General features: G+C 36.1%; 1 protein-coding gene and 1 long non-coding RNA gene across 4 annotated transcripts; one reads left to right on the plus strand and one right to left on the minus strand.

The window, feature by feature from the left end:
• Positions 1-2,764: 2,764 nt before the first annotated feature.
• Positions 2,765-102,457, minus strand: MTUS1 (microtubule associated scaffold protein 1). 3 transcript variants are annotated; one of them, XM_026697932.2, is made up of 16 exons: positions 102,225-102,457; positions 79,674-81,796; positions 77,757-77,922; positions 63,431-63,601; positions 59,294-59,425; positions 57,960-58,064; positions 56,310-56,360; positions 31,855-32,069; positions 21,359-21,425; positions 12,364-12,578; positions 10,161-10,266; positions 9,867-9,940; positions 9,112-9,207; positions 7,423-7,539; positions 5,939-6,036; positions 2,765-4,869 (listed from the first exon to the last, which is right to left on the minus strand). In XM_026697932.2, exons 2-16 carry the CDS (start codon positions 81,666-81,668, stop codon positions 4,653-4,655), a joined length of 3,825 nt encoding a protein of 1,274 aa, XP_026553717.1. In that variant the 5' UTR covers positions 81,669-81,796; positions 102,225-102,457; the 3' UTR covers positions 2,765-4,652. The 3 variants fall into 3 exon arrangements, with proteins under 3 accessions (XP_026553717.1, XP_026553718.1, XP_026553721.1); XM_026697933.2 differs by lacking the exon at positions 63,431-63,601 and having other exon boundaries at positions 102,225-102,438; XM_026697936.2 differs by lacking the exons at positions 31,855-32,069; positions 56,310-56,360; positions 57,960-58,064; ... (3 more) ...; positions 79,674-81,796; positions 102,225-102,457 and adding an exon at positions 22,227-22,603.
• On the plus strand, positions 102,446-112,716 carry LOC148125448 (uncharacterized). The gene is made up of 2 exons (XR_015744135.1): positions 102,446-102,741; positions 111,613-112,716. It is a non-coding gene; the product is annotated as an uncharacterized LOC148125448 (long non-coding RNA).
• Positions 112,717-115,399: the final 2,683 nt, after the last annotated feature.

Here is a 115,399-nt window from a genome sequence, read left to right on the forward strand (position 1 = left end):
AACAAGGTCTGTCTTGTCTTTGCTTTTGTAAAAAAAAAAAAAAGACAGCTTTTTCAAACTGAGCTCAAATGCTGGCACATCTATATAATTTTCTTGGCAACAATTCAGAAGTTAGCTTTTTGATTTCCCAATCTAGTGAACAAGTGTGGCATTTTTGGGGTGGTGGTCTCCTTTTAACTACTAGCCAGGGATGTGCACCCATGCTGGCAAATGAAACAGCAGCATAAGCCCTGCACAGTTCAGATAAGTTTTAATGGAATAGATCTGTTTCATTTATGTTCTAAACCAGGGGTCTCCAACCTTGGCAACTTTAAGACTTTCTGGACTTCAAGTCCCAGAGTTCCTCAGCAAGAAGTCCACAAGAAGTCTTAAAGTTGTCAAGGTTGGAGACCCCTGTTCTAAACCATCTCTCCCAAATGCTTTGAACAGGTATATTTGAGATAGTACAATAGGATAGTACAATAGTACAATAAAGCTTTAGGACTTCAGTGCAGGAAGGACCATTGCTTAGCTGAAGATGGATAAGTATCTTCCAAACATACCAGATGTTTGTATTATAAAATTGGATTTTTACATTCATCTGATTCAACCTGATTTTCCTTTGAGCAAAAATATAGTCTGATAATATTTCTCACAAGAAATGTTGAAAAAAAGCAAATGAATATATTTATGCAACCATTTATTGTTTACATTTGTACCTTGCCTTTCTTGCACACTCTTTTTTGATTTAACAACCCACAGTAACCGTCCAATGAAATAGGTCAGGTTGAGCGGGAATTACTGGTTCCATCTCCCAGGTAACTTTTGTGGCTGAGAAAAAAAACTAGCATGTGGATTCTTCACTCCTATTACAACACCACTACAAATCACAATGCAGCTGGCTTATTATTGAAATTCAACAAATGAAAAGGAAAAATGCTCGTAGTGCCATTTGTCTCTTTTATTATCTAAGGAAAATATGAAAAACAATTTAACAATTTGTCTATAGCAAGACAATTTTACCATCTTCAGCTAAGCAACTGTCCTTCCTATAAAATGTTGAGTACAATATTCCAAGAATAATGCACAAACCATTTGTAGAAGTTCATAAAAACCTTTTAGCATAAAATCTAGCACACCTGCTGTAATGGGTGATCTATGTTCTTCACCAGGGCTACTTAGAAGAACCATTCAACTTTTCCCTCCCAACATCTTCTACAATCTCCTGCAGTGGCATTTCTTCATATTAATGGGCTATGCACACAATAAAGGTAAAAGCATGCCATTCTGCCCTGTGTTCATGAAAGAACAGCAGCATGTTGATGCATAATTAAAATGTAATTAACATTTAACTTTAGGTTGTTGATGAAACGTGTATATTTTATGACATAAAGAAGGGAATCTGTTGTCTCTATGGACAAGATGAAAGCATGCAAACAACTACACTGGCTGCTCCATATCCTAATCCTGATCAGCTTGTATCCTAAATTCTGGAGTACTTGTAATCTATTTCCATAAGTATATGCATACACTCTTTCTTTCCTTCTCTCCTTTCTTCCATAGAAACAGCAAAGGGAAAAAAAATCAGGGTGAAGCGAGGCATGAAGAAGGAAGAGCTGATTTGAGAAAGGAAATAAGCAAAGCGGGGAGGGAATGACAAGGGAAAATAAAAGAGAATTTCCCACTATCTGGGCCTAATAAAAGGGTTAAAATTCAACTGGCAAGCAAATTCTTGCAAATCTTGTCTCCTAAGGAATCTGCACTTTTCAGCGCTGGTGTCTGCAGTCATTTTCATACCCTATTCATTGTTTTGTTTTTAATCAGCAATTTAAAACATTTCCCCACTTCACACTCATGTGCACTTCTATATATAAGCCCATGTAGCAACAAAAAGCAAATATTTTATATCTACAAGTTATTATCCTCTGATATGGGATATTTATCTGTAGAAACTATTATCCACACACAATAGGTGGGGATCTATGACCTAATATATATATATATCCCTCAGCTATTTCACAATGCTGCCACCTGATCTTGATTTGGATGCCATTTATACTAAAAGAAATGGACTAGAAGACCTCCAAGGTCCTTTCCAGTTCTATTCTGATAGATTGACTATATGATCTTCTCCACCATGCCTGGTTCTCACTGGTCTTTGAAGATCCAGTTCTTAGAGACAAAATTAGATGCATGAGATCAATGCTAGAATCCAAATAATTTGAGGGAAGGTTGCAAGATCTTATATTTTGTATGCCTATATTTCTTCTTATATGTAGAAAGGGATCAGATAAACCTGCAGAGAGATTGCAATTCTACTCCTTTTGAAACTTACCTGATTCTTTGCAAGTTTTCATCAGTTTATATGCATTGTTCTGGTAGTTAACCTACAACTTAATTGAAATGCAAATTGAAATATAGCAAGAAGCTCCACTAAGTGAAAATTTATAGTAAAGCTTTATGTTCTTCTCCCTAGCCTTGGGAATCTTGGAAGATATAGAAACCTTTATCATGGTATAAGAGATAGTTTTTCATTACACCAGAGAAATCAACTGCATAATGTCTGCTAAATTAAAGCATTTTTTCAAGGACTTTCTAAAATCTGAAAATTACTGTTCTGATGTCTGCAACTCTAAGCTCAGTCTAAATAGAAACAACTTCTGTTTAAATGACTCACAACTTGGAAGGAAGACTTCTGATATACATAACATACTTCATGTTAGCATTTATATTATTTTGGCTTCAGAGATTTGCTTACGCTTAAAAAGGCATTTTAAAAAGGCTGTTTTAAAGCAGTAAAAAATTTATTTTAATTTTTGACACTCAATACATGTGATCAAATATGACCTTACCAAAGAAATAGATTGCTTCAAGACATATTTCTAAGCCAAATTTCAGCCTACAGCAAATGTTCGTGGTTATACAAATCAATCTCTGGACAACGGTTTATTTAGAAGTGCTGGCATCTCTAGCTACAACAGCATGTACTGTTCCTTAAATGGGTTTGGGCAAGTAAAATATTCCATACACAATGAAGAATTAAAACATTTTATCCTTGAATTTTTCATATTACCAAGTATAATATGCTTCCATAATTATAAAATAACTAAAATCTTTCCCCCTTCAAGCCAACATTTTGCTTTCTAAACAGGTATCTAATTTGACATTTTGTTTTCACTGTTTATAGATTATTCAAGGTCCCCTTCTTTAATTTTATGAAAGGGACAAAGGATATCTCTGAAAGATCATTGCCAACCTTAGGCTAACAGTTAATCACTAAATAACAAATTCGTTGTTGGGTTGTATTGGTAACAGACCAAACCATAGGATTTAAAAATCCCACCTATATCAGAAAGCAGAGACCATTTTTAATTGTATTAGAGCTAATTTGTACAAATAAGAGATTTTAAATCTCAGAAAAATAAAAACTGAACAGGTCATTAACAAGAGCAGACATGCACTATGCTGTTTTTAAATCTGCAATGCAGAATTAAATGCTACCCAAGAGATAAGTATCTTTCTATTACAAAACAATAAGATTTTGTTTAACTCAAGAAGGTCAAAGAAAACCTATCAAATGAAACAGAGGGTAATGAATTCTGCAGCCAATGGGAAAATGTTAATAAATCTTACTGATGAATGTAGTGAATGGATTGCTCCTTATAGCATTTACTGAGTAAAGTGCACATTGATAAATTATCAGTTCAGTATATTACAAAGCAACACGGTACATTTCTATAGCCTCTTGCTCCTTTTAAAATAAGTACATCTGCATTGTTTTCCTCTTGTGCTCTGAAGCACTGCTATTTTGAGTCAGATAAGACCCTGTACATATGGACACTAAATGTTTGTGGGTATATCTGAACTTTCTACTACACTGATGTGCGTTTTTGTAAAGGCTGAATAATATAGCTAGAGGAAAGCAATTTAATTTTGACATATATGTGGAGAAGATGAAAAATAATATTTTGTACAATGTAATTATGCCTGGAAAGGAGATGACCAGACTCATTACATTCCACAATGAAACAGGTAGACAACCAAACAGAAATAGCATCTCCTTTCAATCGTTTACTAAACTGACATACAGAGATAACGGAGAACATATAGTACAAGTGGCAGTTTTTCTTTATCCCAAGAAAGGGAAAAAAAACTTTGATAAAACATGCATTATGAGAAAATTTTATTCATGAATAATATGACCCTAATTTCTTCAGTGTTTATCCTCTATCATATACATGGCAAAGATGGTATGCTGCATCTAAGTCATTTATGCACACACCCAGAGTCTCAAGAACATATCTATAAGGAGGAACGTATTAAAGGTTGCAATCATTTATTTATAAGCCCCTGAGCAATTTTTCCCTAGAGTTAGGTGAAAAAGGCAAAAGTGAACAAGATATTTCTTGCTCTTTAAGTGCTTTGTGCAACATCATTTGGAGAAGTTATTTCTGAAGTCCTTTTTCTTTAACAAGGAGGACCACAGTTTGGTTTCCTGCTCCTGAACCTTGAACATGTTATAGATATTTCTCAATGCAGTTCTTTCCAGTTGTATTTCAGACACAGTGAAGCACATCTGCATTTTTATAGCTTTTTGCTCCCTCAATCCATGTTTTCAGTTCTTCAGAGTGTGAAGGAAATGCTTGAAGGGAGAGTGTCTCTTCACAGTAGTGTCATCTGGGTGACACAGTGGGACTGGAGAAAGAGCTGGAATTTCTTGGTGACTGAAAGGCCATTGGTGGAGTGCCAGGGGAGAGTTTTCTTGGACTGCAAAGGTCCCCATTGTGTAGCTTCCACAAAAGTTCTTCATTTTCCATTGATAGACGTTTATTTACCTTGGATTCCTTCTCCAACGATTCTTGCAAAACTGCTTGCTCCGTGGAAAGTTGCCTGTTTAAAAGAGAGATTATAAATGAGACCTCAACTTCAAACAGATTTATCTTCTTTTTTTAGAACATTTACAATGTTCAACTGGACAATTCTCCATCCTTTCCTGGTCTGGTGGTGGTTCTTCCAGAACTTACAAACTCTCCATTGAATTAATAGATTTTGCTCCTCTCAAAATTACAAACTTGGACAAATGAAGGCTTTAGTTGAGCACAATGAAATCCTCAACTTATTTCTCATTTTCTTCAATCTTATTGGTGTCCATCTATTAGAGGAAACATGTAATACTATTAGAGAAATAATATAATAACTGCAATAGGATTTTCTACTCAGATGTTTGTAGAATAACTATTTTTCACAGGAAAAAAGTTGGGAAGGTTTGTCATACTCCACTCTCATTCCTCTTAGCTTGAAGTGATACTATCATTTTCACCCTTTAAGGTGGATAGGGAAGTAAAACTGAGCAATTTCCTATACTCCCAAATGATGCAGCATGAAACCTGGAGCCCCTGTAGTTGCAATAACACAAAATATTTTTCTCCCAGGTGCAAGAGATGATAACAAGCAAATACATTATTTTTTAAAATTTGAACTTAAACTTTTGATAGTCCCCAGAGAACATTATTTCACTGTACTGACCTTCAAAAGATGCTTCTCCATTTATTTGAATTTTAGTCCCACTTTATTATACTAGATTTAGAACAGCTTGTTTTATGGCTTTATCTGTATATATCTATGATATTGGGGTCAAATGCATACTTCCCTAAAGTGAGCTTTAGTGTGGCTGCTAGACCATGACTGAATTGTCATTTTAAATGGCCAGAGGAGAAATATAATTAAGTGTAAGACGAATCTTTATATTTCTCTAATTAATTTAAATTGCATTCAGGTTTATTTACTGCAACTATATTTATTCATCCTGGTCATGTTCGTTTTTTAATTACTGTTCTTGACATGTCACTCAATGTCTAAAGAAATTCTGGAAAATGTTTGCATGCATCCTGTTCTAAACTCCCCCCATGAAGGATAGGTAACTAGATATTGGCCCGCTAGAGTTGAGCTTTTAAAATACCTGGAAAGTTCCATATGTTTGTCCATCCGAGCTTTTAATTCTTCATTCTCCTGTTGAACTTTTCTCATTTTCTCTACCAGGGCAGTGTTGCTCTCCACCTTTGATAAAAAGTCAAATTGCACATTTTTTTTTGACCAACACAAGGGAATACTGCTCTAATGCATCAATGTTGCTAATCCTCTGAAGCATTTTTGTCAATTACAATTTAAAAGTTATCCTGAATGTCTATTTATAAAGTACCTAACAGTGGTAATAACTCTGTCAGTCTGTTGCCCCTGGCAAAGTACACTACATATAGTTTTTAAACTGCTACAATACAAATGTTTTCAATAAAACCCAAAGGACAGTTTATTTAAATGGATCTAGTTGATCCTAGGCTCTTAATCTAAAAATAAAGAAAAAAAGAAATTCAGTTTATTCACAGTTTATCATGGGTATCTTTCTAAGAGAGCAATAGTCCAGTTCATTATATATTCTCTAGTATGCAGCATGTAAAGTACACAGAAGTATATGCAGGAAGTAGGCAGGAGAAGAAAATGTATGGATAGCTGAGATTTAAATATAATTGTAGCTGTGAAAAACTATCATCTGAAAACCTGATCCATTTAAAAGACATCAAGCAGATAGATGTAAGTTCTAAGCAACACCAGAACCCTTCAGAGAAGATGGGAAAACATCCTGTAATTCCAGTTTCCACCCAGAATTTGTAGTAGAAGGACAAAAAAATAAATAAATTCAGGACAAGTATCCAATAATCTAGATAACCTTTTATATCTTGATGATATTTGGAAACTTCTATATTGTTAAGTTGCTAAAGTATTCGTTTGGCTTAAATATTTGGTCTTCGTCAACAATGTCTATTAGAACAGACACTTATAGCATGGTTAAGAACCATAAATGCAAAATAAAAAACAAGCCATCAATGCAAAATAAAAATATGACTCTTATAGATTAATATTTTTGGCCCCAAGACAGGATATTTTAAACTCAAAAATCAGCTAATTAATGAAGATAATTCTCCTTTCTGATTAATAAACAATAATTCTCAAGGCAAGTAATTATCATTTTGTTCAAGTTGTATGAAAGCAAGAAATAATTTATTCTACATATTTTAAACATTCAGAAAACTGTATTTTATATCTGTAATATTTAACCAGCAATGCTTATACTGCAAAAAAGAGTGAAGTGGAAAGAAAACCACCAGAGTTGGCCTCCAGGCATATTGCAGATTCCTGGCTAATAATGAAATCTGAACCAGCAACTTCAATTTTAGCTAGTCCAATGGAATCAGAAGCCTGTGCTAAAAGCTTATCCTCTCTCAAGATTAATTTTCCTTCCTGAAATTAGTTACAGGCTAATTTATATGTATTTGTCCCATAATAGAGAACATTTTTGGTGCATCTTCCCAATTTCATACTTCAGTGGTTTGCATTATCAGCACAAAAATGAGATTTTGGAGGCCAGTACTTCAATGTAAAGCTTACCAGTTTTTCCATCTTCAATAGTTTGTTATCTTGCTGGTGCAATTTCTCATTCTTGATCTCCAATACTGCTTTCAAACTTTCCAGTTCTTGTTCCAGATACATAATCTGAGGATTTTTCTGAAAATTTATATACAGAAATGTTTAGAAAGGCCCCTGAATACTGCCATGTGTTTTAAATTAGATGTATGATATAGTGATTGGCTATGGATTTTCTTCGCCATACTTGGGGGCAGGGGATAGGGAAAAAATATAGACACTTGCAAACCACTCCAGAACCCTTCAGAAGTACTTGCGTGGAATGGAGAAATTTATGGAAATTGTATCTGTATTGGCTGCAAATATCCATGCATTGCCAATTCCAAATAAATGTTACTTTTGTAATTCCTCAAGAATTAAGCTATATGGAGTGCTATCTTTTATTAGGACCAACTCAAATGACACAAAATGTGCAGGCTTTCAAGTTACCCAGATATTTTATCAGATAAGAACTCAAAAGTTTACCCATTCTTTTGTACCAGCATATCAAAAGTTACATTTTGGATTTTCTCTTATCATCCTCCAATCAAGATGGTTAAGGCACAGATCATTTTCAGATGCTGAGGTATGCAGCACTGCATAAGCTAAAGATCTAAATGGAATTCATAACCCTAAATATACCTCAAATGCAACATTCTGGTTTTAGGGATTTTGCTGTAAGCAGGAGTGATTGAGCAGTGTGCCCGTGTAACCACTGTGCACTATTCTATCAAATGATGGAATGCCTCCAATTGTGTTTTCATTTAATGCTGCAGAAGAGGAAGGACACAGCATCCTGCCTGAGACTCATTAAACCAGCCATACCTTTATGAGGCTGCAAACAAAAACACTGCCCCTATGATTTTGGGTGCAAAATAAATATTTTGAATTCAGCTAAGCAAGTTTAAGTATTCTCAACATGCGCCCATTTGAAGTGACTCACTGACATATAAATGGTATAAATGTTTTTTTTTTCCTGAAAATGCTTTGCCTTGGCATTCGTTTTACCTGTCCAATACATTAATTTAAAAAATGGAACATTCTCCAATATTTAGGAGAAAAAGTATTTTTGTTGGATCAGACACCTCCTACCAGCTTTTGCAGAGAATGATAAGTGACAAAACCTAAAGTAGACAGAACTAGGATTTGGGTGATATGGTGGTGGTGCTTCAGTGGTCTTAAGGCAGGGTGGGCAACTATGGCCCCTTTGTGACCTGTGCAATTCTGTAGAATGCTGGCTCAGGAATTCTGGGAGTTGGAAGTCCACAGGTCGCACAGGGGCCATAGTTGCCCACACCTGTTTTAAGGAATAAAACTGGTGCCTTAAGCTTCTGCAAGCTTTGCACAGTCCTTCATTTCCCTCACCCAACACAAAATATGCTAAGTTTATAGTTTATAGTTGTACTCTATGAACATATTAAATTAATTGCAGCTTCAGGGCTATGTTTTTGTACCCTGTCTGAAAAGTGCCTGATAACAGTGAAATATTTATTTTTTTAAAAATGTATTTTACTGTTCTTTTATTAATAGCACTGTAGCATCATTATTATACATAGCCATCTATTGTGAATATTTACTTTAATATATTACTTCTGGAAGTCACCTGAAGTCCGGTGAAAGATTTCTACATTTATAATAATGTTTACAATATATACTATCCAATACCTTACTTACAGCGTTTGCTTTTTCTTTGGCTATTCGTTTTTGTTCTTCCAACTTCAGCTTTTCATTTAAGCAATCATTTTCACTTTGTAATTCAGCTATTTTTTTCTGAAACATTAAACACAGTCCAATATAACAACCGAGTCTTTAACACAGGGATGTCAAACTCAAGGCCCGCAGGTTGGATCCCGCCCTCAGGGTGCTTAGATCTGGCTGGCAGGGCTGCCCTGGAAACAGCGAAGAACTGGCCTATGGTGCATCTATCAGTGAAAACAGAGCTCGGTGGCCCTCCCGAGCTCTGTTTTCACTGGCAGAGCACTGCAGGAAGCCCCTGCAGGTGCCCTGACACAAGTGATGTTTAGCTGGCCATTTCTCCCGCCTCCCCACAAGGTCAAACACAACCCTGATGCGGCCCTGAATGAAATCGAGTTTGACACCTCTGCTCTAATATAAAGCCAGGAATCATTTTTTAAAAATACTATCAGAATAATAAAGTAAATAGGTAGAAGTCAGAAATAAACATGTGCTAAGATTCTTAATACTATTAGCTGGGCACCAGAGTAAAACAATATGTTAAACCAACCAGTATAATCAATAAATATGTTTAATAAAAACTAAACTGCTGTGTTATATTAATAAGGACTAAGTATAAATATGAATTTTTTAAAAAGGGAAAAGGTAAAATTTTCAAATAGTGCAGGAATATAATCTTGAAATAGTTCATAGAAGTGTGTATGTATTAATAAACTGGGGAGAAAAATTCAGACCTCCAGTTCTTCTTGCTTCTCATGGAAAGATTCTTCAAGTGACTTTCTTTCTAATTCATGGGTAGCCTTGAGTTCTGAAAAAAAAAAAGAAAATTATTATTATGAGGTAAGATTCCCGAACATGCCTTTATTACAAGTTAAGTTGCAGTAGCAAAAGATCAGGTTACATTTCAGTTAGAAATAGAAACATCTTGTATGCGTTGTAAAAAAAAAAAATCTCTATTATGCTTTTGAATCTCTTTCTAAATGTAACATCCTTAGTTACAACCACAGGAGAGAAATGAGACAATTTACCTGAACAAGAAGATTCATATTCCTTCTTCAATTCTTCTATCTTTTCTGCATGACTGTTTTCAAGTTCTAGCTTAAAATTTTCATGTGTTATATTCAAGTTGTCAACCTAAAAAGTAACAATATTTTAGAATGTGTGTTGTGGGTGTGTGTGAGTGGGTGTAAAAATAAATCCTCATTTTGGGACAAGTGTGGTTCAATCACTCCTTCTCAGCCCTAGTAAGTAAGCAATGGGAAGCCACTTCCAAAAACCATGTCAAGAAATCTGCTAAAATGTCTCCAGGCAGTTTCCAGGAATCAACACTAACTCACACACACACACACAAACTAAATCTACAAGTATTCCACAACCCCACCATAGCTTTGGCTTAACACGGGTTTCAACATGGTTTGCAACATCCTAGGCCAGGCTTGTCCAACCCGCGGCCCACGGGCCGCATGCGGCCCAGGTCGCCTCGTAATGCGGCCCAGTGCCCACCCCAACCATGGTGCCACAGCCAGCGAGGAGGAGGAGGAGAGGCAGGTGCGAGGCAGGGCGAGGTGAGCGCCAGGCCAAGCAGCAAGAGAAAAGACGGGCGCCGTCAGAGCGCCACCTCCTGCTGTTACCACCGCTGCTGCTTCTGCCCCCGCCGCCGTCGCTGCTGCCCCCGCCGCCGCCACTTCTGCCCCGCCACCACCCCTGCCGCTTCTGTCCCCGCCGCCACCCCCGCCACTTCTGCCCGCCGCCACCCCCGCCGCTTCTGCCCCGCTGCCACCCCCGCCGCTTCTGCCCCCACCGCTTCTGCCCCCGCCGCTTCTGCCCTGCCACTGCTGCTGCTTCTGCCCCTACCGCTGCCGCTTCTTCTCTCGCCGCCACCCCCGCCGCTTCTGCCCCCGCCGCCACCCCGCCGCTTCTGCCCCGCCGCCACCCCGCCGCTTCTGCCCCGCTGCTTCTGCCCCGCCGCTTCTGCCCCCGCCGCTTCTGCCCTGCCACTGCTGCTGCTTCTGCCCCCACCGCTGCTGCTGCCCCGCCGCCGCCGCTTCTTCTCTCGCCGCCACCCCGCCGCTTCTGCCCCCACCGCCACCCCGCCGCTTCTGCCCGCCGCCACCCCCGCCGCTTCTGCCCCGCCGCTTCTGCCCTGCCACTGCTGCTGCTTCTGCCCCCACCGCCGCTTCTGCCCCCGCTGCCACACTTCTTCTCCGCCACCGCTGCTGCTTCTGCCCCGCGCCGCTGCCCGGGCGGGGAAGAAGCGCAGCGGTGGCGGGGGAAGAAGCGGCGGCGGGGGGTGGTGGCGGGGGCAGAAACGGCAGCGGCAGAAGCAGCAGTGGTGGTGGGGGAAGAAGCGCGACGGTGGCAGAAGCGGCGGCGGGGGCAGAAGCAGCAGCGGTGGCGGGAAGAAGCGGGCGGGCGGGAAGAAGCGGGGGCAGAAGCGGCGGCGGGGCAGAAGCGGCGGCGGGACAGAAGTGGTGGCGGGGCAGCGGCGGCGGGGCAGAAGCAGCAGCGGTGGCGGGGCAGAAGCGGCGGGGCAGCGGCGGGGGCAGAAGCAGCAGCGGTGGCGGGGAAGACGCGGCGGGGCAGAAGCCTTCCCCGCCGCTTCTGCCCCGCCGCTGCTGCTGCTGCTTCTGCCTTCCAGTCCTGCCTCATCCAGCCGGGCTATTTGCAGGAGGAGAGGTAGGCGTGAGGCTGACGAGCTTTCTACCCCCCTCCTCCCCCCCACCCCGCAAAATTTGGCCGGAAAATAAACTGTGTTAAAAAAAACTGTGATAAAAAAACCGTGATAAAAAACAAATAATTTTTAATAAATAATTAATAATAAATAATAAAAACATCTCACTAACTTTATTTCCAAATAAATTTCATATGTTAACTATGTTTTCTATGGTTTTTTGGGATGATCGGGTATCGTTACTGTTATTTTATTTTATGTGCGGCCCAAACCAAATTTTCATCTTCTAATGTGGCCCAGGGAAGGTAAAAGGTTGGACACCCCTGTCCTAGGCCATCCTAGAATGCTGCTGCATTTCAATGAAGTTCTTAACTTTACTGAAAAACAAATAATACAGTTGACTCTGTGAAGATTTACATATTTACATACACACTTTTAAACTTCACTGCCAAGTTTCCAGAATGAATGCATTAATGTAGAAACAAACCTTGATTAAAGAATATTGCAACAATTAAGCTTTATGCTAAATAAATGCTCCATCCAACTCCAGCTCTACTAACCTGCACCTGAAGTTGTGCTTTGTATTTTTCAGCTTCTTCAATGCAGATACTCTGAAGTTTTTCACACTCAGCTGTGTAGAACTGTTTCAGCCGCTCTTCCAATTCCAATACATCACTTTGGTGTTGTTGGTTCAGCTTCTGCACAAACCCTTCATAAGCTGCTTGCAATTCAGTTCGGTCTTTCTCCAATTTCTCACAGGCAGCGGTAGTAGTGACTGGTTATGATAAATAACAATAATTTCCTCTTACAATCAAGTAGTTTCACAAACACATCTTTGGCTTTTACAATTCTTTTCCTCCCCCCAAAGTAGATACTCAACACAATAATTTCAAACAAAGTTTCCAGTGAAGATAGAAATAGAGTACTGAGGGTTAATTATTTCCAGGTTTAATCCTAAGCATATCTAGTTTAAAAGGTGGTCGGATAGCAGCTAATAGAAATACCCTTCCAGAGAAGTTGAAAAGCTACTTATGTGGGTTACCACATAAACAGTCTTGTAAATCATCCTTCACTCTTTCCAAAGCCATAGCATCTGTATCCAAAACAATACAGTTGATTCAAGACACGTCTCAAATAAAGGTTTAACAAGGCAATGGCGTTTTTCTAGCAAAATCTTTCCCAGTGCTATCAAGTTGCTTAAAACAGGATTTGTGTTTTTTCCCCAGAAAGCACACCATCTATCTAAATGATGTTCTTGCCTTATGGGATCCATTCAATTGTTCAGAAGTTTCCAGCACTATTCATCTGATTTTGCTACTAATTACAAGCAGTGGTCCCAGCCCTTGTTCCAGATTCAGAAATCAATATTGGGGAATCCATCCATGTGGAATATTGCATTTTTTTGTCATGTTCTTCTACATCTTTGTGAAACTGGTGGGAGAAACTACTAGGTCATGAAGCATAAGGATTTTTCAGCAAGAAGTTCTTTACCTAGCAGAGTTCTCCCTACCCCAAAATATGCAGCCCTGCTATTCAAAACTGTATGGAAGATTGTGTGTACTTCTGATGTATAACTTTGGTCTCTGGTAATTATTCCACACTGACAAAATTATATTTTAAACTGTTCTTAATTCCATATTTCTGGGGCAGCAGTAATGCTAAATACAATCCTATAGTTTAATATATATCTATGTAGTTATAAGGAGCCAAATGTGCTTCAAGAGACTTAAAATAGTCAGTTTGAGAAGAGTTAATCTTGAATAACATTTTAATTTTTTAAAATAAATCACTTTAGTTAGGAACAATATTCCCTCATAAGACGTAGCTAGATATAGTAGGTTTAATGTTTGTCTTTATTTGGGGTAATAAAAGAAAATAGTTTGGAGCTAAAATTCAGAGTGAGAAAGCACTTATGTTCTCAAATTAGCTTATTTTGCATTACAAAATTAAGATAACGTCAAATTCTAGCTACAATATAATTATGCCTTCTCTTTCATTTTGTTACCAGAAAGTGAGTATATGAAGTCAACAAGAATGGCCAGCATACCTATTTCAGATAGCAACTGGACGGACAATTTGCCAGTTTGTGGTACAGGCAGTCCTTGAAATGGCTCTAAACAACAAATGGTAGCAATAGCACTTAGCAATAGTACTTAGACTTATATACCATTTCACAGTGTTTTTACAGACCTCTCTATGTGGTTTACAGAGTCAACCTATTGCCCCCAACAGTTTGGGTCCTCATTTTACCCACTTCGGAAGGATGGAAAACTGAGTCAACCTTGAGCCTCGTGAGATTCGATCTGCCATATTGCAGGCAGCTGGCTGCAGCAGAAGTAGCTTGCAGTACTGTACTCTAACCACTGCGCCACCGAGGCTCTGGTAATTACAGCCAGTCCTCAAACTTCCTGCTTGTTGCTGCAGCCCCATGGCCACCTGACTGCAATACAGGTATTTAGCAACTGTCCTAAATTTTTGACCATTGCTATGTCCTCTGGTCACGAGATCAAGATGTGCAACCTTTTGCGTTCCAAAATCAAAATCAATGGGGAAGCCATCAAGAAATTGAAAGCCTCCTGGCTTGACAATGCTAATGAGATACTGTTGCAACTGTCATCAGTAAGCAGTGTGGTCATGTGACTCATGCTTTACAATCACATCTCACATCTCAACAATAATTCTAGACTCAATTACTATAGTTAAACAGTATTTTCACTTGTTAGGAATGGAGAAGGCAGGCAAAATGTACCTTACAATTTGCTAGCAAAACAAATCTACATCTCTAGGAGGGGCACTTTTTTGGGAGGATGCCTATTATCTATATAGTTATCTTTTAAATGGCCAGGTATTCTTCTAGATTTTTACCTGTGAGATTTAATGCCAATTTAGTCATTTTTATCTTAGTATCATTTGTTACTCTTCTTCTTTTACAATTTTTGAGGGAATTTAAGTCTTAAGAGGGAATTTTGGTCCAAGCAGCAGAAGTCTTCCTTTCTCTCCCTCCCCCCAAACTTTGCCAGAAATGAGTCTTTGCTTGCGCAGCCTCTTGGAGCAAGATGCCTTGCAGGGTCCCAAAGACTCATTTCTGGCAGAATTTGGGGGAGAGAAAGACTTTTGCTGCTTTCCTTGCATGCAGCCAAAAGCAGAAGAAGAAAGAAGAGGAAAGAAGTAGCCCAATGGCCAGGCAAGTCTCCCCTGCCCTTTCTCCCCTCCCCTCACTACCTCGTGTTGTTCTGACACAAGCCTTGTGTTCCTGTGGGCCATGTGGGTGGTGCAGCCTTGTGTTCCCGTGCAGCCTAGATTAATTGCTTTGGGGGTGCTCTGGGAATGACATTTCTCTGAGGATCACCAAAATTTTCTTGCGGACCACCAGTGGGCCGCAGTCCACTGGTTGGCAACCACTATGTTAAAACATAGTTTATATTTTGGAATACTATTCTGGTAATTCTGTAAAAGTGTGGATAATGTAATATTAACAATAACACTGCTACTAGTAATTGTTTAAAAGGGAAAGCAAAGAAGAGAGAAAGGAAAAGCAGGGGAAAAGAAAGAAAAGCCTTCCTTAACAAAGCCCAGATTTCACTTTATTGGTCTAGCACAGGAGTTCCCAGCCCCTGGGCTGCAGCCTGCTACTGGGCTGTGTAGCTTATTTGGAACTGAGCCACATGAGAGGCGACCCTACACAGCTCTACATGAGTGGCAGGCCGGTGTGCATGTGTTCCCGTTGCTTGCATGAGCCGGTTCCCCTCTCCCATCCCAGCTGGGATATTAATGTGCAAAGGTCAGCCTGCATCTGATTATTGCATATTATCAAAAACATCTGGAAAGATCCAACTTCCTGAAGAAGAAAAGAAGTGGACATGAAACAATTTCATCATTCTGGGATGCTTTCATATCTTTCCAGGATGAAATTTCATGCCTATTAAAGAATAAGAAATACATTACAAAAGTTGAGGTTTTTTTAAAAAAAAAATCTGATGCAAAAAGCTAAACTATGCTTATTTATTTCAAAAGGCACCAGTCCATAAGTCAGATTTTTTGCAGGCCAAAAAATTGAGTTGTGGAAATTCTTTTGCCTCTTCACCGGGGAAACAGAAAATATTACTTGGCTTAATAATCAGTAATCATGATTCCTAGTTATCTACTCCATTAAGACCTCTGGCATGTGAAGGAGGATTAGGAAACGGAGGGTTCCTTCTTTCATTTGCCATGGAAACTGAAAAAGAAAACATAACTATCACCTGCAGTTTGGACAAAAGCCTTGTTGTTTTTTAGCTTCTCTAAACCAGAAAACAAATGGGTGGGAAAGAGAGGAAGAAGAACACGTATGTTGCTGGATGACCTTTTGCTAGAGAGGGAAGGACATCTGGCTTGGCAAAAGAATTTCAGGACAGGACAACCATCAGAAAAAAAAAAGAAGTCAACAGAGCTTTTAACTATAACTGAGGTTAGTCAAGGACCTGATGAGGTTAGTCAAGGACCTGATCATTTTGAGCCAATTATAAGTACGAACTACTTTTTCAAGGAGAAAATCCAAATAGAAAATGCTAAAAGTAATCTAGACAAGAAGCACAACCAGGAGTGCTACATCTATTGTTATTGTTTCTCCCTCCTTTCCTTTTGCTCTGAAAAACTCCCTCCCTCCTATGCTCTGAAAAACTAAGGAGCATCTTTTCTGAAATGTTTCCCACTCATGTTTCCCACCTCTCTTCTCTTGAGTTGATGTCCTATCTTTGGCTCTCCCTCCTGCCTTCCAACATCATTCCCAGTACATTACACTAAGTGTAAGTGCATTTGGCATTACTCTTTCACAAGAAAACCTCCAAAACAGTGTCAACTCTGGCCTTCCACATTGACAGCTTAAACTCACTAATCCAGCTAACCAGCAACTTGAATCTTCTGCAGGAATATAATCCCCTCTAATCCCTGTTGAATCTTTATTCTCCTACTTTATTGTCCAGAAGCACCTCCAATTTATCTGAATCCATTTGATTATTTTCTCTTGGTCTGTTATTGACATCAAAAACTAATTGAGCATGTTAATATTTTCTTTGGATTTCTATGGGAAAAATGTGTTGGATACCATTCGCAGCCAGTTATCACAAAGAAGTAGGCAACCTCACACAGCATGGGCTTATATATCATAATCCCAAAGCCTGACATACATCATAAAACAAATTCTTCCAGATTCTTCCAGTATCACTTTCTACAAATGTCCCTTTAAAAATGACTAAACTTTTGTTAATGGCTCTAAAACTTCCAAGTAATTTTAATATCAGAGAAGGAAACAAACTTAATATAAAATCTGGATGCCTTTTCTACAATGTTGGTGCCCACAGGACTAGGGTTGATCACTGATAGTTAACCTGCTTTGTCAATGGGGGAAAGAAAGTAGATGAGCAATAGCAGGTTTAGCTCACCAAAACAATTATCCAGAATGGGCAGCTGTTCTTCTTCAAATAAGCCAGAAAGAAGTTCAGCTTTGTATGCACAGACCTGATGTCTCACAGGTAGATTTGTTCAGCCAGTACAAAAATTCCCACGTAATTTAAGCCATTTAAGCAAAAAGGAACCATTTGCAAAGTTATTAGATTTCATCAGCACAAAAAATTACTACATATGTTGTGGAATTTTTTTTTTAAAAAAGCCTAAAGTCTCAAAAAGGGAGAAAAAAACATTCAAAATGGTTAATGGAAAAAAAAATCTACAAAAACATTCATGACCACAATGCCATTCTTTGAAAAAATTGTCCTCCTGAGGAAAAATAAGCATCATTAAGTCAATATGCTAATTAAATGAAGGAAAAAAATCTAATATGCTTTAAGCAATTTCATATTGCAACTTGCTTCCTTTAGGGAATAAATCAAACCTACCCACAGATGTTCAGAAAATAAAAGTTATTTCTTTTATGATAATGTCCTGCAATTTTTTTTAATAGAATGATGATCACTATGTCAAGGTAAAATGTATAATTAGTTCAAGTGCTCAGACATTCAATTAGCCAGTATTACAGGCAATAAAAACAGTCATTTTTAAAATCTACTGCAGTGGCATCTTGAAGCATACAGGTTTATTTTTATTCTTTTAATTTAGCTGAAAGAGTTTTTTTTTAAAGGACACTATCGGCAATGAGAAATGAAAATCTCAGTCCAAATCTTCCTGTTACATTTTGAAAATTCTGTTTCCCATCATCAAATGCTCCAATTCTATTAAAAAAAACGCTTGTTCTTACTCCTTCACTATACCTGAGGTAGATTGGTTAATACAGACCAGGTCTGGAAGAGACACCCGCTTTCAACAAATTATAGGTAGTCCTTGACTTACAACAGTACACTTAGTGACCTATTCAAAGTTACAATAGCACTGAAAAAGGAACTTGTAACCATTTTCACACTTAAAACCATTGCCGCATTCTAATGGTCATGTGATCAAAATCTAGACACTTGGCAACTGATTCATATTCATGATGGTTGCAGGGTCCTAGGGTCACGGGAGTCTCTTTTGCAACCTTCTGACAAGCAAAGTCAACGGGGAAGCCAGATTCACTTAACAACTATGTTACTAACAGTGATTCACTTAACAACTGTGGCAAGGTCATAAAATGGGGCAAAATCCACTTAAGAACTATCTCACTTATGGATACAGAACTTTTGGGCTCAGTCGTGGTCCTAAGTTGAGGACTCCTTGAAAACAGTATTTTTTTCAAGACTGACATAACTTTTAATATCTAAGACTAATGAATAGCCAGAAACAAGCTGCGTTTGTTGACGTTTAAGATGGAGATACATTTTCAAATTTTTGCATCATGTTGCTAGTTTAATGAGATCATAAAGTTCGCTATTTCTACCACCAGCAAATTGCAGAGCACATATATAATCACACCCTATGCTGAAGCCTTTTGCCTCGGCCTTGATACTCCAACTGTGTAAGAGCAGAGAAGAAATAGCTCTAACCAGGTAAACAGCTCTACCAGGTAAACAGGTGAGCAAGGTGGACCAATTCCTCATAATACTAGAATTAGCTATTTAAAATCTCATGGTATTCCACTGTTCCCCAGTTTTCAAAATGGATTTTTAGGGTCATTTGACTGCAGTTGGCTCATAAGCCTGTGAAACATTATTCTAGCATATTTTCAAATAAACATCCGAACATAAATTAGAGACCATTTAACCACAAAAAGCACACATAACAGAACCTGTTCTAGTATATAAAACTAGACATAGACTAGATTGGAACATATGTACAAGTTCTAAAATTTATTTTCAAATACATATACATTTTTCCATTTATTTTTAGGAAAGTTCTTATAGGCTTTTAGGAAGACACCTAAGCTTTCCTTGGGCCTTGGGGGGTCACATGTTGAGTCCACAAGTGATGAAGATTTCACTCTAATAGCCAACCTACAGCTTTAATATATTTTAATGAATTGTGTTTTTAAATTGATTATGGGTTCATTTTTGTATGCCACTTAGAATCACATGATTTGAGTTAGGCAGCCATATAGATGTCTGAGTGAATACATAAATAAAATAGACTGTCAGAATCAATTACTTTGAGAACACTGAAATAGGTGCTGTGCTGTTGTGCACAGTAAGATCCTTTCAGGTGAGCAGAAGATATTCCAATTTTCATTCACGGGTAAGATTCACAAGTGAAAAAAAAATCCCCTTTCTTTCCATCAGTCTGGAACTCCCGTTCTTCATGTAAACGTGACACATCAAAGGTGACATACACACTCCAACTGTGCCATTCTTGCTGTTCATTTTGTAATTCAGAATGGTCTCAAAGAATCTGGCTTTTTCAAAAGATAGAAAGGACTTGATTTTTTAAAAAAGTTGCTATCCCTGCCTAATGCTTAATCCATTGCTCAAAATTGGGCAATGCTTGTTGGTCAACATCTTTATATTATCAATGGACAAGGGTATAAGAGAAAAGAGAATGACCTCCAGCGGTGGGATTCAGCCAGTTCGCACCAGTTCAGGAGAACCGGTTGTTAACTTTCTGTGCAGTTTGGTGAACTGGTTGTTGGAAGAAATCATTAGTGCAAATAACTGGTTGTTAAATTATTTGATGATCTCCAAGATCCAACAGAAAAACACAATACTCTGTTGGCACAAAGTGAAATGGTAAGAAACCATGTCTAGCTAGCAAAGCCAACATTAAATTCTCCCATGTATATAATTGTATAACTGCCACTTGAAAAATAATCCCCTTAAAATTTTTATGCTTATGCATGATTTACATAAAAATCTTTTCACTATATTAATGACCCAAGGCAGAAGAAAGCTTCTTTATCTCATCTATTGTATACTTTTAGAAGGGTAAGCTTTCAGTGCCAATAATTGATAATGTATGAATCATCTTAGATATGCAGTATATGCAGTAACATTTCTTGAATCTGTCACTTTCCAGATTTGCTAACTCCAAATAGGTTCAGCCATATGTCCAAAAATGGTGGAATAGTAGTCCATATGCAATGAGACATCAAGTTAGAGAAAGTCATATGAACAATGATAAAAAATATAACCACTGCTTAAAATTGCCTAGAAGTTACTAGTAGTCATTATTCTCATAATAAAATATCTAAAATTAAAAGGTACGTATAATCACATTTCGCAGATTGAATGTCAATCAACTTATAAAGCAAATTGCTTAAGTGTTTCACATATGTGATGTCAATGCCCCATTCTATTAATCCATAAAATAGGCCGGTCTCAGTTCTGTATTGTGAAATTGTCAGCAACTTGCCTGAGGCCGGCTAACAAGGACGGTAAGATACAAAGCAAAACCAATTTTATTCTCTTACCCATAATGTTACCATAATGTCAGCTTATGACATAACTAAATATTCTAAAGCTGTTTGTTAAGATGAAATGCTCCTCTGGCACATTTAAGCTGGATCTCATTTTGGATCACTGTAAGAATTTTATGATTCTCTGCCTTGAAGCAGTTAGTCCGTTTAGTTTAAGTGATGTTTTTTTAGTTTCTTGTTTCTTGTTAATTTTAGTTCACTGTGAACAGGCTGGAAGAGATATGCCACTATGAACAAAATACAGCACATGTTACCATTGTTTCCTCAGTATGAAGAGGTAAAATAATACTTGTTCTACCATTTATTCCAACTTTGGCAACTTTAAAACTTTTGGACTTCAACTCCAGAATTGCACAGTCAGCATGGCTGGCTGGGGAATTCTGGGAGTTGAAGTCCACAGCTCTTTAAGTTGCCAAAGTTAGACACCGACAAAAAGTAAAGAACAACAACAACAACAAAAGAAAAACATGGATTTGCACAGCCTATCTCATCACCCACTTTCCCCACAATAGATGTTTGGACCATCAGATATATGCTTCCAGAGGAAATTCTCTGGAAGCTCAGGGTCATACAATCAAGAATCTGGAAAAATGGAGTCCACAAAGATCTGAGCAGAATGAAGTGGGATCAGTGGGAGCGGGTCTGAACGTGCTGAGTCAATTCTATGACTTCTTATGGCCCTGTTTTGTTGCTCAATTTATCACTTAAAAAAAGGAAGGAGGATAGCATTGATTAACACTTACCCAGATCTCCACGAAGGTTGAGAAGTTCCAGTGATAACTCTTTACGCTGGGAAAGCACTTCTTCTCTCTGTGGGGAAAACACAGCAGAGATACATACAATATTATTGGGGGGTGGGGGTGGGAAATTATTTTCAGTTATTATATTTATGGACTATCTGCTAAATGACAGGAGCTGGGAGGGGGGAGATGCCAAGTACGAATCATCCATGATAACAGCTTTTTAACACTGGAAAAACACAGAAGGTTCTGAGATAAGGAAGCAGATGTATTTAAATAAGGTTTTCACCTCTTGTTAAGTACTTTAAAGTCAGCAAGAGCTTAGTTTTCTGGTTAAGTGTGGATACTCTTAGGATTAAATTAACTTGTATTCAACAAACTTGCAGGGACCTTTTATTCATAACTTTGAGGGCCACACAGGAGTGAAAAACAAAGTACAAAGTACTTTATAACAAAGGTAAATAGAGCCCAAGTCTTCTATAGATTACTAAGCCCAATTACAAAGCAAGACAGTGTGTGTCACATTTTCAGTCAAAACATTCCCTTAACCAAGATTATTCTTTTCTTAAAGCTAAAGTTGGTGAACTTTAAACATCACAAAAGAATCCACATCCTTTTCTGCCTATTTCCAACTACTGAACAAGTTACAGAAAACAAGTAACACCCCCCCCACCCCCGAAAAAAAAAAATCTATAAGGCGCAATGAACCCTCTGCCTCCTTCAGGCAATCCCTGCTTGGAGAACTGAACATTGCAGAGATATCAAAATGCAAGCTCTCTGCTGCAGGAAGCATTTCACCTTGCTTGCAGAAAACCACTGCTGAAAACTCCTTGACATTATTCCAGAAGAACACCACAGAACAAACACCAACCTTTTTTGCAGCGCATGGAAAATACAAGCACACTTTGCTGCTAGAGCAGCCCATCGTACAGCTTCTCTCCCCAGCTTGTCTTCCGTCCCCAGCATATGCAGGCAGGAGTGTACAGGTGGCAAGCGATACCACAAAGCAAACTGGTTGGGCCACATTTAACTTACAACCAGGTCACACTCCATTGGCCACTGCCTCAGCTTGACTTCATCATGCTTTGCAGTTTACCGTAGTCCTTCTACTGGTCTCTCCCAATACAGAGACACACTCACTGCAGCCTCTGCACTTGGCACCAGAAGCTAGTGATTACTTAAAGCTACAGCTCTTTCGTTTCTGAAAAATGAGAGCCAGACATTACTAAGATCGATTGCCACTTACTCAAATATCAGTTGAGAGAGACGGGGGTTGGGAGAGGAAAGGAGGGAGGGAAAACATCCTCCTGACCACCGCTATAGATAATGGGTTTTATTTTTAGCTTTTCTGAATTAGTTATTCTAGGCTTTTACTCTTAATTTATTAGATAGGCTGGTGTGGAAATGAGATGATGTGAGCTGAAAGGAAGAAAAAAAAGAAACTTTGATAAAATTTGCTTTATGCTTGTTGTGCTGCTCTATTGAGCATAGAGCAGCAAATAAAAGTGATATAATCTTTTCAGGAGTTTCTCATTGGGTCAGTGGGAGTAGAGCAAAGTGAAGAGAGCCTTCAGGGCCTTCACTCAATATTTTAGCCTCGGTTCCGTGGATACTCTTGGCTCTAGGTTGTGTAGCTTAGTGGTTAAAGCATCAGACTAGAAAACAAGAGACTGCGAGCTCTAGTCCTGTCCTGGGTATGAAGCCAGCTGGGTGACCTTAGGCTACCGGTCATTCTCTCTCCACCCTAGGAAGGAGGCCAGGACGAACCACTTCTGAAAACGTTGCCAGGAAAACGGAAGAGACTTGTCCTTATCCAGGCATTTACTGTCTGGATTACTATGTAAGTTTGGCCACCAAGAATCTTTTTTCTTCTCTAAAGGACTAATGTGGTGCTTTGTTATTTCAAAATCAGGCGATATATTGCATCGGTATTTATTCTGAATATTTAAGCAGAACATTGCAAAGCATGGGAGTCCTGCAATTGCATTAGGGCTATTAATAAAATGGGCTTTTATTGACTCTGAATCTTTTGAATAGGTTGTCCCAGATCACACTATAATCCATGAAAAATTATAATATAAACTAATTAGTCTTCGTGGTTCCATAAAACTTACGTTATTTGGCAAATAATTAAGTCTTCTCTGCTTCTATTCCTGAGAAATATATAGGCAATATTAAATATTGATGATTTATTTACATGGACTAGAATGCACAAAGGAGGATTGTATGCATATTCTAAATCCTATATATCTTAATTTTATTAACAGTCTAAATTTAGCGTGTACAAGAAAATAAGGTAGTTCCATTCAAGACACAGGAACTACTTTGCAAATAGACAAAAGAGAAAGCCCCACCTTGTGAACATATTTGTTATTTTTGAAATATTTATTCAACTACAAATTAGTTTAAACTCACATTAAGAGAAATCCACTATCTGATAACTGATTAGTCAATCAGGAGCTCCTATCAATTCTTGGTAAAAGCAACAATTCTCATTGTTTAGGAACAGAGTTCCATTTCTTAGGCTAAGAAGAATTTATGAAGAATTTAGAAGGCCAACAAGTTAGATAATCAAAACCATTGAATCAAATACTATAATTTGACCAAAACAACTCCAAGTGGCTCAAAGAAACCAACATAGAATCCAACCTATCAGTGGCTATTGGATGGATCATCTGAGCAGCAACCAAAGGACCCCTAAAACATGCCCTATTTGTTTAAGGAAAACCTAGGCAGTGCTGTGAACGGAGCAGTATGAAAATGAATGCTTCATAGATTGCTATAATAACTGGGAACTTTAAATTTAATTTAACAGTAATTTAAATTAAATTAGCAGACCGCTGTTTAGCAAGGAAGTGCGCCAACATAGTGGCCTGGGAGAAAGGAGTTTAAAAAACTGATCATCCTCCATTTTTAAAGTGTGTGGGGGAGGGAAGGGAAATCCCCTCAACAGCTTAAAAGTTCTGTTGGAGATAATAATTCCACCTATTTCTTTCATTATTGACATTATGCAAAATCCAGGAGAACCCGTATGCCTCAGGATCAGAAGCATATAATTTTGTGATTCACTATCAGTTCATTTATTTTACAGGATTTATAGGTTGTTCTAATCACAACTGACTCTGACACAACTGACTCTGCCATACAAGTTCCCTTTCATAGTTTGATTTAAGCAAAACAAAATAGCATTACAAAAAGTCTGAATGGTTAAAACAACAAAGTAATATCCCAGGATTAGTTTGCAATCCTTCTCTCCCCCATAAAAACATTTCTACTGGAGAGGGCGGAGCTGGCGTTGTGACGATACGGCATGCAATCTTGGAGGTCTGAGATCGCTGCCGATATCTTTGCTCCTGGACAGTTGAATCGGATCTAAACAGTCCCGGAGAGATGGTGAAAGTAAAGAGCGCATCCTGTTGATCCCAGGGATACTGCAAAGTCCCTGGTAGATCCAGGAGAAGCTCTTCTTGCCAGCGGCAAAGAGGCAGCCATTAAAGCTGCTGAAGTTGGGACAGCTCCGAAACGAAAGAGAATGGAAAGAGAGAGTGTGCCGGTTTGGTGAGAATTTTTTCTTTATTCTAAGATTTGAAAGGGCACCCTAAGGAAAAGTAAGAATCTGTAAAAGTTTTGACAGAAGTGACTAAGCGGCGATTTTAAACAGGAATGTCAAAGTTATTTTTTTATTTTTTTATTCTCATTGCTGGATTTTCTACACACGATCTTATATTTTGAAACTGGACTGGTTTTTCTCTTTTATCTATTATTTTTCTCCTTTTTGATTTTATAATATTTTAGGCTAGAGACTCCCTTTTAGTTATTTTTTTAAAATATCTTTTTCTTTTTTTAATTAATTCTTATTATATTTTGCTTGGAAAAGGAGGGGGAAAGTGAAAGCAAAAGAAACCAACTAGAGGCTTGGGAATATTCTATTTCACTTTTCACCAGACAAAGCTGAGAAAGAACTGAGACTTCTTTTCAAGGACATTACTATTTGATAAGATAGAGGGAAGAGCATGGGAGAGTATTATTGCAGGTGCTCTTCTGAGTTTCTATCAACATCTGGAGTCTGGTGCTGAAGCTTATAGGAAAAGAAAAGGTGATAAGTCTCTGGAGAAGAGAGTTATAACAAGAGCCTTGGATAATTAAACAAAGTGCAGTGTGCTCTTTTTATTTTTTCTAAGCTGCGTTACCCCTCCTCATCAGTTTACTTTTTGTAATAGCTATTTGGATTTCTGGCCCTTTGGAACTTGTCTTTGTTCTTTTTTTTTCTTGTCTTTGGAAGTTAAATTTCTATGCTTGCTCTTTATTTTAAAGGAAAAGCTTTAGTATTAATGATTCCCTTCCGTTTCTTTTTAAGGGAGTAGTCTTTTTTTTCTTTTTTCCCTCCCCCTCCCTCGTATTTTTGTCTTTCCATCTACCTTCCATATTGGCTTTTTTTCTTTTTTCTTTTGTTTATTTTTCTGGCCTTTTTTTCTCTTATGCATCCTTTTATATTTGAGACCTGTTAATTGGATTAAGGTGTTGAAGAACCTGAAGAATTTTCCCTTTCTCTTTTTTAGCTTTTTATTTTTCACTTTTCCACCTTTTTTAGGATTTTACAACTTTTTCTTTTTTGTGTGTGTTTATGGTCTTTTCCTTCATCTTTGAATTTTTACTGTTATCTAACCAATTGATTGGATTAAGGTATACAAGAATGTTTTCTTCTTCTTTTATTATTATTACTATTTGGCTTCTTTTTTCCTACTATTTTTATTTGGAATTGCAATCGATTATTTCGCAATTGGATTAAGGTCTAGAAGAACCTGAAGATTCTGAATTGCTCGAAATGAGTAGGAAATTAACAGCCCCTGGTTCCTCAACTTCTACTTCTTCCTCTCCACCATCTGGAGGACAACGTTCAATACAGACTATGTTACGGCAAGAAAAAGAAAAAGTGACCCTGCAGATGATTATGCAAGGAATTCAAAATATTCAAACAAGAACAGAGAATATTGAAAAGAGAACAGAGAACATTGAACAAAGAACAGGGAAAACTGATGAAAAGGTGGAGAACATCCAACAAATGATGATGAAGTACGATGAGAGATTCCAAAAAATTGAAGAAGATAGACAAAGAGACAAGAAGATTGGAGATATTGATAACAGATTAACTGTGGTTGAACAAGATAAAAGTGGTATGCTGAGATGGGAGATGGACAGATCAGAATTTTATCTTAGATTCCAAAACATAGAGGAAGAAAAGGGACAAAACCTAGCTGAGATAATGATAGAAATATTGGCTGAAGCTTTGGAAATAACTGAAGAGAAGATAATGGATGGAATAGATGAGGTCTATCAAGTCTTCACAAGATATGCAATGAGAAATAGCTTACCAAGAGAAGTTCACATCAGATTTACAAAGAAAGCCATTAAAACGCAAATATTGCAAGTGGCAAGAGAGAAAACATTGAAATACAAAGACAAGGAGATTGCGGTCTTGAAACAAGTACTCAGAAGAGTGAGAGAGATAAGAAGAGAATACTGATTCCTGACCAAAACGCTACTTTAAAAAGAGGTGAATTATAGATGGCTGATTCCAGGTTTAATGTTCACATGGCAAGAACAGAGATATAGAATTGACTCAATTGAGAAAGCTGAATCATTTTACACATAATTTTTTAGAGGGAAAGAGGAAGAGGCAGAAAAAGAAATTTCACTAATTGAATTCCAAGAGGACTGCCAAATGACGACTGAAAAAGAAGGTGCAGTAGGTGGAAAGGAGGAAACCAAAGAACAACGTGAACCAAGATCTACAAGAGCTGTTAAACCTAACTACAAAATACAACCATGGAAGAGAAAAAATTGATTAAATTAGTATAAATGGATTTAACTCAGCTGTTAAAAGAAGGAAAACCTTCCATAAATTAGAGAAATTAAAATTTGATATAATCTGCCCACAAGAAGTACATATTAAAAAGCAATATGAACAATTGTTGATACAGCCAAAATTAGGGAAAATATTTACTTCCTTGACACAATGCAAGAAAAGAGGAGTGGTTTTATACATTAAAGATATTATCCCAGCAAAATTGATTTATACTGACAACGACGGAAGAATACTAATGGTGGAAATAATGGACAATAATACAAAAACACTCCTGATTGCAATCTATGCCCTGAATGACAATCAAGAAGAATTTTATAAAAAATTACATATGAAAATAATTGGACTATGCTAATATAGTTATGGTGGGAGATTTTAATGGAACTGTAGACAATAAACTGGACTATACAGCACAGAAAACAATAAAGCAGAACAGAAAGACCCTCCCTAAATCTTTTTTTAAAATGGTAGATGAAATAAACTTAAAAGATACATGGAGAGAAAGAAATGCTAAAACCAAACAATACACCTTCTGCTCAAATAGACATTTATCATGGTCCAGAACAGATACAATATGGATGTCAACAGAATTGTTAACTAATATTCAGAACTGTAGTTACTGGGAAATTAAGAAATACAGTAAATAAAACACAGTCAAATTATATTCTGTTTGTATGGATGAACAGATTCATAGCAAGGGGCAAATCATTTAAAATAAATGGGATAGAGACATTCACATAACAACAAAATAGTCTTATTTTGGCATTTGTCCCAGGGTCATGTGATTGCCATTTGTGACCATCCCAGTTGGCTTCTGACAAGCAAAGTCAATGGAGAAGCTGAATTCGCTTAATGACCACGATTCACTTAACAACCAGTAATTTCAATTTGTATCAATTTGTAAGTAGAGGCAAAATGCTAATTTAATGGCTTCATTTTTGAAGACAGAATTAGCCTTGTTCACAATCTATACAACTATCTACCACAGTGTAACTACTGGACAATAAAATGACAAAAGGTATTTTGTTCGAAAAAAACACTGTGGAAGGGGCAATTTTTGCAGATCAAACTAAAGGAGATGCTCATTCCCAATTAAAGGGGATCAATCCTACCTTAGCAAAGCAATCCAAAACCACTCAACCTTTTCTTCTTCCCATACTTGGATCTGTTAACTCCCGTGTTACTTCTATCTTAATTAAATCTGCTGGATCTTGCTGAAAAGAAATGGGATAGAAAGGGCTAAGGCCATCCTAACCTGTCAAGAAGAAAATATAATTGGCAGCAGGAATACCTATCTGAAGGAAACCCAATATTATTCCTACAGCTTCATTGCTATTAGCTGTGTGTTATTATGCAGCTTCAACACTAGGAGGCTATAGAGATGCCACATTCTATCATCAGATAACCTATGATAGAAATGGACAATTCGTTTTCTTTTTCCTCATGCGTAAAAGGCATTGTCATATCACATGTAAACAAAGTACATCTGCATTTGTCTAAGATCCTTAAACTATTACTGATTATGTTGGTTAGATTTCTGTTTCTGTGTATGAACAAACACTGAATGTTTTTGTTCCCTTACATAGTAACAAGAAACCTAGGTTGAAATATATGAATAAAAAATGATGAAAGATGCACAAATGGCCTATTTTTAATGACTGCTCCAGTAACCTCTTTTAAAATAATAGTAGTAAAAAAACAATCCCAAGTACATGAAGAGACTTACCACTTCTTTCTTGCAGCTAGATAGGGCAGTCAAAATGGTTAATTGATCAAATCCCAAGGAATGGCAGAGTTTTGCAAGTCTGCAACCCATGAACTGTAATATAATTATTGATGAAGTGCACACGATGAAAACTGAATAGCTCAATAAATTCATGGGCCTTTAATATTAATCACAGCAGTCTGACGTATATAATTTCAAGATTAAAGCCAGATCCATGCTTTTTCTTGATGAAGAGGCTGTTATATATTCCTAAAAGGCTTTTCAAAGAAGTAAGCATTTACATTTGGACAGTTTTATAGCCATGATTTAATTAAAAGAGTATGTTTAAGCAACAATGGCCCTTCTTCAATCTTTCCCTCAAGTTAAGGTAATGAAAAGACTATGACATCAGTTACCATGACAACAGAAGTGTCACTAATGCTACACTATGACCTCATTAACTTTTTCAGTAGAAGATTCAACACTTGTTCTTTTAAAGATATGGTAACATGAGAAATAGCTTTTTAAACAAGTGTTTCCAGCAACAATTTGTCTTTAAAAAGTGGTAATTTTTCCTGAATTTTTTTTTCTTCTTGACACTTAAATGGTCATCTGTTGACCTGTGTAATAATGATGTCCTGGGCAAAATTATGTTAAAATATTTGGGCAAACTAAACAGATTTACAATGTACAATATCATGATACTGGCATGGTGAATTAAATTAAAAAGCTACAACTAGCTTTCAAAACTGAATTGTGACTTATAAAGATGCAACACATTAATTCAAGGTTAAAGGAAATCAATGTCCTACATGAAAAAAGCACTAATGGTGTTAGCTGCCTCATTTTCACAAATCCAAGAGAAGTTAAAAGAATAGGATACTATGTGACATTAAGTCAGAAGGAGTCTTAATAACACTTTCCCAACTAACGAGTTATTAAAAGGCATAAGCTTTCTTGAGTTATAGTTTACTTCATTAGAGGTGTAGAATGACTGATGCAGTTTTTAAACTGGTATTTACAGAAATGTAGTGCTTGCTCATGCTCAGTCTTATACTAAGAAATAACGAGTTTCTACCACTTCAGAAACACCTAGGCTTGCTGTTCTTTGAAGAAGAGCAAGGGAAAATATTTGAGATTTAACATGACAAATATAAAAGTAATGTCCCATTTAATACAACAATACAAAACACTCTGCTATTTCCTTCATCTAGGTGGATTTCAACTACCCAGTTTAGTCTTAAGCTCTGAAGAATCACCAGATATTAACCAAGTCTAACTCAGCTCAGCTTTTCAACGTTACCCAAGGTTAACAAAGGGTAACCCACTAGCTGGGCAGGATATATACGTATGGTGGAAAACTGATTTACCTGAAATGCATAGTGCATCCTATCCCAAATTTGAGCTTTTGGCTTCAAAAGGAGTTACAGTATTTTGACAGAAGTCTGCACAGTGTGTGATAACAAGAGCAAAGTGCCTGTCTTCAAAGTGCCAAAGTAGCTTTTTCTTCCAGAAGGCATACAAAGCTGTTCCAAAAGTGTGTCCAGTTGTCCATGCATGGGACCACCAATGAAAAAAAGCAGCAATGCATACACCCACATCTCCATATAACCAAGGATAGTCTTTGAAATACAGACAAGCTTTCTGGGAGACACAGTTGTTTTAAGGCTTCAGATAAAGGTACTTCAATTGCACTACCATACAACTACACAGTATTTCATTTACAATTACAACTAAAAAATCATTTAATTATAATTCTCAATATCGTGATTAATCATTTGATAACACCCATGACAAAATCTCCAAGCTCATATTGTTTTAAACATACATACGTTGTGAATTAGACTACTTGCAATCACACTGAAATATTCCATGCTCTCAACAGTATATTGAAACATAGAGGGCAGCTATTTTCTTTAGAGGGCATAGGACAATACATTCTCCAGGTATATTACATTATAACTCTCTGGAAGTACGGCAATTGCCCCGTTCTTTCTAACTCATAGGAAGCAATCAATAACCCCAATGTTATCTAACCATGCTACCAGGGTGGATGAAAACAAATTACTATCAAATCCAGACAAGACAGAGGTGAGGCTGACAGAGAAAATCTGATCTGATTTGACTTTTGCTTTTTATAAAGAAAAGGCTGGACTTCTGGGAGTGAGATGAAGTTGTTTTGGAAAGGGTTATAACATTCGAGGTATATTTCTACAATTTGAGAGTGCTCCTTGTTCCCCATCAATCACTGGATTTTGCAATCACCAGTTGCAACAAGTAGTCTGCTTGTAAAATTATGGCAGAATTGCCAACTACAATCTTTCTTGAATGAGTGAAACATTGCCTTAGTTGTACATACCTCGTTTGACTATTGTAATGTGCTCTATGTTGCATAAACATGTCCACAAATTGTTATTGGGGCAAAATACAGAAATTGTATGATTTCTTTTTGCAGCTGCATATCAGGAACAAAGTTTTTTTTTATTTGTTCATTTTTTTAAATTTATATCCCACTTTTATTTTGTATAACTCAAATTAATGTACATAATGCAACTAAAATGTTTTCTATTGTTCTATAGTGCCCTAAATGACTTGGAGCCTGAGTATCTGCAGAACTGCATCTCTCACTAGGGATTTGCCCAGCTACCCAGATCAGAAGCCCTTCTGCAAATGCCTTTACTGTCACAGTTTTAAATTTAAATAGTTAAGCAAAACTTAAGTTTAGTCCACAATGGAATTCCAAACTTGGCAAGCATGTCTATATACAGTATATCAAATGAAGTGGGATTGGAAGTCAATATCCAGATACCCCTGGAAATGTAATCTGAGTTATTGTACTGTTCATTTAGGGTTCTCATTTAATTTGGAGTTTTTCTCTTGCATCTAGATTTCAATAAATAAAGCATGTATACATTTGACATGAAACCTTACCTCAGATTGAAAGTGCTGGATCACAAGAGCTAATGCTTCTAATTTCCTATTGCTGTTTGCCAAACATTTCTTCAGCTGCTGGATAATTCCACTTTGGTTTTCACATTTTCTTTTGTATTGCGTCAACTCTTGTGTTTTTGTTTCTGCTTGTACTTCCTTAAAAGTCCTGGTCTGTAGAGATGAATTCTTAGGGCTCTTCTGCTTACCCTGGCCAACTGGAGAGGGGGGGAAAAGTTACATCAGGAATATAGTCCAATTTAGCAAGACAAGTGAAAACCACTCACAGCATGTTGCATCCTTCTCTTAATAGGTACAAGGAAAATAACTCATAAATTCAATTCTCTAAAGATTCGTTATCTGTGTTTACAAGTGTCTCGTATATTTCATTCCTATCTTCTACAATTAATATTCAACACTATCATTACCTTGATGACTAAAATCATGTTTTCTCACATTCCTATTTTAAGATATTTACAATAAGTGTTGGAAAGCCCTTTCGACACACACTAATGCATCTTAGTGCTGCAATCTCAAATATGACAAATTGTAGATGCACTTTGTTCTCTAGACAATACTGCAGGCATACTTAGCAATTTGCACAGTAAGCATTTTCATGGATGCTTTTATGTTCTTAATGACTTTTATAATTACTGCCTTAATGTTGACATTAAATGTAGCTATTGTCCTTTTTAAAAAAAACAAAAACAAAAACCAGTATCGGTTTTATAGTGGAAAAAATGTTTCCGAATAAGCCAGTCATCTTTTTATCTAGAGTTTATTGTTTAACTACATTTATATTCATCACACTCCTTTTCTTTTGAGAGTTCAAGGCAACTTACATGTAGGTTCCCCCTCCCTGTCCAAATGTAAGTCACTCTATGCAGCAAACAGGACTAAGAAATAATCCAGTTAGTTTTATGGTTGAGATTTGTATCTTCACCTTATGTCCAATGTTTTAAACATTGCAATAATTTCATAATTTTATAGAGAAAAATACAATTCCTGACATCAATGTTATATAAAGCCCATGCAACACTATTGTTTATATACAGTACGACAGAGAGTGTGGGAGTGAGGACACTATTAAGTCCCTTCCTACTATTTCAATAGTGTATTGTGATTTAATGAACCTGTTCTCTGACAGTTATAAAGTATTCATTATTCACATCAAAGATGCAGGATTTTTTTGGTAATTTAAAATTTTGAAATAAGGAGATTCCTTGAACTTTACTGTTATCTATCTTACTGAACATTAACTTCCAAATTATTTCCCAAGAAACATTCTTACAAGAAATAATAGATTTCAACTTGTGTTTTTGGTATGAATCTTACACAAGGTTGTGTCTAGACGGTGGGGGGGGGGGAGCTTTATTGTGCTGTATATCATTATTAGACGAGTTAAAGATTGGGATTACTTTTGCAGAATTCTTTGAATTGTTACATTCTTATCAACTTCTATTATCAATTTGTTCCATAAAAAGTTTGATGCCCAACTATTGTATGGGTACAGTTGATATACATTTTCAATTTTGTACTGTATTTAAAAAAGAAAATCTGATTTCTGAAATCCTTGTTTATAACAGTGCAGCACTGAAAGTAGATGCAAGGCTTCCCAGGATGGAGACTAGGTCTTGGCAGTGAATTTGGATTTTACGAGTAATGATCATCCTGGCTTCATTCCCCTAATTACAGGGAATGCATTAAATCTAGATATAGAATGCTAAATGAAATGTTCCTAGTCGGTCTGTCTCCTCAGTTTCTGAGCTTGGATAAGTCCTAGAAATTAATTAGAAAATGGATTGGAGATATAAGGGTACAGTATAAAATGAGCCATATTACATGTAGTCTTTGACTTACAATTGAGCCAAAAATTTCTGTTGCTAAGTGAAAAAATTGTTAAGTGAATTTTGCACCTGCAAAGAATTTATATTCCCTTAGTTCCATTACAGACATCCTTTTATAAGGGGTCATTTTAACACTAATTTTAACACTTTCCCTCCCTTTAATACCTTTTCCAGAACTTTCCAGCAATGTCCACATATATGTAGGATGACTGTAGAGCATATTTTTCACTTTGTGTTTTTTTTAAGCTGAATGGAGATGACCACTACTTCACCTATTATTAAGGAATTTCCTTAGTCATGGTGATCAATTTTATGTAAGTTATATTATGGTTGACAGAAGCTCCAAATTCCCCTATTCCACAGCAAAATGTTGCTATATTAAAAAAAAATGATAACCTGTGACAAGGGATAGAATGACCACCTGTAGAAATTTTGTTTGTATGTGAACACTGCTTCAAAATATTTAAGGCCCGTTTATTATAGTTAACCTCTGGTCAAGACCATAGTACAGTTTAAAGCAGAAATGAACATGCTTGCAGAAGTGCTATAGCAATCCAAGGATATCAATAAATACAGAAAATAAATTTCAAAGTTGTATTTCAAAGCAAGTTAACTTTCAAGTTATTACATGTATCTAAAGCATGTTAAATTAGAAGTGTCAAAGAATTATTGCAAAATGCAAAATTTCATAAAGTTCAAGCTTAAATTGCATTAGCCTAGTTAATATCCAATAAGCTCATCCCTAAAATAAATATCTGTCTTTTGTAAGAAGCTAATCTTGGGCATCATTGACATACCTTAAAATCTGAGCTACCACTGTAGCACATTTCTATTTTACAGATTAACAGTTGGAAGAGATCTTGTAGGTCATCTAGTCCAACCCCACCCACCCAAGCAGACCCTACATGATTTCTGACAGATGACAGTCCAGTCTGTTCTTGAAAACTACAGGTGATGAAGCTCCAATAACTTTTGAATGAATCTGAATTTTGTCAAGATTCCCTATTTCAGCTGTCAAATTCCCAGCCCACGAGCCAGATGCATCACACACTGGCCATGCCCACACCCGGTTTAGCGAAGGGAAAAAAGTCTCAATATGTCATGTGATGTCACCATGAGAAAGTGAACCCTTCCTCTATTTAGACAAACTGCACAAATGACAGTGGAGCCGATTCTGAGACATTTATATGTACATACATGTAAAGATTATGTGATGACCCGTAGTCTCTCAAAATAACCCAAACCCCAAAACATATATTAAAGTCCGGTAAGGTCTTCAACTTAACTTCACTGTTTTATTAGGCACAGTTTAAAGCCACAAAAATAAATAATGAGGCTAACAGAAAACCAAAACAAACCGCATTGATGAGAGTTCTGAAGCAAGCCGAGATAACTAATCATAAACTCCAGGCAAATAACCAAGAAAAGTCCAACAAAGATAAACCTCTTTCAAGGTAAACCCCAATTGACTCCAGCAATTCTAACTACATAGCTGAAAAACTTATATACATAGCTTCCACCTGCAAGCCACAAGGAGGAACATGGTGACCATGATGATCATGGTGACCTAGGATGGATAGGGGATGGGCCTGGATCCTCCTCTGACTGCTCAGCTGGCCTCTGCCCTTCCCCAGCCTCCTCCACCACCTCTGGAGCCACAATCCCACTCCCTGTTGGCTGTTCCTCCTCTTCCTCAGAGTCAGACTCTACCAGGGGCATGACAGATTATTATTCATGTTCACTCTGGGCTATTTTATGATGAATAAAAAGATAAATAATGAAACATTTACCTAAAAACTAAACCCAGAATGTTTGCCACACATGATCTTATGATAAATAGATTTCAGAAAAAAAGAATTACAGTCTTTTAAAACTACAAACTTGATCTACACTAACTTTGGATAAGGACAATTCAACTATCAATATACCACACACTGAAATATTTATTTTAATGAATTAAATAACATTTATACCTGACTCTTTTTGATCTACTCTATGAATTTATTTTATTCATGCATTTATTACAGTAATTTGCAATAATGTACAAATTATCAGATTTGAATTTGTTGGTCATACTTAAATATTAATAAAAAGTATGTTGGAAAACATAACGTGTTTTTATAATAAATAAAAATATAACAGAGCTAGTTTAGTCTAGAAGACTGTGAGTCAAGTCCTGCCTTGAAAGCCATAGGGTGACTTGAGCTCAGTTACTCTCTCTCAGCTCAACCCACCTCAAAGGTTATTGTTGTGGGCAAAATAGAAGAAGGAAGGTGGATGTTTTCTGTTGAGTGATTTGTAAAAATAAAAATGTGGGATATAGATAAATATATATTCCATATAATTAACTGAAGAAAAATATTTGTGGGGGGTTGGTACACATGGTCACAAATTTTAATACAACTCCAATGCTACTGCTTGAATTATTAAATTGTGATTTGTAATTTTTCAATGTCATTCAAAACTGCTTTCATTAGAAACTTAGTGGTTATCTTTAATTTGATAGTTGCATCAATTTCCTTACTTTCATCAGAACAATCACACAGTGTATTATCAAAGGGCACAGGAAGCATATAAATAAATGAAACACTGGGAAATATAAAGATGAATTAGTCTGTAACAGAATGTTGTTCAGGTTGATTGTGGCTAGAATTATTACATTCCTATTGGTTTCATCATTATCTTGTCAGCACTCCTTCCATACAGTAAACTGCTTCTTCCTAATAGATGCCAACACTTGATTCCAAATGTTTGTGATTAATTCCACTGCCTCAACTCAGACCATATGATGAAGAGGTTTGTTCACATAGTAGAGCTAAGATACTACATAGAGTCAGTGGGTATTCACCTATTTTACTAGAAATGCTAGTTTTGATGAAACTATCCATAGAAATGGGTCATAAATTATTCAATTTGAGATATCAAATATTCTTGTTGCATTACCCTCCCATCAGAACTAACAGGGATTGCAGAGAAAATTATTTGAGAATTTGATGTTCACAAAATTAAACACAATATTCAGTTATTACGAACCTCAACCTCTAAAGTATGCTAATTATCCAAGCCCAGAGAAACAACCCAGAACTGTGTAGCTAGATAAAATACTCTTGTATTCTGATACAAAGTTCCAATTCAGTTGTCACTAAAAGTGCAAACGATTGTGGAGACGCTGGGGAAAATAATGGTGATAAGATATAAACAATAAAAAACAGAAGAAAACATAGTAGTCTATCCTACAAATGGAAATTCAGCAGGTAGCAAGAAACCTAATCAATAAATTTTTGAGATCACTCAAAGGGATTCCCCTCTTATTTATGAAGGGTTGGGAAGTCCTTGCAGATTCTCTATTTATTCCATAATAAGCATTAAAGGTACCTTACTGAGGTCTGTGTAATTCTTGCTTTCTTAGTTTGCCAGCTATATGGTATTTGACAACAAAATACAACTAGATTATGTATAGATAGCTATCCAAACTTTTTTGTAAATTATAAGAATGGTTTTATTTCACGAGAATGTTTACTTAGTTATCCCTCAGTGTTTCTCAACCCTGATAACTTTAAGGTACAGTATGTGGTGTTCAACTCCCAAAATGGCTTACTGTTCTTGCCAACTTTGCCTCATGCCCTTTGCTTCTTAGTACTTTACATAATATAAAGATTTGGGGCAGCCAAATCTGGAGAAATCTGTTACGTACTAGAATTCCTAAATCAAGACTGCCATCATAAAGCCAAGATCAAAAATAAATTTTGTGATGTGAGTTTAATTGCTCATAAGTATGAGAAGATTTACTCGAGTTCTTCAATTTGTTACCAGTTTACAGAAGTTGATAATATTTCAAGTAGAGAGCCAATCTATACAGGAATAGGCATTACAAACATAGTTATACATGATTTAGGCATAGATGGTGCATCTATTCTTCATCTTTTCAGGCACACTTCTATCTGGCACTGTAATTGAATTAAGAATTTATTATGAGCTCTGTAATATCTACAACTCAGTCAATCTTAATCTACATGTTGAAGAATTCATTTTACATATGGCAGCACCACCTACACAAAATTTCCTAATCACATGTCTTCTCAATGTCCATGTTGGCCTGCTGGCTATACTATGGGAGCTAAAGTCCAACAGTAAATGGAAAGCAAAAGCTGAGATTTTTCCATTTAAAAATGAAACATATAAGTACTTCAAGTAGCCAAAACAGCAGTTAAATTACAGGGTTGCCAAAATGTAAGTTTCCTCCTAAGCACTCAAGTCAAAACTATTTTTTTAATTTAAGTCTTTGGTAATATCAGAATTACAGTGGTTACCTTACCAAAAGCCAAATTTTCTTCATTTTCCTCATTCCAACTGCTAGCACACCTGCTAATATTTTCAGGCTTCTTGCCCAATAACTGGAATATCTGGTCTTGATCATCTCCACCAACAGAAATCAAATTGGCAGGAATGTTCTGGGTCTTTATTGTTGTTTGAAACATTTTAATATTAGTCAGATTCTGGCTCATATCCTTCATCAATGTGACCAAATCAGCTTGCATATTTAATCGTATTTCCATTTCCATCCATGCTTTCTTAATCTCTTCAAGTGCACATTTCATTTCCAACTGACCAGATCTGATTTCTTCTTTAATTGACTGCTGTATTTCCTGTAAATCAAAAGTTGTCACCATTCCTCTTCTAGACTCTATCATGGTGTTAAATTCCTTTTGTTCAGCTTTATATAATTCCTGATTTGTTTCAGTTCCTCTAAAGGTCACAGCTAAGTCATCCATCACTATGAAAGCATATTTTAGATCCTGTCTTCCAAATCTTGTACGTAGAATATAGTATTATTCTTGAAGAAGGAATAATTACTTATTGAAACGTTGTTATTCAGACACATACCTATGGAACTTTTCCAATATACGAATACAGAGACACTGGGTGGAAGAAGCAATCTTCTCAGTTCCTGAAGTTCAACTTAACTGCAAGTCTTGGCAAGAAAATGCCACTGTAATAAATGGATGCCTAAAATAGCCACACCCAAGCCAATCAAATCCTTTATTTCAGATCTGAAGGATGTCCCTCAAAAATTAATGTCAGTCATAATGCTACTGTATGCAAGGATAATATATGTGGGTGTTGTCTTACATAGTACATGTCAGCTCTCCTAGGTAAACCAGATAGGAAACAGAACTAATTCTATTTTATTGTAAGGTTTCATTAATAGATTTTTGCAAGTCTGAAAATATAAAACTCCTCACCTCAACTTTTAATTATTTGATCCATTAGGGCGGCTCCTTTCTAAGTTACTTTCTCAGACCATGATTCCACTGAAGACTACTGCCTCTCTTGTATGATAATTTCCTAGACAACATCTTTATCTGCATTCTCCAAGGCCATTTTCACACTGCATTACAGAAAGGCACATTCTTTTAGCAATACAAGAGAACTGGACATTCCATAAAGAAAATCCTTTCCACATTTTGAAAAACTATCTGTAAATGTTTTATATGACTCCTTAATTTTCTCCTTCATTTGAATATATATTTAAATATATCTTTACATCAGCTACATTATTTCATTGTTTTTGTTTTACAAGTTGTTCTCAATTTATGATCACCATTGAGCTCAACTTTCAACCCTTCTGTTGCTCAGTGGGACATTCGTTAAGCGAGTTTTGTCCACTTTATGACCTTTCTTGCCACAATTGTTAAGTGAATCACTGCAGTTGCTAAATTGTTAACACAGTTATTAAGCAAATCTAGTTCTCCCATGGACTTTGATTTTCAGAAGGTTAAAAGGGGATCATGTGATCCTAGGACACTGCAACTATCATAAATATGCGTTGCCAAGCAACTGAATTTTGATCACATGACCATAAGGTGCTGCAATGGTAGTAAGTGTGAAAAACTGTCATAAACCACATTGTTTTCAATGCTGTTGTAACTTTCAATGTTCACAAAATGAACTCTTATAAATTGAGGACTATCTGTATAATCAGGGCTGGCATTTCATTTAATTTCATCTCAACCTCAGACTAGCAGGCAAAAATGAGCAAAGTAAACCTGTGCAGCTGTATCAGAAACTACATACTACTAAAACTCTCTTGTCTGTTTGTAATCCTCAGTCTGATGATAATGGTACAAAAGAGAGAAGAAAGTTTTGATCAATTAACCTCAAATGGGCTATTTTTTTAAAAAAATCTGGGACCCATTACTGCACAGGATTGAAATTTGGCAAAGTTGTGGCTGCTTCAGGATTGCCTTCCTGCTGTGATCACATGATAATAATTCCCAATGATAACTGCCAGCTTTACGGAAGGAAAGTAAAGCTGGCAGGAATTAGGAAGTTGCTCCTGCTCTCACTGTTGTTTTGCCTATTTGCAGTCATTCGATTTCTCTGTTCGGGTAAGGAAATATCTCTGAAACAATAGCCCAATGGGTCATGGGTTGTCTACTATAATATTAAACACATTTACAAGTTTGTGTTAGGATTTGCAAGAAGATTAGGTTGTTTCTTTATGAACTAGCTTGGAAAGGAATAAATGATACATTACACACAGTCTGTAAAATTGCTTCATGGTCTACAAGAGTATTTATTCAGGAAAGGAAAGAGCAGGCACAAAGTTCTGGATATACTTTAGGGAGCCTAAATGAGCTTATGATAATAAAAAATACTCACTTCAAACATGTCAGGTATCAGAAACATATTGGAAGCATGATTATAACAGCCTCTCTATAATGCAATATTTTTAAATCTCCAAATAAAAAATGTTATAAATAAGCATCATTATGCAATGTTTTTCACTCACCATCTACCATTCCACAATAATAATAATAATTATAAAAAGCTATCAACCTCCATCTTCTGATAATTTCTCAAATACCAGTCCAAGAATGTTTTTGACTAGATGGATAAAAAAACATCGGGAAAGCAGATTTTTTTTAAATAGCAGATTAAGTGAAAGAATAACTTTGAGTGGAGAAAAGAATCTGAAATTGGAGAAGCTGGCAGTCTGCTCACTTATTTTCCATGTACAACATAATCCTAAAATATTATTTATCTCAGCTGATTCAGGAAGAATTTGTTCATAACAAACAGGATGTAGCCAAGGTGTGCACAATAATTACCATTAAGTTTAAAATATGTGTGGGAGTTTTACATAAAGGCCGTTGGTAGGCATGTTAAACAAAGACAAGGTTTTTCTTAAATTATTTCATTTACAATGTTCAAACAGCATCTTAACTATTACAAGTAAAAATAACTTTTAAAATGAGCCTTATAATTACAATTAGAAATTAATTTTCTTTTTATACTGTTCTATATTTTATAAACACTAAAATACAAGGCTTAGGAAGATTTAACACTCATTTAATTAAGAATGCATTTAGATAGCTTTGGGTCTTGGATTAAATATCAGATGGTTTAATAAGTGGAACTAATGAACTGAGAAACCTGCTTTTAAATTTCAAACCATCACAACAAAAAATAAACACATCTGCTACAGTTAGCCTTATAAAATATAGATACAAAATCGAATAAACTGTTTTAAAAGATAATTAGAATATAATGCATGAAATACAATGGAAGCATTTGAACTGTGAAGTAGATCAATATAAAACAAAGGAAGGAATCATATAAAAGCAGTATTATATATTGCATGAAATTGCTCCAGAATTAATTGCACCATGCATGCTTCGTGGGGGATCCTACCCAGTGATCACCCTCACTGTATTATTTTAGGGCAGAGTTCCCCAACCTTTCCGGCTTTGCAGGTTGGTGGTGGTGGGGGAGTGGGGGAGGGGATGGTTCTGCACAAGTTGGCAAGCATGTGTGCCCAGCTCCATTTGCAGGAGGGGCATGATACATAAGCCTGCCACTCATGCAAATGGAGCACACATGCATACGCTTGTCCACTGCTCGCACAAGTGGGAATGTGCATGTGCGTATGTTCACCTGCCATTTCCATGGCTCAGTTGCAATCATCCCACTAGTGGGATTATTAGATTGGAAAATGATAAAGATAATTAATAGTCAGAAGAAATTTAAAGTGCTTGCTCATGTTTCTGCTTCAATATATTTTAAACAAATGTCAATCAGAATAATACATTTGGGTTTTCTTTTCTCTTTTCTTTTTCAAATTTTTCATTTGTTTTATTTATATAACATGTAAAAATTCAATTTCAAACAGTATGTTGTCTGGGTAGAATTATTTTTAGGAAATCAAAATTAAAATGTTTACAATAATATTCATTACATTCAGTAATAATAATAATAATAATAATAATAATAATAATAATAATAATAATAATAATATTTTACTTGTCTACGTTAATAAATCTCTTTTATAACATTAGTCCTTTTTGTATCCCCATATTTCTAACTTCTGTTTTTGTTATGTCCCCTCTTGGAAATTCAAACGAACAAACGGAAAGCAGACATTTCACAATCAAATCAAACTAAAGGGAGTAACGTCCTCATTCAAAACTGCAGGCAAAACTGTTAGGACTTCCTTTTGAAATTCAAACAGTCATTTTGTTCCTGGCGAAAGGCACTAGCTCAGCTGTGTCCTTTTATACCCATTAAGGCAACGTGCTAATTAACTGGCTTGCCCATCAGATTAACGTTTCCTGGTTCTGACGTCAATCCACGATCTAACAGTCATCAGATTCAAAGTTCCTAACAGGATTGGCCCTTCCAATCACAACATGTTTTTATTATCTAACTATTGGTAAAATAAGTCCAATGTCAAGAAATATTCAGTTCCTTTCTTTTCTTTCATTGTAAGCATTAATCTGCCCATTTCTGCACATTCTAATATTTTTAAAATTACACTCTCATCTGTTGGGATCTCTTTGCTTTTTTATGTTGTGCAAATACAATCCTGGCTGCAATTAGTACATCTAAAATCAAATATATATTCCTTTTATCATATTTTTCTGGCAGGATGCCCAATAAAAATATTTCTGGTTTCAAATCTATATGCTGCTTTAACATTTTTTTTCCAACCAAGTATGTATTTCCGTCCACTTTTTGCTTTTGGGCATGTCCACCACACATGATAATATGAACCAGGTGTCTGATTACACTTCCAACATTTAGCAGACTTATCTTTAAACATTTTAGCTAGTCTTGTTGGTGAAAAATGCCATTTATTGAATATTTTATAGAAATTTTCTTTATATGCAGTTGACATAGTTAATTTACATTTTTATCCCATAATTTCTGCCGTTGATCCAGTTCTATTGTATATACAAAGTTTTTAGCTCAAGCTATCAGTATCTCCTTTACTTGCTCAATTTTCAATTTGATGCTTAATAAATAGCTGTATATTTTCTTGATTAATTTTTCATCCATCCCATTTAATATCTGGTCCAATTCTGTTAATTCTTTATTGAAACCTTACATTTTAGCATCTTTCTCATATTGAGATTGTATCTGCACTTGTGGCCACCATGGTATATCCATCCCTTGACTACTCAGTTCTTGCTTAGTTTTTAATTCCCCCTTTTTATTCAAAATATCTTTATATCTTATAATTTTTTTCCATATTAATAACATTAGGATGTATCAATGCTTCCATTGTGCAAAGCCAGACTGGTATTTTCAAATAATATTGTTCTTTAATTTTTACCCATACTGATAGTAACGCATTTTTAATATAATGTCTTTGAAAATAATGTATGTATGTATATTATTTTCCCCATACTATAAGAAAGCATGCCAACATAATTGAAGGTTTGTGGGGTTTGTTTTTTTTTCTAATACCATCTGGAACCTGAGGGCACAATTATCAGCTTACTTCATGTTACATCACACTTTTGACACTTGTATGCCTGCCACATTGTTTGTCCAATACAGTATAATAATAGAAGATAAACTGGCAATACTGACTCACAGAATTATCCCAGAATTTCCAAGGATGCCATCCTTTTATAAGCAAATGAAAGTCCCAATATCTCTGTTGCTTTGGCAAAAGGAATTCTGGGGTTTGCAAACATTTCTGGAAGATGTTTGGGAAGTCAGTTCCCAAACAAGGCTGGTTTATTCTATTTAAGCCTGATGAAGAATATTCTAACATAACCTCCTGTAGCCATAGTCAACTACCCTGCTTATTTTAATCATACTGACACTCAGAAAGCAGCAAGGAAACTTCTGTAGTTCTCAAAATGATAGTTTCATTATATTTATTTAGAAAATTTATATGGCCGCTTACTCACTTTCAGTGATTGTAGGCCACTTACAAAAAATAAAAACGTAATTCACACAGATTAAAAACAATGCCCCCTCCATCCCCTTTGTGACCACAAGCAGTCAACTAAGTCTATTTAACTGAGACACCAATTTTGGAGCGGCCAACTTTAGCTATAACCTGAGCATTTATCTCCTGGTTTAATATAGATACCACCCACATTTTAGAGAAATACAAAAATAATCATCTGTTTATATGCAGAACAATATAGCACATGACAACTGACTTTCATCAGTAATTGCAGAACATGACATATGTTTTAAAGTAGAGTTACAAAGGCTAGAAAGCTGTTTACCTAATGACCATATCTAATCAGTATTAATATTTTACCCTTTAATGCATTTCCTCCTCCAAGAAACTAAAATAAGCATTGTTTAAAAGTAGGTAACATGCAATGCAGCTCTATCTCCTACAGTTATGAACTGTAGTGCAGCTGAATAATTATCAGCTATTCACAAAAATATCATTTCTTTGCTTATCTCAACATTATAAAGGTAAAGGTTCCCTCACACATACGTGCAAGTTGTTTCCAGCTCATCTCCATTACAAAGCTGAAGAGCCAGTGCTGTCTGACGGCCAGCGCCGTCTCAACATTACAAGCCTATCTTAAACACATTTTATTATATTATCTTATTAATTTATTACATGGTTCTCTCTTTTATTAGTTTTGGTTTTTATATGAGGTTTTTATATTCTTGTAAGCCTCCTTGAGTCACCATGTGCGAATAAGCAGCAATATAAATTTCATCAATTTCATAAATAAATAAATACATTTCATAAATTTCATAAATAAATAAGTCAGTCAAGTCAGTCAGTCAGTAAGTCTAAATTCGGCTTAGGAAAAAAACCCGGTAGCCACAGTGATAATCTTAAGAGCTCTTCAGCAACTTACATGAGGTAAGAAGGTGGTACAGATATTAAGCACTAACAACAAATGTCAAAGAAGGAAAATTGGTATTAAATTGAAGGGTAATTCATTTGACAGGCCTGCCCCTTTCCCCTAAACTGGCTGATTTGTCAAGATGGAAATAAAGCTGCAAATATTTGGGGCCATCTGTAAGTGCCAGTCTTCTAAACCCAGAATAGCTCTCAACCATAACACTAAAACATCTCAGGTGACATGCCAAAGGCAAGGCTTTAAAAGGATATTGGACAGGTTTTAGATTGCAACCCTATACCTAATGAAGACATGTACTGAATTAATACTGTTCAATTGATAGAAGTGCATCATGGGATGTGGCTGCAAACCTCTTAATGGTGACAAAGAAGCTACAAGATGGCTATTGCTACACAGCACTCTCCACAGTTACCTCAGGCACAAAGGGGCTTTTATTTTATTTATTAAAAACATTTGTATAACTGTCCATCTAAACTCTGAGCAACTTCCAGTCAAGAATTAAAACAACCTAAAGGCTATTAAAATCATAAATGTTAAAAACAAATTTCGTTGACCTTCCTGACTGAAGTAAAGAAGATTAAAAGATTGATGGGACTTTGTAAATAGGCAGGTGCACCATCAGCAAAGAAGGAACACTTATTTAGCCTGGAGGGATGAGAAGTGGAACCTGAGCTGGTCTTGACTCTCTCAATCTGGATTCCTTTCTGCCTTCCTTTGGGGAAAATTGCAAATGCAAACTCCAACTTGACAGTATTTTTTTTTAAAAAAATACAATACTGGTAGTCCTCAACTTACAACCTTTTATTCTAGAATCGTTCAAAATTACAATGGCACGGAAAAAAATTACTTAGGACCATTTTTTCACACTTACAACCATTGCAGCATCCCTGATAAACATTCGCATGCTTGGCAACTTCATATTTATGATAGTAGCAGTGTCCTGAGGTCATGTGATTACCTTTTGTGACCTTCTGACAAGCAAAGTCAATGTGGGAAGCCAGATTCACATAACAAAAGTTACCAACTTAACAACTACAGTGATTCACTTAACAACTGTGACAAAAAAGGTTATAAAAACTTAGTTAACAATTGTCTCACATAGTAACAGAAATTTTGGGCTCAACTGGGGTTGTAAGTTGAAGACTACCTGTATATTGACTAAAAGAACACTTTTCTGTTTGCTGTCTGCATAAATTTATTTTGTTTATGCAGAAAGGATAGAAATTAACACAAAAAAAGATGGGTGAGTGGGATGCTGAAATGGGGACCCAATTATTGTCTGTTACTTCAGAAATCACTATGGTTTTAATCCAGCCATAAATTACTTATATAACATGACAGGACTCCCACATAGACATGAAGTAGCAATGTCTTCCTACTGTACTTATCTGAACTTTAGAATATGCTTTTCCTCATGACAATAGTCAATGTTCAAGTGTATAGCTACTGAACTATGAAACCGAGATAGCCTTTCTTAAGCCATTTTTTTATTCTTGCCAAAATATAAGGAATATGATATAGTACAATGCTCGAAGCTGTATTCCTTTTCCTTTAAAATCAAGGAATGTCAGTTGTTTGTTGATTACACTGATTTCCCACTTTTCCTTCAGGTGCTTAAAAATACAAGGACTTCCCTTCACTTTTACCCTCAGAACAATAAATCTGTGAGGGAATTGACCCAAAATCACCTAGTCAATTTCCGGGACTCAGACTGAAGTTCAACTTGATTCCAACAACCTAACTCATATAGTAACTATATTGACTCTTGATATCAAGCTCAGAAGGACGGTACAAAACATATTCATATTAAATATAGAAGTAAGCAAATTCGTATCCTGGAGCTATGTCAAGTTATTTAAAGGCAAGTTATTTCTAACTGTGTAGGAGGTTTTCACCTTGGATCAGCAACTGTGACCAAATGTTTCCATAAAAATAAACTGCTCTTCTATCACAGGAAAGATACCCAGTTGTGGTTATTCAGTTCAACCTTGCAACTGGCATGTCAGTTTCATCAAACTGTGAATATTTAAAACCAAAACTGTTTTGAATGAAAACTAGCTGTTCTGATCTCAAAGTGTTCTGACTTAGAAAGAGGATTAATTCACAGCCAACTTGCTCCCAGCTAGATGGCCCTACTGAGAGTTTGCAACATTTCTGGTAGCACCAGAATAGCGCTGAAATGCATCCAGAAATGGTGAAACAACCAATTTCAAGCTTAATGACATATTTCAGTTTTGGGGCTATCCATCACACAAAGATAATATACTCATATTTAGTCACTTAAAGATTAGCTATGTTCATCCCTAACTAGTTTATAAAATGTAAAGCTAGGGATATTAATATTTATTCATCTAAAAATCAGAATAGAAACTCTTCTAGCTCAAAAATCATAAAAATATATCTTAAGTTAATAAAAAATAGATCTCATTAATTATGTTCTAATGAAAACTTCATACAAATACACAGCTTTAAATTAATTCTAGTTACATTTTAGAACTTCTCTAGTTCTATCTTTAGTTAGCCTGATACCCTAAATAAGCTTGTTTACAAACCACAGACTTACTCTAGATTTAGAACAGCAAACATGAAGTGAAATTTAGTACCCAAATACTTGAAAGACTCCACTGTATAGTCAACTAAAGTAGTTTTATTTTGGTATCAAAGAATGATAAACTGGTACAGGTAGTCCTCAACTTACAACAATAGTGACCATTCGAAGTTACAACGGCACTGAAAAAAGTAACTTATGACGATTTTTCACACTTAAGACCGCTACAGCATCTCCATAGTCACATAATCAAAATCTGGATGCTTGGCAATTGGTTCATATGACACCTGCAGTGTCTCATGGTTTCCTTTTGCAACCTTCTGACAAGTAGAGTCAATAGAGAAGACAGGTTCAATTAACAACCCTATTGCTAACTTAACAACTGCAGTGATTCACTTAAGAACTGTGGCACGAAAGGTTGCAAAATGGGGCGAAATTCATTTAACAACCCTCTTGCTTATCAATGCAAATTTTTTTCTCAATTGTGCTCGTAACTCAAGGAGTAAGCTGTAATGATAATTTTGATTGAAAGTGATAATTTTACACAACACTCCATAACAGTATCTGATTTGACTAAACTAGTTTTTTTTTTTCAAACAGAGAAACTTTTAACGTGTGGATTTCAACTCCCAGATTTCCTGGGAGTTGGTGAATTCTGGGACTTGAAGTTCACACATCTTAAAGTCCACACATCTTAAAGCAAGTCTTAAAAACATTGCACAAAACATTTTTTAAATTTCTAACCTGATTATAATATTTCCTCAGAAGCCCAGCTGATGGAAAATGTGTAACCTCAATTAGAAGCTTCATACTTGCTGCTTCTATTCTATGATTGTTTCCTGTTCAGTAAGGTAGCACCATTGTCAATAGCATCAGTGATGCCTTTAAATAACTAGATAGCCCAGATTACTATTACCACATTCCTTCTTCTCTCATGTTGGAAGGAATGACCCTTCAAAAGCACTATTAGGCAGAAAAAGTAAAGGTACACATTATTGATCAATTATGTTTTGATGGCTTATAACAGTCTCTGATTCATTTCTATGGGCAACATCTCTTTATTAAACATGACTGTAAACTGTAATTCAGCATCTTATAACCAAACTCATAATGCAGCTCCATGAGTATTTATGCCATGATGGTATCTGTGCGGGAACAGAAGACTTATTTTTATACAAGCCAGGAACAAATATTTAGACAAGGATTGTAAAGAATGGTCAGATTTTCTTTCTCTCTCTCTCTCTCTCTCCCTCCCTCCCTCTCTCTCTACCCCTTCTTCTCCTCATAAATCCATTAATGAATCTAGGTTTACTAGGTGCCAACTCCTTGGGCAATAGCTCTTACCAGCCAAGTATTTTACTTGCAAGGAAGGCTATTTAACAAATAGTAATATGGTCAATGAGGTGAATAATCTCATTGTTTTGTAACTTCTTCATACCATACTAAACTCTATTTAGTCTGCATATTAAAGACATACATATTCACAGTTATTGCAGCATGCTATCCTCTGTGGATTCATTTCTAGGGACCATGGATAAGCCTATTTTGTTAAAAAATGTTGCAAGCACATTTTGAAGAATCACTTTGGATTCTGAAAGATATTCAAGTCATATCAGCAGAGGTCAAACTATAGTCAATATTTATATGATTATACGCATAGCAGCCTTGACACATGCAGTTATTTAAATCAAGCTACTGAGATAATTGCAAACTGTATACAGTGTATATTTTTACATCTGTATTCTTTCTGTTCTTTCAGTTTTCTGAATTTTTCCAGCACTACCATTGAGAGATTATTAAGCAGAAAGTGTACAAAGCTACCTAAACAACAAATTTTGGTGTTTCACATGCAGTCGATGATTGATTAGACAATTTATTTCCTAGGAAACTGTCAAAACTATAACAATTAAGCTTTATTGTGTTTAGAATGGCTATTGTGCTAAGCTGCTGAAGGGGAATACAAATAGTTCTTTTCTGCATGTCCACGAACACAGAAAAAAGATTAGAATAGCCATGGGCACTGCCGTGCTAACCTGAATATGAAAAATACTCAAAACGCTCTGATGTTAGAAGAGATTACTGTACTAGGTGCTACAGCCAGGCTGAAAAGGAATTGCCCGCAGAATGTGGGGACAGAAATGAGAAGCTTAGCCAGAATTTCATGCTTGAGAATAGACATGGGTAAAACAATAATAGAAGGCTTTGAATAATTTATATAATTTGCTGTAGACTATTTTAAAATCTGTATGCAAAAATCTCCCTTTTTTCTTTCTAATCACTAATCAAATGAAGAAAAGTGTTGAACAAAATAGATCTGTCCATTTTAGAAGAATAATGTCCATTTTCATTCATTGCAACTGCTAAATTTGTATTGCATAGTGATGTGCCCTAGAATTGAGATTCCTAATATACAATAATTTCTTCTCCAAATTCATGCACAGACTTTCAGAATTCCATGTACCATCATACTAAGAGATTAAGAAAGATATAGAATTGAAATTCAAAACTCTTAACAGCTATAGACATCTCTTAAGTGACCATGGGAAGCACTGCATGTCATTGATGTACAAAAATTCACCTTAAAATAATGTTTTTTAAAATTTCTAAGATTACACGTGTCATACTTCACACACAACCCCTACAGCTAACCACATATACACAGTCACACACATTATATTCAGCTAATGAAAAATAGATTAATTGCTGGATTTTCTAAGGATGAATATTGTGAGAAAGAAATGCACACTGAACAATTCATAGTTGCTATTAACAGCCACAGAAGTCAACAAGATGTCCCCCAGGCATACAGGAAAATATACTAACCTGCATGAATAACAACTGTGCTTCTCCTGTATCCAGACGGAAGCCGAAAATTTCGGAGTAAACCTTTTGCAGTTAATCGAACGTGCATGTTGGATAAGGAGAATTTTGGGGACCATAACATGTCTTTAGAGGAATTGGAAGAAAAACAACCAGGAAACATTCTCCATACACTGTCACATACTATTTTTATAACTCAGCTTTGAAAGCATGGAGTAGCTGGCCTGATAAACAATCTCACAACATATCAAAGCCTCTCTTTGTTTCTCCACTGAGATTCCACAAACAGGTGAACAATTAAAAATCCAGGAAGGAAAATACTACATCCACAAGGTAAAGCCTGCTGCCAGCTTCGTTGCCTACCAGCAAGAGGCTTTAAAACAAAGCTCACCCTGAGAATAAAACTGCTCTGTGATTTAGAAGCAGCTCTGAATTACATCACACTGCTCAGGTTTAATCAAATGTGTGGTACAGTGGCAACAGAAAGCGGGAGGAGGAGAAAAAAGTGGGTGGTCTCCCAAGCTGAATACATCAGCCAATAATGTCACAGATCATGTCATTCAGTTTTCAGGACCACTAGAGGAGAGGATTTAACGTTCCTCAAGATGGATTAACACATTCCTTATATTAACAGTTCTTAGTAAATCAAATTCTATGTTCATTATCCTGAAAGCTATTTGACCCAACAAGAATAGACAACAACATTTTGGCTCCTTTTGATCAAACACAAGTAGATTTGTTGTTTGTGGCTGTATCAATATTCTCTGTTGATTATAAAAATACTAAAGAGAGTTCTTTGCCTTTAGGGTTAGGCTAATTTTGCATATTTGTTTTAATTTAGTGCTACTATTACGTGAGTAGTAATCCTTAATGTAGGATAAATGATTTAAGCTGTATCAGTTAGGAACTTCTTGTTTTAAATTGTCAGGTACATTTCAGATGGGGGGGGGGGACAATTAAGCCAACTTTGTATGCCAGGCAGGACCCACAAATTTTTGATTCACTGATTCTAATTTTCCAGATGGGAAAAGTTGTAACTGATATTTCAAAAATGCTGAATTGGTTATGAAAAAGTAGCAAAGTAGTTACCCAAAATACCTGAAATATTAAAAAATGTACTGAATTAATTTCAAGATATGCACAAACAGGCTTCCTTTAACACTGGTGTTCTCCATATGAAATACTGTATATCTCAAACCTATAAAACAACTGATTAGGGGTACAACCCCTGATGTTTTTCTGATTACTTGCTACATAACATCAGCAGAGAATTTAAAAAATAGTCTAAAATCTGGCAAGGCTTTAATAAGATCAATGATGTAAGAGGTGGGAAATTCTTCAAGCACATTCAGGAAAACATTCATGCCAACATGGGGCTGTTTTAATTAGTTCTTCATTCCTGCAGAGGTAGGTCACCCTAAATAGCACCAGCCAAAAGCTGAAGCAACAGCAACCTATTCATGACATGAGAATTACATAGAGTCCCTTGTTCGACTCAAGAGAGTATAAAATATTGCCTGTATAGGTCTGTATGTTGGAGGCTATGTATTAGTTAGTAGGATTATGTAACATGTTCAAAGCACATTAGTGCAAATGAATCGAACTGCTTCATGAAGCAGTAAGAAAACCACCTAGTTTGGAATGGATTTCTCAGACTGGGTTTACTTGTGTTCACACATGTACAGCTGCTTCACATACAGTTCTAGCAGAAATGCTCAGAAAGTCTTTGAAGCAGGTACTTTGAAAAAAACAATGATGGGTCCTGGTTGCCATAATCTACATGAAACCGTAAGCCAATTTGGGACCAGCAGTATAACATTGAAAAAAAGGTGGCCAACAAGAACACACATAAGACCAAACAAAACTGACAAAATTACATTACTACAAGAAGGGCAGCAAAGAAAACTATCACTCAGGTCAGAGCTGAATATTATTGGGAGTTATACAAACAACTGATATAGAGAAAGGCAAGAAAAACATCTAGCAAAAGCACACACCAAGGAAAGATAAGACATTGAGTATGTGTGAAAGAATCTCAGTATGAATATTGAAATCAACCAGGGCAAGAAATCTAAGCTGATGAATTGTCATGTCTGTATTCAGTCTATCAAGTTCAAGAAGAAAATGCTTTAGGTAGTAAAGTAGATGAGATGTCATTTTCATGACACTAGAATTATTTCTTTCTTTCATACCACTTTAGATCAAACAGTTTTATTTTCTTTCTGGTTTGCCATTACTTATTGAAATTATTGCCACTTTTCTTTATAGCATAGCTGAAGGGGAGAGGGCCAGGTTCTCTTTGTGTTTGTGAATTGTCTCTTTTGACCCCAATTTAAGGGAAAAAGGAAAACAATTCAGGGCCATCCAGGTCCACAACTATTTTCTTTAATACCTGCACAAATTCTGGATTTATAGGTTTGATTTTAACTCACATTTCAGAGTAAGCAGCCTTTTTTGTAACCATGGATATTAACACAAACTGAAACCATTACGGCACCATCTTTCCTTCTCTGCATTAAGTGTGTGACAAAATGAAGACTCTGTGGTTTTAACACTAGATTTTCCCCCTTTTCCTATTTCCATTTATTTTGTTTGTAATTGTGGCTAATGAAAAGTTCTGAGAACTTGAAAGCTTGTACCTTATTTGAGTAATTGAGAGCCCAATAAAACATTAACATAATTAATATTTATCACTTTCCCATCATTTCCCCATGTTTTGAGTAGTTTGCATTCTTGTGTTTTTTGCATGACACATTGTATAATAGTTGCATATTTGGGCCATGGCTAGCTTTACTATTAATATTTTAAATATCTTTTAAAACATCAAATCAAATAAGAAATATGTTCTATCTCCAGAAAACTAGAAATTCAAATAATAAACAAACAACAGAATAGTTCAATAGGACCTGTTTACTCTGTCTAATAATATTTTCTGTAGCACTCAGCCCTCACCCTCTGCAAGCCAGTGAAATACTTACATAACTCTTTCTAAGTTGTGGAGGACACTAATTCTAGTCTGATGTAACAGCCTTCCCATAGTAGTTCTGGAGGGCCAATCCCAAAAAAGCTCCATTTATGAGTTGAAAATGTGTCCCTGTAGACAAATGGCCACTGAAATCACAGGTCATGTCCTGTTATATTGTACCCTCTCTAAAGGATTCATAGACTCATAACTCCCCACAGGGTAAATTAGCTGGAAAATTAGCTAATATCTTTTATGTTCAGCTGTTATTGTTGGATTAGTTTGATACAATCTCCTATAGCTAAATTCGGCTATACTGTCTGTAAAATTAGGCAGACTTTGGCTACCCATTGATGATCTCACCACTAACTGTAATATACTATTAGATCTTGTTCTATTTATTTTAATGTTTTAATTTTTGATTCTAGTCTGTGACCTTAATAAAAGATTGACTGGATAAACATAATCAAATACATTCATGATTAAGACATCTATCGCATCATTTATTCTTGTCCTAATAAGGACTTATGTTCTGATTAGCCTCAATTGGTTAAGAGGAAGTAGTTTCTCCATAAAAAAGAAATATATTAGTATGTCTATCCTTTCAGGGACTCTGGTCTTGTCTACCAGTAAAGGGTTTATATGATGTACATCAGTGACATCTTGTCAGTTTTTAAATAAACCCTGACTTAATTTTCTGATTGGAATAAAACATAAGACAATGTATCCAGTCAATTTGACATCTGTGCTCGACCTGGGCATACTTTTGGGGGATCTGGAGTGTTCCTCTATCATTCTTCTAAAACTGTCAAGGGGAGGGCACTGAAATGGGCTGTGCTGAACTGAACTAAGAAAACACAGATAATCCACAGAAAAGAATATCTGGAAAATTCAGAAAGATAAAAAAAATCCTATAATATATTTTAATTGTATCCCATTTTTCTTATTTTTACAAATAATTCAAGGCAAGAAACATCCAACACACCTTCTTCCTCCTTTTCCTCACAACAGCAACTCTGTGAGGTGAGGTGGGCTGAGTGACTGGTAGCCCAAGTTCACTCAGCTGGCTTTCATGGCTAAAGTGAGACTTGAACTCATGGTTTCCCACTTGCTAGCCTAGTGCCTTAACCAAACTGGCTTGACACTTTTAGCCTCATGATTTATTCCTCTCCCAATTGAAAACTGCTGGAAATGCAAAAAAAAAAAAAAAAGAGGGAACTTTCTTCCATATGTGGTGGTCTTGTATCGAGGTTCAAAAATATTGGCAGAAAATTAGAAATTGGTTGGAGGAAATGACAAGAGAACAGATCGAATTTAAACCAGAGTCCTTTCTATAAGGGATCTTTGATAAAGAACTACCAAAAAAAGTGAAATATATATTAATACATATTTTGACAGTGGCCAGACTGGCTTTTGCACAATGTTGGAAACAGCCTCATGTTCCATCAGAGGAGATGATTATTCAAAAAATTTCAAGTTGTGCAGAAATGGACAAATTAACCCTGGCATTAAAAGATAAAGACAGTTCAATATATTATGACAGCTGGAACTGTTGGTACAAATGGATAGATCAAAGATAGGTTTCACACTAAAAGGCAAAAGAAGATATGACAGAATCATAGTAGTGATATACAGATATATGTAAGGATTAATTGTGTATATGGTATAAAATAAGGATTAAAAAGGAGGTCTCACAAACTGTTGAAGATGAAAATGTTTTTAACTGTTTTCTATCTATTTCTTTCTATTTTTTTTCTATTTCTTGTCTTCTTTTTCTCTTTTGCATTTATGTATGTGTTGTTGGTCTATTTTAATTGTAAAATCAATAAAGTATATTTTTTTAAAAAAAGAAAACATTGATTTCACTGGGTCTAATCTTCAAGAAACTGAAACTGAAGTTGTAATAACTACTTTGCAGTTTTTCTCAATATAATCAAATTATGAGGCACTGAAATTTTGTCAGGTATATATGATACCAAACTTACTTTACCAATAGTTGTTATAATGGTTTTGCGACTTTTAAAAAATATTTGGAAGAAGTGCTTCAATACAAGCAGTTATGATTTGAATTAATGAACAAAATCATTAAAGCACTCTTAAAATAGCTATACTATTATTTTAGGCTAGCACTGAAACTTCAAAAAATGTGGGAGCTTTAATAAAGAGCATTAATGTTGTCCAGAACTTTTGCCAGGCGTAAAGCACTTCTCAAAGAGCACATAGCCATTGTTATTCTTATTACTGTTATTATCACTGCTTTATTAAATTTAATTTTTTTAAAAAAAAATAAGGGTAATGGGTTTAACCTCTGCATACAACTGCTCACTTCAAATACTAGTGAATTGTTTTTTTGACTTATCTTGTTTATAAGTTTAGCTGGGAGAGAAAAATACATTAAAACAGCAAATGGATTTTCATTCCAAGGAAAGATTTAATTCTCACTAGACTATTATTTAATTGTTGATTACATTGCTTTATTAGAAAACCACAGAATCAACAATATATTTATTAAATCAGGACAAAATTAAATGTGATGATGATGGTGATAGCTTTAAATGTAAGCATGAACTAATCATATATGAAGCTGATGAGATAGGTGGGAACAAGAAGGATGTTGGATAGTTATTTTGTCCTCAAAATGGATCCCACCACTAATTTTTATTTTATTTACAGCTAAATTCTAGTTTGCAGAATAAAATCAATATAGACTATGGGTGTCAAACTTGTGGCGTCACATTGCTGTCATGTGATGTTTCACGATGTTTTTCCCATTCACGGAGCTGGGTTGGGCATGGCCTCTGTGTGATGCGTCTGGACCACATGCCGCCAGTTTGACACCCCTGATACAGACAAAAACATTCAAGGTTCTCTAACAAATCCAAGTGGCCCAAGTAATCCATAAACATTTGATCAAGAAGTGGAAAAGAGATATGCAGCTTCATCAGCATAGGTACACAAACTCTAAATGTGAGACCTGTATATTTAAGCATCAAATTATTATACCCTCAAAGTATTCACCATCTTAAGCTGTGTACTTACATAAACGTAACATTTCAAAAACACCTATATATACATTACATGGCTGGAATATTTTGTGATGGCATAAAACATTTAGGAGGGAATAAGGAGGGAAAGCTTAAACTACTCACCAGAGCTGAAGACGGACAATAAAAGCCTTGATCCATTTTGTGCTGAAGGTCCTAGAAAAGATAAAATTCTAATTTGGCATGTAACTCACCAACAAAATGAACATATTACAAGAGGTTTCTATGGATCATATTAGACTTTACCTGCAAAAACATTTAAATATGTTTGGCTATTAATCTTGAAATCAATATATTTGTCTCAGTATCAGCTCCTGAATATTAACAGATCAAAAGGAGAAGGTTTTATTCAACTTATTAAAAGTTCTGCTTTTAATAAAGGACAGAAACCACTCCTAGAGTATTTGTGAAAAGATAATCAGGAGGGATTTGGGTGCTTTTCCAATCAAAGCCTGCTACTCTAGGTCTTTCTAAATGCATTGACTGTTGTGGCTCATGACCCATCACTAAAGTTGTACAGAGATGGAATTAATTTTTTGTTCTCCCAAGCAGCTTCACCTTTTTAAATAAAAGTGGAAAGAAATTTTTGGGAAGACAAAAAATATATTTTTTCTTATCTTTAGAGCAGGATTTTTCAAAGTTAATTCTGTCAATCCTGCGTTCTATGAGAAATTGTAATTCTACCAAGGGACACAGTGTAAGGTGAAAAGGGCCAACAATTTTCTATAACTCAAATTTTGCCTCTTAATTAGGTCTTCTGGGGAGATAAGGAAATCTGTCTGTCTCTCATCTGAAAAAGTTTGAAATCCTCTGATCTGGAGATTGGGTTTTATTTGTTTAAAAATTAAATTTTCCATTAAAATCTTTCCTATATACAAGATTGCATTGTCATCTTCTTGTTTTCAAGATCCAAAGTTTACTGTGTTTTGCATTTTATATTTCTAGGCAAAAAGATCCAAAAATTTATCTTTCCTAAGGGTAGCCTGAATAGAGAACACTTTGCTGGAAGGGTTAGGAATTCCCCAGATAGATTTAATCTAATTATAGCAGCCTATCATTAATTATTGATTCCTGGAAAACCCTTAGGAAAAGAAGTCTGCCAGTAAGATATATTGCCTACTTTCATTTGAGACAAGGAATGTGTGGAACCTTCTCAATTAAATATTTCCATATGATCTTTGAGAAATGAATATGCAATTATAGCTGAGATCAGAGTTCCAAAGTTGGTAAAATTGCCAGATTTACTATTTGTCTTTCCTTCAGGAAAGGACATAATAGAATGTATATTGTTTGTAAACTGCCCAGAGTCACTTAGAAAATTGGACAGTGTAGAAATTTGATAAATTAATACATAAGAATAAATAACATGTATTTCTCTCACCTTCCATTTTTCTCTAGCAACCTGCCTGTGAAATAGGTTGGACAGACTGACTCTAAATTATTCAGTAAGTATTTATGGCTGAAGGTTGACTTCATTTTACTTTCTCCAATGCTGGTATAGCATCTTAATGGATTTTGCAACTCATTTACTGAGTAAATGAGAATTTTGCCCAGACCATGAAAAAAAAAGTGATAGAATCTTTCTATCAGTGAAATATTCAAAACCTAGTTTAATCACATTCACCCAACTTAGCTCTTGTAAACTGAGTGAATGCCATACCAATTAATTAATAGTGATAGAAAAGGAGGCATAAAATATGTAGATTTTCATCTTAATTATATCGATACAACACAAGAATGAAATGATTATTTTACCTAATCGTTGACTCCCTCTTAGATCATTTGTTTTTTTCCCTGGAAGAATAGGTCCAGCAGACTTGGGAACACATTGGTTCACTAAGGCTAATTTACCTTTTGCTCCTTAAGAAAAAAAAATCCATAAAATAATTATGTTAGTATACAGTAAACCTCAAAACTATGGACAAACACCAGCTTCTTTTTAAAGTTAACAGAAACATGCTACATATTCAGCTTTCAAAGTGGCTATGCTAGGTGGGAGTGATTGGTTCTATATCCAACACACCTGGAAGGCACCAGACTGATGAAGGCTTTTCAACTCTTTTTAAGGAAAACCCAGAAGCTGCTTTGCAGTTTATGCTCTTCTTTCAACCTACACATGTAAAATTGCTTTTTCAAAATCAATGATGGAAGGTGAACATAGGATAATTCCCATTGAATGATTCTATCATGTACTGGGTCCACTGAGAACAAACTTCCCCAACCTGTTATCTTCCAAATGGTTATCTAAGCTGTATTCTTCAAATCCTATGACTGCAGAATGAAGATTGGGAGAAGATTCAAATTAACAGCAGATCCTTCTCAGGACACTTCAACCTTCTAACAGAAAGCAAGCCAATGCTCCTTCTTTAAATAGAAACACTGGATGCAGTTTCTGATCTTTCCTTTGCAGTTGATTTCTGCATCAAGATATGGAGAAATTATGGATTCTGTAGTTCTATTCTCCTGCTCAATCTACATGGACCAATGTCATCCACACAGGATCAAGTCTCTTTTTTTATACTGGTAAATTTGTAGCTAATCATATTTATATTTAATTTATATATTTATATTTAATTTATATTTAAGGTTCCAATCTACATAAAGCAGTCAAGTTACTAAACTACCATAGTAAGAGTATCTGTAACAGATGATTAACCAAGGAGATAAAGAAAAAGGGAAGAGATTTCATAGAATTAAAAAGAAAACCCATCTCAAATAGGAAGTTATCTTCAGGGAGCTTTTTTAGTTGATCTCAAACTGTTTTCAGGTTATCAAGATAACCAATGCCTGGATAAGAAAAATCATTACAATCCACTTTTTGGTTTAAGGATTGTAAGGCCTTTCTGTCCACTAATGCAATTTAATAGCTCTAAAGTGTTACTTCCAACTTAAAAAAAGATAAGCATTGTGACTGAAAATTAAAGGGTTGGTTTTCAATCAATATCTGCTTTCTAATAGAAACTTTTTTTATCAGGGTTGTGGACATGAAAACAACAGGAATCAACAATCTTCTGCCATCTTCCCAGTATGTTTCTCACTAATGGCCATTACTGTCAGCCAATCACTGCCTCATTGCTGAGATCAAATACCTTTTGGTGTACTTTTCAGTGAAAGGACTCGTGGCCTGGGCGCCGGCTTGAGAGAGATGGATCCGGCAGTACCATTCTGACATGCAGGTTTGGGAGTGCATTCTCCGTTCTTGATAATAGTAGCACTTGTAGCTATTGGGGGGGAAAATCCCATAAACTGCAAGTTATTAATGAACACATTTTGAGAATATTCAGAATATTCTGTAGCAATTACACAGCTAAAGTATTTCTGCAGGTACCCTAGAAGATGTTATATATGACAACAAAGACTGCAAAAAAGACTTAGTGACCTTAAAAAGTAACAGACTTTACATCACAGGTTTTTTATGCATTAAAGTTCGTATCATCAGCTAAATGAAATGTTATCCTCAATCGGCATCTGAATAGGTGGATACTTTTTAAAAAGTAAATTGACACATTTGAAATCCACATTAAACTATACCCACAAGGAAGAAAGCCTTAGCATTAGAAGCACAATCTGAAGTGCCCTCAATATGATAACACACAGTTTTGCTGCTCCCTGCTATCTAAGTCCATGGAAGCACTTGATTCTGTTAATCATCCTAATGGTCAACAATGGGAAAGAGGGTGAACACACTGAAATTAAGCCCAAACTATACAAAGTAGAAAACTCAAACCCTGACAAAGTTGTCCATGCTTGTGGTTCTCTTAAAACAGCAGATAATCTCATCTGAGGGGGCTCCCTGACTGTCAGGAGCAAATGGTGGCAGCACTCTATGGATTTATCCTGAATTTGGGTGAAAGCAAGATGGTATATCAAGCAGAAGAATGTTGTAACTGGGTTATATTTGCTCTAAATCTGCACCATATACCAATTATTTTCCAGCATTGGTTTTTATTTAGAAGAGTTTGGGGCCTGGCTAACTCAACAAGAACCTCTGAACCATTTAACCAGTGAACCACTGCAGTCAGTAGGAGACCCTTCTTACAGATATTCTCACTTACTCATGTCTGTTGGTGGGACACATAGAAGAAACCAGGGGATACATTCCTTGGGAAATGTGCTTTTTCTCCCATCCTTCTACTTTTATGGAAAAAAAGTTAAAATTATTGTTTGAAGATAGGCCTTTTTTGTTTGTTTGAATTTGTTAGAATTTTATAAAAGCAGCTAAAATTGCTATTAACTGATTAATTGTACATTGGGCAGCAAGGCAAGATAAAAATCAATTCCAGTATTGCTTAAATCAGTGAGAAAAAACATTGTTCTTTCAAATAAAGCAATACTGTCTTGTTGCTTGTTACTAAGAGCAATAATAGTCCACCTTAGGCACGAAGCCAGCTTACTGATCTTGGGCCAGTCGCTCTAGGAAAGAGGCAATGGCAAACCACTTCTGAAAAACCTTGCCAAGAAAAATATAAGGATTAGTCCAGGCAATCTGGAGTCAAAGCAAAAATAAATAAATAGAGAAACTGACTCAAAGATACACATGCACACACAGATTAATATCAGAGTGATCTAATGGTTAATGGTTATGTTCTAATCTAAGTTCTAGCTTAGTTACAGAAGTCAACTGCATGGACTTGTCATATTGTTGCCAGAGTTAAGATTGATTCAACAACAACAAAAATATTTTGGATTATGATGTGAAATATACTAGCCAATTAATAACATAAATTGCTGTGTTTTTTATTTGTCTGAAAGATGCTATTTTCTTCTCAATGTTCAGGTGATGAAGTAAATATATTCATTTTTTTTCTATTGAGTACCTGTCTTATTATCTAGAGTGAAAAGACTCATCTGTTCCTGAAACTGGCCAAGTATCTCTGTTAAATACCTTCATAATCTGAAGGGCTATGCTTCCTCTATTGCCAACATTACAAGGAAAACTTATTTATTTAGAAGCTTTATGGACAATGAATACTTTGTTGAAAAGTTTATTTAGCAGCATGAGCTATAACTACCAAGATCACAAAAATATTGTAACCTATTATTTAATAGTTTAAACAACTGCAGGTAATTTAAAGTTTTTTATTATTCTTTTATCATTTCAATCACAGCTGCCATGTTCAGAGTTCATGCTAGATGGCTATTCCTGTGAAAGGGGAAAGTACACTTTAAATACTCAACATTTTGAAATATGCAAAAGGCAGAGGGGACTTTTCTTTTTTCTTTTCATTCCTTTGCTCCAGACTGTTCCACTATGATTTTCTTTAGACTTACACTTCTGAGGAACCATTCAGACTATAGACAATGGCAGCTGTTAAACAGCCTCAGTTTAAATGCTGCAGTTATAAGCCAAAACAATTGATTAACGTTGGGGGTTATAGAGAAGAAGATAACAGTCTAGTATAAAAACATGCCCACAAACATTACAGGACTCAGACAATTTAGAGGCAAATTACACAAAGCACAGAGCCTATATTAAATGAAGAACTGCTGCTCTGCAACTGTCTTTTTTTAAAAGAGCACATTTGCAATCATGCAAAATTATACACTAGGTTTTAATATATCTGCCTTACTGAAGATGCTGAAACCTTCACCGGAAGGAATTCTGTAGTGGTTATTGCAGACAATTTATTTCACGCCAAAGTGTATGGAGCAAAGCCGTGCACATACTGACAAGGGGGAGGGTGAGAGCACAGGGTTTTTTTTGGGGGGGGAAGGAAAAGCATATACTTATAAAAACCAGGTATAAGATCATCAGGAACACAAAAGTCAACAGCTGGAAATGAATTTGGCTAATATATTTTCCAGATTTTCTTAAGAATGCAGAATTTGAATCAAACATGCATTATGTCATGAGAAATTAAACACATTCCTCCCTCTCTTCTCCATCATGATTTCTTTCAAGAAGACAGAATGGAAAAGCATTTCATTTGATACATTCACTTCATTTATAAAAGCAAGACATGCTGCCTCTTTTTTTCTATCCACAGATAGAAGTATAGGGATATAGATAAAAAAGGATGGTCACCTACTTCTTCTGCCAGAAAATGTGGCTAACAAAGGAATGATACAAAAGCTGTACGATCCCACTACTAGCAAGGTCAGTAAGGTAACATCATAGTGGCTTCCTGAGTCTGCCGGTGGTGTGAGAGTAGAATTGATGAAAATATGAGGAGAGAAGTCGGTTTCTGTGCAACTGCGATGTCCTCCTGGTACAGTCATTTAAAATGATCAAAGCAAGCTCAGTGCCTGAAACACTGCAGCCATGATGTTCACCCTCTCGTATTCCCCACACTTGCTCTCAGTGAATTACAATCGAGGGTGGGCGGGGTGGGTGGGTGGGAGATAGAGAGAATAGTAAGCTTCAAGGCAGGAAACAAGAGCAGCTTAATCCAACTAGCAAATCAGACATAAGAAAAGGTCATCCGTTGTTGAATCTTTAAGCTGGAACTGGAAACAATGACATTTCTCTGTTAAGAAGCAAAACCCTTTCCTTTGTTAGCAGCAAGGATAGAATCGCACAGACTGTTTGCAACCTCCTGAGGTGATTCAAGCACTGGAGTAAACAGACCAACCAGTGGGCAGGCAAGGCAGCCAACATGGCTGTCAATTCAGGGCCAATCTGTGGTTAGGAGAAAGGCATGCTGCAAAACTTAAATAGCAGGGCTGTTCTTTTAAAAAGCATTGCACAAGGGAGGGGGAGGAGAGAGAGTGGTTCAAAACTGCAAGGGAAGCAAAAGGACATCATTACTGATGCTGTAGTATTGCTTGCCTCCCTAGCTCATACATTGTAGCCCAAGATCACTCTTCCTTATATGGAAGGTTTGATTTTTTTTAATATGGCACATTGCTCTTGCCATTGGCAAATCTGTACTGTACAAATCTTCATTTACTCAGTTCAAAGCAGTAATTAAAAAAATAATAACTTTTATTAGAAGGTTGTGTGACTTTAATTCCTTCTGTGTAATCAGCCAGGCATTTCTAAGCATTCATCAATGCTTGTGAACAACAGTCTTTTAGGAAGTCTACAAAATGAGAAGGATAAATTAGATTTACATTATTTGGGCCAAAACACTGTCTAAAGCTATTGAATACTATTGCAATATAGGAGTTTGGAATTCTGGAATTACCAGTTATTACTTTTTGCTGAGGAAAAAAAGCAGTTATAATGAACCACGATGGGTTTTATTCAGTTATTTGTTGAACAATAATCTCCAAAATGGACTTACAATCATTGCTGAAAGTACTTTGGTCACTCTGAGTGCTGCTGACTGAAGAGATGCTAGAGGTTCTCTGATGTCCTGGTCCTCTAATGGGCACCTTTGAACTGAGGCCAGAACTAGCTGAAGATCTTGATAAGGCCTTCACAGTAGTAAGCCTTCCCCTGGGAGTTCCTACTCCTGCCAGCATAAAGAGAGATGTCAGCAATAATGCTGCTTCTTAGATAAAGCAACAGTACTTTCTACACTATTCAGGTAACTCAGGTAACACAGATAAACCTCTAATTGCTTCAAAAACCTCTAAAACAGGGTGTCAAAGTTGTGATACTTCACGTGATGACATGTCATCGCAAGTTTGACACCCCTGCTCTAAAAGGATGCAAATGACCAGGTGTCTGCAAGGAATATAAATCCTTCCATTCCCATCTATCCTGTCAGAGTTGAAGAAACTTCTTGGATGAGAAGCAAAATGTCTTCGAAGAAAAAACAGGAAAGTCCAGTTGCCTTCTGAAAAAAAACACCTTTGGGACAACATGACCTGGATGACTGAGAATCTCTACAGACTAATTCAATCATTTAAAAACAATACTCCAACTTTATTTTCTCCTGCCAAGTAATACTACATTAGGACATTTAAGAAGTTACAGCAAAGGAGAACTAGGCAAGACCTTTGCATTTCAGCACAGCTAACAGACACATTTTTTTTTGTTTGCATTAGGATAATAACATCTTAAGGATATTCAATGTAGCAGGCAAAATCAGGGAAAATTAGCTAAATTTACATTAAAGACAGTGATGTCTAAATTCCTTTTGTCATCTAGGACTTCCTACCATGAATTCTGCAGAAACTCAGAATGTAGGTTTATCTTTAATATATATCTTGCTATATGGACAAGAATATTATTGATTTCATGGCTATTTAGTAGGTCAGGCTACTTGATCTGATGATCCCTTAATGATTGTAAACATAATTCTTTTTCATTTCAATCATTATAGCCAACAATGAAGAATACTATAAGCTACAGTTCTGCATTTGAATTCCCCACGCCTGTTTCCCTCCCAGTGTTTTTTGTCAGTGGAGTACAAATGTACTTTATAAAGGCTGTCAAAGACTTCCAAATGGGATGGATTACAACTATAGTCATCCTATGTGGTCAAGAGCTATGCTGACTGTGGGGGTTATGAGAGACATATCTGAACAGATTTGAAAGACATCTTTTTCAGGAAGAATGGTCTCTTCCATTTATTAAATAAATTTAACTCAGTACAGTATTAACTTTTGTCCTTTGCTAAAGGTAAAGTATGGTCAGGAATGCTTTCTTCTTTCACTAAGCAGCAACATCAATTAGACATTGCTAATTGCAGATATTCATCTATTTCCATGAATCAGAAGGAATTATACCATTCTATGACTGAACATTTCCAGTAAATGCCAGCTACTTGAAGAAATTTAAGCCAGCCACTAAAGCAGAGGTCCCCAAACTTGGCAACTTTAAGACTTGTGGACTTCAACTCCTAGAATTCTCCAGCCAGCATAGCTGAAGAGTTGAAGTCCACAAGTCTTAAAGTTGCCAAGTTTGGGGACCTCTGCACTAAAGAGTTCATCTGAAAAGGAGTATTTAACATCTCAAACTTACGTGATCAGCTACTACAAAAGTGGAAAATATTGCACTGCTATTACTCTCCTCAACACCAGGTGGTATTATAAGATAGTCACTTGGAAAGCAACTTGGAAAAGTTTTGCTCTTTTATTTATGACCTACTTCCACTAGTTAATGTATTAGTTCCTTAAAGACCTATGCAGGCATTTACATTTTTCCTATTCCCAACTCAAAGTTTCTCTAAATAAATTGGCATCAGTTTTATGAATAAGCCAGTTGCCTGAATAATTAGTAAAAAAAGTATAGATAGGGTGCCTCATTAAAACCAGAGCACATGGTCATTATATATTTTACTTATTTAAAGCATGTTTACCTCAACAGTCAATTCAACAACCTCCCAGTTTCATTATGCCCAGACTCAACTATGCACTGACGGTATTTTATTATTTTATTTTATTGATGTACTAAGTTCAGAGTGACAAACTGTAAGTGAGGCAGTCTAAAAAAATTCTTTAAATAAATAAAATTTAATAAAATTTCCTATCATCAAGGTTACATTCTAAAATACACAAAAACATGAAAAAGACTGGAAGAGAAAGGATGGGAAAAAATGATGCCATAGTTGGTTTGGATACTCAGATGGAATTATACATATATAGATTACTACATTGCACTGAAGTGTTCACAGCACTTTTTCATGTCTTCACGTGTCTCATTTTTTACAGACCTCGTTCAATTCCATTTTTTACTTCTTGGTCTGTTCTTGAGAACCAAGTATGTCTGCTTCCCCCTATACCCATTTAGGGTAAAAAGATTCCTTAGTACTCCTTGTAGTGAGGTTTAGGAATCTTACATTGAAAAATAAAACATCACACGGAGAAGTTTGGCTTTCCCAATGTCCCACATTTTTTAAAAAATTCTTATCTTGTCTAGAAACAAAAAGTATTTAAGTGAGAAAGCCAGGCAGGCAGGTAAGTTCAACAAGGTAAAAAGCTACCTATGTAAAATGAGTGTGAGGGCATTTGGCAAAAAGGTTAAAAATAATAATCATTTATTAATTTTAAAAATTATACTTTTTTTCCAATTCAAGTACAGTCCTTGATTTACAACCACAATTGGGACTAAAATATATTGCAATTACATAGAGCTCAGTAGAAATCTGAAGAATTAATTTTCAAAGTTGTACATTAGAAAATAACAATTTTATTTAAAGTTTCAAGACTTGATGATCCAAACTCTGTCAAGGATCTTGGAGTACTCATCTCTAATGATCTAAGTGCTAGAGCCCACTGGAACTACATAGCCAAAAAGGCGTTAAGTGTTGTAACCTAATCTTACATAGCTTTTTCTCTGGTAATATTACACTAATAACTAGAGCATACAAAACATTTGCTAGACCAATACTCGAATACAACTCATCAGTCTGGAACCCACATTATGTATCTGATATTAACACAGTTAAGAAAGTCCAGAAATATTTCACAAGAAGAGTTCTTCACTCCTCTACTCATTGCAAAATACCTTATGCCACCAGACTTGAAATTCTAGACCTAGAAAATCTAGAATTACACCGCCTTCAGTCCGATCTAAGTATAGTATATAAAATCATACATTGCAAGGTCCTACCTGTCAATGAATACTTCAGCTTCAACCATAACAACACAAGAGCAAACAATAGATACAAACTCAAGGTTAATCACACCAAACTTGATTGCAGGAAATACGACTTCAGCAACAGAGTGGTCAATGTCTGCAACACTCTACTGACTCTGTGGTTTCTTCCCCAAACACCAAAAACTTTAACCTTAGACTGTTTACTATTGACCTTACCCCTTTCCTAAGAGGTCTGGAGGGGGTGTGCATAAGCGCACCAACATGCCTACTGTCCCTGTCCTATTGTTTATTTTATTTTTTATTTTTCTTATATGTATCCATGTATTCATAACTATGTTTTACTTATACCTATTACCTTGTAAGCAATTGACAAAATAAATAAACAAACAAACAAATAAATAAATATAAATTTTACAGAAAAAGTAATACTGAGGGTAACACCGACTTAAGAATAAAGTATTAAATATAAATATTTTAGATTACAAAAGGCCATACATTGCCAATAGCAGCCATGAGCCATCAAAGTAATCCTCAGGATACAACAGGCAAAGAAGCATAACTGAAAGCAGTTTAGTTTCACAATGCTAGAACTACATAAGGGACTACACTTATTATATGAATGTCATTGCATTAAAGGCATGTCCTCTCACATATGGTCACAGATCTAATATGGCTTGTCTTTTTTGATAATGACTGAAAAACATAAGTATAATGTAGATAGGCCTACAGTGAAAATTATTTAAAAAACGCATTCTTATCCTGAACAAAGAGGTTAACAAATCTGAGATTTTCTCCAGGCAGAGAAGGATGGGATCTGATCCTTTTATGCTGTGGGGAAGAGGTTGCCCTGAACACAGTGAGAAGCTTATTATCTCATTCCACTAAATTCCATCAAATAAAGAAGCAAGCAGCATCATGGCTTTAAAAATGTCTTTGAACATCAGTGTAACCTTAGAAATGCTCTTTCATTCTCCCTGTGCTTCAAAAATCAATGTGACATCAGAATGAATTTTACTTTTTTAAGCATGCTCTTACAGAAGCAAAGTGTATATTTGCCAGAGAAAACCTACTAAAGGCATTTTTGGGATTCGGATTCATATAGTACAGATTAAGATAGATTCTCTGTAGACCTGAATCATGAAGTTTCTTGATGAGCAGAAATGATCCTTAGAAAAAAGTATAGCATTTAATTATTAGTCTGGATCATATGCTGGGAAATTTGTTGTTTTTTACTTTTTATTATATTGTTACAAATCTTACTACCTTGTATTTCATTGTTTTAATTCAATGATCTTTATGCAATATTAACTGAAAAACTATTGACATTATTATTTAGAAAACTTAGTATGTTGGAAATAGAAAAAGGCAAAAATATTCAATCAATATTATAATTTAGGATGTCAATATTACAAGCATAAAACTATCTGATTTTTTTGTCCAGAGTTGAGTATATAACATTAATAAAAGTACACCAAAGATTGAATAAAAGTATTTATTATATGATAAAGGTTACATTCTTATCGTGTTAAGGACTCCATTGTGTTGAATCTATCTGTCTATGTACACACACACACACACACATACATTAATAAAAGGAATAAATAAAACAAATTTATCAAGAATTAAAATTCCAAGGAAAAGAAAAGAGGGAAGAAGAAAAAGAACTATTGGTATTCTAACTTTCCCTCTTTGTATACATCTGCTAATGGAAATCTATTTTGAATCATTGGAATTGAAAAGTTTACAATAATCTCACTACGGGAACATTTAGATGTATTCCTAAAATGAAATGTATTGGGACAATTAGATACGTGCACAATATTTCACATGAAATTCTCTGTCCCTTCTATTTCAGACTTAAAGTTGTGCCTTTAGGAGCAGGTTTTATATTACCGTAAATTGCATAGGGTTGGTGTTTGTTTCTTCTTCTCATACACTTTGGCAAACTACAATCATATTTCTAGGATCTTGTTAAGCCTCAATTTATACAGACCCTGCCTGCTACGCTCCGCCTGCAACTTGATACAAACATGGTTCAGACTATCTTATTTCTCGCCTGCAAGCGTGTAACAGTATATTCCATGTATTTCCTCGCTGGTAGGATATGCATAGCAGGATGTTGGCTTCCAAGGCAATCTCTAGATTAGAAATCCCAAAATGCATAAAATAGCACGAACGGATTTGACCTATTGGATACTTTAAAAAAAAAGCATTATGTGAAACTCAGTTGATTCCATCAACGAAAGGTGTTAGAACTCTATCAATATACTTAAAATGTAAAGGGAGTAAATAGTAAAAAGCACGAATTGATAGATGAAGTGAAAGGAAGAAAAATAGGTATGTTGTATATGTCAGCAAAACTAAGAAAAAGAGAAGGAACATAATAGATCTGAATCAAGATTACCTGTCATGAAATGTGCACCAGCAGAAGCAGAAGGAGAAACTTTAGGTGACACAGAACTTCCCCTAAACTACATAGTCCTGAGCTGGATGCAGGTAGGAGGAAGAGGTTCAGGGTAGTCACTTCCTAGAATCCCTCAGGATATATCTAGGATGTTAGAAGGTTATAGGTTGAGTTTGGCAAGATTCTGTACATTATAAGCAATAAATGATTGGATTCAATTGGGTTTCACTGTCTCGTCTCTGGGCTTCGACTGTACATGGCCCAATCTCATGAAATGGAATTGAGGAACAAATCCAAGGAGGTGAAAGTATACATTAAAATTGTGAATTAAAAGTTATATGACAAAATATGAATTGATGCTACCTATGCTATTATAAGGTACAGATGGAAGTAGGAACCAACAGCTTGGAGACAGTTGTATGATATGAAAATGATGACAAAGGAACAAGTAGAAATTCCACAATATCCTGGTCTAATGCAATCTAATGTAACTGAAAACAAAACATTTGGTAAGCTGCCAGGAATAGATAAATGGAGAAAAGAAAAGAGAAATAGCAATTGGACTAGTCAGAGACTCAAGAACGATTGAGAATTACAACTGCTTGGGGAACATTTGGTTAAGAAATCATTTTGATTTACATAGTTTAAACATAAGTATATTCACATGTAAAGATGGAAAAGTAATAAATAAAAACATGATTTTTATGGTGAAAGAATTAGTGAAGAAAACCAGTGATGAGACAATCTGATTGTATTGGTATCAGGAGTGAATCTTTGGGAATGAATGGAGATGGAAGAAAAGGAAGGATAAGAAAAAAGTTAAAACAGAAATGACTGCAAGAAGCAAAATTAGAAGTCCTGTATGAGAGAGTATGAGAAGATAAACTTACTACTCCAAGAAACGGAATGGCAATTGGATACAGTATAAGCAGATGTGGCTGCACGGTATGGTTAATAAAAAGTTAAGATGACAGCCATGACTGTGTCATCAAATCTCTTCTCCCTTTGTACAAGCATTGAGGTAAGAGATTATTTGAAATGTAGTGAAAAGAATTACAACATAGAATACAATAAAAGTATGCTGAATTACACCAATGGGATGTAAGAAAATGATGCATTATGGAATGGTGAAAAAATGCAGGTAATCCTTGGCTGTCTCAGGCAGGAAAGGTATGTTGCAGATCCCATTAGTTAAGGAATTCTGACTGGTGGAGACTAGGAAGAGAACCTTCTCTGCCATTGCCCCTGCCCTATGGAATAGTCTTTCCCCTGAAGTAAAAGAGGTCCCCATTCTTCTGAAAAGGAGTTACGACATGGTTCAGTGGCCTCATATATGGAACCCACAGCTGTGGGATTAGTTAGTCTCCTAAAAGCTTTCCCTTCACCTTTTAAATAATTTTAATCTCTTGCTGCAACTTAATTTTTAAAAACTTTTTATATACACTGCTTTATATTTGAATATTTTATTATATACCAGTCAGAGTTCCCCTCTGAAAGAAATACAGTACAGAAATGTGAAAAATAAATAAAAAATTAGAATTGTTAAAATATGGGTGCAGTTTGTCTCTAGAGTGGCTGTGCAACTAACTTAATATGTGTGTGAAGACTTAAACCGTGTCTGACAATTGGAAGAATATTGTTATTGTTCACTTAATCCAAAAAGGAAAAGGAATTAGATTGAATACAAAAGCTACACAAGAATTAGCTTGTATTCCTGGAACAAAAATTGTACTTGAAATGGTGTGAAAAATTACAATGAACAAAATCTGGGTCGTTCAATATGGCTGTTCGTGCTGGGCAGCGGGCATCACATTTTTGCTTTTTCTCAGCTCCCAGAAACACACATGAATGTACAAGAGAAACATACATACATACATGATAAAAATGTATAACAAACTGAATAGATTGTGTGACAAAGAACCTCTTTTCTCATCACTGAATTTCTTTTGTTAGGTAAGATCCAATGTTCAATTTGTTGAGAGCCTTCTGTATTTTAAGCTTATTTTCTGGAATGTTGGCTATTCCTGCCAGCTTGGTATTGTCTGCAAATTTGATGAGTTCCCTTTCTATTCTCTAGTTTAAATCATTAATGAACATATTGAAAAGTACTGGGTCTGTTAAATATTAAGAATACTGGGCCTGGAATGTTAACTATTTCATGCTTCTGTACAAGTTCCCCACAAAGAAATGAGTTTTGAAAAACAGGAGGCAATATATAAAGCATTATAAGAAGGACGTTTTCCACTATAGAAAGTTGGAAGAATATAGCATGTAGGGTAAACTTAAACTAGCAATACTTTTTTCTGCTTTCCTTAATTTATGTCTTTATTTTATTGGCTTAATGTTTCATAATCTTTCTGTCCTATGCACGACATGCTCTTAGGAAGTGTTAAGCAGCTTGGCTAGTGAAAGGTTATTAAATCTACAAATGCTTAAAACTTTTAATTGGACTACTAAAGTATATTAATATGGATATAACTTACTTTGAACAGAAAAAATCAATACAAGAGAAAGGTTGAAGGCACCGGTTAAAATGGTGTCTCCCCAGGAGACAGACTTTGGATTAAAAGGAAAAATAAAAATAAAAACATGTCATGTCTAGCTTTAAGCAGCAACGAGCCAAACTCTTTAGCTATCATGAAATGGGGGAGGGGGGGAGATGCCTGTGCTATTATCAAATGCCAGTGGATATGTTTAGATTTAATTCCTCTCAGTTTATTCTATAAATAATGAATCATAACTAAAAACCAGATTTTCTGTCAGGAATGCAGAACATGATAACCACACACCATGTATGCACCAGATAATAATTTCAAAACAAATGATACTTCAGAATGCAAGTAGTCAACTTGCTAGTGGAGAGCACTAGCTAACACTCTAACAAGATCTCTCAGGGGTGAACTGTTTGGAGATCTGCCATAATACAAAGACTAGCTTGAAGTAGACACGCAAGCTTGGTTTCAGCCATTTTTAACAACAAGCAATCTTGCACAGTATCTACAACAATTTTTCCATGCTAATTTTTAGCTATGGATGGAATGCACCCTAATGGCTCACACTGCCTCATGCCTCTTAGCTTGAAATTTGCAGCCTTTTAACAGTTAGCAAGCTCTATCTGAGCACTGCTGTTGAGGGAAAAGAAGTATTTGTTTAGCCCCCATGCCTTAAATTATACTTAAAAACGTGAAGCCAATAAATACAATGCTGCACAACTGAGAGAGTGAATTTTCATCCACTCTTCTAATAGTATTAAAGGAGATTCAGGTAATGCTCGACTTACAACAGTTCATTTAGTGACTATTCAAAGTTACACACTGAAAAAAGTGACTCATGACCATTTTTCACAACTATCACCTTTGCAGAATCCCCATGGTCATGTGATCAAAATTCAGGTGCTTGGCAACTGAGTCATATTTATGGCTGTTGCTGTGTCCCAAGGTCATGTGATCATCTTTTGACACCTTCTGACAAGCAAAGTCAATGGGGAAGCCAGATTCACTTAACAACCAGGCTACTAACTTATCAACTGCAGTGTTTCACTTAACAGCTGAAGCAAGAAAGGTCGTAAAATGAGGCAAAACTGAGTTAACATATGTCTCACTTAACAACAGAAATGTGGGTCTCAGTTATGGTCGTAAGGTGAGGAATATCTATATTTAGATTCCTTGGCTGAGATCTACAGCTGTGAATGGCTCTCACTCTTTTCCAAGTATTATCCTATTTACTAAAAACAAGTTTTCTATTAAGCCTTGGCCAACCGGATGCTTTCTGCAATCTATCAGTCCCAGATCTTTTTTCCCCAGATTGCCTAAGTTCAGCAAGTTATGGAAAATTGTTCTGACTTATCTCTGTTGCTAAATGAAAGCATTTGCTCAATTTTAATATATTGCATTTATTTATTTATTTATTTATTATTTGATTTGATTTGTCAATCGCTTACAAGATAATAGGTATAAGTATATACATAGATATGAATACATGAAATGGGTACATATAAGAAAAATAAAACAATAGGACAGGAACGGTAGGCATGTTGGTGCGCTTATGCACACCCCCTCCAGACCTCTTAGGAAAGGGGTAGGGTCAATAGTAAACAGTCTAAGGTTAAAGTTTTTGGCGTTTGGGGAAGAAACCACAGAGTCAGGTAGAGTGTTGCAGACATTGACCACTCTGTTGCTGAAGTTGTATTTCCTGCAATCAAGTTTGGTGCAATTAACCTTGAGTTTGTATCTATTGTGTGCTCTTGTGTTGTTATGGTTGAAGCTGAAGTATTCATTGACAGGTAGGACATTGGAATGTATGATTTTATATACCATACTTAGATCAGACCGAAGACGACGTAATTCAAGGTTTTCTAGGTCTAGAATTTCAAGTCTGGTTGAATAAGGTATTCTACGACGAGTAGAGGAGTGGAGAACTCTTCTTGTGAAATATTTCTGGACTTTCTCAACTGTGCTAATATCAGATACGTAATGTGGGTTCTAGACTGAAGAGCTGTATTCGAGTATTGGTCTAGCAAATGTTTTGTATGCTCTAGTTAGTAGTGTGATATTACCAGAGAAAAAGTTATGTAGGGTTAGGTTAACAACTCTTATGCCTTTTTGGCTATGTAGTTCCAGTGGGCTCTAGCACTTAGATCATTAGAGATGAGTATTCCAAGGTCCTTTACAGAGCTTGGATCATCAACAAGATGTTGACTATTCAGCTTGTATTTTATTTTCTGATTTTTTTTGCCAATATGTCAGACAGAGCATTTATTTGTTGAGATTTGAAGTTGCCATTTGTTTGACCATTCTGATACATAGTCAAGATCTTTTTGAAGGGCAACAGTATTGTCTGCGGTGTTGAATAGCTTTACATCATCAGCAAAACGAATGCAGTTGCTCTTAATATGATCACAGAGGTCATTTATGTAGAGTATGAAGAGAGTTGGTCCTAGAACACTGCCTTGGGGGACACCACTATTGACAGGTACAGAATTTGATAGGACACTCCCAATTTTGACCATTTGTTGTTTGTTTGACAGAAATGCTTCTATCCAGTTATGCAGTTCTCCAGAGATACCATAGGTTTTTATTTTGAGGAGTAGTTTGTCGTGTACCACTGAATCAAAGGCTTTACAGAAGTCTATGTAGATTGCGTCTATTGCTTTACCCTGATCGAGTTGTGTAGTCCATATGTTTTTGCAGTGTAAGAGTTGCAGATTACATGATAGTTTTTTCCTGAAACCAAATTATTTATTGGAGAGTAGGTTATTTGTCTCTAAGTGGAGGATAATGGATTGGTTAATAATTGATTCCATGACTTTACAGGTGATGCAGAATAAGGAGATTGGTCTGTAATTTTCAACTAAGCTGGGGTCTCCCTTTTTGAAGATGGGGATGACCGTGGCTTGTGACCATATGTTAGGCAAGGAGCTGGTCCTGAAAGATTTTTCAAACTTTATGTTTAGAGGTTCGGCTATGGCAGTGGATAGCTTTTTTAAGAAGTAGGCACATATTCCATCCGGTCCAATAGATAGAGATGGTTTTAGATTGCATAGTGTTTTTTCAACATTGTCTTCTGTAAAATCGATATGTATTAGATCATTGTAGTTGTCTGTGGTTCGGCTAGGAAATACTGGGCATGATCCATTGCTGTTTACAAATACTGAGCCGAAGAATGTGTTAAAGATGTTGGCTTTAATGGTGTCATTGCAATCTTTACCATTAGGTACTATCAGGGGTGGGATGGACCTTGAGTCTTTTAGTTTGTTGTTTATAAAATTGTAAAAAGCGCGGGTGGAATTGGTGCATAGGTTTTCCTCTTGTTTAATGTGATAATTGGTGCATTCAGTCTTTATCTGGTGGCATAAATTTTTGTATTGGTTTTTGAAATTGGCAACGTGACCAGATTTGTTTTTCCGCCAAAGTGATCTCTTTTTGGATTGAAGTTTCCTAATTGTTATGGGTAATCTGTTTTTTGTTTTGTTTTGGGAGTTGTTGTTGGTACATATAGTTTGATGACTCTTTTGACTTCAAGTAAAAATATGTTGTAATGGTCTTCAACAGTACTGCATCCAGTGAAAAGAGATTTATTTTTGATACATCTAAAATTACGGAGAAAACCTTTGTGCTTTAATAATAAGACTTCATAGTAATACCAGAGTTGTTTCCTTCATGCATTAATACAATTCAAAGATTTTTCTCTCGATGTAAGCAATGTCTTAGATGTAGTCACTCTAACAATAAAAATGTTTGCCTGGGGCTACAGAAACTGGCTTTGAAATTGGAAATAATGGAAGCACCCCTTATCTGTAGATAAGATAAAAAGTCCTCAATAAGATAGATTTAGAATGCATCAATAGAGATGAACTTGCACAATCAGCTGCCACTGAAAATGCCTATTGCTTATATGGTATTCCAAACTGACATTCTGCAGCTCTGAAAAGGGTCAAACTTGACCAGACAAATTGAACATCTAGCAAAATCTGCAAGGTTAAGAGAGAAATTTATATAATAGCTATGATCAGCTTGAAACACCAAGAAGAATGCTGCACATAGCATTGTTTCAAGAGCCAAAGTCTAAAAGATAACCCAGTTCAAACTCTGAAATTCATTACTGCAAACGCCACAAAAGCAAAACCCCTACTTTTAAAATCACTGTACTTCTCTTCTTAAAAAGATGTGATATAAAGTTAGATGGAACACATAAATTGTGGTTTCTTTAATACAATAGTGTATAAAAAGCTAAGGTTACAGTTGTTGTTTTTTTTCACTTTCTATGCTTACCTCCCACTAAGCCATTTTTATGAATAGGAGAATTAAATTGGCTACTTAAAGAATTTACACCAAAGCTCAGAATAGGAAAACAAACAGAGACAGCATGTCTGAACATGAAAGAGAGGCAACACAGAGAGAGGCACATTGTTTTGGACTGCTTCCCATTTTAAAGAGGGTGGGAAAGCCAGACAAATTAAAACAGGTTTTTCAAGATAACAAGTCATTAGCATGCTTTCAAAATGATGACATGTTTTCAAAGTTATGCTTTTCATGTCCAGGCCAACCATCTAGTTAATAATGGTTAGGAAACTATGGAGCAATATTGTGAACTCTTATATTGAGATGTTCAGAATTTTAACTTTTACAGAACATATCAAGAACTGATAAATAAGATAATCACTACTTCAAATGGCCCAAAGTACTGAAGAATTCCTTTGTGGGCTTTCTTTGGGCATGTCTTCCCACGAAAACCCATAATTTGGGAACACCCACCCAAATTAAGAAGTACCATCTTGATATGCTGGGGTGGTCTGTCATTCATATCTGCAGGGAAGCCAGCTTCAAACTATTTTCTCAGTACAGATCATCATCTGGAACTTACCATTACTTCTGAACTAGATCTCACCCCCTATGGACCAATGTGTGTTGTTATTATCAAATAAGAAAAAAAACACACAGAAAAATTAAGTATACATGATAACCAGCACAGTTGACATCAACCTTCCCTACTAGGTTACTTTCAGGGAAATTTAGAATTAGAGATCTCCAAATTCTATTGATCATGATAATTGAGAATTGCTCGTTTATAAAATGAAATAAAAAAATCCAAATAATTTAAGTTTAGTAAGGTCTAACTTAGTCTCTAGATTTAAAAAAAGAAGCTTTATTTCCCATTGCCAGCCTTTCAATAACATTTGTGTTACTTGTATTACCACAATAATCATTAAATCTCCTGAACAATACACCTTCCTAGCAACCAAATTACTCTATATGTATGTTCAGATTTAACATGAGTTTTATTTTATTTATTTATTTACTTAGTCAAGCTATTATTAGATAACAGGTATCAGTATAAACATGGTTATGAATACACGAAATGGATACATATAGAGCCCCAGATTTTCCCAGCAGGGTACAAGTGGAGAGGATTTAATTTAACCCCTTTCCCAGATACCATGGATACAGCAGAATATCAGCATCCTGGCTCCAGAAAGGGACACTTCTATTGCTCCTAAAGTAATCAATTGTAACTATGCAACTGGGATTCTTTAGACAGAGAGTTAAAACCCCCAAACCTCAATTTATTCTAAGAGTAAAAGCAAGACAAAACAGATAACTGACATAAATGCCAGGATTTTGGTCTAGAACAGGGGTGTCAAACTGGCAATCCGCAGGCCGGATGCATCGCATGCAGGCCATGTCCACCCCAGCTCTGCGAAGGGAAAGAACATCGCAAAAAATCACATGATGGCAATGAGACATGGTGAGTTTGACACCCATGGTCTAGAGCAGGGGTCTCCACCCTTGGCAACTTTAAGACTTGTGGACTTCAACTCCCAGCATTCCTCAGCCAGCAAAGCTGCCAAAGTTGGAGAGCCCTGCTCTAGAGTGCTTGCATGCTTCCCCTCCCCCCTATTCTCTGACCTAATGTGGAATCATATCCCGGTTGAAACAATACAGTAAACTTAACTGTAACAGGATAGGTCAGCTTATGGCTCGTTTTAATAATGATTTAAAATATCATGGCTTAGTACAATGTGATATTATAGAATTTATACCCAAACATTTCAGACTACACATAATTGCAACTAATTGACTTAGGATGTGGTATTTAGGAAAAACAATGACAATTCAATTAATTTTTAGTGACTATATTTTTCAAACTTATATTAATTGAAACACTTTGTTATCACACATTCTGCACAAGAACGATAATAGACAAAAACGTTTCTCACCAGAGTTTGACGATAAAATATGTCTTTGAGGAGATGAAAGTTTGGTTGCATGAGTATTTTTACTCTCACTTCCTCTCCTAGAAGGGAATGCAATTTTAGATGGCGGTACAGGACTGCCTTTAGGAAAACCTTGTCCTTGTGCTGTGTCTGTTTTAGACAAAGAAACCTGCATGATTTAATACCAAAAAACAAAGAGATGGGGAAAATAAATGTAGACACATGTATATTCTTAGTCATATAATGTAGAGCACAAAGTAATTACCGCTAATGAAGCATTGTTCAGTTGATTATATGTGTTAGTAAGGCCTCAAATTTTCCATACTGTAGATACATTTTTGTTAATGGTAGTTATCCATGAATTCTTGATTAAGCAGAGAAGGCAACAAACAGCCATAAGATTGCAACACTATTTCTGGCACTTAATTGTGTGTGTTTGGAATATGTAAAGATAAGTGTCTATTGCTGCAAAATCATCTAATGTTGTAATTAACTTTTTGTGGTAAGCATGAAGATTTTTTCCTGACAGGCCACAAATGTCCCCAAATATTGTTGGAGTAAAACAACATTTTTTTCCATGAAATTTCAGCTGTTCATGGAGACCCCAAAAACTTGTAACTCCTAATTTAGAGCAGAAGCAATCAGTGGGTACAGGGAATCTAAACTGTGAATGTTCATATATATGTTTTAAATGTTATTAAATGCCAATATTAACTTTGTAATACTAGCACTCAATTTTATACCAATATTTAAGACAGACACATCCACATACTTTTTAACTACGCTGCATGTTTGCTGGAAGCTTGCTAAAAAATTCTCATTGCAAAATGTATGTAGCTGCATGTTAACCAAATTATTGGTTTGGTTTGATAATGCCAGATTATTTACTCATATTATTTTATTTCAAGGCAAAAGGATTTGCAAAATACAAAATGATGTTAACTAATGCTGAACTGAAAGCTAAGAAGTGTTATTTTGCAGCACTATGTTGTATTAATTGTATTCTTAAAGCAATTTACGTTAAGCCATAGATAGATTACAATTAGATTAGATGATTAGATTAGATTCAAATTGTAAACAAATTAGCTCTTTTGTATTAGACTTATAGTGGATGGACATATCAGATCTTTAATAAGATGTAATTTTGCAACATAATGCTCAATAAAAAAAGATAAAACAAAGGCTCTGCCTCAAGGAAAACATGCCAACTAGTCTGTGATTTTTGTGTTAGCATTTCTCTTCAATGTTTAAAGTAGAAACAGGCAGCAGCTAACTATGTATATGTAGTTTGTAGCTATTAAGTTACAAACCAGCATTACATGGTAAACATGTAAAAAGGTGAAAAAGTACTGGACAACAATACATATGATGTCTCAAATTTTTAAAAATAATATCCAGTGGAAACCAGAATTTTTATTTTTTATAAAATAAATTCTATAATATTTTTATAAATCTGAAAAGCTTATATGATCTTTTTGCTGATAATGGGTAAAAATGAACTGGTGATTCCTAGGTCTGTCAACTATAATGGACTGAATATGGGAAGCTGGGAAATATATAATGCAGTTTGAGAAAGAGAAATAATAAAAATTTAGCAACTCCTTTAAAGAAAATTGTAAACTGCTTTTTAAACTGTTTATCTATCTGATTCTAGTACTTTTATCTTTTTACATGTTTGTTCCTGTTTCTCTTTTACCTATGTAAAGCCATTCAATAAAAATATATATTAAAAAACCTAAATCAGCAATGTTCATAATAAATACTATTTAGGGGAAAATATGGTTTTACCCTTTCTGCCTATAAAATCGAAGTGGCAACCATCATAACCTCAGAAATAAAGTGTTTTTCAGTTCACAAACATGTAATCAGTGAAAAACATAACTGAAGATCAGACAGTACATAATACACACATAAACTTACCGAACAAATCTGCACTAGTCCATGGCCATTGTTTATAACCTCTTGGGTAGATGTCTTGCTTGGAATCCCTGAACATTCATTTGAATGCTTGTTTTCTTGAGCTCTTTGGCAGCTACTCACAGCCCAAGGCTGAATCAAAGTTTCTGCATTATCCATCCCTTCACCTGGTGACCCAACATAGTTCTGGGAGCTCATTAGAGCCATAGGGAAGCATGATGAACTGAGATGCTTTGCTCTCTCAACCTGATCCACAGTCTGCTTTAACTCTGGTTTTGGAATCTTCTGAGAAACATTTTCAGAATAAGTTGGAGCATGCACACCTTGGCTAGGAAGCTGTTTATTAAAATGTTGCTTATGAGTCTTATTCATTGGTGTTTCTGGTTTTGTGCCTTTATCCAAGTCCTTTTTTTTCCTTAGTGCTGCAAACAAAAAAGATGGTTGCTTTGGCGAGGAAGACAAGGAGGAGGGGGAAGCAGTAGATAGCTGTGGAGATCTTGGAGTTATTTTTAGAGCAACACTGTCCTTACATTGTGGCACAGGCCTAGAGACAACTTTTGGCTTAATGTTTTTAAAATTTGGTTTTGGAAAGCTCACAATTTCTGCTTTCCTAGCTTTGGTTATAGTAGCTGTAAGAGGAGATCTCTTTGTTGATTTTACTACAATTTGTTCAGGATTATTTTTAAGTGAAGGACTCCTGAAATGATCTTTTACCAAGGGAGTATTCTTTCCAGATTTAGATCCATCACCAGGATCATCTGGCATGGAAACTACAGCAAAAGTTGCATTTTTTGACCCCACAGTAGGAGGGCAAGTCAAGGTATGTTCATTGGCTGGGGAGTTACAAACAATGAAAGTTGCTTGACAGTTGTGCTCAGACAAAGCAACTCTTTCTGGCTTTTGTGTCTCATTTTGTATGTGCTCATATATTTCACTAGGTCCCTTCAACAAAGCCTCATTTTCTTTGAAAAGATTCTGGATTTTGGTCATGTGCACTTCATCTTCACAAAATTCCAGTTTGGAATGCTCATCAAAGCTTTCAGTGGCTAAATGGCAAATGTCATGTATGTCATAATCTATACTAGGCCTAGCCAGCGATTTATTTTCATCTTGTTCAGGAGTGCTATGCATATATTTCTTATGCTTGTCTTTGCACATATCAAACTGTTCTGGTTCAGATAATCGCTTACTGTAAGAACCAGCCTCCTGCTGTCCTTGCTTTACAGGCTGTTCACTATTCTGCGAAACCAAATCAATGTAATTGGTGACCTCATCTTCTGCCATTGAAAGGGAAATAGATTGCACACCCTTCTCTACATATATATCTGCTGCATTTGAATTGATGAAAACTTCTAGGTTAGGAGAGCCAGAGTGGTAGTCACAGGTGAAAGTTTCACCTAATTTCTGAGAACTGACAGAAATACCTACTTCATAACATTTACTCATTGTGTCCTCCAAATTTATCATTGTAATTAAAGATTCATTTGTATTAGCATCTTTCTGTTCCATTTGGGCACTTCCTAATGCATGTTGGATTTCAATAGTGCTCCTTTCCTTAGAGGCCAGGGGTACTAAATTCATGAGATCTGTCTGGCAACAAGGCATTGATTTCCCAGTACTACAATTCTGTTCCTTTGCAAGGTTTTCTTTGCCACAGCTCTCTGACTCCAGGAAAGTCTGATTCATGGCATCCATGTAAAATTGTTCCTTTGAAAAAGAGTAGTGTGTGGCCTTCAGGTCTGAAGTCCCCATGCAAATATAATCACTGGCAACTTTCTGCAAGTCTTGCTCTTCAATGTGTGGACTTGAAGAGATGGTTTTGAGCCCAGCTGTATCTTTAAATATTTTACAGCCTTCATGTTCTACTCCTTGGTGAGGATGACTAACAGTGCCTCCATTCAAAGATCCAATGGTGTTACTCACACATCTGTTGCCATTTTCATCCCTGATGATTAAAGGTGACTGCAAGACTTTTTCCTCTACTTTTTCCACATTCATTTTTTATTCTTTCTGTCCTGCCATTCTGGTATTCTGTAAAATTGTCTTGGTTTTATTTTTAAGAAGGTCCTCTTCAGTTTAATTCATTTTTCATAATTGTGCGATTCCCAAATAAATTCTGTTTTAATCTAGAATTGGATAAATTGAAAAATTAGGTCAAATTATAATCTGTTCTATAAATTGCAATGTAATTCAGGGTTAGGGTATATATTATACTAAGCACATATTTCTGAATATATTTAGTGTAATACATGTGCAAAAAGAGCTTACAAAATCCCTAATTAGGTTTAGATGTCAGCACAGAATTTATTGAACATTTTCTCATTTGTATTATTTTCTCATTGGGAATTATACTCAAAAGTATCTGTTTATCCGCAAATATACAATTTTCAGACAATTATATTTTTTTAAAAGAAAATAGTTTGATGGAAATGGCAAAGGACACAATAATAATAATTAAAGGAATAAGAGTTAACTTATTTCTCAAAGTACCAACATAGATCAAACCCCTACATTTTGGAGGGAATAGAACAAATGGGTACAATATAAACTCACTCTTAAGCACATGTGTTTAAGACAAAGTAGTTTGACCTAAAGTCACTGTTAATGTTTAACACTCTTCTGATCTGACCCACAAAATAGGTATTTATTTATTTATAGAATTGTATTCGATGATCAAGTTTTGTAGAAACCTGTATCTTTATTAACAAATACAGGAGGAATCCCTAAAATCTTCTGGGTAAATTAAATTCTTTAAATTGAAAATGTAGAAGAGTGAAATATAGGTATAAACCAGTCATTTTGCTTAATTGTCTTCCAGAAGTTGAATTTAACTTTTGGAAAGTGAAATAACTTAGTTAATGTTTATCTTCTGCTCATGTTGAAGAAAAATGTTGCCTACATATTCTCTATCAGCCTGATGCCCCTTCAGAATCAGTAGGTTACTGTTTGCATCATCCCCATGGAAAGCTAGCTTGCTATACAGCAGGGGTGTCAAACTCACAATTATATGTTGTTGTCATGTGACGTATCACAACTTTTTCCCCTTCACAAAACTGGGGGTGGACATGGCCAGCCCATGATGCATCCAACCCATGGGCCATGAGTTTGACATCCTACTATACAGATAGTTCATGACTTATCACCTGTTCTCTAAGTGACTGTTTGAAATTATAAGGGCACTGAAAAAAGTGATTAAAAACAAGTCCTCACATTAACTGTTGCATCCCCACAGTCACATGATCAAAATTCAGGTGCTTGGCAATCAGTATGTATTTATAATGGTCGCAGCACTTTGGGGTCATGTGTTTGCCACTTGCAACCTTCCCAGCTGGCTTCCGACAAGCAAAGTCAATTGGGGAAAGCTGCATTCACATAATCACCAGATGATTCAGTTAATATGATTTGTCTAACAAGCATGGCAAAAAGGTCGTAAAATCAGATGTGACTCATTTAACAGCAGACTTGCTTAGCAACAGAAATTACGGTCCCAATTTTGGTCGTAAGTCAAAAACTATCTATAGTACCTTATTCATTCCTCTATGAGCTACCAGAAACCTGAACAGTCCTCTTTAATTATGTACATGTGTTACTGTAGGTACAAAAAAAATCTATTTTCCTAGCTTAAGTTTAATGTGCAACATGATAGAATGGAAAATTAGACTGTATCATGTTTCGTTTATACTTCTCTGGATTCGGTAAGGTTTTGGATCCTCTAACCAAGGCTGGTGTTATCTATTTTCTGTAGATAAGTAACCATTAGTTACTTAGTTACTTTGCTGAATTTCTCCCACTTTGCACCCTTCCATTTATGTTATAAACTGAAGAAAACCAAAAATAGTATTGGACCTGGGAAGTATAGAAATGTTTATAATATATAATAAAGGAATTTTGGACAAAGTTTATTAGGAAAAAACAAAAAAATTTTTTAAAAAAAGCAAATATTCAGTGTAAATGTTTTGAATTTCTCTTCACTATTACGAGTATTGAGAGCCAGTTTGGTGCAGTGGTTAAAGGCAACAAGCTAGAAACCAGAAGAATGAGTTCTAGTCCTGCCTTAAGCGCAAAGGGTGACCCTGAGGCCAGTCACTCTCTCTCAGCTCTAGGAAGAAGGAAATTTCACTTTCTAAATTCTTTCCAAGAAAAACGCAGGGACTTGTTCATCCAGGAAATTGCCAGGAATCCATTCTGATTCGAAGGCACCATAAAAGTAAAAGCACCTCAATTTACCATTATTCTTTTTCCTGTTTCTCTTCATCAAATGCTTGAATTACAAGATAAGAATCTATTCTTTCATATTGTCCTTCCACATATAAAATGCCATTTTGCACAGATGATATATTTTCAATATATTCCTTGTAATATTATCCGCTCATTTTATTGCTTTGTTTCGGTTTCACAATCATTACAGAAAGAGGGGAAGATAGCAATTCTCAGTAATTTTTGTTAGCATGACATGTTTATATATGATTAAATTAACCATGGTTTTCTTAATTAATCCCACATTCTAGATTTGCACGAACCAATGAACTATTGGGGATAGTTCTCACAACCTGCAAGAATAAAATGTGGTTATTGATTGATTCAAGCATTGTATAAATCCAGTCAATATTACTGGTATGGATACTAAGCAGAAAAGTAATTAAATGTAAATTTAATTGGAATATTTTATCCTCTTTGATATGCTATCACTTCAGTTTATTACAACAAAATCAAATATTCCAAGGATGTTTTTCTTTTCCTTATATCCCACCATGACAAGATGTACATTTTTTCCTTGTGTATTATTTCAGGATTGATGTATTTAATCTCTGTAGGACTATAATTACTAGCAACCCTCCTCTTTTTCCTATTAGTTTCTTTTTTCAGATTCCTATTTTTTTCAAGTTGAACAACTACAGAGTTCACATTCCTGTCAATCCTGCTGTGTTTTACATAGGAAGCAGACATATTGCAAATAAGCACCACAAAATTCCTTCAGCCATATTTTCATAACAAGTGTTTTTGAAATGTGCACTTGGCTACACTCTTGTTGTTGTTCTTGGTACAGTTGGTTTCTCCGGCACCCATAGCCTGGGATTCATCCAACAGTTTCATGAACCATCTTTAGAAATAATATCCTTTCTTTGATAATAATTTATTTAGTAAATATATTTGAACATATTCTTAGTTACCAAAATCCCTACTATAATCTTTTGATACCTCAACCTATCTGGTTTGGACAGCTAACAATGTGCAGCATAACAATGTGCAGGCAACAAACTGTCAATGTCAAGATATGTATAACCTTTGTTTGTTTTTAAAAGATATAAAAGATTAATAAAGTTTTTTAAAAAAGAACCCAAATTCAGGCAAATGTTCAATCAAACCTGTTTATATCTTAGATTTCTTGCAATGAACCTTAATCAGGGGTGGGATTCAAATTTTTAACAACTGGTTCTGTGGGCGTGGCTAACTTGGTGGGTGTGGCTTGGTGGTCATGTTATTGGCTGGGTGTGGCCAACTCAATATCACTCACATCGAGGCACGCATCTCCTCGCCTGGCCTCTCATGACTGTGGGGATGCTGCAACAGTCGTAAGTGTAAAAAATGGTCATAAGTCACTTTTTTCAGTACCATTGTAACTTTGAATGGTCACTCCATACAAGCAAAGTACCAGCAAAGGAGGGGAAAAAAAACTCCAGAGAAGTTCCTGAGACAGGAAGTCTACTCCTGCTAAGAATGTAATAAGGGTTAACGGAGAGGCAGTTTCTGTAAGCAACACCAGAATGTTTCCTTCCTGCCTTCCTTACAGGATTAGGCCAGTAATTTCTTCTAACAACCAGTTCTCTGAACTCCTTAGAATGTTAACAACCAGTTCTAACGAATAGGTACGAACTGGTAGAATCTCACCCTGACCTTAATATTGTCTGGATCAACTGATTACCTATGAGGAACCAATAATGCTTTGCATAAACATAGGCAAGTAGAAGTGATTTAAATGTTTAATAGAGCTAGTGTGATACAGATTCAGAAATAAAGATATTTTTTTGCACAGAGATGAAATGCCTGAAAGATCTGCATAGCAGAAATATTAATTCAAGAATTGTGAAGTATAAAACTCATTTTTGAAATAGTTGCAAATGAATTGTAAATGAAATGAGTAAATGAGAAGGGTAACATTATACAATAATGCCAGCAAAATTAGGATTACATTAAAATTGCAACAATTCCAATTAGTATTAAAATAACAAGTATTAATTTCTTGAGCAAAACAGGCTTTGGGATATCTTTCATATGACATGAAACAAAAAGAAGAGTTAACAATCATGAAGACTTCTAAAGACAGAAATCTCCCCTAGCTAAAAAGTTTAGTTTTGTTTATCCAAGAATTCACATTCATCAAAGACGTTAAACTCTTGCACTCATTTTATAAAGTGCACTGAGCCTGAGAAATCCCAATGGAATGATACTTCAAAAATTTTAATTCCTGGGGGGGCTTATTCAAAAGTCTCAGGATTCACTTATAATTTGCTTGTGAAGGGAAGGAGATAACATTTTACTCCAACAGTAACCCTGCATTACTAATAATGGCCACACCATGCAAACAAATTTCAGGGTTCTTGCTTAAATAGGAATGAGTCAAAAGGGTCCCTCGAATACACCAAACATGTTGCCAATCAGTCAGAATTAAATGCTTGAATTAAAGTTTATTCACTAGAATATATAAAAAGCAGCCTACTTTCTTTTTTCAGTCTTCTCACACTCAAGGCAAATTATTTGAAAGAAAATAAATGACAATACATTTAAAACAAAGTTTAGCTAGTAAATAAGCAATGCTTTTGGGAAAGAGAATCGTGTATTTGTTTTTGATCTTTAGGAAACAAGTTTTTCTTACTACTTGAAAACAATTTGATATGTCAAAGCAACAATATGACAAAATATTGGAAGCAGTACTTTTCAGTTAAGTATTTATCTGCAAATTCAAAAATGTTCTATAGTTGCTTTGTATGGAAACCAGTTTTTTATAGTAGATTCAGTAAACTATACTGGAATCTATTTTCTGGTTTTACAAACTCTTCTATTCTTTAGCTTGTTGAATGCAATAGGGTATATTATATGCATTTTTAAATATGTTTTATTAGTCTGTTGATAAAAGCTATTTTGGCCATCAATTCCTAGTACATTGTATATATAGACATATCAATTGGATACGTGGTCTTAAGTCAGTGCAGTCATAAGTTGAGTCATTACATTGATAGACCTGATTTTATGGCCATGTTTACTATGGTAGTTAAGCAAATTTCTATGCTTATTAAGCAAATCCAGGTTCTCCACTTAATGTTTTTGCCAATCACAGATCATGATCACATGTCCACAGGATACTACAACTTATTGTAAATGAAATGAAAACCAGTTGTCGAGTGCATGAATTGTGATTACATGACTGCAGGGGTAGTGCTACAGTTGTAAGTGCTTCTACAGCACTTACATAATAAAGTATATTTTCCAAGTTTATCATAACTTTGAACCATAATTAAATGAATAGTTGTAAATAGAAACCAAAATTAGGGCATTCCTCACCAATGGCTCTCTAGGTTCAATTTTAATAAATAAATATTTTTCTTTAATAATTGGCTCCATTATCAAAATGACTCATTAGAAAGCCCATCTCTGTCTTGTCCAGTATCCAGAGAACAGGTCTTTACCTCCTTTTCAATAACACGATAGGGTTGGAGTGGATTTTGAGGTCTAGTGGAACCCCATGCTCAAGCAGAAGAGCCTATGCTATTCTGGATAAATGGCTGTCCACTTTCTGCTTGAAAACCTCCAGTGATGGAGAACCCACAACTTCTGAAGGCAAGTCATCCCACTGATTAATTGCTCTGTCAGGAAATGTCTCCTTAGTTCTAGATTGGATCTCTAATAATCTTCCACCTGTTACTTCTTGTCCTGCTATTAGGTGCTTTGGAGGTTGATTTTATTCTTCTCTGTAACAACAGACCTTAATATATTGGAAGACAACTATTATATCAACCCTAGATCTTCTCTTTATTAAACTAGACATACCTGGTTCTCTCAATTGTTCAATGTATGGTTTAGCCTCTAGATCCCTTATTATCCTTGTTGTACTCTTTATAGAGTCTCAACATCTTTTTGTATTGTGGTGACCAGAACTGGATGGAGTATTCCAAGTGTGACATTTTAAAACTATCCATTTGTTGATGCATTCTAGGACACTCTTTTAGGTATTTGGAAGGTGCTAGCATGGCCTAGTGGTTAAGCCACTGGGCCAGTTCAAGACTCAAGCATCATGTGAAGGGGTAACTCCCAATCATAACACAGCTTCTATCAACCCAACAGTTTGAAAACATGCAAATGTTAGTAGATAAATAGGCACTACTTTGGGGGAAAGGTTGACAGTGTTCTGTGCGCCTTTGCTTATAATCATCCTGGTCACATGACCACAGAATGTTTTCAGCAATGCTACCTCCCTTGCTTCAGAAACAGAGATGAGGAACACCACCCCCTAGAGTTGGACCCAACTGGACAGGGGAGAATTACCATTTTTAAAGCATCTTCTCACTCTTGACCTCAGCTGCCTTCTCTCAAAACTAATCATATCCAGTTCTCAGTCTCATGATATAAGCATTAATTTGCAAAGCTATGCATCCTTGTTGCCCTTATCTCCCTTCTTTCAGTTTTGTCTACTTATAATTTTACTTAAAGTAAGGTGTCTCAAAGTAGAAGTAGGCATGGTTTGACCACTGCAAAATATAGCAGAGCTATTATCTGGGATTCAAAATCGATGCTTCTACAGTTTCAAAGAAAAAGATGGATAGACAACACTCAAACACATGAGTATTCTGATTTGCTAAAAAGAAAGGACTCCCCTCTACTTTTCCATTTGTCCTGGATTGTGAGTCTTTAGAAAAGGACCTAAGCATGCCATAGATTAGAATTAAGAACATCCTGCACTCCAGCTTCACTGGGTAAATATTTTAAAAATGATCCAGTTTTTTAAAAAATAAGAGTAATTGACAGTTCATTTTTCTGCTGATGCAAAAAGTTAAAAACTCATTAACTGTCTAGTTCATGGTGTACATAATTCTTTGCCAAAATCTGATAGAAATTAACTTGTAGAAACTGAAGACACTTTTATTGAGCAGTAAATGTTACTTTGATGTTCCTCTACTTTCTATTATCCCTAAGACATTAACTTTTGTAAACAATCTTTGTGGGATGGATGACTTACTTCAAAAATCTTGATTTTTTTAAAATACAGGTTTCGGTTGTGCTTTTTTTAATCAATGAAGAATGACAGGATGAAAAAGAATATTTTTTTAAAAAGCCAAGTTAAACTACAATCTAATACTGTATAGTTACCTAAAAGAAAGTTCCTCTGAATTCACTGAAACTGTATTTTGATAAGATATCCATGACTGTATTGGAAAACTTATTTTCAACAATGCAAGAGCTCCGCATATTTCTGTGGTTAATCACTATTTTTCAGTTTGTGGCTACACCATAACTGCTTACTTGATTTATATCCTTTTTTAAAAATCAAACCAGAATAAACCATGTAGCTAGCATAAAATTATAAAATACATAAACATTAAAATAGCCATAAAACAATTTTAAGAGCCCTGGTTAAATACATAAATCTTATCTATTTGTCTGTGAACAGTGGACATTATATATCTTGGAAATAACCCAGAAAAAGTACTGCAAAGGGATATATTTGTAAAAATTGTCTCCTGCATATCTTACTGGTCACAGATTCATAATGTGAGATGACCTTTCAGGTAGTCTGGCTCTAAGCGATTTAGGATTTAAAATTTTAGAACCACTCCCTGGAATTGTCTGGAAAAATAATCGGAAACCAGAACAGATTTCTCGGTGTGGCCATAATACAATTCTGGAGATCCACATCAGGAATTATCTCTACATATCCCATTAATAGTAATCTATGGCTACAGGTTAAGGGGCTATCTGCAATATATAATGGTAGTTTAATCTATACAGGTCATCGTCGACTTACGACCACAATTGAGTCCAAAATCTCTGTTGTTAAGTGAGACTTTTATTAAGTGGGTTTTGCCCCGTTTTATGACCTTTCTTGCCCCAATTAAGTCAATCACTGCAGTTGATTTTGCTTGTCAGAGGTTTGCAAAAGGGGATCACATGACCTCAAGTCTTAAATATGAGTCAGTTGCCAAGCACCTGAATTTTGATCATGGGGATACTGTAAGGATCATAAATGTGAAAAACAGTCATAAGCCTCTTTTTTCAGTGCCATTGTAACTTCAAACGGTCACTAAATGAACCGTTGTAAGTCAAGGACTACTTGTAATCTTTTTTTAGTTGAAGTCCAAACTCATATCCTAGTCAACTCTTAACTGCTTCCATCCACTCTCTGGGCTGTAGACCAGCAATCTCTTATATTTTCAGCCTTCTGGACCAGCAGAGGCACCGATCGGGCTGTGCATACATGTGCTCACCCACCCACAACTTCTGTGGCCTGGTTCTGAACACGCTGAGGCCCAATAGTGGGTCACAGCTGGAGATTGGGGATCCCTGCTGTAGACTCAAGATTTTCTAGTTCAGAATATATATATATATATTTTCTCATCGGTATTGGTATAGGACACACAGAAGCCCTGTGCTCACAAATAGATTGGATAGCTGCTACTTTGGGGACAAAGCAAGTTTTGGACAGGGATTTCTCCTTTTATTTTCAAGATGAAATATCACAAAAATGCTATTCAAACCTCCACTTATATTACCACAAGAGCAGTTTTGCTAATGTGTCTCAATGGCATTGTTGCACTATATTGTACCAATAATGGAGAATATTTGTAGCTCAAGGTTGTAATAAAGGGTCTTTGGTATTTTGAACTTGATTGTTTTCTTGCAGATGTTTCATTACCCCAAATAGGTAATATCAGTGCTAATAAGCCTTTGTTTTACTGTGCTGTATGTAATTAGCTATAGTCAAACTAATTATTTGGGAGGATAAGAGAATGAAATGTTTTCTTCTTTAATCTGTTCTTTAAACTTTCTTTAAACTGTTGTGTTTAATTTTATTTTTCTTTCAATAGTGTTGTCCAGTTTTACTTGTGGAAGAGCACCTCATTTCGTTGCACCCGCTTGCGAGTGTAATGACAAATAAAAAATTCTTATGTCTTATGTCTCTTTAAATCTTAAGTGACTTTGAATTTAGACAACAAATACTGGGAATCTATACAAGCCAAAAAACAATCCAATTGTTTTTTTAAAAAATCATACTACATTTGTTTAAAACAACACTAAGATGCAAGTTGATATCAGAAGCAATATTCTAAGTCATAAAAATGTTGCAGTTTAAAAAAAAAACCAAATTGAGTTTATCCTCCATTGTTCATTGCTATAGGCATCTTCAAAAGGATCTATTTTAAAAGATAAAGGTTTCCTGTGTCCAGTCATGTCTGATTCCCACATTGTCCAAAGACACTTCCATGCTCATGTGGCCAGTATGATTATACACTAAGGTGCACAAAATGCTGTTATTTTTCCGAAGTGGTACCTGCTAGGTTGGCAGAAGCTGGGGTAAGTAATGGGAGCTAACTTCATTGCACAGCACTTGGGTCTCGAACATGGGCTGTCAACTCTCCAGCTGAGAAAGGTCAGTCAGTATCTTTAACCACTGAACCAGCACCCCCCACCATCTTACAAGTATCCAAAATGTGTCATTTGATCTATAAACAAACAAAACATTAGCTTTTTAAATAGTAATATTGGAGCCAGTAAACATTTCCTATGTTTTGATTCGTATGTACCTAACAAGTATCTTCGTAATGGGAGGGTCATAGAGCATCCACAGTACACATAATTCAATCAGTGCATAATAACAGCAACAACTTAATTCTATTCAGAACTAATCAGAAATCTCACTAACCTCAGTGTAGCCTGCACTTACTTCTAGGCAAGCAATTATATGGCTATAATCCAAGGAATTTAATGCTACATATGACTAACAAATCGCATTGTGAATCACCCTGTGAAATTGAATCAATTTTATATTAATGCTTAATATGTATGATTTTCTTAATATAGTCTGCTACAGGTTTTAAATCTTCCCTCCCCAAACAAGAGCAATGTGCTCTTATTTGGTATAAGAATTTCTGTCATATTATTTCTAAAATCCCATTAATCAAATTCTCTTTTATTTTGGCAAACCAAGCCATAAACTTGCTACCTGTGCCAAAGTAGGTGAAATTGCAAATACTATCATACTTTATTTTTTTCATGAAAACATACTAGTACTCACCTGGTTCTCTATCGGTGTGTGTGTGTGTGTGTGTGTGTGTGTGTGTGTGTGTGTTAGGAAGAGGATTTAACAATACATTAGCCTATTTTCCAGATTGCATCACACATGCAGTCAAGACTAAAGTAATAATCATAAACCTAATAAACACAAATTGAGATTATAAATAATACTCTTCACATTAATAATAACCTAGATCCATTATATGATTCAGATGATATACTATGCTCAACTACAACATGGATTAGTCTTCATAATTTTATTAAATAAATAAATAAATTTCATGACAGATGAAACAGAAGTTCTGTGGTGTGTTCTACAGTGATTCTAAATTAAATCAAGTACAAATGAATGAATCTACTGAAATATCAACATTTAAAAATGAATAATTTTAAAGTAATATTTTCCTTTTGTTCTCATCTTCCCTTTTCTTCCCTGTATTTGTTTAATTACTCTCCAGTTTGTAGGTTTTATTCCTAACATACTTCACCACATTACAACATACTAGAGCAAGAAAAATGTGGATTTTTTTCCCTGTTACAAAGGCTCCTCTCACGAGACAGGGTGGATTCAGCAGTTCAGTAGTGCAGCAGTAACAAGGCAGAATTTAATAACTTTTTTTTCTAGCAGAAGAATTTTCCTGGGACTAGCTGCCAACCCTACATCAAGGCTACTTGTCTGCCAGCAATATAAGGTCCAGTAATTCTTGCAAAGTCTTTCATGGCTTTTAAATAAGGATGTAAAACATAGATATCCAATAGCCTCCAGCAACAGCTAATTCTGTTATTTTACATACAGAAAGAACAGTTTGGTAAAATGAACAGCCCATTACACACTTAAGAGGCAGAGGACAGCAGTCTGCTGGTATTCCACTTTGTTTAGCAATAGCTAGAGAAGATGATTTGCTAAATCTTTTAATCTGAAAGAGGCCAAAGTAATTTTGTGGCATTGTGCAGCATTTACATTCTTAGTCTCAGACAATTATAGAAGTTATTTTAAATGGTCAAGACAGTTTTCAACAGAATATAGTTTTCAACTGTACAAGCAAGCCTAATCTCTTGAAAAAAAAAATACAGCACAGATAAGTGAGTACCTATCAGCTCAAAATCAAATCCCACAACCACAACCTCTTCCTCAATTACAATCAACAAAAAATAACCACCAAACCTTTGTCTGTCCTGTTTCAGCTGTCTATTATCTTTTCTCATTAACATATAATAATGCATCTCAAATAATAATTATCTGATTATCATAATGGTTATAAATAGTAAACATATGTTACTATAATGTAGTATACAATAATGTATAAACCTCTCATGTAGGGTTATTAGGTATAGGAGGGGTCAAGGGCATCAAATGGCAGATACAACAAGATTGAAGCCTGATTTTTTTTTTTTTTTGAATCTACAATGCATGTTACAATGCATCTACAATGTTACAAAGGGATGGGTTACAGAAGCTCCTGTTTTACCTAAAATATATTCTACAGCAGGAATATCACTTAAAGACCCATTAAATTAATTAGGTCTCATTCACACCTACCAGTTGTATCACAATCCTGTTCCCAATCCACTATATACTATTCACTGCTCTCAAAATTACATCCAATATATGCAGGCATCAACTGAAGTTGACCAACACATTAAACATCTCTAGTCAAATTCCAAACTCTCCTTTAAATAGTGAGGGTAGCAAGATGATAGATTTAACTGACTCCTATTTTGTTTCAATCTTAACATAACTTCTTCAGGACTTTTTGTAAATCAGAGCTCTTGAATATCACAAATGCTTGCTTTATGAATTTTAAATCTCAAGACCCTGGAAATTAGAAGTATTAACATACTGCTGGATTTATTTAAAAAATGAATTTTGTTTTAATAGTTCTCGTCTTATTTAACTAGGTATTACCTAAAACCATTTTACTTATCAGGTTGTTATTAGAATTACAGAATCATAAAATTTGTAAGATACCTTAGAGATCATCTAATTCAATCTTCTGCTCAGTTTAGGGCCCATTACAATATCTTTTATGGATGACCATCTAACCCCTACTTCAAAGCTTTCAGTTATGAAAGCATATTCTAGGGTCTGACAGTTTGTACATTTAGCATATGTTCCTCTTGAGACTAACTGAATCTTGTTCCTTTAATTTTAACCCATTTGTTCTGGTCCTGCCCTTTTGAGGAGTAGAGAGCAAATCTACTTACTCCCTTTTCTATGACAATTTTCAGGTATTTGCAGACTATGTGGTAGCACTGTAGTCCTCATTCCAACTTGCTATCTCATTAATGATCTACATACAGTATACTGGTTGGTCACAGAAAAAAACAGATCTCTATTTCTGTTTATTTGTTTATTATTCTTTGTTTATTATTACCATACCACTCACCTCTCATAGATTTCAAATGTGAGTTACAGGAAAACTCATCTTTTTCATAGGAAGATTTGCCCCAGATTCACTGTGCAGATCCTTTACTTACAATACTGTAGAGCAGGGGTTTCAAACTCAATTTCATTGAGGGCCACATCAGGGTTGTGTTTGACCAGAGTGCCAGAGGGGGACATGGCCGGGGTGGGTGTGACACGGGACTGCATCTCTGCAGTCATGGTTTTATGCACTTATAAAAATAGAAAAGTGTACATTTCTGTGATTTTATGTTTTATTACATACCTGATTTACTTGAACACCCTATGAGAAAGAAACCAGATCAAGAAACTGACTCCATAGGAAGACTAGAACTATAAATTATTGACATAGGCTACAGTAGCAGAATCCTGCAAGCCTGAAAGGCAAAATATTTTATCTTTCCTTCCTTTTATAACATTCTGAACCAAGGATGTCCCCCTGCAGCACTCTGGCAGCCAAAATGGGGCATGGGAAAGCTGCACACGACCCCACCCTGCACCCCGTTCTGGGCCTGGATGGTCACCTGCAGCACTCTGGCAGTCAAAATGGGGCCATACACAGCCCTCCATGCTCTGGTTTGGCTGCCAGAGTGCTGCACGAGGCCATCCAGGCCCAAAACGGCTCCCTGCACCCCATTTTTGACAGCAGAGGCACTGTGGGCTAGTTGTTTGCTATTTCCAGGCCAAGCCAGATCTAAGCACTGCCTTGAGTTTGACACCCCTGCTGTAGAGTGTCACTTCAACAGTGAGGTGGGCATAATATAAATTTAATAAATATTATAACCCAACAGTCTTTTCCAAATTTGCAAATTTAGTATGGTATATATACGATATGGTTTGTAGTAACTAACTGGGAGTAAACAAGTCTTGCTAATTTAATAAGAGCAGTCATCAACCTTTACTACTTAAAGACTTTGAACATTTAATTCTAGTATTCAGAACAGGTTTTTGGCTCAGCATTATTTAATCACAGCCATATCCTGTTTGTACCAGTCTCTGACTAGTAAATTTTAGATTGTCCAAGAACACTTGACTAATTTGAAATGTGCTCATGCCTATTTTACAAAGATATCATATCTGAGTAAAATATCAACAACTACTTTATATATTTGCAAACTATTAGGTCAGTGTTTTTTTTCAAGGTCAGCAACCTTAAGTATGCTGGCTGGGGAATTCTGGGAGTCCACAGAACCTAAGCTTGTTAAGGTTGAGAAACACTGCATTAGGTCTTTAATTCACTAATCTTCATTTGTTCTTCATACAAACAATCTGCATGAACAGTGTTTTTCTTAGCAAGTCAATAAGCAGAATTTCATTTTGTAAGGCTGTAGAGAGCTTGCTAAACAACTTGTATTTTACTGTTTAGCCTGATTGTTCACATTCATAAATAATCATAATAGTAGTAGCAAGTACTGATGGCAAAGGAATAATTCCAGTGATTCTTGAATCAGTGTCTAGGAGACTGGGAGAAGCAATATTACTATCTTCTTACTACAGAGCATTGCATATAAATAACTTAACTATATTAATAGCAGCTTTACTCTAGCTGGACTCTGTTATACACAAGACCTAAATATAACTTCCACGGTATTACTGAATGACCTCTACAGAATCTCTCATTCTCCCATCAATATGCTTAGTCTACCTTTATTCAATTACACTATAAAACGTCTCATGTAATTTTTTTTACTCTGAGTCCCATCAGCATTGCAGATAAGTGTACAGGTGTATAATTTTCATATGTCAAACAGCTACAATGTACATTTTGCCATAATCAGTTAAATTCAGCTTTAGCAAATAGCCATGCTGATAACTATCAACTGTCTTTACAGCACTTGAAGTTTTAATCAACATCAATGCATGTAAATAGGAATAGAGAAGAAATATCTTAAGAAATATTTCAAGCAATATAATAAAGGCCTATAGCAGAATGCTGTATCTTGAATGTCAGTAGCATAAATTAAAAAATTTAAATATGGAATAAGGATCTAGGAACTGCTACATTATAAGGATATTGGTTTTATTTTTTAAACAATTCTACAGTTTTAAAATTGCCAAGCAACAATGGGACAACGATTTGTTAATTTAACTCTATACACACACTTGATATGAATATTTGATGCTGGATTAATAACAACAAATGTAAATCTGAAGCAAATAAAAAATCAAGTACTACATTATTCAAACAATTAAATTCCAACTACAAATAATTTGCTCTTTATAGTGAGGACATGCAAATATATTTTTCATCATATTTCAGCAAAAACTCAATGAAAAACAACAGCAATCATATGTTCAACCAGAATTTATAGGTTTTGTTGAGCACAACTCATATTTGGGTCTGTTTCTAATGTGATCATTTTAGAACCACAATTTGTATATGGTTTTCAACAATTCAATATGTGCTGAAAATCAGCTTGTGTGTGGCTAGCAAGCACTTCATGAAAAGCCAAAATGCAGTTGTTTTCTTTTGAACTGGCTTGCTGTATGAACCACCAATTCTGGTTTGCAAACCATGAATGCTACATGTTTAAAATGTGTTGTGTGAGTTCAGCCAATGGGCTTTACTAAATAAGTCATGACTAAGTAAATTACAGGGCATGATGTCTGACTGTATTCAAGAAATACACAGATTATAAATAAGCATTAATTGGATAATTTATTTATATTATTCAAATTTATATATACCATCTTACTAAAGGTGATTCTTTAACCATTGTTAAAAATAATAGACAAAAATAGAATTATGAAAAAAGCCTGTTTAATAAGAATTGAGTTCCATTGTTTACCCTACAATCTGAATGCAATACTTCTCATGTAGTACAAACACCAACCAAACATTATGAGATACTGAAATGATAGCAATGTTGATATTAATTTTAACACAATTTCTTTCTTAATACCTGCATATTTTAATAAGATTTAAATATATAAAGTAACCTGATTTTAATGACAAATTTACAATTGTATAGGAGAAAGAGAGAGATCAATCAGTATCTTGGACTGCACATTAGATAAACAACCACTTGGGATCCTTATATTAAAACATATTATATGTGTGATCATACAACACAGTCCTTTATTTGAATAAAGCAGTTGAGAGCCAAAAATGTGGGCCTGATTGGGATTAATTGTAGGGATGATATATAAAAATGATTTGCATTTTTAATGTTTTAATTCCAATTTTACATATTAACATTCTGTGTTTTATATTCTGTATTTTTAATTTAATATGGCTTATGGGCCATATTAATCAACAATAAAGTTATTGCTACAAATTTGCAAGTTGTGTCTGAATATGTTTAACTTAATGGCATTTTAGATGCCAGCATTCTGAAGCCGGGCACTTACTGTCTTGAATAAACTCATGAAATCCAGGGGTGATTGGGTTTCCTGTCTTCAAAGTGTGATTAAGTGTTTAAGCTAACAGGGTTTAAAAATCATTTCTGATCCTTTAACTTCTTAGTGAGCCTCAAGAAGTCATTCAAAACAATGATATCCGATTCAAAGTGAGTGCCCCTTCTGGTTCCTATATCTTTGCCAGCAGGGTTTTATATAAATAGAAACAAGAGGAAGTACATGTACTCAAAGTAACTAAGCATTTTTCCAAAGCTGCCTAATCAAACTACCAGTCAAAAGGCACAATCATTTGGTAGAAGTCATCACATTTAAAAGTTGACCTTACTTAAAGGCCTTATTTATTACAATTTAATCCTACAGGAAAGAGGCAAACAGTTCAAGATTTGTTTTAAGCATGTTTGAATAAGTTTTTGTTTTGCAAGCTACTTTTACTCTAAGGCAAGGTTTTTCAATCTTAGCAACTCCCAGAATTCCACAGTCAGCAAAATAAAATTCACATACTGAACGCTTCTGATACTCACTAGTGTCTTATGGATTCCATATTGATCCACAGACCAATTGCAGCTTAGTTATTAAGGATAAAATTAGTAATTGGGCTACAATGATTTCTGACCTTTTAATCTTTGTATAAGTTTCAAAATTAACAGAATATCCCCCATGTTCAAAGAACAATACCTGGCTTGTCAGGAAATATATAAACTAATTCAAGTAGACCACATCTTCCAAAATATGGTAGAAATATTAAGTTCCTTAAACTTGAGCAGATATTACAGATATTACCAGCTTCTTTTGTAATTCATTTAAATCAATTCCATTAGTCTACATGTTTCTATCACTAAAATGTTTCTAGTTGGTTCTGTGTACTATGCTACTATAAATAATATAGGACAAAAATAATCAAAGACAATATCCCCTTCCAGAATGGATAAAAATAGTGAAGACCAACCTTCTTTATTTATACACTATAATATGCTATGATTTATATATTACAATAGCTAGATTCCAAATTCAGCATGAAACCCCAAATATGGCTTAACATAATTTAGGAATCCAGTCATTAACTAAATCAGGCAGATAACTACCATATGGAGTCAAACATTAGGTTATCTAAGTACTTTTACAAACTTTTACAGAAAAATGAGAAAAGAGAAGTTTGTCTTTACTTGTGAACAAAAACTCACTTGCTTTTTAAGAGCTTTGTAAATCTTTAATTTAAAATTTACATTATTTTTTTTACCCTTACTTCCAGCTACTTGGTTACAAGTCTACCTCTTTTTCTATTATTGTTGTTGCACAGACAAATGTTTAGACCGGATTTGGCATTTTTATCCACCTATTGAGTCCTATGCTACCTTTTGACAATGTAGATAGTATTCAAGCAGTTCTTTAGATGCATTATTAAAGTTGATTTTTTTTTCAAAGAAAAAATGTGGGAAAGACATTAGACATTAGAATATTGAACATTACATTAAGACTGAAAACTATTGAAATTCTAGAGAATTATACATTTTACATCGATTTTTATTTATAAGGGACTTCAGATACTATACAACTGCATGCCTACTTAAGTTTACAAATTAACATTAATGTATAAGACATACAAGGGCTTCACCAATCCAAATTTCTTTCCCCACACAATACCCTGTAATTGGAGATGGCTTTGCAAGCTGAGCCAATTAGTTTGCAACTCAACTACTTTTCCAGAAGAAACCTTTCACAAATAATTTTGCAGCATTTCCTTTGGAACTATAGGGAAAATAATTTCCCCACTGGTCAGAAATACTACCTCAGTTTGGTACTCAAAACTCAAAGTGGCACTGTCCCTCACCAGTCTGTCTGTCTGTCTCTCTCTCTCTCTCTCTCTCACACACACACACCCCTCTCAAACTTTCTGATTTGCTCATGGAATTACTTTTTGTGGTTTTCTGCAGAGTGAATTGTTTCTTTTTCACTATGAAAACAAACACAGCAAGAAATGCAGGGGAAGAGGTGGCATTTTCTCTCCTTCCCTGTTGGCCAGCTGAAGACACCACTGGTTACCTCATTCAGCTACAAAGTGAGGACCACCTGTAGTATAGTACAATTGTGAGGAACCTACTGAAAGTCACTATTCTTTATTATGTTCACTACTGCAGTACAGCAGAATGCTTAAAAATGGTAAAGGAGATCTGAGTTAAGAATATAACTGTCTCTTTAGGGTTTCCCTATATTGACAACATTAAGAAGTATAGACTTCAATTCCCAGAACTCTGGAAGTTGAATTCCTGGTGGTGTCTCATCATTGCCACCACTGGGAAACCTTGCTTCAAGAGAAAGGGCATTTCATTGGATGTGAAAGAAATGCAGGCACTTTTCAGAAAAGCCAGAGAATTGCATATTTGACAGTTTCTCTTAACTAGAAGCAAGTAAGCATATCCAAGCCACCTGTCTTAATCACACCTTTATCCATAACCTGGAGCATCACACAAAGCAGAGTTCCTCTTGCAGTTTGGTTCACAAGCTTGGTTTACAGCCCCCAAGCAAGTCACCTTGAAATAGTCTCTTCCTCCTACAATCTTTAGAAATTCCATACTTGGTTATAAAATTCTGCTGTGCTCCTCTGAGCTTTTCTGCATATGTTAAAATGCATGGATGGGATAACTGAAAATATCAGTTAATTATAACCAGGTTCAATACAAACCCTGACTTGGCTATCATTGTGTTGAGTAAACCTGATCCTAATTAGCCTAGGTGAAAGAAAGCTGCACAAAAGCAGTTTGATGCAAGAATAGTATGGGGAACATAGACATTATCTTTATTTACAGCAGCACTTTCTAACTCAGAAACTTTCTCAGCTAAAAGCTGTTCAGAGGGAGCCCAAATTGTCCAGAATCTTTATTAAGGACATCAGTGAAAAGGGGTGAAAGAGAACCTACAGGACCTGAATCACAGATCTTTCATTCTTTAAAGTTATCACACAAGGACAATCAATTCTAAACTTGCTAGAAATTTTACCTGCTCAATTGTTTAGTGTGGCCATTGAACTCAATGAAGATAGTTTATTATTTTGTATACGGATTCTAACAGATAAAATGTTTCATACTCAGACCATAATTTCTTTGTAGCAGCCACCCTTCAAGGAAAAAAAAAACCACACTTTACAAGGAAAGCAGAAGTTTTGAACTCAACTTTTCTTTCTCAGATCCAAATTGAGACTATCTTTCAGCCTTTCTCACTAAAGCCATGAGAATATTTTAAGCGAATGACCAAAAGCCATCGAGAAAGAACCAATTACTAAGCCATATGCACTTTTAGGATATCTAAGTTTGGCAGACGTGCTTTACAGGATAAAAGCTTTTAGAGAGGTCCAAGAGGAGGATGAAATCTGAACCACTTCTTGGCCACTGAGGGCATCGCTTGGCTTCACCTTCCTCTTGGGACCTTTCTGCCATTTAGGAAAAGGAAGAAGAGAAGGGGGCCTTCTACACTACACGGTCACTACACACCCACTAATGTATGTCAGCTCTCAAATGAGGCACGTTAGAGCAGGGGTCTCCAACCTTGGCAACTTTAAGCCTGGAGGACTTCAACTCCCAGAATACCCCAGCTGGCTGGGGTATTCTGGGAGTTGAAGTCCTCCAGGCTTAAAGTTGCCAAGGTTGGAGACCCCTGCGTTATTCGTTTATTGCTGGATTAGGAGACTGCTTTTCTCTTTTTAAAAACTGCAACACCCGGCCAGGTCGCTTTCCACATACTTGGCGGTTGCGCGCAAGCGCAATAGAGATCAAGCCAAGGAGCCCTTTGACCAGCCGCGACATCCTTGCCAACTTTTGCCCTTAAGCCCTAGCAGTGCCTAAAGCTGGCGGGGGAGGGGAGGAAAGTCACGGCTTGGGTTATTAGTTTGCGCGCTCCCGTTTGGCCCCTTCAGTTTGAGGGCATCGCGGCCGCAGCTCAGGACCCGCCGAAGCCGAGCCGCAGAAGACTTCGCCGGGACTGCAGTCCCTTCAACGCGGCTCCTTCCCCTAGAGGCAGCCGCAGCAGCACCGGCTCTGCCAAGAGCCTTCGCAGAAGCGCCAGGACAGGACGCAGCGCGAGTTGCCGGGCAAAGGACAGAATCGTCGGCTCCCCCTTTTCCAATGAGGAAACCCCCCCCCCCCCACGCCTCCGTCTCCGCTGCCGCGCTTCCTTACTGGCCCGCCGGCGTCTCCCAAGTCCGGAGGACAAGGGAGCCTCGCAGTCGCAGCTGCCGCAGAGCTCAGCCAGCCGACCCCCCAAACCAAAAAACGTTCCCTCCCACGCGAAAGTTCAGCCTTTGCGCGGACAGAGGGGAAGGACACCTCCAGCACTCCCCCTCCCAAGGTCTGGAGCCAAAACTTCAGTTTCCGCACCACCACCCCCCTCACTCCTTCCCCGCTTGCACCCACCGCGTCTCAGCCCACGAAGGGGCCAGAGAATTGAAGGGGAAGCCAGAACATCCCTCCTCTCCCTCATCCCTTTGCAGCCCAGGGGTAACCAAAAGCACTCACCTATCGCGCCCGGAGCTGCTCGTCAAAGCGCAGCTCCAGCACAACTTGGTTTATCTTCAGTAGCTACCGCAGGACGCTTCGCTCAGCGCCGACTTCGGAGCTGGTGCGTTGAGCCTCTGCGCGCACTCGGAGCGCTCTCTCTCTCTCTCTCTCTCTCTCATGCACACACACACGCCTTTCCCTCCTCCCTTTCCCTTTGGTCCGTTTTCTGCCTAGTGCGCGTGCTCAATCCCTGCCGGCCACTGGAAGGGAGTACCTTTTCTTGTGCCTTGAGGGACTGACCACACCTGCCTTTCCCGGTGACGTCACGGCATTCCGCGCTACCTGGCCCAACCAGAAGCGGGAGGGGAGGGGAGTTGTCTTTTGCGCCAACTGAAGGCTTTACAATCACTGAGACGTTATTGAGGCAGAAAGCAATTCCTATGGCTTGCCAGTTTGGTGAGGCTGTCGCGGGCCAGATTTAAATGCTTCCTGTTAAATTATACGAGAAGGACTTACGTTGGAGAAAAAGCTGCAGGTTTGTTTGTTTGTTTTCTTCCCCTACGCGGGGTTTTGTTCTCGCTTCTCTTATTTTAATAATACATGATACTAGAAACGAAGCAGCGGAAAGCTTCAGTACTGTACAGGCTCTCATCCTGAAAAAGAACAGTGGCAACTCCACCAGTCTGGATTTAGGAAATACAAACCCTTTAGCTCCAAGGCATAGCTTATTTTAAAAGGAACTCTCCTTCATTAGGAAAATAAACATAAACATGGTAAACTAAGTCACCAACGTTTAAAGGCACAGTAAGCATAGCAAAGCACTCTGCTGTAAAAGAAAGCAAATATATACCCAACTTTCTTACCATGCAAAATTTGATGTTTTCCTAGAAGTAAATCGGTGTAGAGGCATTTGACATCAATAAAGCTTGCTCCATTTTCTGCTTGCAGCCTTCCAGAAACACTTCGACTACATCCTCTTACAAAGTGTTACAACAGCCTGCTTTAGTGTTCCTTCAGTCTTGGAAGCTAATTCTTATTAGCAATTTTCTAGGATTTAATTTCCAGAAAAGTTTAGTGATCATATCTTTATATTATCAATTTATTTGGTAGCTCCACATCATTTTTTTACATCATTCTCCACTGCCTTGTTTTTTTTTTATCATGCCCATCTTTGATAAAGGTTTCCCTTTTATGTCTGGAATCTGTTTGGACCTTGTTCTTCCCATTTCATTGTTACTTTCAATTTCTTTGCACTCCTGATTCATAACTACAAATTTCTTCTTGTTGTTTCTTCCAGCTACCTCCATGTAATTTCTTCCTGCTTTTTTTCTGGCACTCAACATCAATTTGGGCAAATTTTCTTATGCTTTTTGCTTTCTTTAGTAGTTTCAATATACAGTACTGTATCAGTTAAAAGTCTTTTTGATGCCCTGTTGCTTTCTGCATTTTAAGATAGAGGTTTCTTTTGCTTCATCTCTGACGATATGACTTTTGCAATGATTGGGGTACTCTTTATTAAATATAATCCATTAAATTTATTGCTGATCTTTACCACATGACCATGTAGACTGTACCTTAATGAGCCAGTTGTTTTCTTGAAGTTATAGTTTTGAAAGAGGAATTCACAAACTGAGCCGCAGTAAGTTAAAATCTTGGTTTTGCCAGCTGACTAAAGCTTCAGCATCTTTGCTTGCAAACTCAAAGTATATAATCCGCTTGATTGATCAGTTTGATCTAGCCAAAGAGGTTCGTGTATAGATTCATCATTTTAGGTTATTGGAAAAAGGTATTTATTGTAAAATGGATTTTTCTTTGAGAAACTTTTAATCTGTCTCTTACTTATTTTCATACACTAAAGCCAAATGTTTACATTCTTCCAGATGCTACTTTACTTGTAACTTTTTCCTATTATTCCTAATATCCGTTTTGATAACATCAATGTTGCCTTGCACTATCACTCTTATATTCCACATTATAATTTTATACATATCTTTGCAGCATTGAACTTTTGCTTTTGGCCTCATCTGGCATTGGCTGCTTTTTCACCTTTAATCCAGCCACATTGTAACAGGTAACAGATAATCAGAGTTGGAAGGGAATTTATAGGTCATCTAGTCCAACCCCCCACCCAAGTGAGAGACCCTACACCATATCTGAGAAATGGCAGTCCAATCTCTTCTTGAAAGTCTCCAGTGATAGTGCTTCCACAGCTTCCGAGGGCAAACTGTTGATTGTTCTCACTGTCAGAAAGTTTCTCCTTATTTCCAGGTTAAATATCTCCTTGTTCAGTTTCTATCCATTATTCCTTGTCTGGCCTACAGGCACTTTAGAAAATAGCTTGTCCCCTTCCTCTCTGTGGCAGACCCTCAAATATTGGAAGACTGCTATCAGGTTTTCCCTGGTCCCTCACTAGACTAGACTTGCCCAGTTCCTGTAATTGTTCTTCATATGTTTTAGTCTCCAGTGCCCTAATCATTCTGGTTGCTCTTCTCTGTACTTTTTATAGAGTCTCAACATCTTTTTTCATAAGGTGGTGAACAAAACTGGATGCAGCACTCCTTAGTAAAGTCTTACTAAGGCTTTATAGAGTGGTATTAGTACTTCACTTGATTTTGATTGAATCCAAGGCTATTTTTATTTGCCCTCTTCTTCTAGTTTATTATATGCCTTGCAACCTGGCAGGCTCTTCTTCAAAATACAATGGCGACATAATCCCTGTTGCATACATACCTTTAATTTCCTTGACAAAAATACTGGAGTGACCTACCATTTCTTTTCCACAGGATTATATTTAGTCTGTCCACTCTTTTATGACCCACTCATCATGGGTGACTCTCCAGGAAGTGTTCACTCCCAAAGTATAGTCCAGCATTACTGGAACACACAAGTTCCTTTACCACAACAAAATAACGAGCCATAAAGGAATTGTAAATACCTCTCTTGTATTCGAAATTTATTCAAATACTTAGCTGGAATATATTTTCAAAATTTATTCGAAATTTATTCGAATATTTAGCTGGAATATATTTTAATGCAGTTTTCAATAAGCTGTTTACTACAAGATCTAGATTCCACATAAAATTATTCACAGAGAAGATTATTACCTGGATTTACAAAAAAATGAATGCAGTGTTGAACACCTTAGGGGGCAGGGAATCATAATTTTATATCAATTAACCCAGATGCTGGATTCTTACATAATACTTAGTTAAAAACATCAACCACATTTCAAACTGAAACTTGAGCTATAGTTGCTTCAATGTTGCTTTCAAGCAATATGAAAGATAGACCCTGTAAACAAAAATAGAGGTACAAAAGCATTTCCTTTATATCAAAATGTAAATAACAGTATGCTGCTTAGTCATTCATTTAGCATTTTTTCTAAATACCACTTCTATCACATTATTATTTGACTTGGTATCAATATTTGGTTGTTTTCATTGCTGCTACATTCAAGATTTTAGAGAAACAAACCTTGGGAAGACAGCCTAGGATGTCATAAAAAAGCACATTATGGCAACCGTGCCAGATCTATAAACCATGTATTCTTATTGGCTTATAAATTTGATTTGTTAAGGGGGAAACAAGCCAGAAAGGAATCGAGGGTTTCCTTGGGTTTGTTTAACTACAGTTACTGATAGGAAAAACTCCCGAGTTTCTTGCTATGATTAAACCATAATTTTAGGCAAATTTCTCAATCTCAGCAACTTTAAGGTGGGTGGAATTCAACTCCAAGAATTTTTCAGACAGCATGATAACTTTTCCCAGATCAATAAGTATGAAATTTCAAATTCTCCCTAAAAACAAATCCTACAGAATGGATTCCAGTGCATGGGAATTTAAATGATTTTTTTTAAACGAATGCTTAGTTTCTAGTTTTCAGTTCTATAGCACTATTATTTTATTATCTCCAATCCACATTTAGAGAGTTTGAAACAACACAAACCAGACAAACCTGTTTTCTGGAGTGACAAGTAAAATAAGCATTTACTGTATACCCCTTTCCCTTCTAATATATCTCCAATTCACTGAGAAAAAATAATAAACTCTTTCAAGTTCCTGCCTGTCTTCTAAAACAGTGGTCACCAACTGGTGGGCCATGGCCCACTGCTGGTCTGTGAAAAAATGTTGGTGGTCTGCAGAGAAATGTCACACACACCCCGAGCACCGTCCAAAGCAATTAATCCAGGCTGCACAGGAAGACAAGGCTGCACCACTCACATGGCCTACAGGAACCCTCCCTGTCCACTCACTCCTTACCTGGAAAACTTGCCTGCTAAGTTGCTATTTTTCCTTTTTTTTTCCCCTGACCATCAGCTGTTCTGCTGTGCCAGGAAATTTAGATTACCTAGAAAGCAGGATATCATTGGATTTCTTGCTTTCTAGCTAATCTTTAGATCTTTGGCTCTACAGAGCCAAACCTTCCTTAGGACTGAAGCTTCTATTATTCAGTGCAGGTAGCCGATTGCAGATAGATAGATCTCTAAGTGAATCTGTAATTCTGTGAGCAACTCAATCTGCCTGCCTGCTTTGCCTGATTTTGGGTAAAAGTTGCTCTTTTTAAAAAAATAAATTCAATATTTACATACATAGTAAGTTGTGAGTTAATTTTATGAGTTTGCTTGCAAGCAAATTTTATGTGACAGACTCGGGTAGCCAATTGCAGAATCATACATCTCTAAGTTAATCTGTGATTATGAGCAACTCAGTCTACCTGCCTGCTTTGCCTGATTTGGGGTAAAAGTTGCTCTTTTTTAAATTAAAAATTCAATAAATATAATATTTACACACAAGCCATGCCCAACCAGTCACATGACCACCAAGCCACACCCACAAATTAGGCTACACCCACAGAACTAGTTGTTAAGAAATTTGAATCCCACCTCTGCCTCTGTGTGTGTGTGTGTGAGAGAGAGAGAGAGAGAAAGAGGGAGGGAGGGAGAGAGGTTAGATCATATATATATATATATATATATATATATATATATATATATATATATATATATATATATATCCTACCAATATCAGGAAGCCACTGTCAATCAAAATTAATATTTAGTGGTCGCCGGGATTTAAAATTATGAGTTGGATGATCCATAAGGTCTGTTCTAAAACACTTCAATGGTATTAGTCCCCGCCATCTTGTTCCTAAGAAAGTGCAAAAATTAACAAGATAGGGAAAGCACATTGAAGATGAGTTCTGGAATTCTCCCCAATTCCTTTGTTTGCAGTGGCTATAAAAGTAACATTCATTGCATATGTTGGCATGCATGTATGCACATTCTTCCCAGGGACTACTAAGAATTGTGCATATGTATTGCCTACAGTCTGTGAGGGTTTAATGAGAATGGATTCATATGTATTGAATGGGTGTGTATTTTTTTATGTATGTGTGCAGCGTGAAGCACAGGGAAAGATGTGTATGTCCTGAGTTGGTTTAGGGGATTAGATTAGAGGAGTCATAAATGTTCAGAGGTTCCATCCAATCATCTCTCCTGTAGGAATTTGTTGGGATGTTGTTTCCATCTTTCTTTAAACACTGAGCTGATTGGCTCATTTCAAACCTGATCTTTCCGAGAATTATCTGCTGACATAGAAGATGGATGGAATCTACCAAAGTCCCACTGCATAATTTCTTTGTAATATCGTTAGATTAGTTAGAAAAAGAGAATAAATGTAAACAACGACAAAACTTATGTGACTGCTTTTATTTTATTTTTGAAATTATGGTAATTTCATGCACGCAGAAAGACAGTATAAGTCTTTGTGCATGCATGAAATTGCCATAATTTCAAAAATAAAATAAAAGTCACGTAAGTTAGCTCTAAATGACAGGAGCAACTCAGAAATTTTATGCGATTTGCGCATTACAAATTGTGCTTTCCCTGAGTTGGACACAGTCCAGCTCAAGATTTCAACCCTCTGCATAATTTCAACTTTTTGCATAGTTTCAGTTTGGCTGCTTTAAGGTCTGGCCTGCAGTTCTTAGTTTGGATCATTGCTTCAAGGAATGGAGTATTTATAGGTTTCTATCTTAGAATGCAGAATTCAGACAAGGTTGTCACCACTAAAGTCAGGAAATGTTTTTTGCTGCTGATATCAAAACAAATGTTACTGTGGGTTTTAAAGAAAAATATGCTACTTTATAGTGGGTTTGTGCTACTCCCATAGCCAGCCCTCAACAGACATCAAAAAGTAACATTTACTGATGACATTAAAAGTATCCGTTTGATGTAATTGTTTCTGAATTGATTTCTATTTTCTCTCTCTCTCTCCCTCATATTCCTGTCTAACTAACTTTGGGTTTCTTCAAAGTAGGATTTGAATCCATCTCCATTTCAATTAGAAGTCTTGGGCATGTTTTGAAGCTTGTAGGAAATATGTTGCATTTATTAGTCAATTTAATTTCAACCCTATGCAAAATAGCATTTTAGACCTTTGTAAAAGAAAAAATCCTGTCCATTCCCCCTACACCCAACTGCTTGGGAAAGAGAAGAAACATAGTTGGAAGAAGATAGAAAATTATTGGAAACAGAAAGGGGATTCTTTATTTTTCTCACATTGGAGGAAACCTGACCAAGATGAAAAAGGAGTATTGGACAAGGATTGTCTCATATTACTTGAGGCAGTGGACATAACTGAGAATTTATGGGCAAAGGTAATGTTTTCTTATTTTGAACCTGCAACATAAACCCTTAGCTTGAATATTCTTCTCAATGTCTAAAACTGTATGTGCACTAATGGCAAGATAGAACTACCTGTTCTGGAATGCAAAATGTGGGATGACCGCTAGATGGTGGCAAAGAGGCAATCTTTGATAACATAAAAGTCATCAGAGTTCTGCAGCCCAGATATAGCAGCCTGGTGAAGCAATATTTATTGAACCTGCAAAGAAATATAGTACCAGGCTTTAAGGCTTTGGGAATAAAAGGATACGCAGAATCAAGATTTTCTCCAGAATAGACCCAGTTTTATGAAATTTATGAGTTCCAGCTGAATCTGTGTGAAATATAGGTGCTGAATAGAAGGCAGAGTTTTGCTGAGCATTGTATATTAACTATTTGTTTTGTATTAATTTATGACAGATACCATTGAATGTGGCCCGCAACAGTCTTACCAATTGGCAAGCTCTATACCATTGATAGTTTTGGTTATTTTGATTATTGGCATGGATTTCTGCTCTTTCTTATCTTCTTGCCAGTCCAAGTACCACTGGTGCACTAAGTTTGGCTTCTAAAATCATAAGTTCTGCTTGTGTAATCTTTGGATAGGATTTGTATCCGAAAGACAGAATGAACATTTATACTCAATGTTTCATTCTACCCACTACTACTGTTTGTTCCAGTCAAACTCAGCATTGATATGATATACTCCCCCACCAACAAACATATAGCCTTTGCTAAATGAATGGGTCATCTCTGAGTTACAATAGTTGTGGTTTCTTGATGTTGCTTCTTAAAGGCAAGCTACATCTGTATCTCATTAGAGCACATTATTAGAGCTTGAAAAACTGTGGCTGAACAATTAATGGACATAGCACAGATGCATGCAGTTCCTTTAAGCAGAAAGTGTTTTTGGTTTTTTGTTACAAATACAAGCTGATTTTCTTTTTAATCAATAGAGCTGCAGCATTAAGTTCAATCCCATTTAAAACAGCAACTAGTGTACTTGCAGAGAGAATACATTCTAAGAAAGTCTAAGAGTACAAGTTAGAGTTTTTAAGGGGGACATTTTGCATTCCAATATCGCCATTGCAAAAACTGGCTTTTCCCATAAATTAGTGGAAATTATACTAATAATATTATCATAATCATTATTATTATAGGTTCCTGATTTTAGGGAATCTGCTACTGTCATTTAACAAGGGCAATGTCAAACAAGGTTCTTACCGTTTGTAAACATAGGTGCAGATATCTGGTCTGCTTGCTTCTTGTAAGAACCTAATGGAGAGGATATATTAGGGAGTGGAAATAAATTCTCCTCCCCTTGATAAAAATCCAGCCACTGAAAAAAAATCTGTCTTTCCTGCAGGAAATGGCACAATTCTGCTTGTTCCTTCCCAGAGACCTCTCCGCATAGCTTTAGTCTTGAATAGCTCCTTGACCCTAATCTGTGGCAATCTTGCATTTGAAGATACTGCATTTGCTTTGGATATTCTGACCCTAAGTGGCATTCATGTTCACATTGTTGTTGACAGGGAAGGGGCTTTAGGTGAGACTGAAATATAATTGGGCTCATCATAACCTTTCACCATTTGGCTTATCACTGACTCAGAGGGTAGAAAGACAATTCTGAAGATTTGGTCTTTGTTGAGAGTATTTAGAAGAGAAAATGTTTCAGTGTTCAGCTAGCAGTGTCATTACAGGTAAGTTAACATTCCCTTATAACCTTGACATATGGTGTAGTAGTGTCATCATAGGGCTCTCTTGTATCTGCTCAAACTAATGAAATGTATCCTGATTGAAGATAGCGTTGCCCAGAGACAATACAGAAGACTTGAATCAATTGGAAAACTGACTTGCTTGCTAGTGTGTTTATGCCATGACTACAATCTTCTTATTTTACCATATCACCATAAGGGCAGCGGCAATGTAATGCACATTAGTTGCCACTATTGTAGAGAGAAAGAGATAGTTTTACTCTGCTTTGTTATTTCTAGAAGGTAATGTGAGAGCTGGATGAGATGGATTTTTTTTTCAGCATCTGACCTACTGAACCACCATCGTTTATTGTTTCTTAGCCACATCAATTTAACAGGTATGCCACACTAAACTTAAAACCTCCTCCCTTTAAATGATTAATGAATGAGACTCTATGCAGAAAGCATTAGACTGGTTTGTACTGAAAGGAAATGACCCCAAAGAAGCACAGTAAAACCTTTATTGAAATTGACTTCCCTGGAGTTTCATTTTACACTGGTAGAAACTGACATTCTGAATACGCCTGAGTGAAAGAGAATATTGTAGCTGGAATAAAAGAAGCAATAGTTAGGCAGCTGGTAAGTATAAGCTACTACCAAATAACCTATATGCAGATTTTACAGACTGTTTATTTTGCCTAAATATATTTCTCCCATCAGTTCATATTCCATATTAAATTATTGGGCATTAAATAAATAAAAACTTTATTTATGAAAGGCTGAAATATTTTTGCAGATTACTTGCTTATGTATGAAAAATAGTATAATTTGAACTATTTAATACTTGAATTATGTTACAGCAAACCATAAAAACCCATTTTCAAACATCAATTATGTATGACATTTTGCTTATTGGTTAATTTATTAGACCATAAAGCAGAGATACAATGTGTATAACTCTAAAATCTAGTCAATTGATTCAATGTTTTAAAAACATATCATCGATTGATTAGTGGGTTGTTTGAAAAAGCTCTTTTTTCTTTTTAGATCCAGAAAGAGCATGCAAATTATTTGAACTGCAGTTCTACAACTTTTGGACACCAATCAGGGAGCTTGTGGGATTGAGGAATTTTTCTTGGAGGGACAGCCAGGATTGAATCATCCTTATGCTCCTGCCATGGTGGCACTTATGGTGTGCAGATCACATGCGTTGTGATTTTCCAGTTTTGTTTCATTTTCTCTGCTCATAGTGGAGAAGGAAAGCCCAGAACTCAAGACTAGAAGACAGGCTTTGTGATGTTCTTCTGATGACATGACAAGAGACAAAAGAGGAGAAGGTTAGAGTCATGATATTGGTGGATAGACCATACCTAAACTTATTTAAAGTATTTCCTTCCTATTTTTCATTGGAAGAGCTTTTTTTTTTTTTTAAGAAAAAAGACACAAGTATCTTTCCAGCTGACATGGACTTTTGACAATTATTCAGACATCCCTTATAGGGTTGTTGGGGGTGGGTTTTGACAATAGGGGTGGTTTGCCATTGCTTTCATTTGAGGATTTTTTTCAACTTCAGTCTAAATTTTTGGAGATCGGTTCTGCCACAAGGACTTTCTTTCAACTAGTTTGATGCAAGAATTAGAAAGGTTGATGTTGGAATATTCTAAAGACAAAGGATTGCTCTGCTTACATTTAAAAATTTAAAAATGTGCTTTATGGGATTTATCCCAAATGTAAAATCTAGAAAATTATACATGGAGCCATAAAACTTGGTACAGGTAGCCCTGAACCTATGACCATAATTGAGCCCCAAATTTTTGTTGCTAAGTGAAACATTTGTTAAGTTAATTTGCCTCTTTTTATGACCTTTCTTGCCTCAGTTATTAAATGAATCATTGCAGTTGTTAAATTTGTAACACGGTTGTTAAATGAATCTGAAATTCTCATTGACTTTGCTTGTCAGAAGGTTGCAAAAGAGGAACCGCATAACCCCGGGACACTGCAACCGTCATAAATGTGAGTCAGCTGCCAAGCATCTGAATTTTGATCATGTGACCATGCTGCAACGGTCTTAAGTGTGAAAAACAGTCATAAATCACTTTTTTCAGTGCTGTTGTAATTTTGAATGGCCACTAACTGTTGTAAGTCAAGAACTATCTGCATCCCTTTGTTTCACTCTGCTATCAATAGCATAAATTCTTTAGCCGTTATCCTCCACAAAGCTGGAAAATCTGTTCTGTAAGATTGATGGAGTAGATTGGTGATATTTTGGGGGTGGATGTTGATCAGATCAGGGAAAATGCACTCAGTTATTCCCTCTTTAATAAAAAATGCAGTGTGCTAATTGGAATATTTTAAGCAAGGATGTTTCAAGCCATTCAAAGCCCATCTAAGATGAAATGTCAGTCTGTTCTTCATAGACAAGGGAGTATCCCACATTCATTATACCATCTTAATGGTCAGATGAAAAAAGGGAAACAGCTCTGGATATTTATTTTATTCAATTTCATAGCTACCCATCTAAATTGAAATTGAAATACTATTGTCTACATAGGAAATAAGGGTCAGCAAATGACCTGGAATCCTGACTTTAATTAGCAGGGGGAAGAAAGTTCATATTCAGTCCAGAATTGGATCCTTCAAACAGCATAATAATCCATAGTTCATCCTTCAAACAGCAACTTGAGACCATGGGAAAATTTACAGCCTTCTTTTTAAAAACAACAGCGTATTTATGTTCTGTTGGATTCAGAGAGAAACAGGAGGAGCTTCCAGAAAAGGCCTTCTGTGCTAAAAATATTTTTATTCAGTAGAGCTAAACATAAACATTTCTGAAAATGATACCACTCAGAAGCTACAAAAGATGACCTAAGCAGTTTCATTAAATAGAATCTAAAACAGTGCTCTGCCTAAAACTGAGGAGCCATAAAAGCCTCTCCACATCTCACAGAAAACTACTGTATGCAGAATTGGGATGCCATTTCTGGAGCAGAAATACCTTACAGAAGAAAGGATTAAAGATAATTGCTTGCAACCATTAAATCCAGAGTCTAAAATTTCCAAACTGTATTACTGCAGCCAAAACCAGTGGTATAAATTTGAACTGCCTGTTGGCTGAATATCTAATAGGTGGAATTTTTTCCTCTTCATTTTTCCAAAAAAGTACCCCTAATCACAATCAAAGCTAATTTAAGGTGAGGAGGGATGTGGGAGTGGTTTTTTATATCATTTTTTATACAGGAGTCCAAGGAGGAAGCTTCCTTTTTTTCACAACTTTTTCACAACTTATAAGTTAGGCTGAGAGTGTGATTGGCCCTAAGACACCCAAGTGAACTTCCATAAGGTGGACAAGAACCAGGATTTCCCTGCATCTGATTCAACAGTAATCTTATGACCTGTGATTTAGGGACCATTTGAGGTTACACTGGATCCCCACAGAGTTACAGGATACATCCTAGATTTGAAGTTATGATGGCCAACCCCTCCACAGTCAGATGATCACATTTTGGGTCGTTGGCAACTGGCCTGCATTTTTGGTTATTTGCAGCATCCTATGGTCACAATTTAATGGTGTTTTCTTCCATTCCCCCTCCCCCCCCCACAAATTCCTATAGGGTGTGATGGGTTCATTTAACAACTGCTACGAAAAAGATTGTAAAATTGAGAGTGCTCACATGGTGGTCTGCTTAAAGACCGACACAGGTTACAACCATAATTGTGGGCTAAATTAACACTCATAAGTCAAAGATCACCTACATACTTTTCTCACAAGAGAAGACTAGTCTAATATGTGAAATATTCCTTAATATAACAAGACAGGACAACTAATAAATTAAAATATAATCCAAAGACAGTAGCATTGTTTGGGTTTGGTTTAGCATGAAAAAAAAAGAGTTATTTTGTAATGTCATTATAATAAAAGGATGGGAAGAAAATTATCTTGTCCCGGGTGTCTAAAGTGTCTTTAAAAAGCCCTGACAATATCAGCAAATTCAGATTGTTTTAGGTAGGGGATTCAAAAGATATTCTAAAACCCCAGACAGAGTAAAGTGGCTTCTAATTCAGAAACCAAACACCTTATGAATGGTATAGATTTTGACTTTGAAAGAGGCAGCCCTCCATCTGAAAAAGCAGTCACTTGGGCAATCTCCTGGACTCCTGGCTCTTCTTCAAGGAAAATAGGAGGCTGCAGCCAGCTTTGTCTGGTAAACCATTTGTGGTCTTTCTGGGACCAGAGTAGCATGCTGAGTCAGTATCTCATACTTGATCCCTGTACATGGGTTGGTCTTATAAGGCCACCCGGAAAATTTAATCGATACAAAATGCCTTTATGCTAAGTAGACAGTCATGTTACTGCCACAAGAGCAATTTAAAATACTGCAGTTACCTGTAAAAGGCCCTTCATGGCTTGCGGCCTGGGCATCTTTGGAATTGCCTTCCAGGTAACATCTGTTTACCCCAGATGTCCTACGCTAAACTGAATAAGAACAACTGGTTTAATGGTAGCATAGATTATTACCCTAATGGTAGGGAATTAAATCAATTGAGAGATCAATAAATAATAAATCAAAAGAGCCAGTTTGGTCAAGGGGTTAAGATAACAGGCTCTATAAAGTGGGAGATTGTGAGTTCTAATCCCGTCTTAGACATGGAAGCCAAATAGGTGATCTTGGGCTGGTTATACTTTCTATTAGCCCAATTCACCTCACAGGAGGATGATGGTTGGTTCTCTGAGTTTGTGGGTTGGTTTCTGAACATTTCATTACCAGGTGAGGTAACATCTTCAACAGAGTTTAGGGGATATCAGTGTCAGTGTTCTTCTGTTCATAAGGGCTTC

This window comes from Pseudonaja textilis, chromosome 6 (genome assembly GCF_049901715.1).
Source record: "Pseudonaja textilis isolate UNSWEBS1 chromosome 6, rPseTex1.2, whole genome shotgun sequence".
NCBI lineage: Eukaryota > Metazoa > Chordata > Lepidosauria > Squamata > Elapidae > Pseudonaja > Pseudonaja textilis.

What these genes read in the sequence shown, in the direction of transcription:
- MTUS1 (XM_026697932.2), bottom strand. Translation starts at nt 81,668, where the DNA reads ATGAATGTGGAAAAAGTAGAGGAAAAAGTCTTGCAGTCACCTTTAATC. An exon ending in GACTAGTGCAGATTTGTTCG is followed by an intron (nt 77,923 to 79,673) that starts GTAAGTTTATGT and finishes TAAATCATGCAG; the next exon opens with GTTTCTTTGTCTAAAACAGA. An exon ending in AAGAGGGAGTCAACGATTAG is followed by an intron (nt 56,361 to 57,959) that starts GTAAAATAATCA and finishes TATCTTTTCTAG; the next exon opens with GACCTTCAGCACAAAATGGA.